At 41.5% G+C, this 112,930-nt stretch overlaps 11 protein-coding genes and 2 long non-coding RNA genes across 22 annotated transcripts; 4 read left to right on the top strand and 9 right to left on the bottom strand.

Annotated features, from left to right (window-relative positions):
• Positions 1–363: 363 nt before the first annotated feature.
• LOC148402090 (insulin receptor substrate 2-like) lies at positions 364–11,306 on the bottom strand. The gene is made up of 3 exons (XM_088359166.1): positions 8,053–11,306; positions 7,420–7,889; positions 364–2,524 (listed from the first exon to the last, which is right to left on the bottom strand). Exons 1-3 carry the CDS (start codon positions 10,656–10,658, stop codon positions 2,520–2,522), a joined length of 3,081 nt encoding a protein of 1,026 aa, XP_088215292.1. The 5' UTR covers positions 10,659–11,306; the 3' UTR covers positions 364–2,519.
• A 1,294-nt stretch (positions 11,307–12,600) lies between these two features.
• acp2 (acid phosphatase 2, lysosomal) lies at positions 12,601–18,837 on the top strand. Its single transcript, XM_088359192.1, has 13 exons — positions 12,601–13,018; positions 14,244–14,339; positions 14,460–14,546; positions 15,335–15,395; positions 15,484–15,575; positions 15,648–15,746; positions 15,845–15,934; positions 16,008–16,091; positions 16,168–16,216; positions 16,550–16,638; positions 16,723–16,829; positions 17,084–17,259; positions 17,501–18,837. Exons 1-13 carry the CDS (start codon positions 12,932–12,934, stop codon positions 17,641–17,643), a joined length of 1,260 nt encoding a protein of 419 aa, XP_088215318.1. The 5' UTR covers positions 12,601–12,931; the 3' UTR covers positions 17,644–18,837.
• gpr137c (G protein-coupled receptor 137c) lies at positions 18,356–27,068 on the bottom strand. 2 transcript variants are annotated; one of them, XM_088359170.1, is made up of 8 exons: positions 26,253–27,065; positions 22,829–22,878; positions 22,593–22,700; positions 21,987–22,125; positions 21,657–21,803; positions 21,424–21,549; positions 20,849–20,967; positions 18,356–20,600 (listed from the first exon to the last, which is right to left on the bottom strand). In XM_088359170.1, exons 1-8 carry the CDS (start codon positions 26,628–26,630, stop codon positions 20,375–20,377), a joined length of 1,293 nt encoding a protein of 430 aa, XP_088215296.1. In that variant the 5' UTR covers positions 26,631–27,065; the 3' UTR covers positions 18,356–20,374. The 2 variants fall into 2 exon arrangements, with proteins under 2 accessions (XP_088215296.1, XP_088215302.1); XM_088359176.1 differs by having other exon boundaries at positions 20,392–20,640; positions 26,253–27,068.
• Positions 27,069–27,510: 442 nt separating this feature from the next.
• Positions 27,511–36,716, top strand: txndc16 (thioredoxin domain containing 16). 3 transcript variants are annotated; one of them, XM_088368594.1, is made up of 20 exons: positions 27,511–27,844; positions 28,506–28,690; positions 28,776–28,858; positions 28,981–29,054; positions 29,168–29,242; positions 29,562–29,683; positions 29,765–29,855; positions 29,976–30,123; positions 30,224–30,393; positions 30,473–30,533; positions 30,662–30,797; positions 30,881–31,027; positions 31,346–31,405; positions 31,521–31,725; positions 32,718–32,854; positions 32,957–33,041; positions 33,388–33,529; positions 33,781–33,968; positions 34,962–35,152; positions 35,778–36,716. In XM_088368594.1, exons 2-20 carry the CDS (start codon positions 28,531–28,533, stop codon positions 35,978–35,980), a joined length of 2,478 nt encoding a protein of 825 aa, XP_088224720.1. In that variant the 5' UTR covers positions 27,511–27,844; positions 28,506–28,530; the 3' UTR covers positions 35,981–36,716. The 3 variants fall into 3 exon arrangements, with proteins under 3 accessions (XP_088224720.1, XP_088224719.1, XP_088224721.1); XM_088368593.1 differs by having other exon boundaries at positions 32,954–33,041; XM_088368595.1 differs by lacking the exons at positions 27,511–27,844; positions 28,506–28,690; positions 28,776–28,858 and having other exon boundaries at positions 28,988–29,054; positions 29,168–29,246; positions 32,954–33,041.
• On the bottom strand, positions 34,633–38,247 carry LOC148402086 (uncharacterized). The gene is made up of 3 exons (XR_015857078.1): positions 38,101–38,247; positions 35,742–35,876; positions 34,633–35,115 (listed from the first exon to the last, which is right to left on the bottom strand). It is a non-coding gene; the product is annotated as an uncharacterized LOC148402086 (long non-coding RNA).
• A 3,259-nt stretch (positions 38,248–41,506) lies between these two features.
• Positions 41,507–52,808, bottom strand: ptger2a (prostaglandin E receptor 2a (subtype EP2)). 5 transcript variants are annotated; one of them, XM_088368598.1, is made up of 4 exons: positions 48,938–50,010; positions 48,020–48,853; positions 45,153–46,068; positions 41,507–43,529 (listed from the first exon to the last, which is right to left on the bottom strand). In XM_088368598.1, exons 3-4 carry the CDS (start codon positions 45,972–45,974, stop codon positions 43,242–43,244), a joined length of 1,110 nt encoding a protein of 369 aa, XP_088224724.1. In that variant the 5' UTR covers positions 45,975–46,068; positions 48,020–48,853; positions 48,938–50,010; the 3' UTR covers positions 41,507–43,241. The 5 variants fall into 5 exon arrangements, with proteins under 5 accessions (XP_088224724.1, XP_088224722.1, XP_088224723.1 ...); XM_088368596.1 differs by having other exon boundaries at positions 45,153–46,072; positions 48,938–50,007; XM_088368597.1 differs by having other exon boundaries at positions 45,153–46,072; positions 48,020–48,173; positions 48,938–50,007.
• A 1,186-nt stretch (positions 52,809–53,994) lies between these two features.
• On the top strand, positions 53,995–84,133 carry nid2a (nidogen 2a (osteonidogen)). Of its 3 annotated transcripts, none has more exons than XM_088368661.1 (54): positions 53,995–54,295; positions 55,425–55,610; positions 56,082–56,201; positions 60,560–60,661; positions 60,814–60,953; positions 62,036–62,171; positions 62,500–62,817; positions 62,890–62,998; positions 63,574–63,613; positions 63,693–63,802; positions 63,890–64,023; positions 64,143–64,254; positions 64,354–64,554; positions 64,626–64,856; positions 68,200–68,346; positions 68,979–69,107; positions 69,242–69,364; positions 70,000–70,136; positions 70,210–70,315; positions 70,409–70,542; positions 70,613–70,718; positions 70,826–70,953; positions 71,043–71,148; positions 71,319–71,455; positions 71,530–71,635; positions 71,734–71,858; positions 72,348–72,453; positions 72,549–72,682; positions 72,761–72,866; positions 72,955–73,079; positions 73,166–73,271; positions 73,360–73,484; positions 73,558–73,663; positions 73,752–73,876; positions 73,950–74,055; positions 74,143–74,267; positions 74,341–74,446; positions 74,535–74,659; positions 74,733–74,838; positions 74,926–75,047; positions 76,629–76,734; positions 76,823–76,947; positions 77,008–77,113; positions 77,200–77,327; positions 77,430–77,535; positions 78,790–78,919; positions 79,020–79,120; positions 79,204–79,376; positions 79,453–79,582; positions 79,661–79,832; positions 81,692–81,849; positions 82,179–82,302; positions 82,394–82,506; positions 83,553–84,133. In XM_088368661.1, the coding sequence occupies exons 1-54, from the start codon at positions 54,089–54,091 to the stop codon at positions 83,561–83,563; spliced, it is 6,936 nt and encodes a 2,311-aa protein (XP_088224787.1). In that variant the 5' UTR covers positions 53,995–54,088; the 3' UTR covers positions 83,564–84,133. The 3 variants fall into 3 exon arrangements, with proteins under 3 accessions (XP_088224787.1, XP_088224788.1, XP_088224789.1); XM_088368662.1 differs by having other exon boundaries at positions 53,996–54,295; positions 71,322–71,455; XM_088368663.1 differs by lacking the exons at positions 74,143–74,267; positions 74,341–74,446; positions 74,535–74,659; positions 74,733–74,838 and having other exon boundaries at positions 53,996–54,295.
• Positions 66,373–67,103, bottom strand: LOC148402084 (uncharacterized). The gene is made up of 3 exons (XR_015857091.1): positions 67,002–67,103; positions 66,801–66,892; positions 66,373–66,719 (listed from the first exon to the last, which is right to left on the bottom strand). It is a non-coding gene; the product is annotated as an uncharacterized LOC148402084 (long non-coding RNA).
• rtraf (RNA transcription, translation and transport factor) lies at positions 84,121–87,179 on the bottom strand. Its single transcript, XM_088368664.1, has 8 exons — positions 87,010–87,179; positions 86,042–86,166; positions 85,832–85,931; positions 85,393–85,473; positions 85,206–85,294; positions 85,031–85,099; positions 84,624–84,672; positions 84,121–84,526 (listed from the first exon to the last, which is right to left on the bottom strand). Exons 1-8 carry the CDS (start codon positions 87,068–87,070, stop codon positions 84,372–84,374), a joined length of 729 nt encoding a protein of 242 aa, XP_088224790.1. The 5' UTR covers positions 87,071–87,179; the 3' UTR covers positions 84,121–84,371.
• A 152-nt stretch (positions 87,180–87,331) lies between these two features.
• sap18 (Sin3A associated protein 18) lies at positions 87,332–89,574 on the bottom strand. The gene is made up of 4 exons (XM_088367979.1): positions 89,355–89,574; positions 88,738–88,847; positions 88,267–88,389; positions 87,332–88,171 (listed from the first exon to the last, which is right to left on the bottom strand). Exons 1-4 carry the CDS (start codon positions 89,424–89,426, stop codon positions 88,015–88,017), a joined length of 462 nt encoding a protein of 153 aa, XP_088224105.1. The 5' UTR covers positions 89,427–89,574; the 3' UTR covers positions 87,332–88,014.
• Positions 89,575–91,224: 1,650 nt separating this feature from the next.
• LOC148402080 (gap junction alpha-3 protein-like) lies at positions 91,225–99,378 on the top strand. The gene is made up of 5 exons (XM_088358416.1): positions 91,225–91,513; positions 93,486–93,547; positions 94,277–94,368; positions 94,511–95,055; positions 95,253–99,378. Exons 3-5 carry the CDS (start codon positions 94,300–94,302, stop codon positions 96,034–96,036), a joined length of 1,398 nt encoding a protein of 465 aa, XP_088214542.1. The 5' UTR covers positions 91,225–91,513; positions 93,486–93,547; positions 94,277–94,299; the 3' UTR covers positions 96,037–99,378.
• A 460-nt stretch (positions 99,379–99,838) lies between these two features.
• hpxb (hemopexin b) lies at positions 99,839–102,977 on the bottom strand. Its single transcript, XM_088358429.1, has 10 exons — positions 102,858–102,977; positions 102,404–102,429; positions 101,664–101,753; positions 101,427–101,584; positions 101,207–101,360; positions 100,922–101,134; positions 100,741–100,833; positions 100,530–100,660; positions 100,210–100,357; positions 99,839–100,143 (listed from the first exon to the last, which is right to left on the bottom strand). The coding sequence occupies exons 1-10, from the start codon at positions 102,911–102,913 to the stop codon at positions 99,917–99,919; spliced, it is 1,296 nt and encodes a 431-aa protein (XP_088214555.1). The 5' UTR covers positions 102,914–102,977; the 3' UTR covers positions 99,839–99,916.
• A 2,140-nt stretch (positions 102,978–105,117) lies between these two features.
• On the bottom strand, positions 105,118–109,989 carry LOC148402078 (uncharacterized). The gene is made up of 2 exons (XM_088369887.1): positions 109,843–109,989; positions 105,118–107,876 (listed from the first exon to the last, which is right to left on the bottom strand). Exon 2 carries the CDS (start codon positions 107,869–107,871, stop codon positions 105,412–105,414), a length of 2,460 nt encoding a protein of 819 aa, XP_088226013.1. The 5' UTR covers positions 107,872–107,876; positions 109,843–109,989; the 3' UTR covers positions 105,118–105,411.
• Between the last annotated feature and the right edge of the window lie 2,941 nt (positions 109,990–112,930).

The raw sequence follows: 112,930 nt of genomic DNA, 5'->3' as shown, positions 1-112,930 counted from the left end.
AGCAAAAAAGATTTCCGGAAAAGACATCTGAACTTTTTTTAGGGCTAATCTGAGGCACCTTAAACAGTGGTAATGTGTATACTGAGTCCAAGTTTGAATGTGACCGGTTAATTCACATTTTTTGCAACCACCTTGGAAAGATTCCAAAAAAATTTGATTACATTGTTCAGGGTAAAGGTCACATTATTAATGCAAAGTTTAAAAAAAATAATAATTTCAGCCTTGTCGCTTTTGAATCACAAAAACCTGGCATGGGAACAAGGGTGTTTTTTTTTAAATCCACTGTATGATGAAGTGAAATTTTTCCTTTTTTTTAATTAGAATTAGAGGGTTACATCATAAAGCTCTAAACAAGGAAAGCAGTTGTACTGGTGTAAATAAATGATTTATTTAGGTCACTATGCACAATCTATACAGATCAAAGCAACAAATGACCCGCAGAATCCATAAATTGTTAAAATAATTTCTCGTGAGTGTCACAATAGAAAGAGCATGGCGTTGTATGTACAATGGAAGACGTTGACACAAGAGACAAAAAAAAAAAAAAAAACACTTGGGAGAGGAGGAGGGAAAAAAAATTAACAAGGAACAGCAGCAAACCATGGAGACGTTTGTTACATTTGGTTCCACCATTACAAACTAGATCGTATTCATGTCACTATTGCATACCATTAGGTTAAGTCTGTCAACAAGGCAACTGATTTTTATATTAAAATATTTCGCTTTTACACAGTGAAGGAGAAAGCATACGATACACAGTAAAACCTGAAAGCAATAATAAGGATAGCTAAAATCTTTTGACATAAATACTGTATATAGTGTATACAACACAGGTAAAATCTATATTTATTAATTCTCAGGACTCTCAGTAGAATAGTTTTCTCTTAAACTCTGTCTATTTACACCATATTCACATCCAGGTAGTTAATAAATACAAACACCAGTACCGTCATGGTATACAGCTTGAATGTCATATACCTCACTTAAACCTGTCGCCGGCTCACTGATATTTTGGGACCTGAAAGTTTACACGTTCTACAGTACCCTGAAAGTCTGGAGGTGGAATCGGCATGTGTGTATGATACCATGGAGGACTGACATCTAATATTTACCGCTTGAATAAACTGTAAATGGATCAAATGAATGGAGGTCTTAGAAGTGACATTCACTTTTAAGCTAATGTGAGACGCTGTGTCAGAAGCGACAGTCACTAATGAACACTAACAGTATTACAATTTTAGTATGTGGTGCAAACAAGTGACATGTAGCGCAATTTGTAATGTTAACGTTGATGCTAATGCAAAGATGAATGATGTGCATAGACCGTACATAGACCGTACAGTGAAGCAACTCTCCTAAAGCTCTCAAATACACCTATTCCATTTTCTCATTCTCATTTCAATTCTTTAAAGACTTTTAAGCTGTTTTATGCCACTCCCAATTATAATTGACTGTGAAAGTAAGCAGGAGAATTACCCGTTGTGTATTTGAAGCTAGCGCATAGTTTTGCCTTAGGAAAGTCCGTTTAGTCATAATAGCACAATGCAAAACATCAAAAGTCGAGCTAACAGATAGCATCTGTGTGGCGGCGGAAAGATATTTGAACATAAAGAGATGCCTTTGTATCGTTACAATTATATAAGAGTATTCCCAAAGCTAAGGTCAGGAGGAGTATTTGGCAAAGTATGTTTGTTGTACTGGCCGATCCTCATAGAAAGATAGGTATGTACTTCAGTTTAACTTTCCACACAGCAGACTCCCCTGAGAGTTTCCATGCTTATGCCAGATGTTCCAGCCTCCTCTCTACAAATCACATTTTAGCTTCCGGTGGCAACACAGCAAGACGGTCCGGGGCCCGTATGCGTGGAGCAAGCATTAGGCTGCAGGCTCACGTGACTGAGGGGGGAAAAAGGTCAGAAGGGCAGTGCATTCCAATGCCTCGGATAGAACTTTGTGTATTTAGAAATATATTTTCTCAAGTTTGGTTAAAAAAATAAACTTGTGAGAATAAATAGCAAACTAAGAAAATACTTTGACTGTACCTTTCTTAAGTAATACTACGTTGCCAAGCGAATAACAATATAGAAGAACACAGGCAGACATACGCCAATAGAATATTATCTCATATTTCATTGAAAACAGAGAAAAATAAAAGCATTTAAGGCATTGGGCGGGACCCATTAAACATTCGTCCTGATGGAATAAATAAACTCATCAAATATAGTTCTGTACTCAGTGTACTTCTCACACTCCTGGTAGTCAGGTTTCATGGGAACAGTGTTCACTGACTGAGTTGATGCTCCATTACGCACGCACACACACACATACACACACGCGCACACACACACACACGTTCTTCGTACCCTTAGCTAGTTCCCAACATGCATAAATGGTGGCCTACTTTACACATGCGTGCATGTGTGTGTGTGATTTCATGTAGCGACGAGGTTTGCATGCCATCTCTTGAGGTCGCCGAAGTAAAAGGGGTCACCTTGATCACAGGAACAGTTGAGACTGCTTCAATCTGGAAGAAACAAGAGACAACACGATACGTTACATACAATTCACATAAAGCACCAATTTAACCGCGGGTAGTCTATTTAAACTCAAGTTGAAAATGGTTCAGACAAAAAATGGACACCACATTTTACACCATCATAGCTTCTAATTTAGTCACGTCCACTTCGAATGTCCATTCCATTCTTGTTACGCCGGTTGAGTCTCCAAGAGAAGCACGCAAACGCTAGCGAGCATGGAGGTGAAGCTCGGAAGCATTTCACCAACGGTCATAATTACATAATCCGGGATGGAGCGCGATGGGGGAAGGGCAGGCGCATATTGTCGAGATGCTACGGCCACTAAGTGAGCAGAGGATGACTAATTATAACTATGGTATGAAGCACTATGTTTTCGGGAAAGTGGGAGAGCGTCAGCAGGGCTTGACTAAAAGTAGACTCAATTAATTCTATGATGATGATAATAATAATGATGATAATCAATGCAATTATATATGCTCATATATAGAGTGGATATGAAGAAAATCTGCTGATATTATAAAGAAGCTTGCATCCAGACATGCATTGATTCCACAGTAGGCAGCATCTGATCAAGGCCTGCTGTCTAATTTGTCCCGCGCAGGATGTAATCTCATCTGGAGCCCAGGCTGGCTTCACGCTGGCCACGCACTAATCGAGCAGCTAACGCGTCTATCTGGAACATCCCAGCCTACTTTATCCCGCCACGCTGGAAAATGTGACACACTTTGCCTGCCGTGTTACATTACATGCATGGTTGTTTCCTACAGTATACAGTATCAGGTGACGTGGCTCTAATGCGTTGGGATACGCATGTGTGCAGCACATGTCCATTTTTCTTCTTCTTTTTTTCCTGTCAGAGGTATGGTGGGTTGATGAAAAAGCAATTGGGAGCTTTCACACTAATATGACTACCCAGTGGTTGGTTTGAACCAAACTCGAGGTCATTTCTCCTCGTTTCAGTTGCGAACCAAATAATTAACTGAGCGCCATGGTTCGAAACTCAATCTGTAGCCTGCCGAGCTTCTTTGTTAAGCTTTTTGCTAGTGACCTGTATGTAGACAACTAGATCTGCGGTTCTTAGCTCCCCAAGTATCACTATAACACCTTAAAATTCATTAGCGCAATAGGTGTTACTCAAAAACAAGGCAGAAGTTTTATTTCTAACTAGAGTATGCCACTGTAGCATTATGCACATATAATTCTTGGAATTTTCTCACATAACAAGAATTACTGCCAGTTTGGGATCATTTTGTGTGGATTCTTTTGCTTCTTAAGTCGCTTATCCCTCGCTAGTCTGTACAGCAAATGTTCCTGTTTACATTCTTCTGACCAATTAGAGAAGCAACTTTTCTTAACCGTGTTTACACATTCGGCTACATTTGAATTTCTCACTGTGTGGACTCTAAAAGTTGCAAGGGAGACATTGAACTTGTTCACAAACCACCATCTGGGATAGACGTTAAGAGCGCTAACTATAAATGTAGAGGCACCTTTGGGGTGACTTGTGCTGTTTGAAACAAACCAATGCGATCGTTCTGCTAGTGCATTCATTTGGTCAGGTCTGAAAGGTGTGCCCCCCAAAAAAAGTGCCCTACAAAAAAGGTTGGGCGAAATGTGGACGTTAAACAGACCAGATCCATGGACCAGCGTTAAAGTTCATCTTAAATTTAGCATTCAGAGGTCTCTTGTTTCTGTGCTAGTGGATCAAGTCCGTCGTGAAACACGCCAACCATTGGCTCATTATTCCTGAGATGACGCCACCAACCACTCTGGCTGCGTGAAAAGCGTTGACAGAGAAGGGGGGGATTTAGTAGGAGATGGGCACGAATGTTGCTAATCTTCCAGATGATTTTCAGAGTGCGGAATGGTCATGTTCTCTTTGGCCTGGAGGCGTGCCAGATGGAGTGCCGGTCATGACCAAAGCATTGACATGAGCAGACCAACGGTTAAATATTTGACGGTAAAAGAAGGTACAAGCTTTGTTGCGTGGGACAAATGGAGCTTTGGAAAGTCCCTGTGCAAGCTACTATTCTTTAAATAACGAGTGAAAGCAGATGGCAGTCAAATCAACACGTGATAACGCCATTAAGGTCATTGCAGTGCTAATTGGGCAACTGGAAATGTGCAGCATGAAGCTTGGGAAAGGTGCTAGTTTACTGGAAGTGGCAACAAATGACTCCATTAATCAACGGGTCATTAGGTAGAATACTTGAAGTCATCACGTGTCCGCATCGTTTCCATTCACTAATCGTCAGCAGAGATGCTTGCTGGTCACAAGAATAGTCCAATGGGACGTCTACAAGTGAGCCAGAGCAGTCTTTAACCTGGCTCCATTCTACGCAGCAGTCGGATGGAATCTTTGGTAAACAAGTCATTAGGTTTGCCGTTGCATGCGAGTGTTGGGTAGCTAAAGAGCAACCATCCATCCATTCGCCTTGCCTCTCCGAAAAGCATACAATACTCTGCGGCGGCCCCTCCCACCTCTGCTTGGCTTACTTGTGCTAAGTGAAGGGCCTAATGAGGCAGAAGGGCAGTGTTTTTGCACGCGGTTTCTCGTCTCATTATGCATGCATTCATTCGCCCTTGCATCACGTCAGCCGAGCAGCAAAACAAGTGACTCTCTGAACATAAATAGAAAAGAAGCCTCACATGCTCAAAATTGAAATGTTAGTCTTTACTTTGGAGGTGCAACAAGTACATTTATTTTACAAGGGATTTATCAATCATGGAAAGAGTGAACATGTCACATTTGTGTCATTTAAGATTATGCCGCATTAAGTCTTAAAGCGACATACTTAGGTCATATAAGTGGGTTTGAATCACCACCAAAAGGCACAATTAATTCAAAGCAAGCTAATTTGCTGCCTAATCAAATAAAACTATTCCTATAAGATGGAGCCTAAAATTTGGCTAAATAGTAAAATAGAAATTGGTGTCAGGAAATATGTTGAAGTAACACTGAGAGATTAAGTCGAGCCCGATGAATTCCCAGGTTGGATCTATTTGATAAAAAAAAAAATATATAGATATACATTCTTATGATGTTTTCCAATTTGTGTTGAAGTGCTGGGAATAAAATGAAGACTTTCAAGGTTTTGTTTATCCCATTCTGGTTTGATCAATGACTGTTCAATAACTAAATCAATCATCAACTTGTACGGACAAATTAAAGCTCCTCGTGACGGCAGAGGAATATAACAGCTATGCTATAATAAAAAGGTATTTTCTGCTCAAGTCGCCTCCTGCCACAAGTGTAATATAAAAAGGAATATGGTGACATCCAATTACCTGCCAGCCACATAGCAATACAACCACTTTGTTATTTCCCCTTCTTGCCTTCAAGGACAGACACTCACTCGTGCCAGATCTCACATGTCAGCTCTCAAAGCTCCACGCGCTGTCTCCGACCTTTGAGTGCTCGCAGAAACATGTGAGCTCACGGTGCGCAGTGCACGGAGCTCAAATTTCACGACAACATTTGGCCTGCGTGCCTGTTTTGTTCGTTGGGATATTTTGGAACACGCTATTGATCGTATGGCGGGGAGTCCATAGAGGTCACGTCGATGTGCAACACATCCTTAATGCCTAGCCAACTAAAAAAACAACAGCTGGAATTAGCTTTGATAGAAAAGTCAACTATCAATGAGATATTCTTCATTGTAAATCTGATCCTATTTGTTTCAAATGCTTGAATAACTGATGTACTGGAAAAATAACCATTAGCTTTGGAGGGGGAAAAAAAATTCTCAGGAATTATGTACAAACTGTACAGTGAGTGAAAGGCAACACATGCAAGTAGCTACACTCTCTCGCAGGGTTGTTTACTTGACTGTTCTCGGCCCGGTCACGTTTCACCGCAGCCTCGTGTTGCCTTTGCTTACTTGGAGTAAATGCTAGGATTGAACCACATAGTTTACATGGTATGTAATTGACAAAATAACCAAGGTGCATAAATTGTAACAACATGCCACTCGTTTGAAAACAGCACATCAGCGTGTCCAAATGTAAACAAGTTTTTATAAAAAAGATTATGCTCACAAGCTATTCGGGATGTGCATCCCTCCAAGAAAAGAGGATTCGATACGTGCGTTATGATTCAAGGAGGGTTCCATTTGAAAGTGGGGTGTATCGATTTAGCGGGATTACGATTTGCTTTGACGTGGGACGGCTCAGTTCGAAAGGGAGCCTCGGAATCTCGGTTCATCGCTTTGCCGAAGATTGAGTCTGGTGAGTAGTCGGATCAAGACAGTAATGAACCAATCAGTGAAAAGCGGACATGATGTCTTTTTTTTGGAATAAGAATAATTGAGTTTAATGCTGAATAAACCAAACTATCGCCTCTCCCGTCATTTTGAATGATGGATGGAATGAATAGACGATGTCACTGCAGATAAACAAATTTGATTGGACGGTTTGTTTTGAACGGAGGCCCAGCCGTGGTGAATGGCGTGCCCTCCAGATCCACTTTCTTAGTGGGTGTGCCTTGCCAGGGAATTCAAAAGGAAGAGTCTTACGCAATGAGTTTCTTGTTATCATTTGACATGCACGAATGAACTTGATTTTAATGTAATTGTGTCATTTCCTTCAAAGACCTTGGTTCAAGAGAATCTGTACGGCCAACCGACGATAAGCAAGTTAAAATGGTTAAGATTCCGTTTTGTAAATCAGATTCTTCCATAATCTGTTTTTGTAAATCTCTATGGCATTCCCTTGTCAATTCAAAACAAGCTAAAGACAATAATCATGTTCAGTCTGTGGAATTAACAGACTATTCAAAGTGCATGTTTACCACCCTCATTATATACAACAGTTTTGAATCACGTAATAGTGATTGCCAATGGCTGCCAAAAAAAAATAAAAAAATAAAAAATAAAGGTCTCACCTTTGGCAGTAGTCGCAGACTCCTTGAAGCCCAAGCAGACATATGGCGAGCTGTGTAATCCATTGATACCCTGTTTGCAGCTGCTAACTGGTTTGAAGCCATCCAGATCATCACATTTGTTGTCCAGCAGGTTCAAGGCAATGTAGTTGAGTCTGTTTGGGTACCGGTTCACAGGGCTGCCGTACTCCTCGTCTGAGCCCTCACTGCTCCGCGAGGAGATGTTCTCCACAGAGCTGTGTCTCTTGCCGGTATCGCCGCAGGCGAACGAAGGGAAGACGGGCGTCACGGTGGCTGTGGAGGAGAAGGTCTCCGAGCTGTGGCGTCTACGTCCTTGCGGATTGGCGCGGATCACTTTGGCCGAGCAGTCGGGGTCCAGTGTGGATGAAGAGGCGGCCCCAAGGAGGAAGACACCGATTCCTTCTGGGACAGCCGGCTGTTCCAGGGAATGCCTCCGTCCTCTGCTGCTCTGACTGAGAGATGCCAGAACAAAAACAACAGACCTTCAATATTAAAAGATACCTCTGCAAAGCACAAGAAAAAAGTTTCAGTGTTGTCTGTATTCTTATATCATATGCTGAACTTCTTTGAACTTTGATCATAACTAAATCAAGGAAAACAGGAACACACACATACCTTGTTGTAACTTGAGGAACAAGCTGCGGGGGTGAGTTGGTCATCTCAAACGTCATCTGTGTATAGTCATGATGCCCCTCTTGGCCTTCTCTCGTCTGTTTCTGGCCACCCAAATGGTACAGCTCGTCCTGCTCCGACCGGGGACACAAGGAGAGATCGGAGAGTGCGTCTGGGTGCTCCGCCGCAAGAGCGTCAGCCTCCTTGGGCTGGTGCAGGGCCATCTCGAGTTTGATGTAGGAAGTCAGACAGGGCCTCCTGGAACCGTCGTCACAAGAACTCAGAGATGACGACTGGCTCTCTGTGGACTCGGTCGAAGGCGGAGAGATTCGGGTGCCGCTGAAGTCAATGTTAATGTACTCTCCGGGGCTGCGGGGCTCACCGGGCACTGGGTACTCCTGCATGCTAGGCAGCGTCCGGAAAGTTTCCAGGGACAGCCTGTTGGGCCTGCCGAGCCTCCCTCTGTGGGTCAGGTTGTGTCTGGCCGGGGAAGCGGTCGAAGGGCTCAGCGGCGAGTCCTGGGCCGAGGCAGGTTGCATCACGGAATAGTAGTCGGCATCTGCCGCCCTCTGCCTGGAACTTTGAGGGCTCATCAACACGTACTGGTTGCTGTCGTCATTCTTGGAGCCTTGGACTTTAGCGGGGAGAGAGAGGGAGCCAGGCTGGTACACTGGCCTCACCGATGTCGGTTCTCCAGCCATCAAACCCATGTAGTAGTCAGGGGGGGTCTGGAGTGCAGCTGGATTTCCGGGCGACATGTTCATGTATTCACCATGCCTGTCAGGGCTCTCCGTGGAGGACTTGGAGCCACACCACATTCGCATGTAGCCACTGTCCTCCAGTGAGATGCTCGAGGGGGAGCTGGTTTTGTAACCCCTGCTGGTAGCCCCGTGAGGGTGCACTCTGGGGTTCACAATCTGCTTTGGTGCAGAGACGCACATGGGGCTCATGGGCACGTAGTTGTCGACCTTGCCGGAATGCGGCGCCACGCCTGGAGTCATGGGCATGTAGCCATCGTCAACGAGGTTACTACTAGAGCTTCTGGTTGAGCCAATCTCTATGTCTCCATAATCTTCTGGGTAGCAGACTTTAGGTGAGGCAGAATGAGAGTTGTGTCCATCGCGGGCCTGAATGAGCGTGTACTCATCCAGGGATGCGGAGGATAGCGGCGTCAAGGCTTTTTGAGGACGTGGTGTGGTGAGGGAGTGAGTTCGCTTCCTGTAAGCTTTGTCCATGAACATGTAGCCACAAGTGTCGCTCATGTCACGGGATGAAGGGGTGCTCGACAGGGAATCTGGGGTTTCGCTGCGGGTTAGGGGGAGGAACTTTGCTTCAAGCGGACTGCAACTGTAATCGTCGCACAGCATGAAGCTGGTGTCGCCGAGCGACCCGCTGCAACTGTAAGCTTGTCCAGCCTTGTTGGGAGTGGAGAGATTCTGTCCGGGTGACATGCTGATGGGGCTGGAGGCGGCGGGAGGGGAGTTGGAACCTGGCATGGACAGACTGTGATGCAGGTTGAAGGACGACTCGAGCATCCTGCAAGTGCGCCCGTTGCTCAGAGTGTTGGATCTGCTGAGTTGAGCGGCGACATTCGGACTGGCGGGTCTTCCGTTCACGGGCATTGACATGGACACGGGCCGCGGCACGCTTCCGTCGCCCTCGCTGGAGGTTCTCACGCGGCAGGATGTAAACTTTCTTCTTGGAGATGTGGCGGCGGCGCTGGCTGTTCTGGATCTCCTCACCAGGCCCGTCTGACTTGGGGGCAAGTTAGTGAGATTGCGTCGCGTGGGCACAGAGATGGGGGTGGTGCTGGCTGACTGGCTTTTGCTTCTGGGCCTGAACTCTGAGAGCTCTTTCATGGCCTTCATAGCTTCCAGGATGGTCTCGTGGATGTTCTGGGCAACTACAGAGTCCTCCGCCTGCATCCAGAACTCCCCAGCCCCGGTTACTGCTGATCGGCCTACCTCGATGAAGAAGAAGCTGTCAGAGTGACCGCATCTCCTGATGTTCATGAGCTGTAAACACACCGCGGCTGTCTCGGAGTTCAGCTTCACAAAACTGATGGTTCGGCTGGACAAACAGAGCCTATAGACTCCCGTGAGATTCTTCACTTGACCCAGACCTTTGGATTTTAAATTGACCTGCCATACCTCCTTGTATGCCTCTGTCACTGGGGTGACGAGTCCATAGTTGGCCTCCTCAAAGCCGACAAGGGAGGAGGTGGAAGCGGGGCTGTCGTACACCCTTCCCTCGGCGAGGAGGTCAGTCAGAACCTCGTACCAGCTCTCCTGATCCCGCTCGCTGTCCGCAGCCACGGCGAAGTACTCGTCCTTGGTGTAGAGGGCGATAAGGTGTTTGTGTTTGGCGTCCGCTCGCTTGTTGACGCAGAGGCAGGAGTCCAAACTTATCACCCGTTTGGCAGCGCCCTTGTTCCGCCATTTCTTCTCACTCTCGTAGTACTCCAGCCGAGCTGGCGAGCGATCGGCGGGCTCCCTCAACACGAAAAAGCGCCTGTGTCCGTGTTTCTGCTTCCTCAAGTAGCCGCACTTCTTTACGCCATTGACGCCATTAGATAACAGGTGTCCCGCCACCCCCGGAGGACTTGCCATCTCTCGTGACCGAGGATCAGAATGCGCTCAATTCCAAAAAGCAAAATTAAAGATATTACGACGCTACTTTCATTTAATCCATAGCGGACGTGTCCGCTGCGTTCATGTTAAAAAAACGGTGCGCGCAAGAGGACTGAATGACTGATCCCGTTGTGGAGAAAAACAACATGTGACGCGCCGCGCTAAAACCACAGGAGAACACTGAGTCATAGGGGGGCGTGCCTGTCCATCAACCAGCTGCGAGGCCTCTCATTGGCTATGCCGGGTAATTCAAACACTGCAAACCCCGCCCCTTGTACTTACCCCCATTTCCAAAGAAAAACAAGATCCGTTGACAGCCATTGAAACGTGTCTTCAAAACACAGTGAAAGTTCTGCCATATGATAGCTAAATAGATTGATAGCAATTACATAGGTGACTATCGGTTGATGTTTGGATTATTGACGATTTGCAACATTAACCCTGGCTTGTTAATGAGCATTTAGTAGGCACTGCCACTTGTAAACAACCCTGACGTCCTAATTGTTACATAAGCGAAGTCAAGGCGTATTTTTGAACCAGGGATTCTTCCTCTCATCTCGTTTCTGTGCAACACAACACATTTTTTTTCCCAGGCAGCAAACCGGGTTATCATTGACTGCTTTTAACTGTAATCCAATCTAAAAAGAGCAACAAACGTCGAATAGTACCAGACGTAAATAGCAACAGTTAAGCTTGCGTATCATGCGTCATAAACGTTACTGCTGGACACAACATCCTCACATCAGAGGGAGGATGAACGTGTCAAAGGGTTCAGTTCGCTGTACTGGAGCCATCAATGTGCAGAAATGCTGCCATCTTCTGGACTCTTAGCTACACTGTGGACGAGCTTGAGCAAAAAGAATATTGGATGGTGTAAAATGACGCCAGAAAAACAACTGGCAAGTGCATAGGACATCAAGGATTTAAAATGTCTGAGCCATATGTTTCTGCGAATTAAGCAGAGATTTACTACAACCAAATTCAACAATAGTGGTTCTTTCATCTCTCTGGTCCATTTTTTGTCTGATTGAATGTGTTTAGCAGTTTTGTGTCACTAAATCAGAGTGGTGTTTATGTGTTTGCTTGTCGATTAAAGAATGTTGAAAATATGCTGCAATCAGCCTTAACCCTGTTGAATCAACACTTTTGCAAAACAGACCACGCAGAGGTCAAAAGTCACACACAAACAAAAGATGGCATCACATGACCAGTCATGAGACATCTTGAGACAGGCCCTCTTAGAACGTTATCCTCTCAAATATACACATACAACATCCGTTTTGAGAAGTTGGAACAATGTACGCCAAAAGTTTTTCTAATTTTGTCAAATTGCATATTTTTGCATTACGTAATAAAAAAAAGTGCATTATTGAAATATGCGAAGTAAATAAAAATACATGTTTTTGCACATTCGCGTTTCTAGCAGTTAGATTATTTTGTTTCAAAAATAAATGTATTTGTTTAGATTTAATAAGAATAGTTTGGTTAATGTTAACATCAAAACATGTACAACCAGTGGTAACTTAAGCACGACAATGTTACTAAAACCCATCATCACGTGCTGGAACTACATTAAAGTTGAATTTGGTCCTATATTTTATTTTATTATTATTTCTTAGTGAGAGCTTGATTTAAAATTTAATTTTGACAACTTTAATTTCCTTTAATACAGATTTGTAACATTTGTTGTGAATAGTCATTGGCCATTATAATTATGTTTGTATAATAGATCTATTACAGAAGCTTAACGTCATATAAGGTCGATCTTATATGACGTTAAGATTCTGTAAGGGGGTTTGAATTTGGTATCATAGTAAACATTAAGCAAACGTAAATAAATTGACGTTTATTAGTTGTTGATCGCCAAAGATTAGACGCGGCGTATATATTTGACGTCTGTCATACTTCTCTGTGTGGTTAGGTTGAACACTTGCTTGAAAGCTGGTCCCTCACGACCCCACGCAAAATTTAAGGGAAATAGACTGTTTCATTTGTGCCGTAAAAAAATCGTCTGTGCTGCTACGTTTTTTTTTTTTTTTTAGTTAAGAGAGATTATTTTGTGAACAAGACACGATCTGACACTTCTAATATGGCGGACGCGCTGTCGCATCTTGGCAACGGTGCAAAGTACAACCTTCTATACGTGTATAACTCGTGTGTAACGCTCGCGTCGTCACGTGACGTAACAGCATAGTGTTTGGCTAAAGCTGCCTCAGTTTGCCGAAGAAAAGATCGGCTTCACCGACTTTGTCATGCTCACCAGATTTCTACTGCTTTTAACGGTGGGCGCTCTCTGCGGGGATGTCACAGCGGAGAAAAAACTGGAATACGTAACCGTGGTGAGTATATTTAGTCCTCTGGGAGGTATCCGCGCCAGGCAAAAATACCGAGAGGAGGGTGAATATATTGCCACGATATAAATATAGCGTAAACGTAAGATGTTCATATGTGCCAAGTGTCGGGTATTCAACCAGGGAATATGGATATTTTGCGCACTAATTTGTGCCCATGAAATAACTGGCGCAAAAAAAGCGAATTTGTGACTTTGGTTATTCCCTTGAAGAATTTGACGTAGGGATAAAAAAAAATGACGCGCACATTCGCGAGAGAAGACAATGCACGATGTCCTCCAGCAACATGGCTCGCTGTCAAGTGTATTTAAATTCTTGTGGCTAAAAATTCCTTCCGATGCCAGGGTCTGCTACAGCTAATTTGTGGCCACAAGTTAGTATTTTGTACCTCGGGTATGTGAAGTGAGATCTGTCATATGTCAACATAAAAACTTCCTATGTATTGAAATTTAGGGCAACCCCCCCAAAAAATCCCGTGTCATGTTTGCGACTCGTAGTAGTAGCTGTAGAGACACAGAATCTGTCAGGGAAGTGACAATTGGAATTTTTTTGGACCCAGTCATAATTTGCCATGTTAACACCATGGCATCAAACATCTCACATACTCCAGTGTTACAATATGAGAAGATCCACTCAGCACAATGTACAGCAAAAGTTTATGTTCCCCCGCCCTTCAAACAGTTGTTTTGTTGGCCGTAGCTCCGGCTAATGATTGATCTAATTTTAGAGGTCACATGTTTTTACTGAGTTTGTTATGAAAGACAGAGAAAAACATCAGTAGTACAAACACTATTTGGGCAGTTTTTGATGGCGGGTTATTTGCAAGGGATGCACTTTTACCTCTGTTATCCCAAATGATAATTGATCTTTGCAGAAATGCACCGAGACTACGCAAAATAATGCTCCGCCTCTGGTGGCGATGACCCCACAAGCCTCATCGGCAACCATCGACTTTTGAACATTGTCTCCTTTTTTAATCAATTCAATTCGTAGTTAACACACAAAGGTAACATGATATACTCATTCCCACTCGTTTGTGTCCACCGGACTCTGCGTTCGAAAATGCAAACTGACACCCTGACTGTTCTCAAAGACTAAACTTCATGTGTGGGTGAATGGTGGGGGCGCAGCTGATAGAATGACCGACCAAGATAAGGGCTTTGTAATCCACTCATGGGGCCAGTCTGACACACGCGGTTTCCCTGTCTTGCAGTTGTTTCGACATGGCGACAGATCACCGGTCAAAGCCTATCCTACAGATCCATACCAAGAGAGTGCCTGGCCTCAAGGCTTTGGACAGCTATCACAGGTCTGGAGATAAAATATCTATTTTTTTCAGAATGATTCCCTTTGTTACATCACTTTGATAATCCTATAGGCTCTGTGCACACCTTTCAACATCACACTGTGTGGTTTTGTTTGTCCTCAGGAAGGGATGCGGCAGCACTTGGAGCTGGGCCAGTTTCTGAGGAAGCGTTATGACGGCTTTCTTAACGAAAGCTATGTCCGACATGAGGTAAATGTTTAGATAGGCGACCGGGTGTTTTGGAGATCAGAGGAGATCACGTCATTTCCGTCTTAATCGGGTGAAAAAGATCAAACTTTAAAATAAAGATATTACTGAATGGTTTTATAGCCGAGTTTTATATTGCACAAAATAATATTTTGGCTTTGTGTGATGGTGCAAATATGACACAAGGCAGAAAACTGCAGCTACAAAAATGCTGGAATGTTAGCCTGCCATCAGATAGTCATAGTACGCTCACTATTTCAGTGTCCGAGGAGTCGTAAAACCCAAAAGGCAACGAGTTTAACAGGTACCTCTGGCACATACCGCTTGGGTTTACCTCAGGCAAAACCTACATGTCACACATTATAACTAACTAGATTCCAGTGGTTTATATTGGCTGCTTGAGCTGAGTTGTTGCAGATGAATACACAGTGGATTCATGTTGATGATTATAGTGTTATTACTGTGGTATGTGCATACAGAATTCCCCATGGAACTAAGGGTTGAAGGGGGTGACGTGAATGTGGTGTTTATGTGCCAACGCACTTGGACATGATTGTTTCACTTCCTCGTTTTACGAGGATGTTCAGTCAAGTCTTTTGTGACAAACTTCCACCAGAATATCATTGTTTTATGCCAGTCGTATCATTTTATGTTTTTTGTTGGATTCATTGGCCACACCTTGAAAACCGGTCCGTGAAACTATTGTCAGACGCTAATCCTGTCCGTGGTGCGTATAAGGTCGGGGACGGACGGTTTTTATGATGAAAGGATTTGCTTACTTGTGTCCTCAGATCTCAGTGCGCAGCACAGACTACGATCGTACCCTGATGAGCGCCGAGGCCAACCTTGCCGGTAATGTTCCCCGTAAACGCTTCAACCTAAATGTTGACTTGCAGGTTTTAGGACTTAAAATTGTAAGCAAGCCTCCTTCCCTTTGCAGGTCTTTACCCCCCCAATGGTGAGCAGGTCTTCTCACCAAACATCAAGTGGCAACCCATCCCCGTCCACACGGTTCCGCAAAGTGAAGAGAAGGTTGATAGAAAAACATAGTGCCCTTTAAAGTGATTTCTTGTCTTATCGATTGAATGTGTTTATATTTTCCAGCTGCTGTCCTTTCCTCAGAGAGATTGCCCTCGCTTCGAAGAGCTCATGCGTGAAACCGAGCAAACGGAAGAATATCGTAACATCACAACTGCTAACCGGGTCTCCCCTCCCTCCTTTTTTTTTTTACACACAATAAGATTGACCGTAATTGAAATCGATTAAACGAATCATTCTGGTGTTTTTAATCTTTCATCCAGGACATCATAGAACTGGTTGGGAATAAAACAGGACTCAAGTCGATGAGTGTGGATTCTGTCTGGAGTGTGTATGACACCCTCTTCTGTGAGGTACATACTTACATTTTCCACTCCATTGTGTCATCTTGCCGCTACAAAAAGTGTGCTTGGGTGTGTTTCTTAGTCACGTCATAACAAGTCAGCTCCAGATTGGGTGACTCCTTCTGTTTGGGAAAGGCTCCACTTTCTGAAAGACTTTGGATTCCAGGTATAAACTCTTTTCTGGATTTCAAGCCATTGAGACACAAACTACTTGTAACTCGAGTATGCTCCGATCTTTCTAGGTCATATTTGGTGTCTACAAACAGCAGGAGAAGAGTCGGCTGCAGGGAGGTGTGCTCCTGTCATTTCACAAGCAGATGATTAACAATTGAAACAGTTTTAAGCTGTTTATTGACACTCCCTTACCGCCTAACTAAACAAAACAACTCAAAAACATGGGTTTTAAAGCAAGTACAAACATTTGCCTCAGGAAATTTGGTTAGCTTAAACAATGTAAAACGCTGCGGATGGCAAACATAGCATTGCTGTTGAAGCAGCGCATATTTGAAGATGTAAAGTTTGACAGGAAGACTCACAGGCATATATTTGCCACAGTACAAAGAAGGGAGAGAACAAAACTTTGACTTAGTCCGGCACCTCGTGTTTCTGTTTTCTGTCTTTCAGGGATCCTGTTGGGCGAAATAGTGAAGAATCTTTCCCGAGTGGCTTCATCGAAGCAAAGTCAGCCTCTGAAAATGATGATGCTTTCTGCGGTGAGATGCATATCATGCTAGCAGTGCAATTTGAGAGCGATTCACTTTGTTTGCGTTGGCTGAAGTTTTAAATATGTTGTACAGCATGACACCACTGTGGCAGCTCTGCAGAGCAGCTTGAATGTCTTCAATGGCAGACAACCACCATATGCCTCCTGTCACATGATTGAGCTATATTCAGATGTCAATGGGTACTTTTTTCTTTTGTGTTCCTATGTGTAAGAATGTTGACTGTCTTGTTTTTGATGAATGTTTGACAAGGCTGTGTATTTTAATGTTGGTCGTGGTGGTGAGCCAAGTATTTTTTGTCGGTGTAAAAAGTTTGAGAATCACTGATCTAAACTGTGGTTTTCCTAAAATACTGTGGTTTCAAATCTGGGCATGATTAGTCAAACACAAAACCTGACATACAACTAACCTTCCGCTTTGTGTGCCCCCCCCCCAGGTCTCTGTCAGTGTCTATGTTTTACCGGAATGACAGCGGGGTTGAGCCGTATGCGCTTCAGTTGCCAGGCTGCGCCCTAGAGTGCCCCCTGGAGGAGTTTGTGAAACTTACCAAGTTGTCTATTTCTGATGACAGACAGAAGGAGTGTCAGTTGCCTTCAAATGGGAGCAGTAAAGGTGAGCTGTTAACTCTCCTACACAAGAGCAACATTGGTGCCAAATAGTTAACTTTTCAAGTGCAAAAAGAAGTCTTCTGGCCATAGGTGTCTGCTGTACATAAGCAACATAACGGGCAGTCTTTTCGTTAACCAGCGCAGTCCAACTGCACGAGTGGAATTTTCCTTCCTTTGTTATCGTACTCGCCAGATGATAGCCATCTTGGCCAGGTTACTCATTGTTGTCAGTCTCTGTCCCTCAGAAGTGATCATCACTCTGGTGGTGTTTGGCTGCCTGTTGTTGGTCCTCATCATCATCCTCTTCCTGTCCATTGTTCGCCACAAGGAGCCGTTGGGCAATCAGGGGTATCGTCAGATTGGTCCTGAGGGGGGCGAGGAGTCCTGACAGAAATGCAAGGTGGTCCTCTGCAGGCTCAGCAGCTCCTCACCTCAGGGCAGCAGCGACGATGACGATGCCCATGATGAACTTTGACCCCTTTTTTGTAGCTTCAAGTCTGGTTTTTAACTCACATTGGCTGTTTTGTTTTTATTAGTTAACAGCTTTTATGAATGTTTCAAAGCTGGCTTGATGACAAATACATGGACTGGAGAGATTTTTTACCTTTTACTACCCTTATTTCCCCCCTCCAGAATCCAAGTTGATGGGATCAATGGTATTTCTATTGGGTGCAATTGTGTGAATGAAAGTCAAGAATGTTTACTTTGAAGGCTTCTTTTATCTGGAGAGGCTACATTTATTGCAAATGTGTTTATTGTTTGAATTTGCTAAGTGTTTTATCATCAAAAGTCAAATGACGAAAACATAACCATTCTGCCTTAAAACAATTGCAGTTGTTTTCTGATGTTTGTGAATTGTTGGTGTTTTATTTCAATTGTCAAAATCTGAGCAGCTTTTTGCTTTAAAAATGAGCAAATAGTTTGATATCATGAGTTGCTCATATTTGCTAGCTCAGTATGTTTCAAACTGGTAGTTACAATACTATTTTTCTCTTTGCTGCAGTTGATTTTGATTGTATTGTTTTAATTCATTATTTAAAATCACTTCATGTTAATGACAGTGACTACTACTAGTCAGTTAGGCGTAGTTTGTTTTCAAGCAGATTTATTAAATGATTGTGCTATTTTTGCCACCCATGTCTTCTTGGGTGCTCTTTTTAAATGTAGCTAAATTTAACCTCTCTAACCTTAAGTCCACAGTGATGTAAATCTGCGTGTAAGGGAGTACAATGGTTAGACTTTTTGTTGAACATTGCTTATTTTAATGTCTGTCACAAAACAGGTTACATTCAGTATGGTCCTAGTTAAAAGAACTTCTTGCAATAATGTTGACTTGTTGCATGATGATGCAGAGCCATGGACTGCACAATCAACTTTCACATGGCAATAAATGGAACTTAAAGCGTCCTCAATTCGCAACAACAAATGTTTTGCAGACTGACCACATTTTAAGAACACGCTGGCAGCACCTTAGACAGGAGTTTGAATTTAAACTTGTGGGTCCATATTTGTGACAAGCATTCCTTCTCTGGAATTTCCCTTGGGATCACCTTTCACAATAAACAATGGGTGCGATTGAGAATGCGAGCAATGTTTTTTTTTTCTAGTTTATATCTTTATGAAAAACAAAAAAAAGCCTAGAACAAAATCTACTTGCAGGTGCTGTTTGTCAAGTTTGGGGGTGCATAGAGGCCTACAATTGTCTAATTCAGAGATTTAGCACAAAATGTTAACGTGGTTTTGGACACCAAACAAATGAAATTTCCAACAACGGAAAACAATGAAAAAGTACAAATTTGTTAAATCAGTAAAGCTATATGGTGAATTAAAAAAAAAAAAAACATATAAAAGCATCCACATTGTTCAGATCACAAACATACTGACTTTCACCTATAAACATGCAAATGATTCCATACATACATCATCGATTCTATCTTGTGCAAACTTTTTCCAAAAGGAATGTTAAGTATGAGACTGACGTGACGGCAGAGAGACATCTCCTTCCTCTTTCAGAGGATCAACACATCCAAGTGCAAAAGGTTGCAGCAAAGCTTATAACGGTTATTTTTGGCCAAACTGTCCAACCTGTGGACCATTACAATCTCATACTTGATTTCGGTGACATCCACAATAGATGGTGCAAATATACTTTTGTGGCGTTGATATTTCCATTTATAAGTCTATTGTTCAGTCGTAATGTGTTGGTGGAAACTTGATCTGGTTATTCCATCCATTTCCTACCGCTTATCCTGTTTAGCTTCAGCCTATTCTAGTTGCCAAACAATCATTCACACATATGGGTCATTTTGAGCAGTAATTCTGAAAGTGTTTACTACTTCCACTACTGGCACTTGGGTTAACTAGCGGTACGTGAAGTTCAGGTGTATTGAACTTTTTCGTCCAATTCTCCTGGCATATTTAGCCACAGTTAGCATCTTGCAGTGACAAGACATGCTAACCACATGTTCTACAGTGGTGCTGTCAAACATCTGCACATTTCACAAAGGGCATCCAAAATGGCCCGTGATTGACTGGCGACTGGTCCAAAGCGTGCCTTACTTTTCTCTCAAATTCTCCAAGGATAGTCACCAACTCATCCGCGACCTCAGTGAGGATAAGTGGAAGCGAAAACGAATGTGTGGATCATATCCAAAGTGTTACAGTAATACACCAAACTATCAAAACAATAATAGTCATACTTACAAACCTCAACATTGCTATTCACTCAGAAATTAGGTGTGAATGCTGAGGAATGAAAAAAAAAAAAAATCTGGACACATAGCTACAAAGACATAGAACCAAGCTTTTTCACTTTGGTTAAAGTTGAACCTTGGATGAGATCTATCTTCTATTGACATTTCAGCTTAGCAGTTCGTCCGAGTGTCCTTTTTGTTCCTTTCACATGAATTTATTTTTCATCCCAAAATCAACACTGACGATTGTTTTTAAACCCTCATTAAAGCATGACCTTGAGGATTATGGTCAGAGATTTTAGTGCTACATTCCTGCTCCGCAATCTTCACACAGGATCGAGCATTTTGCGTCAAACGATCCTTGGTCCTCAAACTTCGGGGTGGGGGGGGGGGCAATTGGTTCCAAAATGAAAGAGCTCTATCTGCTCAGTTCTGAGGGGTGGAGTGATAATAACCGTGATGGTGGTGGTGACTTTGTGGGGTGGAGTAGTAGTTGTGGTGATGGTGCTGGGTACTCTGGATGTTTCCGTAAGCGAACAGGAGGGGGGCTGTGGTGGAGGGCGCTGGCTGGCTTGACGACGGGGCCCTGTTACCCTGGATAGAGCCGTACCAACTGGACACGCAACTGGGTTGAGCGGTGGAGGAGGGCACGCTGGATGACATAGTACACGTGAATGGTAGGGACGGTGTGACTGTGTATGTGCCAGAACAAATAATCAACTAATGATTTTAACCTGTTCTGAATATGTTGTAATGTCTATTTTAATAAGGGGCCCTAACTCATAACAAATACATAATTGACAACATAATGACATAATTACATAATGACATAATTACATAGACACACCACAGAGGATCAATGTTGTATGTGTGCGTGTGCATGTGTGTGTGTGTTCGCACCTGGCCCGATCGCCCCTGTTGCTTCTGGACAGGTCGTCGTCACTGTCATACCTCCTTGGGTTGTCAAAAAAAGAATCCCTGGAGCCAAATGTGTGGCTGTTGAGGATTCCTGCAGGAACCTGGCACACATTCAAGCTGCTGTGTTACATCATCTTTTTTAACCTTTATAACGAGTTGGTACTGTAAGGTCACGCCCTTTATTTTGGTTGTAGAATGAAAACAGAACAAGATAGTCCACCAAGAATCATGGTTCGCTATGTACTGTACGTATCTTCACAAAAATAATGTGTCTTAGATGATCGACATACAATTTGATTCTCTTCCACTAGATGGAAGGTGTAACTCATCTGTGTATCCGCCCATTGCCATTCTATAACCTCATTATAATCCTCTTCCACTAGATGGAAGAAGGTGTAACTCATTTGTGTATCCGCCTATTGCCATTCTATAACCTCATTATAGGTTCAGATTTCACAATATGCATAAATTTGTAAGGTAATTGAGATGATTTCAGTATTTTTAGTATCTTATTAAATCACCTTTTATTGACTGCTTGTAATGAGTTTTTACTTTACCAGGTTCTGTTTGGGCTTCTGGACTCGGAAGAAAAGCACCATCAAGCTGGTAGGTAGCAGCTCCCAGAAGAACAAAATAATCCCATACACCATGTAGACCTCGTCGCTGAACTTCAGCACATCGGCCTGGAACACACAAAAATATGCTATCAGTGAGCTGTGATAAGCCCTGTTTATTCTGATGTTACAACATTTACTGCTACGCCTCCCCAAATTGAGGAGTGACTATTCACCTGATCGGAAACTGTGTACCAGCTGTAATTGCACAAATCAGGTCTGCCCAGCGGAGACAGCGCCACCACCAGGTTGTAACAAGCTCTGGACGTGTAGAGGAGAATCACCATCGCTCCCACAGCTGTCGCCTGGCACACCGATGTCCCCTACAGAAAAACAATACGTATATTTGACACAACTTCATCGCATGCCATCCATTCATTTTCTACATTGATTAAAGCTAGCTAGCTAATGATACAATGATGATGTACCCTGTCGGTCAAACTTTTAAAACATGCATAATTGTGAGCTACGAGCTGTGTGTGAAGCTTGTTTTCATCTTCCCCTACCTTGGATTGGAGGAAAACATTGGCAGAGGACATCTTGGCAATGCGGAAGATGCAAATGGCCAAAGACACGGCACACAGGACAAACAGACTGTCGTTGATCAAGACGCGGGCTAGCACGGCATGTCTCACACTCCTGTCGCTAAACACAAGTCACTTGTTAGACATTCAGTCATTTTCACTATCCAGATCAGACTTATGGGTGAGATGAGGTGGCTTACTACAATCTTGGTGTCTGTAACTTTCTGACAACTTTTTCCTTTGACACAAATATCTGTACTTTTTCATTTGCGTATGCAAAAATCAAAAAAAATTTTCAAGTACGTTCCAAGAGATTTGCAAATAATGTGTTTTACTCCAAATTGGCAAGTCCATGTAAATTTTGCATCTTTTTTATTACGTTGCTAAATTAGCTAATGTACGGGAATGTGTTGTTTTGATTGAAACGAGCTAGCTAGCACTTGGTTTAGTAAAAACAGCTTCTGTTTTTTTAGGTAAAAAGCGCGAGTAGTTTTGTCAAGTCTGCTACGATACAGATGTTGAACCTCTGGAAAGCAATACATATTCTTGATTCTAATTATTCGCTTGTTATATAAGATTTTCACTTACCTTGGCAATTCCGAACGCTCCAAAGCACCTTGCACCAATAATGCACACGTTAAATTCACCACAAGGAAACATATACAGAGGGACAGGAAGAGCAATGATAGTGCAATCCTGGAGAAAAACACAAGTAAAAAACAGTATAGCAGAGGATTTTCAATTTTGATTCTACGTATGCATTTACTGGACACTTCTTTAGGTACAGCTGCACTCAAAATATTTGTATTTCAACAAACATTTACCGGTATTTGGTGAACTCTGGGGAATACTTGGCTTTAGCCTTGAACACCACCTAAGAAATACACGGGAAAAAGTATTATTATACAAACACTTAAGGTGCTGAAATGTCGTGTATGAGAAGATGGTAGGAGAAGAAGTAAAACGTTCCCTTCTTTTAGTAGAGCTATGTGAACTTGACAGTGTCTCAGGACATTCCTGGGTAATTAAATGAACACGCACACGCACCGCTGTACAAAACTAAAGTCTGTGAGGTGGAAATAAATTGGATTTACAATGTGCTCACACAGCTCCTAATTTGACAACTGTAAGTTAACATATATGTGTTACACTTCCAAAAGCAAAAATCACCATCTAAGTGTTTAAGTCATGTATAGGTGTCATAGCAACCTTATACTTAGTACATGTTCTTGAGATGAATATTGCGTGGTGTGGAGTATTTTTCTGTTTCAGTCTACAGAGGCTAAGCGTGAATTTTAAACCTACTAAGAATGTATTTCAATTATACTTAAACTGCTTACTTCTCTTCTACTCATTCCTTTTAGGGTTCCACGACTATTGCAATCAGTTTGTGTGGTGAGCTCACTCAACGTTGTCTTTGCTGACTTTTCATGTTGCATAACGGCATATGTGTAAACAATCTGCCTTTTGTGTCAGAATGTAGGTCAGAAGTCGACCTCGAAAGTAGGCGACTGGGCCAAGCACAAAAAACTGTAGGTTCATCTATCCTAGATGTGTGTCTTTGTGCTGCAAATACAGTGAACAATTCATTACTTGTATACGGAAGGGAAGGTGAAGAAGTAAATCATAAGTAGCTACAGTATATAGTTTGCAGCTTGAGGCTTTTATTGCTTAAAGTGGCTTCGTTCGCTTGTGGTGTGGGAATGCAAGATGTGTACGTACACCAAAGTCCATGGAGCAGAGCAATGGGGCTTTGCGCGGTTTCACTTTTGCACACAGGGGAGGGACAGAATATGATACAAGATTATGTAATGTATCAATCTAAGTGTCCTCCTGTGTCCATGTACTCTGTAGTCATTTTAAAATTCTAATATAATGTGAATCTCAGTGTCTTCAACTGTCTTTCTCTGCATATCTATCGGAACAGTGACTACAAAAAGTTTGCACTTCCCAGTTCAAATGCCAGATTTTAGCATACAAAAAAAAAGGAAAAGAGATTTGTGATTTTTGTTTAAAATTAATTGATGTTTTTTATTATCGATTATTTAATTCGGGACCGTGTTTCGCTTAAAATTGTCCAAATCCTCAAAAGTCCAGCCTCACAACAATAAATAGTCTCAGATTTTTGTAGTCCTATATTTAAGAATACTGTGTTGAATAGAAAAGACAACATTTGCACATTTTCTGCTTTTACTTTGGAAAACAAGGCTCAGCTATTGCCTATTTATGGACCAAGTGTGTTTTAGCAAGTTGTTACTTGCTTCTGGAAAACCTAAATTGGCATTCCTGTGTAAAGTTTCCAATAACATGAATTGTGCATTGACTACTAACTATTCCAACAAATAATCGAATATACAGATGGGCTTTTGGAAAAGCTGTGTGGCTGGTGCACCAGCAAACCCTTTGTGCTGACATTTGTGGTTTACTTTTTTCCAATAATTTCTTTTAAATTATAATATCATAACATTAAAATAATTAATTCCAGACCATTGTAAATTAGAGAGAATTAGCTTAGTGGCTAACCTCGAATCAGTAATGATCTGTATGAGAGCAGAGATTTAAGCAATTCGGCTCAGCAAAAATATATGCCGGTGATGTACGTAGAGAAAGCATATTAAATCCGTGCAGCGTTTTTTTATGCGGTCGTGACATAACATTTATGTCGACAGAAGGCCAATTTCTGTTCCTGGCGTAACCAAGTAACAAAAAAAGCAATAAAGTTCCAGTCAAAGTCTTCAGTTTACCGCTTGTGAAAACGGATTATCTCATGGGCCACAGTGTTTGATCAGATGTCATGTGACCAGTCAGAACAGCCTCATTACTTCTTCCCCACTTCACTGGGATTTGAGGGAATATTCCTTCAGCAGCAGATTTAGCAGCACTAGTGTGGAGGTGTGCAGACACAAAACTGTGACTCACCCAATGCTTGCTTGGGTTCATTATACCCATGCCTTTTCTATAAGCCACCAACAAAACAAACGCTACATTTTGTCTTTTACATGTTAATACCAAATGCTGAAGCAGCTTTATGAATTTTAATGAGACAGCAGGAAAGAAAATAATCAAATTTATTACAGTAATCCATTAGTATTATTTGCTATTGTTTTGGTCTATCTAACTTAAAATAAGATCCCTGTAATTTCTTTTCTACAATGCTACGATACAGTATCCCTTATTTTTACTTGCATTTCCGGTGATTATTTATAAAAATACTAAAAATATTTTAAGGCTAAACTTCTATTCAAGTGATTATGTTGTATGTTTCTGGTCTATATACACACATCACTGCATGATTTAGGTCCTCAATAGTAAAGTAATGCTAAGAGAATATAAACCCAGTAGGTCTCTGACATCTGCAGACTTGGGACAATTGGTGGAGTCCAGAAATCAAAGCAGACATAGTGGAGGAGTATTCAGCTGTTATGCTGCACGGAAATGGCCAACAGAGGTGAGGTCAGGCCCGAGTGTGAATATCTTTAAGTCCAGATTGAAAAATGCCATTGAGCGAGCTCTTTACATTTTCTAAATCTTTCGCTTGAGTCATTATAGTAAAGTATCTTATATCTCTGTATTTCGTTTTTAATTCTTTAGTTTTCTGATTTGAAATGCTTTGAAATGATGTAGAAGTAAAGCACATTGACTTACCTTTTAATGAACTGGATTATTTCAACAAAGTTGCCTTGATGTCCCTAAAGAAATGTTCTATGTTCATAAACCCTTCAAATAGTTTGAGAAAGCAGGATTGGAGGCGTGGCGTGATTGTTGGATAGAGGATTTTGGTCCTTGATTCACGAGTCTATTGTATTGCTCAGCCACAAATGTTTGGATGCCCATTTATTAAAGAAGAAAAAAAGAAAACATGGGAGGATGTATGTCCCTTGTCGCCCCCCCTCTGCGCAGCCCTGGTGCGTCATCAGGTGTACTTTTTGAATTTATTTGTAGACATATACGGGATTACTGGCGGGTTTTCACAACATTGCATTAAAATAAGGTGCTTTTCTACTGTACTAAGATTTTCTCTGGCGTGGTGGTTTCTTGTGCAAGAAAAAAATGATGACGGCTAAAATTTTCACAGATCATACTTATCATGTATTACTGTCAAGTCATAATGACTGTTCTGTTTAACCAGTTCTGTTTTTTTTACAGATTGCAAACTCTGTATGTGAGCAATAAAGTTGGAGCTGCAAAAAGGAACGAATGTACGAACAAACAAACGGAATATCCCAGACGGCTGCACGGAGTGCTTACCTGCCAAAAGTAGAGGTTGAGCAGGCAGAGGGTGAAGAACTGAAGGCAGACCGGGCAGCAGTAGAGCAGCCAGTAGGCCAGCGGCTTCAGCTGCACGGCCTGCGCCGCATTTTCAAAGTAGAAAGAGAAGAGAGTCGTCCTAAGCGCTGCCCACAGCAAGCACAGGAACAAGAACGCACTCTGATAGCTGAAGCGCTTGTATCCGTAGTGCAGAATGAGCCACAGCTGCAGGTACACGAAGCCGAAGAGGAGTGAGTAGAGAACAGTGTACGCGGCGGTGAGGCTCAGCTCCAAGGCTGGCGAGATGGAATCTCCCGCGGGGTTCTCCTGCACGGAGCTCAACAAGCTAGAAGTGCTCGCTTCTGCGGCCAAAAACATCTCCGCTGGTGACTAACACAAGCAAAGTCGAGAACCCCAAAACTGGGTCAAAGCTGACTTGAATTCACAAAAGATTCCTTTGAAATGAGCGGTCAAAGCATGTTTTCTGAAAATAAGGGGCATCGTGGAACTGCGCGCGACTACGTGAACTAAAATTCTAGCCTGAGGAAGAAAGCTAGTCCCAATTTTTGACAATACAAAGAAGGTAAGACGGGCACTAAGAAGATTCTCCAGTGACTCTGATGCAAAAAAATAACGGGGGGAGGAGAAGGAACTCCAGATCAGCTGTGATGCAATTTCAGACCCGCCCCCAAAGCTTTAGTTTTAAACAAGAAAATAGCGCTCCGTCACCGCCATCTTGGCTCAATAATCGACTTGCTTCAATGTGATACAGATGACTCGGGAGCCACCGCGTCGAGATAGTTTCCTAGCAAAATTGACCACGTGGGTGACACGCCCACTCACAGTGGGACATTTTATTGGCTGGCCGCGGCACCGGCCTCCACAATTAGCTTATTCCATTGGTTTGTGATGATGTCAACTAACAAGCTCCCCGCCTTCAATTTGCGGCGATTGCTCGCTCCTCTGAAACCCCTCGAAGACCCAATTGGTTTAGAAAAAACACGTGGTTATCCTAACTAAACATAAAGCTGAAATGTAAACGGCGCTACAAGAAAATGCTTAAAAAATAAAAGTTTATTTAAATAATGCAGCACGTTTTTGTCTATGTTTGAAACACGGAATCGTATCAATATAAAAACAAAATTATTTATATGATTCAATTGTTTTCTTTTACGTATTTTTCCAGTTTTCACGTGCATATCAGCACTCAAATAGTTTTATTTTGACAACCTTATTCGGAAGTTATTTACAACACGTACGCTGAAATGATTCGAGACAAAACAATAACAGAATCTGACATTTGTATCCCAATGCGTTTCTCAACGATACAATGTTACAGTGCAGCTTCTCCAAATAATTTTTCTAATGGTCGCTTTTTCCACATTCTTGGTTTGATCGCCTATTAAAATAAAAAAGACAACCTCAAGGAAGCAACTGGTAGCTTAGCACGCGATGCTAATACACCTGTCACCAGATTGTTATTATTTTAATCCAAGGCATATTTTTTTGCATGTTTTACACCGTGAGAAATGAGGTAGCTGATGTCGTAATGGTGATGGTTCTTGCCCTTTGTGCACTTTAATAGTACTCAGGTAGGTTATCATCAACTTCCTTTCTCTTCTAACTTTAATTTACCATACTGTTGAATCATTTTACGTGCACTTTTTCCATATGTGGACCAACATCACTTTATATTAATTGTGTAAAAAGTGTTCAAGGTACCTATTTGATTATTTATTTTTCCTATTTATTCTTTTTATTCATACATCCTGACATCTTGTCTCCCTTTGCTGATACATACTTCCTTTGTTTCCACTTAGACTCCTGCCTTGTTTCCTTTCAGACATGAAATTTCCTCCCGGCATCTTTCCCCTCCTGACCTCCTTTCTTCCCTCTTTCTTTCCTTCTCTCATTCCTTCTTTTGCTTACTTTTTTACTTTACTTTTTACCTCAACCCTTCCATTTTGTCTTTTCTTACTGACCTATTTTCTTCCTTCCTTCATACATCTTCCCTACCTTTTATTTTGCATCCTTCCTTTTTTACTTTAATTCACTTTTCTGCCTTCCTTCCTTTGGTATCTGCACCAAACCTCCTTTCTTTGTTATAGCCTCATAGGATTTGCCATTAACATTGATACTTAAAAAAATAGGCCCACTAAATTTACAGTATTTGTACAATTAATCTAACATTTCAAAGGTTGCTGTACGCCTTTATTTGCAGTTCATTTCTCTTCTTCACTTTTTTCCCTGTAGGAGGGACAAGCAAGGCCAAGTTGGCATGATGTGGCTGCGTGTGACTTTCCTGCTGCTGTGCACAAGTGCCGTGGGATGCACAGACATATTCAACACGTCAGGCCTGCTCCTAGAATTCACAGCTGTGGACTTTTATGAAAAAATGAATACTGGAAAGATGATCTTCATCTATTTTGAAAATCAAGGTACAGCAGTGCTCTTACTAATCCAAGCCGCTTATTCCTGCCAATTATGAATTGTGTCTTTCTTCCTGTTCTTTTCTGTTGTTAGTCTCCCAAAGCATCTCTCTCTTCTTGGGGGAATTGAAAAAGTCTGCAGATGTTCTGAAAGATTATGGAATACTTGTGGGCAAGGTAACGCATAATGTCATGAGCCTTAAATACCAAGGATGGGTGGAAATATGCAGAATAGCATTATTCGTGTGTTGGTATTGGGAATGGCTATGCCTGTGACATGAGTATCCATTTTTGTGTAGATCAACTGCAACAAGGAGATGGTTCCCTCATACTGCATGAAAGAAACGGCGCAGCATACTGCTTTTCTTTTTAGGTATGTGGAGTGGAGCTATAGTGCCCAGTGCATAGTGGGTTAAAACTAGTCAAAATGATTTATTTCATTGGTGATGTTCAATTTTATTGAAATCCAAATTTCTCTCTTTGAAGGGATGGTAAAGAGTTTGTGAATTTTGATTTGGACACTGTGTTTGACGTCAACTCCATTGTCTCTGAAGTCTTGTTGTAAGTAAGCAAACAGTCCCTCAGGCTAAGTATAGTTTTTTTTTTTTTTATTAAAAATGTTTTATTTTCATTGTTGTTGTTTTAGTAAGAGTGTGATTACGTTTTTCTTTTTTCCCTACGATCAACATCCCTAATCGTGTTTAATTTTTTCACCCAAATAATTTTTCTTTCGAATATATAATCACCTCTTCCTCTGGATCCCCATGCACACACAGTCACACTTGCAAATCTTTGTGTTTACCTGTCATACTTATTGTTTCAGAATCAAGTTAAAGTCACTATTTAGATTTGAACGAACAGTCTCTAATTTGCCTTTCAGTGCCATTTTACGCGACGAGGTCAAGTACGTGCATTCAGACGCCGACCTCTCGGTCATGGAGAAATCAGTCAAGGGAAAGAAAGATATCGTGCTGGCTTATGTCAGTAGTCTTGGCACACAAGGTATAGACATCTTGGATCAAGTATGGTGGATTGCTGGTTTAATGCTATCAACCTTAACCTGCTGTGTCCGCATTACTTTAGAGCACAGATCAGTAATGGAGACTGCTTATGTGTATGGATCGAAGTATCAGTTCATCCTCATAACCGGGGGCCCTGTCTTGAAGCATTTAGGGTATGTTTGTCTTCTCTTGTCACATTATGAATGAAGAAAATGAATTGGAATTCTCTTTTTGGATTTACAAGAATCAAGTTGATTTCAATGACCGTCAGTGCCTCTCTGGTTTCCTTTCAGTGTTCACAGAGCCTTGCCGTTGTCTCGAGTGTGGTTCCTCCACTGTACAGCTCCCTACTCTGAGCGGTGCCCTTTGACACCAATGAGGACACCACTGTCCACACTCAGCCTGCACACATTCCTGCAACTCATGGAGGCTCCGCTGTTGGTAACCAGGCTACTTTGCGTACTCACAAATGCTAAATAAAGCAACAAATCTTTAACAGACTTGTAATTCATTTTACTTTTTGTGTCTTTTCAATCACTAGGCAGAAGTTTACGAAGACCCTTCAGCGGTTGCAAGACCTCAATTCCCTTACCAGCAAACCCCTCAGGTCTTTCTGTTCTCAAATTCTGAAACAGAGCAACTTGACAGGGACACAGCCAACGCACTGGCCTGGAGGCTGAGAGGCATCGCCCTGCTGATGCTTGTGCACAGGTAAGATGCAAGGTTAGTGGTCTTGTATCATATTTTTGTGGTTAATTGGACCATTGGAAACAATTTCATGTGTTCTCAGGAAGAGCCCTGCCGTGAAAACTCCTGTTGAATATAACGTGGCTTACAGGTTGCCGGATAAGGTTTGATGTTTATTTACAAGGTTATGACCCACGAGCGTGATCACAGAATTAATTAAACTTGTATCTCAAGGCACTATACTATAGTTCAGCCCTCTTTATTTACCGTGTTGCCTGTTTCACACTTGTAGGGGTCTGAGGTCAAATATTTGACCTTGGACAACCTGGATGCGCTCTTGGAGCTCTTCCACCATCATGAGGCAGATGAAATGCAAGATGAGGAGCTGGAAGGGGAAGAGTGTGATACTGAGGATAATGTCTCTAATGGTAATGTTGAAAAATTGAGATGAATGAAGAGAAGCAACAGAAGGATCACAAGGGAGATCTTTTTTTCCACTTTTGTCCTCCAGGGGATTTGGACGATGAGATCGTGGCATCTGTCTATGAGAACCGAGGCCACTTGGTGCATATGGACTCCATTACCCAACTGACATCTGATGACTTCCCCAATGCAGTTACTCAAAGCGGCCTCACAGTGGTGCTTTTCTACCTTAAATGTATGTTTCTGTCCCATGGTTACGCAGATACAAAATATATTTTGGCAAGAACTTTGTTAATGGGAAGTACTTGAGACAAGGGAAAAAAAAATCACTCTGGTATGGATACAGATGTACAGAATATTTTGTAGATGTTTTTTACTGTTTGCATACAACTCCCAATTTTATTTCATGCTTATTTGGACAGGGACAAATGCCACAACATATACAAATAGAAAAACAATCTCTAATACACAGTATTTATAGTTGATACTAATGCCTTTCTGTGGGGTAAAACTTTTATGGTTGACTAATTGTAGTTTCTAATACTACCACCAGGGGATGCTGTATCAATGGCCTTCTTCAGCTCATTTACAGAAGTGGCAGAGAGGCTTGCAGGTAATTACTACGAGCTGACAGACTAGCATGTGTTTTTGACTCCCAAACACGTAAATATGTGTGGGCTCATTTACATTCCCATGTTGAAGCCGCTTTTTACTGCCACATGTTCTAGATGCTGGCGTCGTTGATGTTCACATGAGCGCAGTGGATTGTGGAGAATGGACCGACCTCTGCGCTGCTCAGCCTGTCGGCTCCCGCCCAGTCCCATTCAAGCCAATCACTGCTTTCCCAAGTGTCCTGCTGCTCAGCCCTCAGGAGCAAATTCAGGAGTACAGAGGCATGCTGGGATGTGAGCCACTACTTCGCTTCATTTTGCTGTGAGATGCTATAGTATGACTTCTCTTATTTTGTGTATTGAATGAAAGGCAAAGGTGAAAAGATAGTTTGGAATCTCATAGAAAGATAGAATGTAAAAGTTTCTCAAATTGTTTTAATTTCAATACACTTATATTCTTTATCCTCTCGCTAAAATGACAACATCTGATGGAGTAATTCACAGTAGTTTTAGTAGAAGTGCTCGTACTCTATGCTTTTTTTCTGCATAACTGCCTTCTGGTTGCCATAACAGAAGGAGCAGCACAATGAATCGGACTGCAGTATTAAATCTTGATGCACAAATTCTTTAATACTTTCCATTTTATTTGTTATGAAAAAGCAATTTTTGGTACTATCTCTGCCAAATTGAAATGAACAAAACCGTTTAGCAAGAATCATGAAGTAGACAATGTGTTTAGTGGACCATCAAATATGATGTGTTTGACAAAAGTGCTCTAAGGCTCACTAAAATATCATCAACAACATCTCAGCGGATGCCTTTCATAGATGAAGCAAATGTAACGCTATCAGAAGACTTTCGAAGAAAGCTGAGGGGAAACTGCATCTCAAAGGAATGTTTGTCTTGGACATCATTGCAGATGTGAAAAAGCACCATGACTCCACAGAATGTGTGTGTATGTGTGTGTTGAGGGCCATAAAATATATCTTTGCCACCCCAAATAAACACACACAGGAAGCATATTATGTGCTAAGATGTGCATAAATGTACAGAAATAGTTGATGGAGGGGTTTTTAGTTTGAGAGAAAACACTGGTGCTGACTCACTTCCTGCATTGCGCAATTCATATGGGTGTTTCTTGATCTTGAAATTATGTCCAAGGATGTAAGGGGAGGAAAGTGATGACATTTTCGAGGGCCCGTGACAGAAAGGTGTCCTAGAAACTAGTATTGTTGTTATTGAAGGAGTGAGGCCCAAAGTAATCAACTTTTCATGGGTTGACTTGTGTCCGTATGTCCATTGTCCTTCAACCAGGAGCCGGCCGGCCTCTCCCCAGATACTGTCTACTCAGCAGGAAGTGACATCATTCCTTCACGGGATGCCTCATCATGAGCTAGCAGGCTTTATCCCTGACAGAATAGTTGGACTGTTTAGTTCGCATGCACATACAGGTAATAAATCGATTGTGTGAGTAGTCTATAAAGATAACCATGAACTCAGAAAATAATCGAAGTGAAGTTCAAACCATGTCATGTCTCTGATTATGTTAGCAGGTCTGTCAGCTTTTAATGAAGCGGCAAAGTCATTGCGAGGGAGGGTGCTGAGTGCCCAGCTGACAGACGTGCTGGCACAAGAATGGTAGGCGCTGTGAATTGTTCCTCTCTTTCAAGGTTGTCTGCAACTATTAAATTCCACTGCTTCTTAAAAAATCCACTAGAAATCTTCATGGGATAAAAACACTCACGACTTACAGGTTGTACACCAAAAACTCAAAAGGCCTGTCTAAAATGCTGGCAAAAAAGTGAATACACCAGCAGCATTCCTAGATCTGTTTTTCAAAAACAACCCCTTGACTTGTTCGACCTATTAAGGTGTACTCACTTTTGTTTTGTTGAGGTATTGGGAAATGGAAAATTATACAGTCATAGGGTCATTTATCAGATACTTTTTTATGTGTGTGTTTGTATTCATATGTACTTTGTAGGGCTGCCGACCTGTCGGTCAACCTTCCTGCCGTTTTACTGTTTCCATCCTGGAAGAGAGACTCCCAGCCCTCTGTGTTGACGCTGTTCGCCTCTGTCGATAACTTGGTCTCCCAGATTGACGCAGCACTGCTGCATCCTTTGGTAATTTAGATTTTAAACTTTGTGACCATGTCTGTCTTTGTGAAGAAAGGTTGATGCTCTGTGGGAGTGACGTGCTACTAAAATGGTGCCACAATGAGCTTTATAAGTAAATCTGGTATCGAGCTGCCTTTTTTTTATTGTCTGGTATTTTTCTTTGCACAGAACACTGCAAAGTTTGAGCATTGCTGCTAAGGTTATAAAAAGATGAATAATTGTTTTGCATTTCTTTTCTCCCACATGACTGACTTCAGCCTGAACTGACAGTGGAAAACCTGCCATCCTTCCTCAGTTTGGGAAAAGCTCTTCTTCTGCTTTTTGTCGGAGAAGAGGAAGACGAGATTGGTCTGAGGCAGAACAAGGCGCTGCTGGAGGAGATGAAAGGCGTGCTGGAATTGGGAGGCGAGAGAATGGAGCCATACTTGACCTGCTGGATCCATCTGTATGCTTTATTTACATTCTACAATATTATATGTTGACATTTTGTTAATTGGGATTATTAGTGAACATTGGACCTTAGTCATAGATTCTTAAAATCTGTGTGTCGGAACATTGGCTTTTAAGACGCCCAATGGCTTTCACCGGAAGCAATGTGATATGAATGGAGCGTAAATCAGCGAGATCATGTTTGTATATCTTATAATATATCTTTAGCCCTGCGGAGGGCTCGGGCTCTCTTGGTAATGACTAGCCGCTTGTTATTACCAGGGTGACAAATACAGAATATGCCCGCGACTGTAATTAAATCTTACAGGGCACATAGAAGTTTTTCTTGGTGTAGGTAGGGCCAGTGCAGTGCTCCAAATGGTGATATTTTCTAGTGTTTTGGTAAATTCAAATTAGGGAAATATTTTGTTTCCTCACAAAGCATAAAGGCTTTAAATTCCGTCTCTAATACAAAAATGCTAAATCCAAAGTGAAATGTATATTCATGGTTGGAATTCTTCTAGACCAAAAATAAGTGTGCTGCAGTAAAAAGTAAAAAAGTTGTTTCGAGCCAAAAAAATATTAATCCGCGTAACAAAACAGGTCATTTACCCACCCAATTTCGATCTGCATGCATCAGTTAGACATGCTTCAGAGAAATAGACCTTTGGTACCAGTCGCCTGCTTAAAACAACATTCATTGTGGAAGGTCGTCATGTTTGAAGGACAGCTGACAGCGAATACTCACTGTGAGCTTTGATAGGTTGTTTAGCTACAACATTTTGAACAGTACATGGAGGAAAAACGAGACTTGCATCATTGTGTCAAGAGGTCAAAATTGTAGCGGACCTAGAAGATTATTACCGACAGAGATGGTATCGCTCTGTCCAAATTATTAATATATTGTATTACAGGTCATTCGTTTCCGTTATTCACTTCAATCTCATTTGTTATTCATATTTCACAAACAGAAACATAGTAAACACATTTTATTGATATTTTATTGCAGTGGTCGCACTCCAGCTGGTATGTCAGTCCTGGGTTCATACCTGGGTTCCATGCCTCCTCTTCCTGCCCTGGTTCTCACTCATTTGCCCTCCGGACATGAAGTTTACGAGTATCCACCCAACACACCCATCACGGCCCAGTCTGTCCTGCAGTGGCTGCAAAGAGTGGAGGAAGCTAGAGAGTCCCCTGCAGGTACGGTTCCCAAAGTCTCACTCAGTTCCAGAGTCCATTCTCATAGCAGATGTGCACTTTAAAAGCTAAGAGAGGAGCTAATATGGACGGCCAAGCATTATCCAAAGAGCATTTTACTTCTAATGTGTACTGTCCCACAACTTGGCCATTAAACTAATAATAGATGGTATTTTGCAATAAGTCAGCAACTGTGTCATTAAGCTTGCAGCGGAACAGAATTCCGAATAGCTGGCCCCATTTAGCTTCTCTGCCTCTTGTAATGGCTCGGAAATGCTTTTCCAGACCCATTAAAGTAAAACTTTAATTGTGCATACTGTGAGTGTGGACTCAGCGCCTAAGTGCAATGTGTTGTTGTTTATACCATAATCAACTTAATGTGTGGCAACACGTTCCTTGTATTGTGCTCACCACCAAACGTTTTTTTACTTGGAAAGCAATGTGAATATTTTTCTCAGACACTTTTCACTTACTTTACATTACATTACCATGGCTGCCATTATAGTCATTAAAATGCAACCTCACAATGGTATATTTTCAATATTATTGTATTTTCTTTTTATGTGGAACCAATATTTGAATTATCACATACTTCAGATTTAATTGATTCATTGGTCTCCGTCTGCAGGGATGTTAGGTAAAGATGACTGGCCTCCCTCTGTTGAGTTCTATGACTTTCTGAAAATCATGGACGAGGAGGAGCCCGGCTTTGCAAAACAACGTGGTCCTAAAAAGGAGGACAAAGAAGTGGAGATGGATGAAGCAAAGTTGAACGTGGAGGAAGCAACAACAGATTCCTCCTACCGCACGCCTCATCACTCTGAGTTATGACAAATCATTTATAGATGATTCCATAATAGTAACATTCAATGCCCAGTGCTTGAGAGGTTCGTACTCGGTCTACTGTGATTATATATCAATTGTATTTAAAAGTGAAATACATCTAAACGGTACTTAACAAATGCATTTTACTAGAAAAAAAAAAGCACAGTAACATTATGTACTGTTTGATCGTTTAATTTAGTGATTTTTGCCATACCGCTAGAGAGAGCCTGTGTATTACACTGGTTATTTTAATCACCAGGATTATTTTTCAGAATTATACTTTGGTATTTTTGTATTGCTGTATAAAAAAAAAAAACTACATGGGCGGTTTGGTTGAGGAGCACGCTTTCACTAAATCACCCAAATTCCAGTGCCCTTATATTAAGGTATGTCTTGTAAATTATAGTTCCTACTGCAAACTCTTCTGTAATTGCAAACAAACCTATTGCATAGCCTCAATTTGTTAAAGGACACCCTTAAAGTGTCCAGTTTCAACATGATAATTTGTTTAAATATCACACAGGAAAAAAAAATATAAAGCCCTAAAGAACAGTCTTCTATTTGTGTGTGTGTGTGTGGTAGCTGTTTTTGTTGTTGTTTTGCATTTGAAGTTTGAATGTGCAATCGCTTGTGTAAACAACTATGAGGTTCATTCAGATACTTGCAGCATTTTGCAGGTTTCTATTAGTTATGCTCTGTTCTTAGTTTTGACAGATTTGAAATTAAACAGTCCAAAATTAAATTCTTCCTTGCTGATGTCAGAGTTCAGATTTCTGGCTGATGCTAAAGTTTAGTGCATGATGAGAGTTGGATTAGAATGCTCCTTCACTCTCTGGCCACTTTTAGGAACAATTGCATTATCTAAAGAGTCCAAATTTATGCACTGTATCCAAGATTCCAACTTTATGCTTGATTTTCCTTGACGCTGTCAGAGAGGTATTCACGTTACAGTATGTTTATTATTACGGAGTGGGCCACCGCTGCTCTTAATTCTTCAATGTCAATCTCAAGAAGGCTTTTTCCAATGTGCAGGTGGGCCAACGCACTCTTTACGTTTACGTTTCGTGACAAGAGAGGGATGAAAACTTGACCTCTGATTCTCAGAAAGTGTGTCGTTTGTGTTTGTCATCCATGACAGTCAGCCCCAGAACGACTAAGCGCTTGAGCCTTAAATTAGAACCAAATGCACGTTACCTCAGTATGGGTTGACTCTGACTGAGGTTTTCGTGCAAGACAGACCCGAACAATTACCCAAATCACCTTGTGTGCAGCGGCAGGCCCTCTGATTAATGTCCAATAATAAAAAGTCACTAAATATAGCCACAATGTCATTTAGTCGGAGCAGAGAAACCTGTGTAGGCATTTGTTATGCAAATTAGCGGCACTGCCACAATGGGGTGTAACTTCCCAACAGTTCTTCTCACAGACACGTTTTTAAAATTAGCCAGATAATAGATCGACTTGGTGTATTGCACCATTAATGGCCGTGCAGGCCAATTTGCCATATACTTTATATTATGAGGGACAATGTCTCAGTCATTTCACCATTTACCTGAGCCAATTTGGAATCAGGGCTAATAAACACAATTTCTTGAAGCTAATTCCTTTCAGTAAACACACATATCTCTTTTCAGGTCAATCTTCCCCCAGTGACTGTGTAGCAAATTTTAATCAGGAACATTCTTACTTAACTCAGCTTTCTCTTTTGATGACTTATTCCCATGGTACACCTTGAAAGCTTGCAACATGTCATGTGTTGCTATTAAGTAACTTTGAATGAAGCTTTCGCAACATTAGCATCCTAGTGAAAGGAACCGTAGGCCCAACGACAAAACAATGTGACAATATGGCGACATACGTTAGCTCCGGCTTCGCAAACATGGACACAAATGAAATTTACCTTAACACACTTAACGTGTTGTCAAGTTGACAATGTGATGTTTTCTTTCGGTCAATATTTACCCATGCACTTCATTTATAGCTGCTAAACATACCAGTGCCAGCAAAACTATTAATACTTTTGTTTTCTAATCATCTTTATCACTGCATCCAAAGTTTCTCTATTTTCCGGCAACTTGAGCACTCATTGTAGCACATCTAGCTCGAATGTTAAATTGACAAGATACCTGATATTAACTGATCACAAAAGGCATCTTCTCAGAAGAGTGTAACCAGAGCGTATCCATTCACTGATCACATTTGCTGATTGAATTTAAAAAGGATTATTTTTTTCCCTGTTTGACTGAGGCTAAGTAAGTTTCAGCAAGTATACAGCACGGGTTGAAGAGGTTTAAATGATTGCTGCCTAAAAGAATAAATAAATAAAACAAAAACAAGCAGAAAGGAGGAGGGGGGGGCAGAAAGAGGAAGAGCAGAGGTCAACATTCCTGCTACTCTTTGGAGACTCAAAAGCAAAAGATGAGACATCATTCGTTAGCAATGAATACAAAAAGTCAGCAAGACAAACATGACAGCTAGGGCACAAAATAAAAGTTATTTGTATTTATAGCTACAGCAGAGTGGGCCCAAGTTTTCATATATGCTAAGCATAAATTGTATCCCCCCCCCCATTACACCAACCCCCCCAAAAACAGCATCGATCTGTTTATCAGTAGGACTTATCTAACAGGCAAAGTGTGTTCTTCACTTTTACTGAGTGCAACCAGCACAAGCGGTGGTTTAAATTTAGACATGTACTAAATAATACATCATAATAATCAGGATAATAATTACTGTCATTAGTCACGGAGACACAACTCTCATCAAGTCATTTGATCTCCATTGAGAGCAGCACTAATGCTAATTACACAAAGGCATTTGTGTGCATTTGGGAGTCAAATCGTAGCTTATGCGTAATAGTCAAGTCCCATGGCTACGATACCGCAAGGGTTTCCTGGAATAAAATGACATGATTTGCTTTGCCAGACCTTAACTTCCTTATTAAGGAAAAGAGGGGACATCTCAGGGGGATTCGTACTGTCCATGATTCGACTAATCTAGTTGTTGTTATTGCTCATGGAAATAATTACTGAAAACACATATAGGGAAATAAAAAACATGGATTTGATAATTTTGTTCAAATTTATCGCATATACATAAAGGTTGCATTGTATAAATCTTGAAAAATAAAATCAATTCTTAAAGGTATTGCACCAAAAAGTTAATCCAACTGAACTCTAGCTAAAACAAAAAGTACTGTCCTGGATTTAAAGAATCTAATCAGATTGTGTGCATAAAAGGTTCATTATAATCGCAGTTCAATTGCAATTCATGTTTCTGAATGTTCACTATGCAGTCACACTTGGGGTGTTTCCTCAAATCACAGCTTGGACTCTTCTAGGAGAAGTTTACTGATTGGCGGCATGTGCTTATGTTGGTTCAATCAGATTATGATGGCCTGTTCTGTCCAGTATGTGTACATCAAAGTGTATATATTTCCTTTTATGAGGCTGCAGGATGGAAAACTTCCTGCTATAGTGGCCTCCTTTTGTCTTTTCATGTACAATCTGCTTAACATCTTCCTGTTTCAGGAATGTTCACGACTCCAGAGAGCCATGCTGGTGGATGCATGTGTATAACGAGCCGTCAGGGATGTAATTCAGGATTACCGCGAACCAAGAATGAAAACTAACAAAATAACTACAACCAAATGTGACAAAACCATTTTGTTAAGAAAATAAAACCCTAAAATGTGAGTACTTTTTAAAAATAAAAAACTATAACTGAAGTTTTACGGTACAAATTAAGAAAGTACCAAACACTAACTGTAATTATGAAAAACATGTTTTTGGTTTTCATTAATTCCCCTCATGAGACTTTGCATTATGCAATCTGAGATACTTCTCAGTAACTGACTTATTTACATACCAGTTCTTTCCGTGCTTGCCTGGGTTTTTCCCAGTTAGTTGTCTATATGTGCCCTTTGATTGGCTGGCGACCAAGCCAGCCAGGGTGTTCTCGGTCAACTGGGATAGACTTCATTCAGCTCACTTGCGACCCTAAGGAAGTCATTAAAAAAAAAATCAAGGTGTAGAATCTGAGCCACACCTTTTGAAAGTTGGCGAGTCTGGCCATGATTCATGATTAATGCTTGATTGCTCCAGGCTATGCTGGGGTTCCTGGGAACCAGTTCTGACAGGCCTTACACGAGCACACTCCCATATGCACTCAAGAATGCGCAAGCAGTTAGCAGCGGGACACCTATTCCGACATCTTGGAGAACATTTTGGAGCAGGTTATTATGTCGATTATGGTTCAGGTGGTCTAAGATCAAAGGTCAAAGATAAGAAATAATCCAAATCTTTGGACAGCCCGCACAGGAAAACAGCAATGCAAACAGAACTTGCTTGTCCTCTTCCCCCACAGCTATGTTTTTCTTCACCCCATGACCCATGACTGGCGGCCTCTTTTGTTTGACCTCTGACCTCCTAAAGAATCAGTACAAAACATATTTTCGCTAAAGAACCAAGAGAAACCAGGACACCAAATTCGCTAAAGAACCAAGAGAAACCAGGACACCAAACACATGATTTCCTTCCTTCCGCAGATCTCGGAGATGATCCAATTAAACAAACAATGCAAATTAATCATCAAATCAATTGTGTTGCATAAACTCAATTAAGTTTGTTGTGGTCCTGGTTCCTGGCTGCTTTGCAAATCATTTATTAGTGCGGCAGTACATTTGTAGGCTACGTTATGGGTCATTGTGGGTTGGTCGAAATTACTGATCTAACAACAAGCGTTTAATCAAGTTAAATTTGTTTTGATTGGCTAATTTTGCTCCCGTGGCTACCAGCGTCGAGCAGAAACTAATAGCGGCATTTCTATAGTGCAGGTTTAATGGCACAGAGTTGTTTGTTGCCTCAGGGTGCACTTTGCTTATTACAAGATGAAAAGACCAAATTGAACTTGCGTCAAAGCGTGGAGGAGGGCAAGGAGAAATGTGCATGACAATTGGTACTGGCGTTTAATAGCTCTACTGCGCGATCATAAATCTTGATAAATGGTATTATCTCACACTGACTGGCTAATGGCTGTGGAAGATGAAGGAGGGAAGGATCGGGTGAGGAGAGGAGTGAGACCTTGCATTGGGAAATAGAATCCATCCTCTGATAAATGTTAGAAAAACAAACTATTATTGCAACACACCAGTGACACTTGCTCTGACATAGGACCTGGATAACAGAGTCATGACCTTCTCTTGAAATGTCTTCTTTTTTTTGCTAGTGTGACACACTTTGAAATGAGTCATTGACATGCGGTAAGTTATGAGTAGGTTTCAGAAAGATGTCTGCATGTTTTTTATTTTCCAGGTAGTAGAAATGGTCTAGTTGAGCGGGCCGTGGTTTCAGTGTGTTCAGAGGGTGTTTTTTCAATTTGTGAAAGCCTCATTTTACACAGTTTATGAATTTTTAATCATTCAAGTTTGGCAGAGTTATTAGGGGTGCTTCAGCTATAATCTTCACAATATGGAATCAATTGGATTGAGCATGTCGGTGCGTGTGAGAAAAAGGTAACGAAGCAGGTTGGACCAAATATTTACTGGATGACACAGACACACTCAGTGAGCTCAGTTTCATCTAGTAAGTAATTGTATCGTTACATGCCATATGACTTCCGTGTTACATCACCATATACAGAGCATTGTTTTCAAGCATTATTAATTTCTGAGATTAAGATTACAAAGAAAGCATGTCCATGTCACAATCTAATACAGTGTATCATTATATTATCTTTTGGAAATTATTTATATTATAATAACTGAAATTTTAAAGAATGTGTTCTGAGACAAAGAGAGAGAGAGAATAAACCATCATGACTGATTATGCTTCTCAGTAACATACAAATACACACTGCTCTCACACATCCATCACATGCACACTAAAGCAGCGAGCAACAAAAATATCTGTTTTAAGCAGCCTTGAACATACACCTAAATAGAATAAGCGTCAAACTCCTGGCCTGTGGGCCACATCCGGCACGGTAAGGATGATTTAAGTGTTGTGAGGATGTGTGCAGATGACAGAGAACAATAAAGATCAAGCCCTGTTGTGAATAGGGAAAATCTGCCAATGATTGACAGCCCTCACTTAAAGGCGATTTGTAATTGTGTATAGATGCTCCAAGATAGCAGCAAAGTACTTGAAACAGAAATGCAGCTAGCATGTACACAATCATCATGGTCAGGAACAACTGGAGTTAAAGGTTCAAATATTCAAACCAACCAAATATTAGTCTGAGCTGTCATACTAGCCTAAATCACACACTAGCACAAATACGCGCACTAGCACTTTCCACAAACCCTAACTCACCTTTTGGCCTTTAGACACAAATAGAAGTTGGACAAAATATAAACGGCAAAATAGAAGATGCATTCAAGGACGTTTAAACTGCAGTCAATACAAAACCTAATGGCTTAAACCTAAAAACAATACCAAGATGGCGCCAAAGTAATACTTTATTTTCTTTGGGCCGAGCTGAGGCAAATGGATGAGTTCTCCAGTAAAACAGAAATAAAATCCACAAGTAGGAATTGAATGCATGAAGTGCTTTTCTTTTTAATATCCTTGAGACACTTGTTTTAATTGTATTAGACTACACACTACTGGCCAGACCAATTCATCGGCCAGCCGGTTTAATCAGCCAATATTAGATCTTTTAAAATCCGTGAAAAAAAAAAAAAACCCTCATAAAATAAAGATAATGGCATTCAAACATTTCCCACGTTCCTAAAAAAAACTCAGCGAAATATTTTACCACTATTCCTCTATGTTGTAAACACTCAAGGACAAAGTATTGCAAAGCAGTCAAATGTTTTGCCTGTAATTCATACTGTCTCTTTATTGTTCTGTGTTATGAGACCAAAATATTTTCATTTTATAAATACGTATTTTTTTAAATAATCTACCAATTAATTAGTTATGAAAATGTTATTCAGACAAAAAAATCCGTGCCTGCCCTGCTACACACAAGGCTTACTTACTTAGCCTTTAAACAAAAAAAATACTCAAGTAGTTAAAACACATTGCAGCTTGACAGAATTCACACACGCATGAAGATATTGGAACACAAAGTAGTTTGGAAACAACCCGGACATGATAAGGATGTGGCAGCGACTGATAAAACTCAAACTGCCCCAAAAATAGATAAAATAACACTCAAAACCGTTGTGCCTTGTGTGATTGGCAGGAAGAGCCAACTCTGTGACCTTTCAAGACCTCAAATAAATACAACTATCAAATTACCGACACATCCACAAAAATCCGTGTCATACATTTTCAAGAGGTGGAAATGACTCTGTGTATTCCAGTTCTGGGCACGAAAGCTCTACGTTAGCCTGACTCTCTTTGGCCTCTGTGGATTTGAGCCGAGAAGCCTTCAAAGTTCTTCGACGGGATCTGCAGATGGAGGCCCAGCAAAAGTGCAGCACGCCAGGAGAGAGGAGGATGAAGACCCAGGGGTCAATGATGGAATTGACCGAGATGAAACGGAGGGCGATCAGGTCCAGAGGGTGAGACTCATCGCGAACCTTAACCGAGTTGATGTACACACGAATCTGAAATGAGACCAAATTATGGCGTCGCATCAGCTTGGCTGCACACACATCAACTTTTGACATTACGTATGAGATGCATCAGATGTAAAAGAGGCACTTTTTAGCCATTCATACAAGAGAATAAGAGCTTTGTGTTCGACTCAACCCGCCTATATTTTATACCGAGTAAAGACATTTGAGAATTTGAATCGAGATAATTATTTCAGTATACAGTAACTTCATTTTATCGTCATTTTTGTGCTTTTTAGTTCCGTTTTTGGTAAATTTGGTAGACCCGGACAAAATTTGGTTGCAAAAAGCAGATGAGATTTTAGTTTCATAAAAAGCAGGTGCAACTTTAAGCACAGGTGGTGTAACAGCATTTTGGTTGGAGGTGTTTAATGGCGACGCAGATGAACAAATCTGGTGCTCTGCAGACATGTATTGGGCTCTTAGTCTTGCACAGTTGCATATTTTTGGTGGGAGCGGAAAACTTAATTGCACTCTGATGTTGTTGCGAAGACTAAAAACATTGGAACTATTTTCAGTATTATTCAGCTTTTAATTTCCATTTGACATGCAGCTGAAAAACATTTCACATACGGAACATAAAACAAAGGAAAGCAAAAATTTCCAATTGAATTGGTATCTTGTTTGATTTCAATTTTAACATTGTTTTCTTGTAGTTCCAGTGCAGTTCAGCCATCTGCTTTGCGTCTCCACTACAGGGTGTTGACAATTAGCCCAAAAAGAATTTCCTGTAGCATTCTTTTGTAGCAGCATTGAATCTCTTAAACCTGTTTACAGAAAAGATTGTGTGTATTTCCCCCCCATTCTCTAACATATGACCTTACACCCGACGTACATACCGAACTGTGACTTTCAACATAGCATTATCCCCCAGCGATTATTTCTAGGTAGTCACTCCAGGAATCCGCAATTCAGCAATAGCGAAATGTACTGCTGATTTCAAAGCCCTGCATGGAATTCAAAGCAGTTGGTAGAATATAGAGCAAGGTTGCACATTGCACGTTTTCATCCCAGCAGCTCAATTTCACGGTTAGATCGATGGGCTCTCACCACAGGGGCGTGATGCCTAGTTCAGATTTGGTGTTGGATCCAATTTTTTTAACGTACAATCATAAATAACCGGTGGCACAGAACACTGACAGCCTTGTTGTGATAACGGCTGAAAACGGCAACTTGATCCTGAGGGATCAGATCAAGGTGAGGTATCATATTGCTCAATTCATCAAAGTATAGAAGAAGCTGGTGATAAATTATACATTTCTAGTCATTTGGAGTATTGCCATTAAATGTCACCGTGTTGCAATGTCTGTTATGTTCTGTGTTAGCCTATTGTGATGAATATCAAGTAGGCAGAAAAATCCACCTGTTTCTATCCATTTCAGTGGGCAACTGTTTTGCCTTGTACTGTCACTTGCTGTTGACTGAAAATGACCATCTTGCAAACATCAGATGACCAAACCCAGCACATTACCTTCGCAGTTTGACACCATGATGTCATTAGCAGTCGACACCAATTGGCAGTACAAGACAAAATGGGCTCCGGCTGAAATAGACAAAAAACGGTGGGCTGACCTGAAATCTGTTCATATTGTGGTGTTGTGTCTGTGCTCTTACCACAAGGGGAAGCGTGCAGATGATGAAGATGGTCGTCATGAAGACCAAGAGGATGAGATGCTCCACTTCCTCCGCTATGGACAAGGGCCTGCGTTCACTGTTGGAGCGTGTGCTCGCCATGACGGAGCCGCCGTTCCTTCTCCGCCGATGGTACATGCGCAGCAGCTGGTAACCCACAAAGGCGTTGCACACCACTATTGCCAGCACCAGTACTAACATGACTGTGGCATAGAGGTTTGCGTAAACCCGGTCTTTCTTCTTCTCTGGATTCATGTCAATGAAGCACCAAGTGCCAGGGCAATACTGTACATATTTTCCAAATCCCGCAAAAGGGAGGAGACAGAATAAAATACACACTAAAAACACCACGGGAATTGTGATGTAGGCTAGCTTTTTGGTGACGTATCGAGCGTACAGGTAGGGGTAGCCGATAGCCGAGCATCTTTCCAGCGCCATCGTTAGGAGAAGAGACATGGTTGCCAAGCTGAAGAAGGTCATGCTGAATCCAAAGTAGGAGCACACTCCGTGAGTGTTGGGTGACATTCCCTCCAAGGTAATGTTGCGAGAGTACGACAGCTGCACAAGTGGACTGACTAGACATGTTCCGCCCAAGTCCGTGACTACCAGCGACGTGATGAGGACGTGGAATAGCACGCGCCGTCGACTGTCTGTGGCCTTCGCGTCTCGCCGCCGCCGGATCTCCAGGATCACCAGGGCGGCCACGTTGCCCAGGAGGCCCGCGGCGAACATGATGGCACTGATCGCAGGACTCTTCCTGGAATCGACGTAGTGCTTGCTGTGGCAGGGGTCGGGTATCTCCATTACGCTTGAAAACTGTGCCACCGTCCCAAAGTACGTCTCTCGCCTTCCAAAACGGTGTCAAGAACATTTCATTAAGTTGTTGTCGGCAGCCATCCTGTCTGAACACAAATACGCATGACCTTGTGACGTCACTTTTATCGATGACAGTGTCAAGGCAAGTTACAACTAGAATTGTAGAGAGACATTTGCCAAGCTTTTAGAAAATTTCTCAATTAAGTGTCACCGAAAGTTAATGCACAATACGTATGTAGCTCCCGCCGTATAATGGAATTAATTGAAATGTTCCGCTTGTCTCTTTTCATTGCTGGCCAGGCATTGTTGAAAAGAGCGAAAGCTATAAATTTAATTTATTCTGTTCTCAACTAAAATCTCATAGCTTAAATAACCTCTCAATCTTAAGGATATTCATAAGATGTCTTCTTATTAACATAAATACTACAAAATAGTGTCAGTAAAACATAATGACAAAATTAAATAAAATATAAATAATTGAAACGTTTTTGCCACATATGCTGCTCCTTCCGTTATATGTAAATATCTGATTTCACTTTACATGTTGTTTTGTCATGGCCACAGTTGAATTTAGTATTTTAAACCAGTTTTCAATTTGCAAAATTCTCATTTTAAGAAAAACAAAAGGTCAACTGGCTTCATTAAATTGAGTGTGACGGTCATACATGTTTTGCACGCTAGAGTTTTGGGCAAAGGTCATGAAATGGCGTGCGTATCAAATGCCCCAGATGTGTAAATGCATTCTAAATGCAAAAAGCACATGACACTTATTACATTGCTAATTTATGGTCTTCCTTTTACAGTAAATGACTTTCAGGACTGCGCTTTTAGCCCAAACTATTTGATGCTGGTAAAAAGTAATAAATCATTTGAAGGTTTATGAGACTTTTGAGATGAACATTTTAAATGACAATAGTAGTGACCAGGATATCACTTAAAACAAATATAAATGGCAGCAACTTAAATCATTTTACATGCAAAAAGAGAAAACCCTTCATCTACATTTCCACGAAATCAATGCAACTCCCCACAAAACAAAGTCAAAATGACTCAGCATACCAGTAACAGAAAATCACGAGCTTCCAGCTAAATGTCAAAACAGTTAACGTATTTTCCGATAATCCGACTAAGCGCCTTACTTGGACTCTTTCAATTTGTGCCCAAGTGGGGCACTAAATGGGCATTCTGTACTAACTAAATATGCTTCTCTGCCCTTTTGACAGCTTACAGATGGCAGACAGCCTGGAGAGCCATAAAAGCTTTCTCGTTAGAAAAATTACATTCAAAGGAAATAATGTTGCTCTGGTGGTTTGAGTACACCCGTTGATCTGAACTTCTTTACACAGGCATAGTTCTGTATGACACCTGTGATTCTGTGTCTATTGAACTCTTCAGAGGTTCATAACCTTTAATTTAATAGCCAAGAGCCGCCATTCAGCTCTAATATAGTGCTCTGCGTAGACGTGGGAGTTAATTTCACTAAGAAAGGGTGTGAAACACTACGCGGAAACTTTGTCTTTAGATTTTAGTCATTGTTTCCCATTAAGTGAGGCATCTAAAATGAAACGCATTGTTACTCCTCTCCACTTTGCAGTCCAAATTGTCTTTTTCCATTGGTAGATATGTCAATACAGGGTCACACAAACCTGGGTTACTGGAATGCTTTTTATTTTTTGCATGCGAGAACACACTTTTAACAAGACCTTGGTCATAGAAAAAAATAAAAACATGTTAAATGTCTGTCCAGTCACCACTTAAGTAGCATTGCGCTAAAGAGCGCAACTTTCTGCTGAATTGAATATATTTACAAAGTTGTCGCGAGTGAATGCTAAAACGTGTTCATTTGTTCTGGTTTTAATTCCCTACTTCCATGTCGCGGAAAATGAGAGCGTGAGCGAGAGAGAGCTGGGTTTGTTTGTTTTTTATTTTATAATTCCGTCCCTCCAATTCGCGTCAAATGAAAAGGAGCGCGTGCACAGTCACCGAAGTGCACCACCAAATTAACACCCAAATATTAACAACAAAGTTATCACCTATCGCACCGGATTGCTCCTCTTGGTCATGTTTCCAGTCCGCGGCGTGGAGAAACGCAGCGCCAAGGTCCGTGCGTGTATGGAGATGAGGACAAATGGAGAAGCAGCTGACATGAGGGGACCAGCCGGGCTAGTGGGAGAGGTGCGGTGACGTCTGTGGTTTGTCCACGCCCACCACCGCAAACGATATACAGCTTGAAAAGTTAAGTATTCTACAGTAGAACCACATCATACTGTACTGCAGTCATTGTTCTTCCCGAAAGTGACTGCGGCCACAGACGCTTCTGGTAAACAGCACAATACTCACAGTTATAGGCGTAAGTACAGATATTTGTGTTAAAAAACAAAAAAGTACTGATTTTTTACTTGCAGGTAAAAGCAAAAAAATATATATCTCATGTCTATGTTGACAAATTAAGGAATGGAAGGTATTACATACGCCTGTTTTCAAACGTAGGGACTAAAAATAAAAAAAGTCACAAAAACTGAACACTCAAAGTACAAGTACCATAAAATCTATTTAAGTAGCATTGAAAAGTCAAACACAAACAAGGACATGTTAGATGTTGAGTCATGAGTATAGAATATTTGTACAGCTAGTAGAAAGTGGAAAACTACACGGTGTTGCAAACATCCCCATATACTTCCTTTTTTTCTACTTCAGCTTTCATTCAGGCTTGAGGCAATCAACATTTGACAGCTTTTGCAGGTTTTGCAAGTATATCGTTCCCTAGCCCATTGCTTGCCAATTGGCATTGGAACATTGGCGCAAAATTGTCACCTGGCAGGAAGTTGTGGAACTCCCATTCAACCCCTGTTTGAAACGCTCCATGGCTGTCACATGATCCAACACGTTAAAACATTTGGAATTAATCATTACAAAAGATGTTCAAGATTGATAAAGCTTTTTATTCTTACCAATTTCTGTCACGGATCGGAATGGGGCAGGGTGACCAAATGCAGCTTGGACCAGGGCTTATTGAGGGAAAAGGTAATTGGAAGAGAGGATAAGGGGAACAAACTAACATATCTTAACTGACCGACCGACCGACCGGCTAACCGAAACAGACTTGACAACGACAGGAATCAAAAAGAATCAATGATCCGGAAAGGGTGTGACACGCAGACAGGACTTATATACGCGACAGGTAACGAGAGGCAGGTGACTGTGATTCATTAGTACATGGATTGTGAGTTGACACAGGAAGGGAGGGGCGAGTACACAGACGGACAGAAACCATGACAACCTACATATAATAACACAACCGGGGACAAGTCGTGACAACTTCAGAACATACAAACATTTTATTAAGCTTTGTGAGAATGTCTGTGACACTCCTACTCTATGCAATTATCATATACAGTATTCATTATTCTCCCCAAATATATATATGTTTTTTTTTATTTTCTTTATTAGGGAAGGGCGCGTACCGATTTCAAATATCGGTACCAGGATTGGCCGCCCTCTTGCTTCCGTTTGACTATCAGGAAAAGGCATGTATGGGTCACAAAATGTTTTCCCCATTAAATTACATCCATGTCATATGCTCAGTGACTTATTTTCAATGCATTACTTTTGATATTATTTGTATTCTTTAAAATGATCTGTCACTGGTTTAATAACAAATGTTTCTAAAGTACTCATGGCATTGGTTCTAGCTATCAATATTGGTGACAACTTGTGCAGGTATCGGGCTGAGAAAAAGTGGTATTGAACATCTCTATTATTTCTGTCATGCACATGGGCTGCCATTTCCCTCTGATCCATGCTTGGGTCTGCTGCACTGATCCAAGTAAATGTAAGACAAGAATCCGGTGCCCTTTGCTCTTTGAGTGTGCAATCCACTTATTGATTAAGGCTTAAATCTGTGAATCCCCTGCGTGTAAACAGCTTTTTGTTGTGGTGAAAGCTTCGCAGCAGGTGCTTAAAGAGCTGACAAGTGCCACAATCATAGATGCGACACACACACACACACACACACACACACACACACACACACACACACACACACACGCACACACACACACACACACACAAAGCTTGTGTGATTGTGTGAAATTTTAGTAAAGGCTTATGGTGGCAGTGATTTTCCCAGAAATGACTGCAAGCGGTGTCCCAAAGGTGACAGGAAAATATCATTTCTGTGCATTCTGTGCTGTGTGCACTAATGGCCTCCATCTGAATTATTGATGAGTTTATTGGATTTTTTTGTGGGTATCCAATTCCGCAAGTGCAAGCTGAGGTCGGTAGCATCATATATTTATGGCAGTCTTGATCATTGATTACAGGGTAGAACATTTGCATTTCACTAAAGCAGTTTTCTCAGATATTTTTTGTTATCCTCCCTACCAGGAAGAAGGAAATATTTCACGTCGCCCAACTCTCCTCAGTGACGATAAATAGTAACAATTGTCTATAAGATAAGTACACCATGGCATAATATCGTATCCTAATTAACATGATCCTAATTAACATGAACACTGATTCAAAAGATCAGGTTTGTTACCCGGCTTCTTTAAATCTTATGGGCTGATCATCCGTATCGGGTGCGATGGAGGAGAGGAAGTCTTGGAAAACAGGCAGGGCAGTCGCCCTTGAGGATCGAATCTGGACATGCTTGCACTAGTGCTATGTGGGCTTCCTCTAGTGGTATGTGGAAGAATCACTACCAAATTACATTTTAATTGAAGATTTAACATTTAAATTTAAAACATTTGCATTTATTTGATAAGAACTGATTCTTTAAAAAAACCTTTATTTACATAGAGATCAAATTTATGTGCCATATATTTGAATTGAAACATTATTTAGAAAATTAAAAAAAGTTTGATATTCTAGCGCAGTTTTGATTTTCAAACAGTATTATCACAGTGTCTTATAATAATAGCTAATATTGTATACTTTTTGAAAACTGCGCAGCACACACGATACATAACAATATGTAATGTACGTCTACAGACGCAAGATGGCACCCAACGCCAAGTCTGTCAGCAGGTCAAATTGATTTGAAACTGAATTTAAAAATACAACATACTGTAATGTGTCTTTTCAGAAGATATTTTTAAACAATAAATGTTGGTTATTGTTTGTAACATTTATAAGAGTCATAACTTAAGACTGCAATATGGAAAGAATGCAGGTTTGCAACATTTGAGAACCTCCCACTTAATTACTGTCTTAAGTTTTCAGGTTTTCTGACAAAAATAAACTTGGTTTTAGGGTTCACTAGTTTAATGCCAACAGTGCCATAAATGGTCATCGAAGTGTTGAGTTTAACAACAACTTTTAAGACTATTTGAACACAATTGGTGCGGCAGCACACATAGACAGACAATATACCAAGACTCACAGGAATATATTGCCGACGTCTGGTGGAAACCTCATGTCTAAATATGGTCAAATTCATTTTTTGTCACAAATCGCTACTAATGGCCAGTCTATGCCTCGTCTGTATTTTTCATTCAATTCTAGCCAATCGAAAGTGGTGAAAATGGCGTGAAAACAAATGATCATTGCCAAACGCCGCCGCTCGTGAATTCAATTTAGTTGAGCTCCGGGCAGGTCGCCTTCTGACGGCACACCTTTGCCAGACCCCCTTGTGCGAGGGAGCGCATGGAACGAGGATCGGTGGAGAGTGCAGCTCCCGCCGGACCTGAGTTGCCTCTACTATCTGAAGTCTTTTTGTTTTTTAAACAATCCACTTAACACACAGGGTTGGTCATGTCATTGTTTTATGTATTACATCACTCATGACTTTAAGACCTTAAAGAAGGCGTTTATGTGGAACAGTCGTTTACTTTTGTGATGTTTTCAAAGGAGCTTTGCACGGTGGGTGCTTGAAAGGCATTTCGCCGTGGGCGTTAGCGGACTTTGAAGTTCTGGCTGCCGCCGGGTTCTGTTAGGACTATTGTAATCAATGTCAGTGTCATTTTTTAGCATATTAAATGATTTAGGTAGTATCCAAGTGTGTAATGGTAATATAAAAGGTATGATAAAAATTGAACAAAGCTTGGGAACCCACGAAACATTGCACAATCTGCTGCTATATATCCATCCATCCATCCATCCATCCATCCATCCATCCATCCATCCATCCATCCATCCATCCATCCATCCATCCATCCATCCATCCATCCATCCATCCATCCATCCATCCATCCATCCATCCATCCATCCATCCATCCATCCATCCATCCATCCATCCATCCATCCATCCATCCATCCATCCATCCATCCATCCATCCATCCATCCATCCATCCATCCATCCATCCATCCATCCATCCATCCATCCATCCATTTTCTGCACCGCTTGTCCCCACGGGGCTCGCAGGCGTGCTAAAGCCTATCTCAGCAGTCATCAGGCAGTAGACGGGGGACACCCCTAACTTGTTGCCAGCTAATCGCAGGGCACACAGAGACGAACAACCATCCACACTCACACTTACGGGCAATTTGGAGTGCTCAATCGGCCTACCAAGCATATTTTTTGGATGTGGGAAGAAACCGTAGTGCTCGGAGAAAACCCACTCAGACAAGGGGAGAACGTGCAAACTCCACACGGGGAGGTCCCGAGGTGGAATTGAACCCGCACCTTCTGAACTGTGAGGCCACCATGCCACTGCTATTCATTTATATGAACTATTGATAGTCCATGTTTTTATGTTTTTATGCATATAACTTCTTTTACTTTTTAAAAACTGCACTTTACCTTTTTTTATGAACATGTTGTGGCAGAAGGCAGGAACACGTCTTTATTCCATGACTGTCTGCCAACGTGGCGAGAGAAATTCATCAAAGATAGAAAGAGAGCATGACATCACAAAGGACAAACCCATCACCCCACCCCTAACTGTAGGCCTGTTGAGTAAGAGGCCTGGTACTGAGGTCCACCCCAATGTATCTGTTTTAACAGGAGTTGTTGCCAAGTGAAACTTAGTTGTCAAGTTGTCATTATGAAGTTTTCTACCCGACAGCGATGATATTCTTTATCCTCTGAGATAAACAACAAATGCTATCCATATCACTGAGCTGGTGAAACTCTTCCTCATTTGCCTGCATCACTGGAACAGATTAATGGCATTTCCATACACTTCAATGGGGTTAGATGGTTTGAGTATTTTTTGCTACGAGTCTGATCATGGAACAAATTAAACCTGTATCTTAAAGTACCGAAAATGTAATAATATGTTAAAAATAAAATGTTGTGTGTCAAAGTCATTTTTTTCACAGGGCGAATCGTCATCATAGTTTTCTTTCGGAGAGCCATCATAACTGTCAACCCAAATAAATGTATGAGCGCCTCATATTATATAGGTTACACAACAAACTGATGCATAACTAGTTTTCAAATCAGCAACTAGTAAAACATTTTGAAATATTTTAAAAAGATGAATGGTAATAAAAATTACTCGCAATATCTAGATTTATTTAAACATGAAGACAATTTATAATTTTAGTATCGACACATGAATTTATCTTTGCGGGCCACATAAAATGATGTGGCAGGTTGTATCTGGCCCCATGGCCTTGAGTTTGACACCTATGCTGGAAATGTTATACAACATGCTTGGATGGGGTAGTTCTATATTGTGGATTTCATTTATTATGGGGGTGGTCTGGAATGTAACCCTCACAGTGGAGAGGGGAGTCTGCTTGTATACACTCAGAGTAAATATATATTAAATTTATAACGTGGGGGGTATATTCGTGTGAAGAGCGTACAAACACTCCCTGAGGAATATAAATATGGCGAAATGTGTGATTTGTATCGCGGTAGTGATGGCGTCCAAGTGTGTGAAAGTCATTCATGGTTTTAGTTGTTGTGAAACAGATAAAGTTACATCTGGATTAAAAATGCTCTATTTGTTTTGTCTTAATTCGAGACAGATGTTGCCTCCGCCGCTGTCGCCACCTCCCATGGCCCCCCCGAGCATCCCTTTAACTCCTCCCTCTCTCTCCCAGAGTATTAGCGCCTCTGCTGAGTAGAGTTGAGGAGTTCTTCCTCTTTCTTTTCCTCCCCGTGAGTGCAGCTGTCTCCTTGTTGCAGCTTCTTCTTTGGCCCTCTACAATGGAGAGAGGGCAAATGGTGCCGGTCTACCTTCTGGGCCTGTGCTGCAGCATGTGTGTGGTTGCAGGGATCCAGAGGTCCCAAATGTTTCCCTATGGCATGTCAAGTGGAGATTCACTTTTGGAAGAAGGAGACGATGAAACCTCCAAAGTCTTATCTCTGCCTAAACCCTTCTACTTCTACGATACCCCCTTCTATCAGCTTTATGTAAGTACATGTGCATGCCTTTACTTTTTTTTTTTTTTGCACACTACTTTTGCCACATGTATCCAAATGCTCTCACTTGGAAAAGTGAACATGTCTGTTTTCTCAAATAGCATGTAATTATTTTCTTTATTTAACATGTACATGCAGCGGTTGAACGAGGCCTGGACTTGAGCATTCCCATTTAGTGACGAGTAAAAGGAGCAGAATTATTGTAAACACATCACAAATTACTCTTGTTAGGTTTATGTTCTTTTCTGTTTTCTTTGATGACAGGAGTAGGGTTTGTGAGCGATATAATCCCATGATGGTTTCAGTAAAACATATGTAACACCGAATAGGCGAAAAGGCATCACCATTGGACCACATGAGACCGTAAAACTTGTTTAGTGGATTAAATATTTGGTTCCTCCTAATAATTAAAGTAAATCAAGAATGCAAATGCAGCGGACAATTTGGAAATTCAACCAAAACCGGTTAGTAAACTATAAATTAATACGTAAATACTACGTAATACGTACTTGGGTAAATATACCACACTCCTTCCATCACTTACAGTGGCTATAAAAAGTCTACACACCCCTGTTCAAATGATCAGTTTTTGTGAGATAAAAAAATGGACCAAGATATTTTTTTCCACCCTCAGTGACCTACGTATAACGTCCACAACTCAATTGATTTTTTGCAATATATTATTGTAAAAGGAAATAATAAACTTGGTTACACAAGTAAGTGTGCACGCCCTCTTCTAACCGGGGATGTGACTGTGTTCACAATTAACCAATCACGCTTAAAGTCAGAAAACACTTGTCACCATTTAAAGTGCCTCTGATAAGCCTCAAATAAAGTTCAAATGTTTTGGATTTGCCTTTCTTCAATTAAGTTGTAGAAATCCTAAGTTGCATTAGTGATTGAAAAGGTTTTCAAATGCTGGTATCCTTTTTTTATATCACAGCAAGCTGGCATTTGAACAGGGGTGTGTAGACTTTATATATCTACTGTACATGTAAGCAGCACAGAAAACTGGTGGGAGTTTTCTCAAGAATGTTTGTGGTGCATTTAAAAAAAAAACTCATGTTTGCACTGTTCAAAAATAACATTGGAAAAATTATTTCCTTGTGACATTGTCCAGGTGGCCACCAACGGGATCATATCAGCTCAGGACTTGCCGATGGAGAAGCAGTATGTGGACGACGGGTTCCCCACGGATTTCCCAGTGGTGGCGCCGTTTCTGGCTGACATGGACACCAGTGGTGGAAGAGGACAGATTTACTACAGGGTGACTGAGACGCCCAGTGTGCTCAACAGAGTGGCCCAGGTGTGTTGACTCAAGGAAAAAAGCTAAAGGTTGTTATCACCTCAAAAGCAAATTGCTCTTCAACATCCAGTTGTAGTAAGCGGCCAAGACATTTTTCGACTGACTGATTAAACTTTTTATTTCGAACAAGCAAGACACAAAAAAAAGGCCATCCATGACCATACACTGCGTGCGGCACATATTTTCATTCTTTTCAACTGTTTCCCATTTTAACATTGCTTTAAATCCTCACACTTACTTTTCCACCGTTTCACACCACAAACTGTCAAACAAAAACGTTTTTTTCCGGTTGTGCATGTTTAATATTGTAAAGTTGTGTTCAGCATGCAATTCCTTTCCCTGTCCAAAAAGGATTTGGAACGTGTCCTGGTCTTGTTTTGGACTTGTTCATGCTGAGTAAGTAAAATACTTGCCAACTGTATTCTTCTTTTCTCTTCCTCCATGCGCTCATTTGTTCACCCGCCAACCCAGGAAGTTCACCAAGGCTTCCCAGATGCCAAATTCACCCCCACCCATGCTGTGGTGGCAACATGGGAGAATGTGGGCGCCTACGAGGAGCCCACTCGGACCAGTGGCGGGGCCTCGAACAAGGTATGATAGATATGGAGGACTTGACCACAGGAGTAAAACAGAATTAGCCCGAATTCCTGGAGGTTTCATGTATTCGTCCTCAGGGGTAGGAGTGTGAGGTCCATTTGTCCTCTATCTTCTCATCTACCTCTTAACCTTTTCGAGAGGTCAGAGGTCATCTTTGAAGGGTCATCAAATTGTCCTCGCCTCTCCTCCCTTCTCTTACAATTTCTATGCAGGTAGACAAACTATCCCACTCCCAAGCTCTGCTAGTGGCTGCTTCCATTTTTTTGTTTGTCTTCCCGATATCAGTTAATAACTAAACCAATCGTAAAATCTGGGAATAGCTACCCCAGGGCTTATTTGACTAATTCATCGAGGAAGAAATGTTTGAATTCCTATGTAGGAGGAATGTATGTACGATGATCTAAATTAAGATCGGTCACCTCTGCCAGCTATGCATCTGCACTTTACTATTTCATGGAGTCATATTCCACATTTTTGCATGTTAAGACAACCTGCAGTACATTAAACTAATATTTTGGAAGGCCACAAGGCAGACACGCTATCCACTTGAAGAAACAACAAGATCGAGTGGAATTCAAAATGTACCCCCCTACCCACCACCGGCAGCACCACCAAATTGAATAAACACAACCTTTGAGCGATGTTACTGCCACCACTTACTGTACATGTAGAATATAGTATCTCAACCATGAAGAGTGCTTGAGGTCAGACTCAGCACTTTTTTAGTTTAGTTTTATTAAAGGAGCTCTATCATGGTGAATAACTTTGGGGAATTTTTAGCCATTGAAACTGCTCGTTCATCACCACACATTGTGACGTCACAAAGTGAGGAGCAATATACCGCGCCGACAGACTAAAATTCTCAAAGCAGCTGTCCCAGCAACTTGAGTTGACATGCATCTGTTCTGATTTTTATGCATCAGTTAAATGATGTTTCACGTTCCTTTAAGTACAGAAGATGAATGGCTAGTTCTATTCTATCTGTTTATTTAACACATACGTTTGTTCTACTTTAGTACAAAAGGTGTGAGTGGTTTTGAAATGTTTTGGTTCTGCAGAAGCTCAATAAAAGCACATCTACTAAAGTTGCTGTGTTATCTTTACGTTTCGGGCAAATAGGATGGATAGATGGATGATGAAGGGAGTGGTGGAGGCAAACCACAGGAGACCTCCCCGTGTCTGGCCTTCTCATCTGTGTTTGTCTTTGCTTGTGTTTCTCAGGCTGTTTTATCTCAATCCTCAGCATTCCTCCTCCCCCAACCCGGCGGAACAAAAGCCAAAGGTGCAAATATTAAATGCAATGCACAACACTGGCTATTGCCTTGAAGTTGATTAGGACTTTGTGACATTCCAAATGTGAACCTGTGAATGTATTTGAACTGTTGAACGAATGGAAAGGAAGTTAGGGGATTAAAAAGCCTGGCCCATCACGGCGATCTGGGGGTCTGTGGACTGATAGCATCTTGCTTTGAAGAGATTAGCCGGAGGTGCTGGGTGGAGTTCACTGGGAAGGGGTGGGGAGTCGGGGGGGTTGATTATGTGGAGTCCTGTGTGCCACACAGAGTCAGGATGTGTGTTGGAGGTGATGCTTCTTCGGGGGAAGGGGATCTATTGTTTGCCGCAGAGATGACACTGTGAAAATTTCATAACATATTGACCAAAATGATCATTGTTACCAGTATTATCACTAGCACGACAAACACACACAGCTCAAAATTTTGGTAAATTCTTAGTTTCTCTGATTTTGCCATTTTTGATGGTGCCCTAAAATACAACTGATCCGACTTACAAGGCATAGTAAAAAAATGTTTGCTTTTGATTTGTGAATGCAAACTTGAGACACGAGTGCGATATGGCGGCAGGCAGTAAGCTCAACTCAACTAACTTCACAACATGCAGAATCTTGTCAGATCTGTTCAGATTTTTAGCATTTCCATTCATTTCAGTGGGTAAAGATGGCTGTTTTGAGTTATGAATGTGGTCATGAAACAAGCTGAATTTCTCAGGGCAGATCTGTATAGTATAAGTATCTATGTTGGAGTCTAATGACATTTTTATTTTCTAATTCTACAAACTACTGACAAGCCCCCAAATTCTAAATACAAATATTGTCATTTATTTGGAGAAAATTACATTTTAGGTCAAATACCAAAAGAGGTCCTTTGAGTTTTGGTCTAAATTATTTCCGGAGCAGTAACTCAATTTTATTATTTTCCCATTGTTTTTTAAGCTCTGTCCCCTTTATTATTTATCAGATGTCGACTAAGATGTACTTTTGCCTCTTCTTGATGTTTATTAATCCTTTCATTGTCCCCCCCCTGTGTAAAACAATAGGAACTACTAACCCTCCAAGTTCTATTTGTTGTTTCTCAGAGCCCCCTTGGTCGACACGGGTGTTCTTCCTGGCTCAAAGCAAACTGAACATATGCAACTCCTTTCTCACACAATGATTGCCGGGTGATGAGGGAATATAATCATAATGACTGAAGATAATTTGCCCAGTTTGCATGGAGAACACTAAATTGTCTGGGTGACCCCTAACTTTTGAACGGTAGTGTTAGTGTTCGTCAACATCTTGACTTAATTCCTTAAAAAAATGCGTGGGCGCTTGACCAACAACTTTTTTTTTGAATGATTTTGATGACAGGGTGAGGTCTAAAACTAAAGACAATGTAACTTAGAATTTAAGTGTTACAGTGCATGTACATGTAGTAGAAGCAAAGCAGTACCCATGGTTGAGTTGTTGGTCCCAAGTGAGTGTCCATAGGTCAATGTTAGGTCATCGGAAAGCAGTTGGGTAACTTGCTGACTACTAAAGGCTTTGTTTATGCAGTACTCTTTTAAATGAAGACAGATGGCAAATGTTATTTTGGCGCATGTTTGTTTGACGTTAAGGCCTAAAAAAAAAAACTATTTAAAAAACAAGTCTGAATGTATAAATTTTCAATATTGATGATCCATCTTGTCAAAACGTCTGCCTCATGGGCCTACTGTGCTTTTTTTTTTTTAGTCCCCTGTCGCCTTTAAAAAAAAATGTTTGATACAGTCCACAACATGGCGACTGCTACAAATACTTGGTTTTAATATTATCAACTAAAACACAAGTGGCTGAAGTGACCCACTTAGAGGAGAAGTAACAACACTTTCCACCACTGCTGCTCTCATTTGCATTATACGTGTTTGTGTTGTTTTTTCAGGTCAGCGTGACTTTGCTGTCGATATGTGAAGCCATAAAAAGAAATACTAAGTCGCTGTCACCGATAAATAGCCAACCAAACATTTGCAGGCGGTCACATAGACATAAGTGTGTGTGTGCATATGCTTGTGTGTGTCTGTGTGTGATGTGTGTATACACCCACACACCCACTGTCATGCTTGTAATTGAAAGGTGAGAAAAGAAAGCCTTTGTTTTTTTGTGGGGGCGCAATCACTAGTTGTCTTTACCTTGAATGCCAAACACTCACACAAAGAGACACACTAAGCCAAGCGCAAATTGGCTTGGACTGTTTGGATGTTTGTGGTGCGGTCAGTAAAAATTAAACGACACCACCATTCATAAAAAACACATAAAAAAAGGCTGAACACAAAAATGTCTCTCTGGCAAAGAAAACAATATCAGGAAAGTCTACTGGAACATTTGAAATTCATTTGGGGTTACTTTGAATGGTGGCAGGTGCGTACTGACGCACATTTAATATAAATTGGAAAGGTATTTAAACAGGAATGTTTAGATATTTTTAATATCTATTGTGGTTCCGCCGTCAACATTACAACATGAATGTGGCTGTATTTACGACAAAGCAAAAGCAGATTTCATATAGACACTACGCAACCGCCCGGACCAGACTCGCTAATTAAAGCAAGCCCAGAGGCGACAAGCAAGATGGTTTAAAGATGTTGTGCTAAGCAATTAGGAGCAAGAAACGTGTACTATACTTTTCATGGCTATAGGTGAAGAGACGTCTGAGTCCTGCTCACACATCTTTAACATGATCATGAAAGATGTGTGCACACACAGGAAGACAGCTGTGCTCTTCATTCGCTTGGGAATGTGTGTGTGTGTGTCTGCTTGTGTGTGCAGATGTGCACATGGAGTCACCGATAGTCCTCCTTCAAATAGACGCCTATTGTCTGCACTGACAATAGTTTATTTTAATACAGATTGAAAAGCGCCTTTATTTCAAACAAAGTGCTTTCAGGTAATATATAAGCGCTCGTTGACAGGTGCACAATGTAATTTTTTTCGTTGGCCATTCTGTGAGAAGTGTTATATTAATAACATTTACGTGCTTGACAGTAATTGAATTCAAACTGTAGTTTTTATTGAAGAGTAAACTTCCTCCCTCCTACAGGTCAACACCTTCCAGGCAGTGATTGGTTACGACGAAACCGACTCGTACGTTCTCTTCCTCTACCCCGAGGGTGGCCTGAACTTCTTTGGGACGAGACCCAAGGTAAACTGTGCAGAAACAAGGAGGTGCTTGTTTTTGGTGAACACTCCCGCCTGCAGATGCGTAGCATCATAGCTTAGCATCCCCCCACACACCAGTAAAAATATGACCTTGACTGTCCAGACAACTTTTGCATTGTTTGCTTCTTTTCCCAGGAGTCATATAATGTGGAGATAGAGCTGGCCGCTCGAGTCGGATTCAGCCGAGGAGAAATCACCTATCTCATTTTTTCCCGAACTGAGGGCCCTTACTACAGTGTGATCAGCAATGTGCAAAGTATCAAACATCTCGACCAGTTAGTATAAACTGTCTTATTCCATTTTCTTTACGTTTTTCTTGCTATACACGTGTCTGGAGTAGAGCTAGGACAGAACAAACCTACAACAAACTGGAAGGACCACTGAAATTCTTCAGTATCAATCCATCAAACAATTTTAAATAAATTTCCTATTTTTATGTTGCTCCACCGTTTGTGTTCAAACATCGACTCTTTAAAGCGTTTAGTTTGAAAGCAAATTTCAGCTAGAAATTGCACAAAACAGCTTGAAGCCTCTTTTTTTCAAGTTCTGTTCACTACGACAAGCTTTTTATGAAGCGAGTTGAGTTGCCACTGCAAAGCACTTTTTTGCTGGGAGGTCAAAGCAAAGCAAAAGCTCACCGGTGCGATGGCTCTTATTTTGAAAAACTCACCACCACCACTGCTACTACCAATAAAACTAATTCATTAGTAGTAGTAGTTATGGTTATGGTTAGTTATAGTTATTAGTCCTAATGGACAAAGGCTTCGATACTCCCACTTTGTAGGCTGCCAAGTTTTTCTTTCAAAAGTGATATGAGCCATTAAGGTATGCTTTGATGAGTTTAGTGTGGAGGACCCTGACCTGAGCCTTGACCTCAATTCCATGAACCATCTTTGCGATGAACTTAAGTTGAGATTGTGAGCCAACATCAGTACACCTCTGACCTCACAAATGTTCTTCTTGATGAATGGACCCAAAAAATCCCCCAGAATGGCGGTCATTCTTTTTTGTTCACTTCCAGATGTCCCGATCCTTCAGTCCATATTGCGGCACTAGAATGTTAAGTGTGTAAGGCTATTGTTTTTATTTAACCATAAAACCATGTTGGATTGGGACCTGTAAAATTGCGTGGACTGCACTTGCTGACAACCACGCTTTGAGTCATCTCTCCACTTGATTTGTTTTCTATTGGCACATACAATTGACTATTATTGTCGAGAACTAAGTGTGCTCTTAAGGGTCTAATGAAACTGTAGTTGACACTGTGTACACATCCCAATAGTGTACTTAAATCTTACTTCAAGGAAAATATTCAATGTATTGCTCTAATTACTGTTTTTTTCCCACTCCATTCAAGGGTTGGCAACACTGGAATTCCAGGTGTTTGGCTTTTCCACACTGGGAATCGCTATTCTTTTGACAACATTGTCCCTGCTGCATCTATTGGTGATATTCTTGCTACGCCTCTCCCAAGAGAACACAATCAACCTCAGGTAATTTCGCTCTCTCGTCTGTCAAATTTCAATGACTGAGGAAAATCGCAAAGTCAATGTATACACTGTATAACAAGGCTTCAAAAATCATGACAACTCAGTTGTTTCTGCTCTGAACGCTGTCAAACAAATGCCACAGATTTTCTTATGCGTAATGTTTTATTTATTCATCCAGATTAGGCAATTGAGAACAGATTTTCATTTGCAGTCCAATACGATATCAAATCGCAATCCCAGCGAATCGTTTCGCTTAAAAAATAAATCGTATCGCTGACCATGATATTGATGACACTGCAAGGCATGATTGGTTTGTGGTTGTTCCTCCCAGAGCGCCACTACACCCGAGTACAATGACTTTGAAGAGTACCCAGACAACAGCAACTTCGACCCCGGTCATCAAGAGGAAGACAGAGATTTCCCTCTGACAGTTGAAGATGTGGAATTCCAACCGGTAGCCGCTGGAGAATCTGTCCAGCCGGAAAGCTCTGACCTTCCTTTGTCAGCATCCGAGGTGTCGCATGGCGGTGGAGATGTACCTTTGACATCTGAGCCCAGGCACGATTCAGAGGTGGCGGGGCGGCAGTATGCACCGCCTCCTTCTCGAGAGGTCATCCCAGATGGAGGTGCTCAGCGGTCCCAAGAGCAGGTACACTTGAAATAACCAATATTGGGAGAGTTTTGTTGCAATTTTGGCTCCACCATGGTTTTCCTCCTATAGATTCCTGTGGATGTCGGAGATTTGTATCCCTCTCACAGAAATGAGCCACCCCTGTCCCCTGGAGGTCATGTGGTCAGTGTGGAGGAAGATGTGGACTTTGACACAGGAGGTAAGACACCTTCACAGAAATGCGTATTTATGGCCTGTGTATGTAGTCGTAAACGTACGAAAGGAGAATGGCTGACAGGAAATGGAGGGAAACGATATCTCATCCTCAGCAGCTGCACGACAATATGGCTGTTGTGCAACTCCTAGTGCGTGTGTATGTATGTGTGTGTGTGTGTATACTTACTCGAGTTCATTCATGAAGTATTTGTCTTCTGTTACGTTGCAACATGGTAAGTTTTTTTTTTAGCAGTATTTACAGATCGGCAGTGACAGGCTATATCCTTGTATTGAAGCATTTTACATGCCTGTGAGATGATAGTCATGGTATGGAACACTGCGACAGCTGTTTTCTCTCCAAGTGTTCTGTACTGTATATACAGTACGTGTGTGTGCATGCATGCATTGTGTGTGTGTGTGTGTGTGTGTGTGTGTGAGAGAGAGAGAGCGAGAGAGATTTTTCTGCAGTATTTTCCCATCCTCCTACCGTGCTGTATACTTACCATAATGTCAAGCACTTTTAATTGCTTGACATATAGTGCTGATACTAAGCCTTCAGTTTTTATGTCTGTTTCTCAGTAATTCACTACACCACAGAGAATAAGGAAACATGTGCAAGGTATGTTATCAATCATATACTATGATGGGATATTCCTTGGGTGTTAATCTTGAGAGTTATTGATTTGTGTTTGTCGTAGGTTCCAGCAGCAGTGTTCTCAGAACGCCTTTTGCTCTGACTATGCTACGGGTTTCTGCTGTCACTGCCGACCCGGCTATTATGGAAATGGCCGCCATTGCCTGCCGGACGGTTAGTCGTCAGCGCCCGCTGCGTTCTTTTGATCATTTTTAAATTCAGTGAAATACACTTACCCGGCTGGTGTTTGTTTGTGTTCAGCGGCCCCTCAGCGCGTCACTGGCAAGCTGAGTGGAACGGTAACCGTGGGTTTGACTCCCGTGGAGCTGAACAACATTGATCTGCATGCTTACATTGTGGTGGGAGATGGGCGTGCTTACACAGCCGTCAGTGAGGTAGCAGAACTTTCCGAATAATTGGGAACCACTTGAAAACAAATGAGAGATCACTCATTCCATGAACTGCATTTTCCACATTTCATCTTCTGGGTTCTCTACTGGCCTTGCTTGGTTAGATCCCCGAGCCAGTGGGTTGGGCCTTGATGCCGGCTGCGCCGATCGGTGAGCTGTTTGGTTGGCTGTTTGCTCTCGAGTTGCCCAATAGCCAAGCAGGATTCAAAACTACAGGTACAGAACTTTTCACTATGAACTTTCTCCGCAACTAACCTTTTGATCTAGACAGAAAGGTGGTTGTGCACAAACTAAAATAGTTATTGTTGTTACCAGGGGCTGAGTTTACTCGTCAAGCCGAACTCGTCTTTTACCCTGGCAACCAGCGGCTGTCAATCACTCAGACGGGACGAGGCCTCGACGAGAACAATCACTTCACTGTCGACACCGCGCTCAGCGGCAGTGTGCCTTTCCTACCTCCTGCTGCTGAAGTGACCATGGAGCCTTTTAAGGAGACGTACCATTACTACCCATCAGGTAACCACGATGACCACTGAAGACGCCTAACTCCACTGTGCGTTAATAGCACCCTTTGTGTTTGGTTCCAGTTGCTACATCCAGCTCCGTGAGGGAGTTTACCGTGGTCTCACCAGACCGAGGATCCGAATCCTTTTCGTTCCAGCTGAAACAAAACATCACCTACCGTGATTGTCGACATGACAACCGGGCTTCGCCTGTAGAGACCCTGCAGATCACCATGGAGAGAGTGTTTGTCATGTACGTCAAGGAGGAGCGGATTCTCAGATACGCCATCACCAACAAGATCAGCCCAGTTGGAGGTTGGTGGTGGACACAAAAATCACTAATTGTCCCATAGAGGTCTCACTGTATTCAAATGTTTGACTTTTTTTTTTAACCTCAACCAGGCATGAAATGGTGAGAGGCGTTGTTTGGATCACTGTTGGTTGGTTAGTTAGGGTAGATGGGTTGGGTTAGATTACAGAGTTGCTTCCATTTACATGGGAATTGCAAATAATGTGAAAACGCTGCAGAGAAGGCAATGTATTCAAGTTAGGCCGGCTTGAGCTCAAGTGGCAATCGAAGATGTCGGTCGATGGCTTCCTGTACTTGAAAAAACACGATTTTTGAAAGGCTTATTGACTGCATGTAAACATAGCGTTTGGCCAACACAAATGTCTTTGTATTTGTCTTGCCTGTTGAATCAGTAATTCTGGCACCAAGCCTCATTCAACTGCAGCAGAAAATCATTCAAATGCTGATCAAATATTGCAACAATACCCCGTGTTCTTTTTCCAACAACACAATTTTCTATAAGTCAATCTGATTTAAAAAAAACAACAACAAAGAGACTGAACAGAGAGACCAAAAGATGGAGCGTCCCAAGTCTCTATCATTTTGATGTCACATTGATTATAAAGGTCGTGACATATGCACAGGCTTGCAAGTGCGTACACACACAGTACACACCCACTCTCACGCACGCATGCACACACTCACCCAAACACACTTGTACACCCAGAGCACAGCTGGAAGAGCTTTGGGGGATCAGGGGTTTTGTAAACACGGGCTAAGTGCTGTGTGTGCGTGTGTGCGTGCATATGCATGTGTGTGCGCGGGCATATGCATGTGTGTGTATGTGTGCATGAGTGTGTACATACACGCACACATGCATGGAAGGGTCTCACACTCTGGGAAATAATACCCTATCCAATGACAGATTTTAAGGAAGGGGGTGGGTTGCCGGGCAGAATAGCTTCCTTGTGATGTCATGAGAATCCCCGGACTGACTTGAATGGCACTCAATAGACCATAGGCCTCCTCCAAGGCCAAACAATTGTAATCTGTATCAGTACCAAATTCCCTCACTGGAGATTATGAAAGCGCAAATGAGAAATTCCTCACATGCATACACGGTGGAATCACTGATAATATCAGTTAATGAGAATAAATTGCAAAACAATCTTCATGATGAAAATACAGTGTTTGAAGGAATTTATCAAGCAAGTGCAGCTGATGCACATTTAAAGGGGGAAAGTGAAACTTTGGCCCAGCAGTGTGCAGTTTAAGATTTACCCACCTGGTTCCCTTAGTCAGACAGGACCAGCTGCAGCACATCCATTTGCTTTTTTTTTCTTTCATGGATTTGGAAAATCAGAGCTCTTTGTCAGTCTGTTAACGGGCCACTACAAAACTATGAGAGTAGTGCAATTCAAATACAAACTTTAATCTGGACTTTCTGTAATGTTTCTCACTTTTGCTTTATCAGGTGCATGAATCCAATGACAAAAAGCCAGTTGCTGACTTTGTTCAAGTTCAGAATCTCGTTCTCTACAAGTAAAGTAGTTGTTCCAAGGCGGTGCACCACAGCCATGTTATTGTTGCTTTGGTATTTCTCAACCTTGACCCCTGCTGTGACTGAGTTTTGAGCAGAAGAGGGAAGCTCATCTTAAAAAGTCATACTAGTTGGTGGCGCAATTCTGTACGCATCCTCTGAGTGACTTTAAAGTCTGTGTAAAATGAAAATAAATGTCTTGTGAATTTGACACACCGCAGAGAAGAAAGTTGCTAACAATCACGGCGAATGTGACTGATTAAAACAATCCCAAGTGTATCAAATGAGGCTTCTAAATCATGAAAAATCAAGCCCTTGTCGCCGCTCTCCAACGTTGTGGGTGTGTCCGCTGAATGTTTGGAAAAAAAAAAAAAAAGCATGTTTCTTATGCCTACACATAACTACAGGTTTCAGCTGTGAAAATACGTACATCATCGTAAAGTCTCCAGTGGCTAAAATATATCGTAGTGGAGGAGGGGGGCCTCACGCTGCAACTTCTTTTGGCGCCATTTTCGCCACACCCTAAAAAATCAAGAGAACACAAATGGTGAAAAACAGTCTCCATCTTTGTCAGCAATCATCTTCAGACATGTATAATGTAATTTGAGACAAATCTCTAAATTCCCCTTACAGCATCTTTAATGATCCAGCCCTCTTTTTCCGTCTGCTCATATTCCCGTAACCCTCTCATGTCCACATTTGGGACGTGTCCTGATTAGAAGCACGTATCAAGCTCTGGCCTCAGGAGATGGAAGCAATCTGGAGTAAACGTCATTGTCTGTGTGCAGGGGATTTTCTCTCTGTGGAGTGTGTACCATCCATTTCTGAGTCACTCCACTGTGACTTGGGTTTACTATACTACAATATTTTAAGACTGGTCATGGTGGAGGCCTGAGATGTTGTTTTAGGTGGTAAAACTTGAGAAACACTAGGGTAGTGTATGAGAAAAAATATAGTACTTGTTTTTGAGCTGGTTTGTGAAATTTAAGATATTGTTTTTTTTCTTTGCGGTTCCGAAATATTAAGAATATGAAAAACACTGGCAGTGCATCAAGAACACTATATAAGCATCCAATCAGATTTTACTTTGATTTGATCCTCCATATACTAGCAGCACATGACACCAATTAATCAGCCTAAAATGGGATCCAGAAACTCAGAAAATGAATTTATTCAGCATTCAAATTGTTAAACAGTGAGGCTACACTTGTGACTTGTTGTGTGCCAATCGGCAGTTGAGAGGTAGAAAACATTTCATGTTGTAACACATGGTCAATGTGAGGTCACGCTGGAGGAAACCTTTCACACACATCTGCTCACTCATCATACTGTGTGTGGGTGGGGGGTGGGGGTGTGTCTTGGTGTGTCTAACTTCAACCATGTGTTGAATATTGAGAACATGAAGGAAGTCACTTCCTAAAAGAAAGACATCCTGTGGGAATTGCTCTGATGTGTTTACATAGCCTTGCTGCCGTAATCATCCTAAGTACTTAACACTAAATAGTCCAAAGGTCAACTCACTGTAAATTTGGCTTTTTTTTTCTAATTTTTTTTCATATATGGTACTCTTGTTGTATGCTGCAGTTTTTGATGTTTCAACTATTTTTAGTAACAGATTAATGGCATTTCCATTTCATTGGGGATAGATGTTTGGTATTAATTTGAATGTATCATCTCATTCAAATTTCATCAAATTAACCAAAGGGTCTGTTTTTGGTTTGTTAACATGTTTCCTTGTATTATAAGCGGTATCATCAATGCAAATTTACTCTCATTTTTTTTTCAGCAACACAACTAATAAGGGCCACAATTTTCTTGTTTTGCTTCAGCTGAGTTGACAGGACCAGGGTTGGTTAACCCCTGCTATGATGGAAGCCACGACTGTGACACGACTGCCCAGTGCATCCCACTGGAGGACAAGGCTTTCCAGTGCCGGTGTGGAACTGGTTACAGAGGAGATGGACACAACTGTTACGGTACCTAACCTAGTGTCCTGTGGGACTCCGGTGTATTTTTCTTCAGTGGTGTCACATGAACATCGGTGCCCCAAGTAGTCAAACTGTGTTCCAGGATGGGGAATATCTTACCTCCCTGAATTGGTTACATTAACAAAGATTTTTTTGCGCTGATTCCAAATCGGCCCTTGTTTTTTTTTCCACACCACATCAGGGTTTCATCATCATAACCTTACTTCCCACCTCCAGCACTTCAAACATGCACACAGACTTTGACAGTTGAAGGTGCTGCGGCACTTTTCAACATCTGTCCAGCAAGTGTGTATGGAAGGAATCATCACTCCCTCTTCCCTTTCTTGTCAGTCCCCCCTCCTTGTTTAATGATCTAATTAAGAAAGACCTCCATTGCTTTAAGCTTGTCCGTGGCCTGTCATTAGCCCAGCATTATCTTTGTGTCCCCTGCTGACAGCACTAGGAAAGCCCCAGGCTCTGCCACGGTTCCCATGGATGGGCCCCAGTGTCTCTCCATGACCGCATAATCACAATGTCTTGTACAGTGCTAAGAATGCAGCCTTGGCTCCAGGTGTTTGCACTCAAATATGGATGGAGAACTTGTTTCGGTTGACATGTTTTCTCTCGCTCTCTCTGGTTAGATGTTGATGAGTGTGCAGAGGGCTTGTCTTCATGTGGGGCTCATTCGCAATGCATCAACTTACCCGGTAGTCATCGCTGCCACTGCCAGAGCGGCTATGAATTTGGTTTCGACGGACGTACATGTGTGGGTGAGTTGTTAGACGCAACATGTTATGTTAATAAATAGAAGACGGATTCTTTGTGACCGTGGGGATTATCTATTAGCATCTTGTCATTTGCACATATAGCAGTGTTCCTCTACTTTTTGACTGTATGTCCACAGACATGGATGAATGCAGGTCCTCCCCATGCCACATCAATGCAAGATGCAGCAACAGCCTAGGCTCCTTCCACTGTCAGTGTGAGAATGGTTTTTACGGAGATGGTCTCTTCTGCTCGCAACAAGGTCAGTTGACTTGCCATGATTAAGTTCTTCTGTGCATTTGCGGTGTTAATATGTAGACAAATCCGAATTCCAATTAAGTTGGGCTGTTGTGCAAAACGTGAACCACGCCAGCTGCAGACCAGGTTGCAACAGTAACATAACTGGAATGTATACGCATTGAATATGACATGTAAATTGCATGATCAGTAACTGAAAAATGTGTAGTGGAAACATGCATATCGGCTGAGGTAATGAAATACCAGCAAATTGTAGCCAGATACATTTTTGAAGGTTCCATAAACTGGAGATGTTTAGGGAAAATCTGACATTTTGACACCTTTGCCCTTCACATCATCGACTTTAATGAATGTGATTGCAGAGTGCAATCGTGCTCATAAAGTTGAACACATGTTTGAATTGTTTACAAAACATCAAAACCACGGTGGTGTCAAACTACCGACTGTGGAAACCCAGTCTGTGGACTGACTAATCCTGCTCCAATCAATTCTCTTCCTGTCAAATTCCCCAAAAAGAATTCCGAAGTCCTGAAGGTTTTCTGAGAACAGTGAGGAGCCTACAATTTACAAGACATCATTTTGTTCATACAGTATACATTAATTGCAAAAGTGTTAATAATTATTATAATTCATCCATAGGACCGACAGGTGGTACTAAAAGTCAATGTGAGCAGCACAGAGACAGTCTACAGAGTGGACCAGAACAAGCTGGTCAGCTGCCGGTTGGGATTTTTATCCCTCAATGCGACTCCGATGGACGATACAGACCACTGCAGGTGGGTAATGAAATCCAGAGAGCAAAATGATGACCACTGACTGGAGCTCAAGAGGCTGATTACTCATTTGCAGTGCCATGGCTCCACTGGACATTGTTGGTGTGTGGATAATAGGGGACAAGAAAGAGCAGGAACCAGGACTCCCCCTGGTATGGCACCAACAGACTGTGACCGACACGGTGAGGAGCACATGTACAACATGCCTTGAGCATTGTCTTGCTGTGCCGTACTTACAAATAAATACTTTGAATACTTTGCCTCTAACCAACCAGAGCAACCACAGAAACCTAAAACCCAATGCGAACACCACAGAGACAGTATTCAGACCACCAGTCCAGATGGTTATCCTCGAGTGGGAGGTTTCGTACCTCAGTGTGACGCTAACGGACAATACACTCCTCAACAGGTAAGCACTTTTTAAATCGTAGACGCAATGTGTTTACCATATGAGACATTCATAAGTCTTGTTATTTTAGTGTCACGGCTCTACTGGACATTGCTGGTGTGTGGACAGCCAAGGACAGGAAAGACACGGAACCAGGACTCCACCTGGCACAACTCCCATCGACTGTGAGAGACCAGGTGCAAAGCAGGCTTTTATCAGCAAGACATTTCATTTGCTGTCATGGTCATTGATAGGCTGGAAGTTGACAATTTCCATTTTCTAAAGTGTTTCTTCATGTCCTCAGATGGCCATCCTAAAACTCACTGTGAGCACCACAGAGACAGCATGCAAACTGCCAGTCCAGAGGGTTATCCACCCGTGGGAGCTTTTGTCCCTCAGTGTGATGCTAACGGACAATACACACCACTGCAGGTCGGAAGAAGATACTTCAACCACGAACTACAGAGATGCTTTTTGAAACATTAATCTCCATTAATTTAATCTCCACCCATCTGCCACAGTGTCATGGTTCTACTGGGCATTGTTGGTGTGTGGACAGCCAGGGACAAGAAAGACCCGGAACCAGAACCAGTCCTGGTGCACCACCCACAGACTGCGACAAACCAGGTCAGAAAAGGAAGGGTGCCCACAAAAAGATGGACTTCTTCCAGAAGGCTGTCATGCTGCATGTATTGTTTTATTGCCATGATGCTACAAATGCTTGCTTCCACGAATGTTAACAGTACTTTCAAAAAGAATCCTAAACTCACTTGTTTTCACACAAAATCTCTGTCAAGCAGAAGAACCAGATCATTCAAAAACCCACTGTGAGCGTCACAGAGACAGTGTGCAGACCACCAGTCCTGAGGGTTATCCTCTCCTGGGAGCCTTTGTGCCTGAGTGTGATGCAAACGGGGAGTATGTTCCTCAACAGGTAATTAATTATGTGCTGAGGCATTATGTCTTTTGTATATTTTGGTTGCACTAAGACCGAATGCACATTTTTAGTGTCACGGCTCCACTGGGCATTGTTGGTGTGTGGACAGTCAAGGACAAGAAAGACCTGGTACAAGAACTCCTCCTGGTGCAACACCCATCGGCTGTGACAAACCAGGTGCCAACGCAAACATTTTTTCAATGTGGCAAGAACAACTTTATATTCCCTAACATTGCCCAAAAAAAAACCTAACAACTTTACGTTGCAATTTCCAGAGCAACCTAAAAGCCAATGTGAGCAGCACAGAGATAGTGTACAGACCACCAGTCCAGAGGGGTACCCAGTAGTGGGAGCCTTTGTTCCTCATTGTGATTCCAATGGTCATTACACACCTCTACAGGTAAATTCTTTAATATATATATCTATAATATATATTGTGTTCAGTGTATGATATGCTTTATTAGGGCTTGAGCAGTAACCACTGCGCAGTCCCTATTGTTTTTATACTTTAAAGCTGTCATAAATGACAACAAAATGAAACATTGAACACACATCAGGTTTGTCAAAAACATCAATATTTTATGACTATATTGTGCATTTTTAAAAATATTATTCAGTAGCGCTTTGAGCATTATTGTGCGATTTGAAAAAAAAAGTTTAATTGCACACTGTACCAAATTTTTTATGAAACAGCATTGCAAACTCATTGAAAACATAGTGATTTTATTTTGAAAATAAGGACATTTCTACGTGACCCCAAACTTTTGAATGGTAGAGTATATCTTTTTTTAATTTTAATTCCAGTTGCAATCTGCCAGTCTCGTATCTCAAGGTAGCCAAGGCTGATAGGGCCCTCAGAGCTCTAATTAAATGTTAATGTTCATTTCAGTGTCACGGCTCGACTGGACATTGTTGGTGTGTGGACAGCCAAGGACAGGAAAGACAAGGAACCAGAACTCCACCTGGTACAGCACCCACTGACTGTGACAAATCAGGTGCATTAGCCAAATCATTCCATACTATGGCAGAGTACTGCTGTCTTCATATCATATGGTTGGCTAGAATTTGTATTGTTAAATCAATGTAACAGAAGAACCGGAACGTCTTAAAAGTCATTGTGAGCAGCACAGAGACAGTGTACAGACCACCAGTCCAGAGGGTTACCCACTAGTGGGAGCATTTGTACCCCAGTGTGACGCTAATGGAGAGTACACTGCTCAACAGGTACATTTGAGATGGTTTGCATTTTTCTATATAATTTGTATATCACTGATAGAACTGACAGTGTATTGTGTATTCTAGTGTCATGGTTCTAGTGGACATTGTTGGTGTGTTGACAAAAAAGGACAGGAAAGACCTGGTACTAGAACTCCTCCTCATACAACACCCTTTGATTGTGACAAACCAGGTGCAAAAGTTAACTTTTTTTGGTATTTACAGTCTGATGACTTGTCTTTATTTTCAGTTCAAATATGACCTCACAATGTACTTTCTAGAACGGCCTAAAAGCCACTGTGAGCAGCACAGAGACAGTATTCAGACCACCAGTCCAGAGGGTTACCCGCGAGTTGGAGCCTTTGTCCCTCAGTGTGATGCTAACGGACAGTACACTCCTCAACAGGTACGATTCGAGATGAGGCATTGAGGCATTTGAGGCATTGTCTCTTGTATATGATCAATTTGACAAAAACAAACGGGGTATTCTAGTGTCACAGTTCTAGTGGACATTGTTGGTGTGTGGACAGCCGAGGACAAGAAAGGTCTGGTACAAGAACGCCTCCTGGTACAACACCCTTTGACTGTGACAAACCAGGTGCCAAAGCTACACTATCATCATCTTTACATTCTTAAAACTCTGTTAAAGTTTCAATTAGAGTATAACATTATAATGTAATTTCAAGAACGTCCTAAAAGCCACTGTGAGCACCACAGAGACAGTATTCAGACCACCAGTCCAGAGGGTTATCCACTAGTAGGAGCCTATGTACCTCAGTGTGATGCTAACGGACAGTACATTCCTCAGCAGGTACAGTAAACGGTTAGATACATCATGCCCTATGAATATCATCCATGCAACTAAAACTTAATGTGTATTTTAGTGTCACAGTTCTAGTGGACACTGTTGGTGTGTGGACAGCCGAGGACAAGAAAGGTCTGGTACTAGAACTCCTCCTGGTACAACACCTTTTGACTGTGACAAACCAGGTGCCAAAGCTAACCTATGATCGTCTTTACATTCTTAAGACTCTCTTATAGTTTCAATTAGAGTATAACTTTATAATGTAATTTTCAGAACGTTCTAAAAGCCACTGTGAGCAGCACAGAGACAGTATTCAGACAACCAGTCCAGAGGGTGAGCCAATAGTGGGAGCCTTTGTACCTCAGTGTGATGCTAATGGACAGTACACTTCTCAGCAGGTACTTTCGCGACTGTTTAATGCATTATGTATTTTTATATCATATATGTGACTAAAAAAATTTTGTATTGTAGTGTCACGGGTCTAGTGGGCATTGTTGGTGTGTGAATAGCCAAGGGCAAGAAAGGCCTGGTACTAGAACTCCTCCTGGTACAACACCCTTTGACTGTGACAAACCAGGTGTTAAAACTAACCTTTTTTGTTTTTACACTCTGATGACTCTTTTATAGTTTCAATTGGAGTACAACTTTACAATGTCATTTTCAGAACGTCCTAAAAGCCACTGTGAGCAGCACAGAGACAGTATTCAGACCACCAGTCCAGAAGGTTACCCACTTGTTGGAGCTTTTGTACCTCAGTGTGATGCTAACGGACAGTACACACCTCAACAGGTACAGGAAACGGTTAGATGAATCATGCCCTATGAATATCATCCATGCAACTAAAACTTAACGTGTATTTTAGTGTCACAGTTCTAGTGGACATTGTTGGTGTGTGAATAGCCAAGGGCAAGAAAGGCCTGGTACTAGAACTCCTCCTGGTACAACACCTTTTGACTGTGACAAACCAGGTGCCAAAGCTAACCTATGATCGTCTTTACATTCTTAAGACTCTCTTATAGTTTCAATTAGAGTATAACTTTATAATGTAATTTTCAGAACATTCTAAAAGTCACTGTGAGCAGCACAGAGACAGTATTCAGACCACCAGTCCAGAGGGTGAGCCAATAGTGGGAGCCTTTGTACCTCAGTGTGATGCTAATGGACAGTACACTTCTCAGCAGGTACTTTTTCGACTGTTTAATGCATTATGTATTTTTATATCATCTATGTGACTAAAAAAAAGTTGTATTGTAGTGTCACGGGTCTAGTGGACATTGTTGGTGTGTGACTAGCCAAGGGCAAGAAAGGCCTGGTACTAGAACTCCTCCTGGTACAACACCCTTTGACTGTGACAAACCAGGTGCAAAAGCTAACCTTTTTTGTTTTTACACTCTGATGACTCTCATGTAGTTTCAATTGGAGTAAAACTTTACTATGTCATTTTCAGAACGTCCTAAAAGCCACTGTGAGCAGCACAGGGACCGTATACAGACCAGTCCAGAGGGTTACCCACTTGTTGGAGCTTTTGTACCTCAGTGTGATGCTAACGGACAGTACACACCTCAACAGGTAAGCAGTATTAGGAATGTGTATGTGACAGCGCCATCTACGATGCAAAGTTTTTATTGAGGGTTTGCCAGGAACAATTAACAGAGTCTCCTGCCTGATGTTAAAGTCCCACTTACTTAACTAGGGAGATCGAGGACATTGAGTGATAATTAGCCATATTTATGTCTGCTATGCAAACTCCAAGTTAAATTCTTTAAATTTTAGAAGATGCCTTTCTTTGTAAGCGACCACCAAATTTCAGAGGCAATGGATCTACCAATAGACTGAAAGCAGACATAAATGACACATAATATTTGTTGGCAGAGTAGCCATACATCAGCAGGTACTTGTGACAAACCCAATTGCACCAAACTCAGTGGAATAAAATAAAGAAAGACGAGGAGGACGATCAACTCTGTTTGCACACCATTCACTGCAACTACTGCAACAACAGCTCATAGGAACAGTGCGCAGCATGCAGGAAGGCTTTTTATTAAACACGCCCACTTAATCAACACAGGTGTCTTCACTTAGACCATGGTGTCAAACCCAAGGCCCGGGGGCCAGATTTGGCCCGCCACATCATTTTATGTGGCCCGCGAAGACAAATTGTGCATCAAATTCGTGTGTCATTTCTAGAATTGCAAATTGTCTTCACTTTTCAAATCTTTTAATAATATCTTGTCTTTTACTGTCTATAATATGAGGTGCTGATACATTTATTTGGGTTGACAGTCATAATGGCCCTCCGAAAGAAGCTATGACTACAATGCGGCCCGCAAAAAAAATGAGTTTGACACCTCTGACTTAGACAGTCAACATTTTCTGTCATTATAACAAGAAAATAATAAATAGAATAAATCAACCTTTGGACAAAACATATTAGAAACCATATAATTGAGAGCATATCTTAACAATATTTAATTACAAATAGTTTCTTGCAATAACTCTATCAAGCCTGTGACCTCTTGACCTCATTCAACTTTGGCACCCTTCTTGATTTTTCCAAGTTAGACTACATCCTCTAGTTGTTGTTTTCTTTGGTCTTTATTTGGTAAAACCTCTCTTTATTCTGGAGATTGACTTGGCCAGCAAAAGCTCTCCCACTTCTCCTTTTGGCCCAGATGAACTCCTTTGTTGTTTTGGGAGTGTGTTCTGGGTCATTATCTTACAACAGGATGAAGCAGCTTCTTATCAGTTGGGTTGCATATTTTTTTAAATTGGGAGACAAATAGCTTCAGTAGACTTCTGAGCTAATTTATCTGCTCGTCTGTTCCTTTGTAAATGAAGATTAATGAGCCCAAGCAGGACCAAGTTCCAGTGAGATTTACAGATGGCCTCTTTTTTTTTTTAAGATTACGAGCAGAACCTTTCTTTCTCAAAGCTTTACTCTTTCTATCACTCAGGTAAAGATTTGCTTCTTCTCAGTATTTTTTACTTCATGAAATGTTGACAGTGATTGTCATCAATTGACAGTGTCCATCGAAAAATAATTAATTAGCCTGTCCGCTCCAACACTTTTAGATGACAGTGAACATGGATTGGATATTTCATAAGTAAGGATAGAGGAATGGTTGGACTGAAACATGCTGTTTGTTGTAGTGTCATGGTTCTAGTGGACATTGTTGGTGCGTGGACAGCCATGGACAAGAACGACCTGGAACCAGAACTCCTCCTGGTGCAACACCCATTGAATGTGACAACCAAGGTCATAATTTAAATGTTTGCAGATGTTTATTGCAAAGAATTAAGCAAGAATTAAATAAGGTTGCCAACCAATAAATTCTACTTGCCAGAACGTCCTAAAAGCCACTGTGAGCACCACAGAGATCGTGCACAGACCACCAGTCCAGAAGGTTATCCCATTTTGGGAGCCTTCGTGCCTCAGTGTGATACTAATGGACGATACACACCTCAACAAGTAAGTAATTTTTAAATTACAGTCATAATATAATGTTTTAAAATGTTATTGCTGTTCCAGTGTCACGGCTCCACTGGGCATTGTTGGTGTGTGGACAGCCAAGGACAAGAAAGACCTGGAACCAGAACTCCACCTGGAACAACACCCATTGATTGCGAGAGACCGGGTAAGAATTTAGAAATAGACTCTCAGCAAAAACCAATTTCAGTTGTCACTTGCTTGTTCTTTCCCTTCTCTCGTCCGATTTTTCAGTTGAACGTCCTAAAACTCACTGTGAGCACCACAGAGCAAGTGTACAGACCACCAGTCCAGAAGGCTATCCCCTCGTGGGAGCTTTTGTCCCTCAGTGTGATGCTAATGGACAATACACTTCTCAACAGGTAAAGGAGAAAAGGTTTCAGGTATTTTTTATTATGGGCACATACCGACTGACATGTTTCTATTTTTGCTTCATATCAAATGATTATCATTCGATGGAGTAGTGCCATAGGTCCATTGGGCAATGTTGGTGTGTGGACAGCAATGGTCAAGAAAGAGCAGGAACAAGAACTCGACCTGGTGTTTCTCCTGTGGACTGTGACCGTCCTGGTAAGATGAGACCATTTTTTTAATCTCTGGATTTCATGTCTTTGTGAACGTTTGCCCTAATGTCCTCACTCACCCACTCTATCTGTCTGCGGCACACACACGTGAAGGCTAAAAGCAGCTTTGGCTGTAAACGTATCTACTTTTTATGGCTCTCCAAACATCTTCAGAGTTTGTCTTGTGGGAAGACGGATGGGCTGTTTCCTCAGCAACCAAACCATAAGCAACCCTGCCTTTTTCAGGATGGCGCTTCGCACCCGAAAACTTGTTGTCACCTGACATTCAATTTTGTTTTTCTCCATGTCACATTACAAACGTCCATCATCATCCTCCTTGTCTGCGTTTCGAAACATATGCAGTCTTTCATGAGAACCAGCTGTGGCTTTTAAAGTTCTCTAATAAAGTGAGTTATTAGAGGGATTTTACGAGGCAAGACAAAGTGTGTGTGTGTCAACAAAGGGACACCCCACACGATTAATCACACTTCACATAAACTGGAGATACTATGATATACTGTACCCTCAAGCCAGAAACATCATCAGAGTAGGTATTTGAATCAAGGCAGCTGGAATCTTCTTGTTCGTTGAAGACATTTCACCTTGAATCCAAAGACTGTTGTAAATTTTAGAACTGGAGTTTAGGGCGTCTCTGGTGGTTGGGTTCCCAAGGAGTGGTCACAAACAGTATGATCTGGTTTTGCTTTCATTATATTCCCATCATCTTTTTGACGAGGGATTTCAGGACATGGTTTTCCTCAAAGGAATTACCTTTCTTTGTTTCCTTTTCGTTCGAGTGCTAGGACCGCCGCTCGAAAAGGCGAGTTGAAAGAATCCATCAATGTCAAACTATATGGGCTCTCCCCAAACAGAGAAGCAGCTTTTAGCTATCATTTGATGTCAACGTCTTAGATTGTCTCATCTAAAACACGGCAAGAGTGGCCACGAATGAGCCATTTTGCCTGCTCGCAGCTGGTGTGCAAAAGAGTCAGCCTGACAACGACAACTCCATCTATGGTGACCACTCACCAAAGACATAAGAAGGGTCATGCCACATCTAAACTTTAGAACTGAAAAAGTCTTTGGGATGTAAGGTGAAGCATGTTCCATAAACAAGGAGAGCAAGTCAAGTTGGTTCCATTCAACATTTGCGGATCATCATGACCTGGATGACTGCGACTCTACACTGACGCCCTTAAAATAGAACCAAGGGTTTACTCTAAATAACGTAGATGTTTATCTTTGTTGATGTGTCTCACAGTCCACGTGGCTCCGACAGAGCGCCCCGAGAGTGTGTGCGAGCGCTGGAGGAGCAGTTTAATGGAGCATTACCGTGGGAAGCCCGAGCCGCAACAGTACTTGCCCCAGTGTGAACCAGACGGACAGTTCAGGTAGTTCATTCTCTTCTTAAAGACATACACATTTTTTGCAATATCACTTCCTCACGCAGCACACATTCTTGATCTTAAATTGTCTTCTGATCTCTCTCAGTCCTGTCCAATGCTATGGGGAGACCACCTATTGCTGGTGTGTGGACCAGGATGGGCGAGAAGTTCCTGGCACCAGGTCAAATGATGTCGTCAAGCCTGCATGTGAGCGTTGGATCATCCCTGCCGCATCTTCTGTCAAAAGCACTCAATATATATGACACATTTTACCCCCTATTTTGTTGCAGGCCTTCCCTCGGTGGCCCCGCCAATCGTGCGGCCATTACCCCGCCCGGATGTGACCCCTCCCCCTAATGCTGAAACCACACTGCTCTATGCACAGGGACAGAAAATAGGAGCGCTTCCTCTCAACGGGACCAGACTAGATGCAAGCCGGTCCAGAACACTATTGACTCTCCATGTAAATGCACAGATGGGAATTTTAGCCCGATTTAATTTCTCTTTAATTGATCATGCCCATGCTTGGGTGTGTGCAGGGCTCCATAGTTGTTGGTCTGTCTTATGACTGCAAGCAGAATCAAGTGTATTGGACCGATTTGTCTGCACGGACCATTAATAGAGCATCAATGGTGCCAGGAGCTGAGCCAGAAATTCTTATTAACTCAAGTGAGCGATCACATACGTATTTATACATTTTGGATGATTATATTTTTTCTTCATGTTTTAATGCTCTGCTTTGCGTAGATCTGGTCAGTCCAGAAGGTTTAGCTGTGGATGTTAATCGAAGGCTGATGTTCTGGGTGGACTCCAACCCCGACCTGATTGAAAGGTCCAACTTGGACGGCAGCGACAGAAGGACGCTGTTTGACAGAGACTTGGTCAACCCTCGGGCCATCATTGTGGTCTCATCCACAGGGTAAGAGCTACTTGTGTCCTCCTACTAAACATCCTCCCACCCCAATTTTGGGAAAATATGTAATTGTGATTTTTTTTTTAATGCAGTTTAATATGCATTTCTTGCAACAAACAAGCAATAATTTAATCTGTACCTGAGAAACAGTATCAGACTTATTATACATCTGGTTTTGGTCTTTCTAGGTTAGGCTTGCGCTAAGTTAGTGGCAAATGAACCATGAATTAATATGAACGACAATTTCTTTTAATTAGAGGTGTCAATTTACAAAACACTTTGACTTGAAGTGTTTGCAGCAACAACTTCACGTGTGGCATAAACATAAATCAGCAAAGCCAAAGTAAAATTACAACAATAATGCCAAAAGATCTGTGGTTTTATCACTTCATCCTTTTATATTTCACAAAATAATGAAAAATATGTGGATTGCACATCTTGAGCATTATACTATAAAACTACATAAAATATTAATAATGAAATAAAAAACAAATAACAGCTTCCAGCCTTTGAGATAAAAAAAAAAATGCATTCCATTAGCTCGTGTTGATTTAAATTAGATTAATTGTTTAGCCCCACCCTCCAACCCTTCAGTGATGCTACCCAGAGGTGATCCACTGTGGCGCTATGCACCAACAAGGCCTGTATTTCATTAATTAGAGCTGACATTTTGTTGAGTCTGGTTTGTTCCACACCAGAGAGACGGGGGCCTCCATACGGGGCTATCGCCAGCTGATAAAATTTCAATCACAGTTTAGTTTTTTATTTAGCAACATGTGTTTACCCTGTGTGAGACATGAGCAAATTTTAGTGCTCTCTCTTAGTGACGAACGCCAAGACTCATGAACACAGCGAGAACGCACAAGGCCATCATCAGTCAGCTTTTCAGGAATAACATCTGCTTTTCATCACTGCAACTAATCACAGATCATCAACATTTATGGATGTGTGTCTTATAAAGAGGAGGAACGTATGTTTGTGTGTTTAATCCATCATTAAACACAACAGCAATAAGTCAAATCCGGAAACTTGCAATGTCTGTTACTGTTTAGTTTTTGACCTCAGGCCAACTGTACGCATACGTACGTGCGTGCTCGTGTTTTCGTCGTCTGACCAAAAGCCAAGCACCGACGGCGATTATTGCTTCACATGGGTGCACTTATGTTCCAGCTTGTTCTTGTTGATTTCCGAGTGTGCGTCTGTCACGCCTACACGCACATGAACGCATATGCTCAAAAGCACATACATGCACACTCTCACACAAAGCAATGAAATGATGGCAAATGATGCATATGCGTGAATACTCTTATACAAACATCTGCTCATATAGTATTCGTAGCTTGTTTTTCAAACTGATGAACTGCCACACACTGTGTGTGTGTGTGTGTGTGTGTTTGTAATCTGATAGCACATGTGGTGTGTACTTACTTATCCCTGGTAGACTTGCCACATGTACACCATCATTTATGATGAAAAGCAGCATCCCCCTCCCACACACACGCACTGCCCGAAGGGATGATCATACCGCTGAGCATCTTTGATTAGCCGACTGAACTTGTTCTATGGATGTGTTAAGTATGGTGCGGAAAAGTCTTAAGATTCCACAATCAAGAACTTAATACTACTAATAGTAGTACAGTAGTGGCTTCAGAGACAAGTGAGGAAACATTTTTCAAAATAAGAGACATCACTGGACCGATTTTTACTTTTGATTTGCGTGGTGAGGTCAAAGAGGACACAACAGAAGGTGCAACATAATGAGTTCAAGCATTAACTCATGATGCAAACTCATTGTTTGTTTGTTGTTATCATTTAAAAAAAATTGGGAATTGGTCCAGTCAAAACTGCCTTGTGTCTCTTTGCAGTTCTCTGTACTGGACTGACTGGAATCGAGAGGCTCCCAAGATCGAAAGCGCGTCAGTGGATGGCCAGAACCGCCGGGTGGTGGTTTCTGAGGGGATCGGTTTGCCCAACGCTTTGACGTATGATTATTCATCCGGGCACGTCTGCTGGGCCGATGCAGGTAAACTTAACTACGTCGGAACAATTTTGAAAATGATTTCTTATTTGTTATTACTGATTATTTTAAGTGTTACCCTCGACAACTGCACAAACAACAATGCAAACAAATGCGTGTCTTTATCGCTTCACCTTTCCGTGTTTAATGACACAATGATATGTAAACATGTGAAATGCACTTGGGCACTCACCTTATCTAGACACTATAAATAAACTTATTACACACACACACACACACAATAGAAATACACAAAATGTCATTCTTTTGAATTTTGGGTAGAGTTGAACAAAACGATTGCTTACCATGTGGATTGTTGTCTCTTTCTGTGTTAGGCACTAAGCGGTTGGAGTGTATATTCCCAGATGGTTCAGGGCGAAGAGTAATAAACCCCAGCCTCAACTACCCGTTTAGCATGGTTTACCACCGAAACCACTTCTATTACACTGACTGGAGGAGGTGAACGATTGAATTTGTTTTTATGGCAACTGAATTTGACCCATGAGTGCAAGTGCTGCTGATACTGAGCTGCCTGAACACCTCCTTGCAGGGACGGTGTCATCACGGTCAGCAAAGACAGTGGTAAACTCACCAATGAATATTTACCGGACCAGAGATCTCACCTGTATGGCATCGCTATAGCAACATCCCACTGTCTATCAGGTGAGCCGATAGAATAATTTGCCTACACTTTATTTACACCATCTGGGCAAAGTTGCTGGGGCACCTTGGTGCCTTGAGATATGAGTGAGCCGATTTGAGTGATTTTTCAAATAAAAGCTGTTGGTTGGCCAAGTAAAAACTCTAAACACTTCTTCAAAAAAGTGGCTTCAATATTTTTGTGTCCAGAAGGAGCAGCAGCACAATGTCCATTCAATTGAAGCATTTTTTTAAATTGTTTTATACTGTACAAAATTATAGGGTACTATTTTTCTCTTTGAAAACACATCCCTTTTTTTTTATAAGTAATTATTGGCTTTCCATTCATTTTAAAGAGGAAAGAATGAATTAAACTTGTATTTCAAGGCACCACAAAATTGTAATATTTTTTGGGCACGTCAACAAACTGTGCTAAAAATATGCATTAGTTGTATGTCTATTTTCAGTATTTTTTTGATTGGAGCATATGCACAGTGATGCATGACAGCATCGTTCAGTGTAAAACAATGTAACCGCTGTGTGACTTGATATCCAGTGATGAAACATGCCATGGTTAATGCGACTTGTGGGGCACGAAACCAAAGAATACATCCATCTGTGTCATTTGATGCACTGATGTCATATTGAAGACTTTTGTAAAACACCTGTAAAGAACAAAGTATGACTCTAAACACAGGATGACGCCCAAAGTAGTAACTTGCTCACACTCCCACCCCAGCTCTGACACACAATGTGATGCGTCATGTGTGCTTGACACTGGCTAAAGCTGTAATAACAGCAAGCTGCTTCAAAGAGGTTGTTTCGAGTGTGATGACAGCTTCAAAAGCTTAAAAGCTGTTATTGTTCAACACACGCAGACACACTTGAGTAAAGTTGTTGGTATCGCTTCTTCAGGATGTCAGTTGTTAGACTGCTCTGCAGCTTCTCACCAATGAAGCAAGCTTCTGTCAAAGGAATCCAATTCTGAATTACTATGTATATGTATGTATAAATATGTGTGTATATATGGTTTTATACTTCTTCTAAATTGTGTTGTATTCGTGTTTCAGGGACTCACTAACAGCTGAATGGCAGCCAGACGGTCCTTTGGTGCTAAAGTTCTTGGGCCATTTTTGAGCCAAGGGTGTAACAAGCCCTCTTGGTGTCCCTCAGAGTAAAAGGATGCTCTCAAAGGGACACGGCTTCCTGCGGATCAGCTCTCCCTCCTCCCCACCTCCAAGATATAACCGCACATTAAAAGTTCTGTACATTTTTTTTGTACCTAATTTTTTTTTTCCTACTGATTTTTTATATGCAAGTTTGTTTTTTGTAGCCACAAAAGTCTAATAGTATCACATTTTTTTATGAGTGTTTAAGCATTTTTAAGAGTGTTTAAGAGTAATAAAGCACCAAGTTAATATACAAGCTCAATTTAGATTAGCATAAAGACAGGAAACATGGAAACAGCCATCCAAAATGAGGAATGTGAATCAGATTACAATCGTTAAGGCTTCCCTCCTCTGTGTGTCAGAATGCAGCAGCTCCATGTATGCCATCATTTCCCAGCACCACTAATAGTCCCCCAACTCCTGTTTTTTCTCTCTTTATAAGATGTGATATTTATACCATTAAAAAGTGTTTTGGTACTGGACTCAGTTTATTTTTTTAAGTTGGCCACTCTGTGGAAGCACATAAAAGGGTGAAGAAGAAGCAAATTAGTCAAAAGTGCCCCCTTTTAAATCAGAACAAATGGTTGTCAATTTTAAACAGTCTCTGTAAAATACGTAAAGTTAGCCATCTGCACAAAAAAAAGTGTCACAGAAGAAAAATGGCATCAACCACAGGCTTTCAAATCATTCCACCAGTCCTCCAGAAGTTCCTCATGACCCTCATCTGCCGACCTTGCCCAGCCTGTGGTCTGTTTTGGGGTCGGCAATGACGGCTTGGACTGCTACGATGGCTTCGTTGATCCTGGTCTGAAGCTCCCTCAACTCCTCGATGTGCAGCAGACGCAGAATCTGAGCTGCTTGGTTGAGTATGGCATCTAGTGAGGAGACCACAAAGCAGATCCATGTTTCAACATCCAAAACATACATGCATGCATGCAATGTCCTTCATTCAGGGAGAATAAAACAACTCACCACCAGTATCAAATCCCAGGTTGTGCTTGTCTAAGGATACTGGGATACCCTGAGTGCATGCAGAGAAGACATACATCCATAAACTGCCTCAGCAATTAAAGCACAGAATAAACCAGAGAATGTGGTTTTTTAGAAATTGTGTCTTGAAAAGTGGAATGATGTTAAAATATATTGAAATATAGAATTTGAGATGTAAAAGTTGGAATGTTTTGAATCAGTCAAGAAATGAGGAATGAATAAATAAATGTAAGATATTTCTTAAATTTGGGATTTTCACTGTGAGGATTGCAGAATTTGGGGAATGTGTGAAATTAATGAGTTGAAATCTCTAACATTTGGAGAAGAAATTCAACCCTTTTACTTTTACAAATTAAAGCAAAAGTCAACATTGAATACAATGCATTTACCTCTTTGCTGTGGCTCGCTTTAGCGATAGCCTCTGGTGAAAGCCTTTCTTGGATGAGGATTCGAATAGCCTTTCAGGTGGAGACAAAAAAAACCAAAACAGTCAATTAACTGAAATAGAGTGGTGTACACATTCAGTCTGGCTGGAACGGGTGGTCGGAATCTTTAAGCACTCACCTTGAGCATCACCAGGTAATCGTCATGCCGCTGTATTTTGAGGATGTTGGCCAGGGCGAGCACGCCCGCTTTGAAATCCGGTGAGTCACCTGAGTCGCGTAAACACACCACAAGAGCCTCGGTTCATCCACAAGAACATTTGGAGAAAAGGCAACAAGGCGTCTGTCTTGTTGTGATTGATGCCTACTGTCCAGGTTGATGAGAGGGTCTGATGTAGCTCTGCTATCGCTGGAGGCTTCCAATGATGGACAGTTTCTGTACTTGTCCACTAGGTGGAGACACATAACAAACAATCATATTCAGACACTGTTAAATTGGAACCCCCTTGGGGAATAGGGGTGGGGCACAAGTCAACAATCTGATACCCAAAAGCGAAAGTCTCTCTGTCTCACAAAATTATTTAGCTAGTTAAAAGGTAAATAACACATTTGTATTTGAGTACAAAATATTTCTGTGGTTTTGCCGTAAACAAAATCAGCAAGTACAGCACAGTAATGTGCTTTTGCTGTCAAGAGAATGGATGGATGGATGGATGGATGCTTGCTGATAAGGTATTGATTTTTCCTATGGCGTCATCTATTGACGGATTTCTATACTGCAAGAAAAATACAAGTCTGCCCTCCTACCATTGTCTCCATATTCATAGCGCACCGCCAAGCCCAGCAGCCAATCTACAGCCTCGGCTCTTTCAGACGCTCCAAATGGACAGTTGACGTCCTGCAAGTACTACACGCAAAACAAATAATAGAAGAAAAATCTATTAATTATTAATCTTATTAATCACAAGATTCAGTTTGATACTGTATCTTGAGTGAGCATCAGTTGGATGAACTCACCTTCTGGTATGCTTTGGGCCAATCAGAACTGGGGATGTTTCGCAGGTTGCCACGATCTTCAATTTTGTAGTGCCGAATCTTCTGGTCCTCCAGCCACACTACAAAGTTCCTGAACTGAGTTTCATCTAGGAAAAATATATTTGTGATAAGCATGATTTTGACTTCAGTGCTGTACTTTTTGTGTTTATTTACACATTAGAACAACTGGCAGAATGTCACAAAGGGTGCACGTCACAAGGGTTGGCACCTGTCGAGCAAGTAAGACTTGCATATATTATATACAGCAGCGGGTTGAATTTACACCTTTTTTTATACGGCCCTATATTACCAATTAGTAAGTCTAATAGATTTTTTGTGAATTTGGAATGGTATAATGGGAAAACGGAGTGCTGGAATGTTTTGAGTAACAGGGAAAACAGAGTGCCGGAATGTTTTGAGTAAAATTTCAAGGGTCTTGATTTTTTTATAACTCAAAATGCAGAATATTATTTCTTACGTTTAATGTTGGTTTCTTGTTCAGCAGTTTTGTGCCATCCATTAATGGTATTAATTTTATTTATTTTTTTAATGCTAGTGAGCCCTTTAAAATTGGGAAAAAAATAAAATAAAAATCACACTTATGGTTATTTTGTTGGTTGCTTCAAACCCTGTTGTTGGGTTAGGATAGTGGATATTTTTTTATACATTAGTTAGCAAATGTCTATTGAAAAATGTATTACATTTCCCCAAACCCTTTTTGGGGAAAATTTGCATTTTAGGGTGCTGGTAAAGGTCAGGAAAAAAAATCATACAATGCATGCCCTTGCAATACGCATACTGCAAGGAGCGCTTGCGCATCACGCAGTTATCAAATAAGGCTTAGGTTTGACTCACTAACATACAGTTGTTCTGCTCGTGTCAGGAGTAAACGTCACAGGAAAGACAGTCGTTCTACTAGTGCGGCGCATTGTTCTTTCAATTTGTCTTACCTGCACAGTCAAATCCGCTCGGACTGTGATAGTCTAAGGCAGTCAGTTTTCTCTTAAACATTACTACGTTAGAATTCAGACTTCGATAGTAAAATCGGTCGTCACGTTATGAAGAAGCAAATGCCACTTGCTGTCGGCTGACACAGGCACGCATGCGCAGAATTGGATGTCCCGTTTGAGCTACCGTCGTTTTCTTCTTCTGTGGTGTCTATTGGGGATTGGACAAACAGCTTAACGGTACACTACCGCCACGAATTGAACTGGAGTGTGTGCTGCCAATTTACAGAAACTGGACAGAAAGAAAAAGTGTAGTGGATGTTGATCAATTTGAATAAGAACCGTTTATTTTCAGGTTAATATTAAATTATGCTATTTTGAGGGTCTAGACATGGACAAAAAAAAACTGCACACATATCAGGCCTAGCACTGAAATCTATATTTTAGACCTATGCCCAAGTACTGCATTGGGCAAGTACCCCAACATGGCCAGGGTTGCGAGGGTCCATCATAGCCAATCACAGCTCTAGCTTAATTTGTAAATAAAAAAAGGTTGTCAACATCAATATACTATACTGGTTTACTGCGACTATTTGGAAACTTAATATGTTGTTCAAACTTGACATTTGTTCAGAGCGTCAAAAACAGAATGTCATAATTCCAAAAATGGAATGGCGCTCTGATTGAGGTCATGGTGCGGCAGTAGCTGTGTTCGGAAATGAATGGGAGCGACGCTAACCCTGCCGCTCCAAACACATCCACTGGCAGCGTTGTGCACAGGCTTTGGTCAGAGAGAATTTGCGCCACGCATTTAATGAGGATGCCAATGGCAGCTACAATAACTTTACTAACATACACTGACAACAAAATAATACAATCAAAAGATGTGTTTACTGAACATCTTATTGTACAAGATGAGACAAAAACAATTTATGATTTAAAAAAAAAAAATACAAAATTAGGGTAACAAAGGGAGTTGGTTTTTGTATTTGTCAAGAATGTATTAGCTCAAAAAGGCCTCATGCGTGGTCCAAGGGGTTGGGCTCTATTGGGAGGCGTAATGGCTATGTCGAGATAGTCTCCAATCTGGAAACGCTGAGACTGCAGCGTCATGGAGTCGTCAGCACACTTCTTGCCAGACACCGTATTGCCAATCTCTTTAAAGCTAAAGAAAGAGGTGGGGGAAAGAGACATTTTTTTATCAATACTGTAAGCAATGCAAATGCAAATTACCATACCAAGTGATACTGTGACACTAACCGATACACTTTCCCTCGGAGGTCAGGGAAGACGATGGCAAAGCTGAAATGGGTTCCTTTTTTCCTGGCTTCTGGATACACTTCCTTCACGAGGCTGGTCAGCTCCCGCAGTGTAGCGTCCATCCTGGACGAAGCACAGACATCAGAGAAAGCTGTGTATCGGTTTTACCTACCTTGGGGCAGGGGGGAACAAACTTTCTTTATGGACTGCTGTACTTTGGATAAAGTTGCATTCCTTGGCAAAAGAGGCTACAGAGGGTCCTTGGTTCACAACCGTCCTATTTCAATAATACAACTGACATGTGGCAGAAGAATTTGGGCTCGTGACCTAAGACAGTCACTATGGGTGTATTCACCGTTTGGCCAACTTTAAACGGAGCTGGGTTTGTCTCCCATGCTGGTCTGGACCTTTTATGCAAGTGTGAATACCCACAAACGAACCAAATAACCAGACCGAGACCCACAGTCTCACCATGTGTATATCTGCAGTTCACTGGAGGGAACATTGCCACGGGCAAATTCATCTTGGCGGTGGTGTCGGCCATTGTTGGTGGTGAAAACTCTCAGGAGAAGGGGACAAGTCTGTGACAGAGACAAGTGTATTTGTACATTAAACTGAAAATGAAAATTTGTTGATATTTTCAAAATCGCTGTATTCAAAAACTGCAGAAATCATTTAGAATAAAAATTAATTACGGATAACATTTACTGTAAACTAATCTATTATAATTTGCCCTTATTTGAGTGCAGTGATAATTAAATTTTGGACTGCGACTAGTGTGGCTAACATTGCACGAGTAAGCATACTTTTCATATAAATCCGACGGCTAATTCAAGATTAACCTCGCAAGCTACTATTGAAATGATGGTCAATGGTCACCTATGGTAGCACCAAGTAGCCTATTTGATGCATTTATATGAAAAGAAAATATAGATTAAACGCGGCTTTATAAGAAGACATGTTTTTTCTTATTTTTGCCTACTACATTTGACCAGAAAACAAATTATAACACGAATAACACTTTCGGCGTCGTGTCCTGAGCTGCGTGCTAACAGTTAAATGCGGCGCCCATGCGTAACACGCCATACCTTTTCTCTATCGATTGGCTTCTCGGATTCCTTCTTAATTTCTTCCTGCGTAACACGCGATTCAAGGGCCATTTCTCGATTTGTTTTAACTGGTTGATTTACGCAGTTTATTAAGACTTTCCACCGCCTTGTTTGGATAAATTCGCTACAACGCTGTACACGGAACAAAACCGGGGAAACTGTTTCCGTTTGCTGTTCGGCGACTTTGCGCCCTCTGCTGTTTGGGAGTCGTCATTTATATACACATAGGGCGCGTTTGGAAACGGACTCTGAGATTGCGTATTTGAAGAGGCATAGTTGCGCTCCGTTTCCATCAATTTCCGAACACAAGCACTTTTTGCACTTACCGATTGGCAAATTTGAGCAATGCACTGAATTTCCCAACGATCGTAGTGAACTTGTGCGCGCTCGGAGACTATTTCCGAATGCGCCCATAGGCACCACGCGGATGATGTCCATCCCCTTCTTAAATGCGTCAGAGCGGCCGCCATATTGTGACAGTCATTAGTTAAACAGTCAAGCAATATAAAGGCTGCATGCAAGTCATGTTTTCTCAAGAAATTGTGTTCACATTTATCTGAATATTAATAATGATTGGATTCAGTTAGTTAGAATCATGGATGCTTCACACTTTAATTACACACAGCAATGATAATAAAAAAATAAATCCATACATTTGAGAGGTAATCCCACCGTATAGATTCATGACCGTTGGGCGATTAATAAAACCCCAAACCAAAGAGTGATGCAGCACCATTGCTAATTTCATGACTTTATTATTATTTATGATTACAACAGTGGACCCAGGCCTCTCACCCAGCGGGCCTGCAGTTATGGGGGAATTATTTGTACATTCCTTGGTACATCACATTATTTTTATTGCTGTGATCACTTGTCTTGTCTCACTTGTTGGCTGTCAGTCTTGGAAGTCTTTATTGCTTTGATCACATCAAAGTCAAAGTCAAAGTCAAAGTCAGCTTTATTGTCAATTTCTCCACATGCCAAAGACACACAAAGAAACCGAAATTTCGTTCCCCCCTATCCCACGGTGACAAGACATGGCTCACAACAGACAAACAGTAAACAAGTATAACAAAAGCGTGCTGAATAAATAATGAATAAATAACACAACAATAAATAAATAAATAATTAATTAAGAGGAGCGTAAAAACGCGTACAGCAGACATTCCCGAAAATAGCGCAACAGTGCCGCACGCTACGCAGAAGGGGGTCTTGTCTTTCTTGTTGGCAGTCAGTCTTGGAATAAAGACGTGTTCCTTACTTCTTCCAAAATGTTACCACCGATTTCCTTTTCAATTTGACACTCTGCCTCACTTATGGACTTGGACAGTCATTGCCATAGTGTCTCAAGCGACAGAAATAATGTAAACATGAATTTGTGCGTTAATTGTCACTGGCCACTTTTGTGCTATCCTCCTCCTTGCTACTTGAGTAGAAAGTGATTTCTTGGTGGGAAGCAGCACTTAAATTTTCCCCACAAGTTGGTCAATTACCGTGTAAACAAAACGGCAGATCCAGTGACATCACACAAAATTATAAATCGATATACCGTGCCCAGTCGAACAGGTGAACAAATTTCGACTCATTTGTGCACAGCACTAGTATAATGTAGACACAAGACTCCTGCAATTCTTACTATTAATGGCAAGTTTTATTTATTTTTGGGAAATACCTAAGAAATGTCAAATCCGATAAAATTGGACTACAAATTGCCACTCCCTCCTCCCTCCCATAAAACATGCCAGCCATCCTTATCCCCACACCACACTAAACCCCCCACCATCCATCCCCCAGCCCCCACCACCCCATGCACCCCCTGCACGGGGGCACACTATGTGACAGAGGCGGATGGCCCTGGCCACGCGGGACGCAGCCGCTGCGCTTGGCCTTGGTGGGACCACACGCGCCGTCTTCACACTGGACTTGCCTCATTCCTTCTTTTGCTTCACTTAAACTCTCCCTTGCTCTCTCAGCCAGTCTTTTGCTCTCTCTTTACCCCCCACCCCACTCCTTGCCCCCCCCCATCCCCACTGCTCATCACCCCTACTCCACGAGTGGTCGCCTCCTACTCACCTGTGGGAGAAGAAGGATTGGAGGACTCGCTTGGGCAGATGTGCTCATAGGAGAGTGGGAAGAAGGTGGGTGTTGAAAGTGTGTGTGTGTATGGCGGGGGGTCATCTCCCATTTTGATTTACTTCTTTGGTCATGGTGATGGAAAACAGGCATTTGGGCATCTCTTGGAATAAAAGTTGAAAACATGTGAACAGAATAACTTAAATCCATTCAAATGTGTCAGACACTACCTTAATCCTCACTCAAATTTTGAATGACCATCTTAATGATGAGCAAAGGAATCTTGCAACGTTTTTTTCTTTAGACTATAGCGATTGTTTTTGAAACATGGATGCTACTCAGATGGAAATTAGGAATCGTCAGTAGATCCAAAGATTGGAAAAAATATCCGTACTACTTCCAATGATTGTTGGTTATGTCAAAGGTGAAGCTTAATGGTATTTTTTTCCAAAACATCTTTTAGCAAGGTTAAAACTTGAAAACTTTTGTGTCTATTTTCTGTCTCCATTTTTTCTTGCCTAACACGCAGTGAATGTTTGTTAGTAGTTTTGTCATGTAAATCGGTTCTCGTATTAGGAGTGTAACAAAGAACATCTGTTTTGATTTAAACGATGTGAAGGAAATGCCACATCTACAATAGCCTATTGACAACTTACAAGTTCATTCATGTGTGCGTGTGTGTATACCATATAATGTTGTTTTTTTTGTTTTTATTTGTCAAGTAGTTAACCTGAAAATGAGATATCAGACTGCTAAATTGACAGGTATCCAAAGATATTTTTGAGCCATTGTGAACATCTTTTCATGCACAGGGCAGGAGAACTTCTGCAGCTAAAATCTTGTTGTGTTTACGTCCACCCATTAACATGCCTTCGACCCGATCACGCGTCCATATGAGTTGAAGTGGAACCGAGAGAGAGTCTACTGCTTATCCATAAACTTTTGTTGTGTGCTTGTTTATTGAGGGGGTGCAAACAGTCGGCCAAGAGTTAACCGTTTGACTGAGGACAAAGACCTCAGCGCCATCAATAGTGCACGGCGCCGCTGGGACAATATCCATCTGGCAGCTTCTCTATTATTCGTAGGGCGGGTGGCATTTCATCACGTGAACACATCATGTACATGTCCGTATGCAAATCAGTCACAGTGGTGTAGCTGGCAAATATTTTGGAATATATTTTGATGTGGGTTCATTCGCAAACTTGAAATGCCTTAAGGGGGGCGGTATGGCTCAGTGGTCGGCTTTGGGTCGGGGGTTTGATCCCAAGACCCTGAACCTGCTCCTGATGGCATGTCATTTGTAGGTGAATGAGGAACCAGTGTAGTTTTTAAGTTCCTCTTCATTTAGCAAATCTAAAAAAAATATATGATCTTATAATTTAACCACTATTCTTGGAATCATGCGATGGAATTCTTTGCATCACATCTCAGAAGTAAACTAGAGTGTACAATAATTAAGGTCACTCAGGTTCATTATTTCTTGTATTATCATTGAGTAGTTTTTGTGTCGTATTGTTGACTAACAAACAACCAAAACGTAGCGTATCAACCAAATACATTGTGGGCAACCTTGCTCAACCTCTTAGAATTTGATGCGTTAGGCATACTGTAGTAGAGTAGGCTACTGTAAGTGTGTGTGTGTGTGTTTGTGAATATCAGTTGATCCCAGGCAAACATTTGCCCTCCTCAGCATTCCTGGGATGTGATGAGTCCAGCATTCAACAGGGACAACCTGTTATCCACTCATTCACTTCCCACAGATGGCCGGCCATTGTCCAGCGGCCAGCCAGCCAGCCCTGCGGCGCGCACACACACGCACAAATTCTTGCAAGCGTTCACATGAACAAGTCTGGTGTATAAAGTTGATTTCAAGGTGGCATGGATTGCTGTTAATGTGACATTGGTGTGTTGCGCTTCAAAAAAAGCAATTGGTGTTCAATGTAAAGACCCAATTGTCTCCCATGAGTTCATCTATGCATACTGTATTTTGGGATTTAATCGTACACAAACAAACTGTGTTTTTTTTCTCTTTTGCAGATATCCTTTTTCTTCTGCTTTCTAGTCGATGGATTTGTCACTGGCAACGCAACGATATATTTGTAAGTTTTGCTTCTTTTGTGGTCCCATAATACGCTGTGTTCCACTGCTTCCAAACAAAAGGAACGACAATATGTCTGACCCAAGTTGATGTCAATGGTAGATTTCAGGCAGAATTACACGACCAATTAAAAGTTATTAATTCTGTCTTTCTCTCAACCTATTGTTCGCAAACGTCTCACATCAAGTACCATCTAAAAAGTTCTTGGCTTGCCAAGTACCACTACTATAAGGAGTAACGTTAAAATTTTAGCTCAGTAGGCTTCATCCAAAATTCTAAACTAAACTGTATACATCTAAAACGGGGGAAAATAAAGCTGCTCTCAAATAATGATTCAATTATAAAAAGTCAAATTCAAATTCTACCTAAATAAATGTTTAAAAGATTTTATTTATGTGTAATGAGCTCAAAAGTTAAATACAACTGATCTGTGTTTGGGCAGTAATTGTTTTGCATGCCTAAATACCATTCATTAGTAGAACCGGTGGAAAAAAATATGAAATCGTCACAGTGGATATGTTCATTCACTTGTTTCAATTTGTTGGGAAACAAAGCAGATCACAGATATGACAACAAAACGAAAGTAAAGTCAATGCAATGTTTCTCAAACACTGGTTTTTGATTTTTGTCAATTGCAAATGAAGGAGGCACCATTAAAAATCTCCTTGAGGGTTGGCTCAACTACATTTAAGTGGTTAAGTGTCTTAACTCCAGACCAATTTCTTTCCAGGTTAAAAAAAAAGCGTGTGAAGCATGGGTGACTGGAGCTTTCTGGGGCGACTGTTGGAGAACGCTCAGGAACACTCCACTGTGATAGGAAAGGTAACGGCTTACGCCAGTTCTGTGTTCTCCCATAACTTCTACCTCTGTTGAGCTCCATTCCAAATGACATATGACACATTTTGAGGTGTTCTTCTTTGTTTGTTGTGTGTTCCTCAAACCTTTATGGTACTTGCTTCCCAAGGTTTGGCTGACCGTCCTCTTCATCTTCCGTATCTTGGTGTTGGGCGCGGCGGCCGAAGAAGTGTGGGGCGACGAGCAGTCTGACTTCACTTGCAACACGCAGCAGCCCGGTTGCGAGAATGTTTGCTACGACGAAGCCTTTCCCATCTCCCACATGCGCTTCTGGGTGCTGCAGATTATCTTTGTGTCCACGCCGACCCTAATCTACCTGGGACACGTGCTGCACATTGTACGCATGGAGGAGAAGAGGAGGGAGCGGGAAGACGAGAACAGGAAGTTAGGTCGGCACCCGGGGGACCACGACCCCCTCTACCACAACGGAGACGGCGGTTGGAAGAAAGAGAAGCCGCCGATCCGCGACGAGCACGGCAAAATCCGTATCCGCGGGGCCTTACTGAGGACCTACATCTTCAACATCATTTTCAAGACCCTGTTTGAGGTGGGCTTCATCCTGGGACAGTACTTCCTCTACGGCTTCCACTTGAGGCCGCTCTATAAATGCACGCGCTGGCCCTGTCCCAACACAGTGGACTGCTTTATATCCAGGTCAGTTCTTTGATAACTACCCACTGTAAGTACCTTTGTTTGAGTTCAACCTCCTGTCCACACTCTTTGACAGGTCAAGCTGGATTTTCTTACTATGATTGAGCGTCTATCAATCAAATCTTAGCAAATTGTAATGCAAATTTAGAAATCGGAATGAATGTCCCCTGATGACTGTTCGTCACTATGTATTTTTGCAGGCCAACTGAAAAAACGATATTTATCATCTTCATGCTGGCGGTGGCTTGCGTTTCATTGGTCCTCAACCTGCTGGAGATCTACCACCTGGGCTGGAAGAAAGTCAAGCAAAGTGTCACGAATGAGTTTGTCACCGACAACGAGTCCCTGCTGCTGGGCGCAGTACGAGCCGGAGACGCCAAGACTCTTCCCGAGGAGGTCAGTCCACCGGCGCTCGACTGTTTGCCGAGGTACGCCAGCGTGAGTGTGGTCGGGGGCAGCGTAGCCGAGGGGGGTGCCGACAGTCCCGCCGAGGTAATCTCCTTAAGTCCCGATACGGCAACCGGTTCTGTCAAGATGGACCGCACCTTGTTCCACCCTGATGACCTCCTGTTACAGTCGCTGCCTGGTTCCATTTATGGAGGAGTCCAAAGACAGCTGACAGAGGAGAAGCAGAACTGGAGGAACATGGCGTTGGAAATGCAGGACGCCAATGGAAAAAACTCCTCCGGCTCTTACCCTCCTCCCTCACCTCGAATCTCCTCCTCCTCCTCCCAGCCGGAGGAGTCGAGTATCCCCCCTCCGCCGGAGTCGCAACACTCCACTTTTCCCACACTCCCTTGCCACGCTCGTCTCTACCTCCTCTCGCTTGAGGAGGCTTTGGCAAGTGAGGAGAAAGCAACGGTGAGCGACGACTCCACCGTGGTTACCAAAGCGGAGATGCATCAGCCTCCTGATATGCAGAAGTCGAGACGGGTGGGCGAGAGCAGCGGCGCCAGGGCTCGGCCTGATGATTTGGCTGTGTAACCACGGCAACGTCAACAAAATCCTGCATCAATCTGGATACAAGTACATAAGGTGCCCATCAGTCATCAGCAACAACATAAACTGGACAAAGTCAAGCCAACGTCTGAACATGACCATTTACTTCTAAAATGGCCCTCTGAGAGCAGACCTCTGCCAAGGCCAAACGATCCGCGCTTATTCACAAATTCATCAATTCACTGATTCTTTGGTGTAACCTGTTATTCGCATAACATTGGCGCTATCTTGGTGCCAAGAAACTATGGAGATGTGAATTGAGGCGTTTTCTTTAGACAACAGTAATGCTTCTATGCCGCTTTGTGGCATGTCAGTGCTGAGGAACAATGTGGAAGTGAGTTAAGGTGTTTTGTTTTGGACAAAAATAGTGCTTCGTACAGGTAATTACAAAGGTTTTGGTGGCAGTCAATTACTCAGACAAGGTCACCTTAAAAATCACCCTCAAAAAGCATGGGTTCACTCAATCTCCATAGATAACCACTTCTGAGAATGCCTGAAAGAAATCAGCACCTTTATCCAGATCTGCACTGATATTTAATGCCCCACCCCTACACAAGGTCCTGTGGAAATCAGTTGAATATTTCTTTTTTTTTGTGCACTACTGCCAACAAAGAATCCAGCAATGAAAACACAACCTTCTTGGCGGAGGTAACTGATGCCGCTTGCTTAGATGAACAAAAGAGGAGACAGAATTGTAGTCTATATTTTTCTACTGGAAGGAATATTTGAAAACATTGAGGAAAAAAAAGTGTGTAAAATAAACAATCAGGGGTTCCTTTAGATAATCTATTCCCAATTAAAAAATAGGTACGTGTAGCAGCAGCTAATCAAATACAGTAAAGACAACGAACGTGGAGAGACGTGAGGTCCACGTTCAAAAGGTCATGCTAAATGTTGACAAGGCGCATCTGTAGCTTGCACCAGAATCTTCCCTTTTCACACAAACGCTGCAAAATTTGATACGTTGAATGTGTACGATTATGTTAGGGAAAAATTAAAAATAAAAACAAAAAAACAAGTCATGTAGAGGATGTAACTGCGGTATCGTAAGGCTACAGCTAGCTGTGCTGCGAGGGACTATTCACCTCACAAATGTTTTTTTTGTTTTTGCAATCCAAACTTGTTGGCGTAGGGTGCTACTTCTCCTACTGCTTCACAACCACGACATTTGGCTCATCGGTTAAATCTCATTGGGTTTCACGTTTTTCGGAATATTAAAAGCAGTTCCTTTGTGAACCCATCACAAACATTTTGACCATTCATATTCACAAGATTATCGCCTCGTTTTAACTGGGACATCTCAGTTTTGAACCTAGCGTCTCGAGGTCCAGCATATTTCACAAGCCCTGTTGTTTTATCCCGCTTTTACGCAGGTCCTGTTTTTCTAGTCAGCAAGCCAGTTGTCCCGCTTTCACGCAGGTCCCGTCCCGGCGTTCCGTTTTTTTTCCCCCCCGGATCTAGTCAGCAAACCAATTGTTTGAGCCATTTATGTTGCCGTTGCAATTCATACAGTAAATCAAATATAAAAAGGAATTTAACAGTTAAATTCCTTCCTAGTTACTTTCACATTTGCCTGAGCGTTGCACTGGAACTTGGACTACTTCCTGCTTCCATTTTTAAGAATCATGGAAAATGAAGTCAGAGCAAACGGGAGTTGAGCGGTTTTTGGTGGACAATGTGGGCGGTCCCACAGTGAGGTTGCTACAACATGGCAATGTTCTGCTTGACTAGGAACTGTCCGATGCTCGGGGTATTGTGAGCAGGTGGGAATTGTCCTGCCACAACTCTGACCTTGTTTCAAGCTTTGAACTAAGAAAACGCCACGGGATCTTTTTGTCGACGAGCTGCTTGATCGTCTGGTCCATATTGAATGGGAAACCTCATACCTCGTGGTTTGAAACACAATTTATGATAAGCAATCCTGGAAATTTCCCGATACACACCAGTAAGCACGCGCAAGCTGATTTTGACAATGATGATAACTGGATTCATTTAACGTTTAAGAGCTTAGGGGCAGCAGTATGACGTCTTCATATTTGTCTTTAGTGTCTTTGCTTGGAGAGATAAAGACAGGTTTGCACTTTTGTTTCTTATTAATGATCATGACGGGGCTGGACGGGCCACATGGGTGTGTTGGAATTGTGTGTTTGTGTTCATTAATATTGTTTCAGTGTTGATGCAAACACATCTCTACTGTTACATCAGGGTCAATTATAAATATGTATACAGTATAAATACGGGGTAGAGGCTATCATAGGTCAATCAACGTGTGATGCAGAATTACTTTTTTTTTCTTCTTTTTCAAAGGTTCCTGGTTCTATTTGGAGATTTCTCACTATTTTACTGTAAGAGGACTTTGGCAAGAAACAAACCTCTCCAGCGGTCATACTGTAGGTCATTGAGCGATTGGAGCTGAGCATCTCCGAGGGTCCAAACCCAAATAGGCTGTTTTGGTTGGAGGACTTGTACAATTTCTTTCTGATGCTTGTGTTTGCAGTGTGTGACAGAACTGTTGACTTCCTTCTAGCTGTTCTGTATAGGACAAGTTTCATTTTCTAGACTAGCTGTAGATTATCATTGTGACTTTTAGGTTTCGGGGTGGGGGTCGGGGGATATGATCCTTTTTTTTTTTTTTTCCCCCGTTTGTTTTTTTACAGATATCCCATGTGGGTTGTTATTATTTTCCAGTCCCTCTCACAAATTCCTGCCTGTCTCACGGAATTTCGCTTGCAACACTGTACAATGAGATAAGATAGCTATTTAGCTAAATAACTAGCTAACTCTCTCTTAAACAGATCACCATGGTTGAGGGTGAAGCGAGGCTATCTCCCACAAGAGTGAATGAAACCACCAGATTCTGTTCTTCCAGCACTTTGAAAATTACAATTCAACCCCAAAATAAAAAAGACTGTTTGTCTCTAAACTGGGCTTATTTTACAAAATGTTAGCGAGCTGTTTTCTAACCTTTAATAAAGGATTGCACATTGACATTGTAGCCCGCTATAATTAGGGGATGATAATAGAAACACAGAATTGTCTTGAAAGAATTTTGAAATTTCATTTGCAATGATGAAGACATTCATCTAAAGTCGTTATGTTGTTGCTGTATATGTGTATGGATCAAGAGACTTCCATCTTAAACAAACATGTTTGAGGGACTTCCATGGCAAAAACCTAGTAGTGCAAACCCTGCTTTTAATCCACACTGTGTGTGTGTGTAACAAAGTCTTTCTATATAAACTTTTGTTGAAGAGCATGTTGATGTAAATGTTCATTTACCTCAGATGTTTAAAACAGTGTTACTCAATAAACTTATTTTGTACCGTTGCCCATCTGCTTCGTTTGTCGTCAGTTGACAATCCGCATCTATTAAACAGTTTGGTGTGCGTTTGTGAGCATTTGTGTCAGTGTGTGAGTGTGAAGCCATGCTGAGGCCAGCACTCCCTTTATTGTTAGTGAAAATCACAGGGATTTTAATTGAACAAAACGTGTGGAGGGAGTGAAAGGGCCTTGAATGCTTGCTAACGCCAGCATGACCTCTGGACTCTTGCAGGCTGCAGTTATACTGAGTGTTACGCTCATTCTTTAACTTTTACTAATGTGGAATTGAGAAAGCAAATTTCTGTGATATTTAAACCAGTGTTACATTTTCCAATGTCTTCAAACAAAATTTCTCACCACATCTGAAAGAGAGCATATTTTGCAATGTCTAGATTACTTTAGAAAGTTTAGCCGACTTTAATTTTCAATCACTGGCGATAACACAAACATGATTAAAAAAATCATGGAACCTTTTATCAATGTTTATTGACCAAAATTGAATTATTCACATGACCTGGTTTTGATGGTGAGCTGAAGTTTGTGTCTACTCAAGGCATCCCATCATTTCGGGGGTTATACTTTCAGCCACAGGGGCTATTCTAGCCATACCCAAGGTGAAAGCAGTCTCATACTTGTAATAAGATGATCCTTTGAACACAGAAACTCCCTGTGAATCGCATAACGCAGCGTCAATGTCAAAAATGGGCAGGAGGTAGTCTTTGGTCACAGCTCTTGGCGTGGCCGACAAGTCAATGTCGTAAAGCTTCTTTCCTGAAAACAGTGAAGTGAACTGTTAACACTCTGTTTGATAAATGTGTCAAATCCCAAACGTTTTACCTTGGATTATGGAAACGGTATTTTCTTCCCCGCACAGAAAAGCAGCATCGACATGTCCCTCGATGCCCAACTCTTCCTTAAGGGATTTAGGGTAACCTTCGATGAGGGTCTTGTGCGGGTCCATTTTATAGATGTACACTTGATCGTCCTGCAGGTGAAGAATTGCACCTCTGTCAGAGTGTAAAACTATCAAATAAAAGCAGGATTTTTTTCTTCTCTTTGCATTGTTGAACAGCATCACTTTAAGAAGGGTTAAGGTTATATTGTGTCATTGGATCACGGTTTTCAGCGTCCGCAAGTGGCGTTTTGATGAGGCCTACCTTAATCATGTAGTGTTTATCTTCGTGCGAGAAGACAGCATCCACACCATTGGCCAATTCCTTCCACGTCCTCGCTATGGGGAATGCGTGAAGACCATCACGCTGACTGTCCAGACGCATGTAGATGGGTCCTTGGAAGTAGATCAAATTCAAGCACCGTCTGTCCGTCCTTGAGGTTTCAGAGAATATTTATCGGTATAAGCGACCTTACCTGCGAAAAAATATTTTTTGCCTTGGTTGTCCGAGGTGATGGCGTCTATTTTGACTTCGCTGCATTTAGGGATTTTATAATTTCCTCCGTGGCCTGTAAACCCACACATGGAATAATAATCATAACAATAATAACAACTGAAAGCTAAAAAGACATTTGCGGGAACGTTTGATCAGCTCACCAAAGCCGGGGCAGTCCGTGAAGTAATCGCGGACATCCTTTGGGTAGGTGCCGGTCACCTCACCTGAGACCGGGTGGAATCTCGTGAAGTTGTGACCGTGGAAGCAGTAGTAGTGCTCCAGCCAGCGCAAAGCAGACGTGCACACGGGCAAGTTTGACCACGTCTTTGTTTTAATAGCTTTGGTGGCGATGTCATAAACATGCACGTCGTGACCTGTGAGGGCAGCATGAGCCATTTACACTTTTCGGAAAGACACAATGATCACAGGTTGCCATAACAACATACCCTTGAAGAAGAGAACCGAGTCGGTCACACACTCTCCTTTTGGACACTCCACAGCTGCATCCAGGTGAGAGGGGACTCCGGGGAAGTCATCCTGGATTGATTTTGGATAGCCACTCTCCAGAGTTTGATTATAGTAGCTAAACACCTTGTCATCCTTGGAAGAAAAATCGGACACATTTGTCAAGCAGCTCACGTCACCAATCAAAGCGTCAACTCTTACCAGGAAGAAATAGATGTGATCGTGGTCATCGTGGTTCTCCGGATCGTGCATGCGAAAGGCGGCGTCAACGTGGCCAATGTGATGATCATCATCAAGTTCCTTGAAGAACTCATTGGAGAGCTGAGCTGGGCCGTGGAAGCCTTTCCACAAGTGGGCGCCTACAGGGAATGAATCTCAAGTGTCATCACATGACACAATGTAAATGATGTATGTAATGTTATATAAAATTTAGTACACCTTTGAAGAAGATTGTGTTTCCTTTCTCATCTGGAGTGATCGCATCAAATTCTATCCCATCACATCGGTTCGGCAGTTGGACAGCTCCATCTTTATTATGGCATGGAAAATACAGAGGCACACCAAATGAAGTCACACACACCAAGTCGGAGGTCAGGCTACACTTTAATCTTCCAAGTAGAGAATGTCTAAACTAAAAAAAAATTGCTGAAATGTGAGGAGAATGTGATGCTGGAATAGTTTGAATTGGTTGAGTAATATGCAGGGAAGAGATAAATGGGTAAAATCTTTCGACAGGAATTTGATAAATACATTTGAGATGAATGTTTTTAAATTTGCTTTGAATCTGTAAAAAATGAAAAGAGGAATATACATATGTACTATGTATTGAATTTGATCATTTATTGCACGGTGGACTGTCTCATGTCGTTAATTGCACAAACAAGAAAATCAAATGAATGTAATGTTGGAAAAAGAAAATGCACGTCATCAGTTAGATTATACTGTCCAACAGCGGGTATTTATTTTAATTATGAAAACCTGAGGTGCTCGAGGGAAAAAAAACCAGGGCAGATTTAATAATTGGTGCAAATCATCCATAAAATGTATTTGCTTTTCTGATTTGCAAAGTCTTAAAATTTTGTTAACCAGTATCATCGTTTGCATTTGAATATTGGAATCTTATTTAATGTTCTGCAGGCTTACAAATAAATAAATAAAACAAATAAAACTCTGCCCACCTTCTTTGGTTACATCTGCAACGGGCCTGTCAGGGATGACAACAAAAAAAACAAGATTTAAAGTTTCACATTCATGTTCATAAAGTTTCTAATTCAACTTATAACATGATGAGTCAGCACCTTGCACAAGTCAACGGTCAACACACCCATATTTGTTCAATTGAACCGCTTTGCAAACAAAGTTTTGAAATCAGTGCAGGGTCAGTGACCGACCAATCGATCTGTACTGTACCAATTTAGGAAAAACAAAGTCCAAATAATGCGATTCATTTTAAAATAGATCGTTTTTAACAGAATGTTTATACTGGGTTGCACTATACGTACACACTACTAAAAATAACTAAATAAGAATGAATAATAAAAGTATCACTAAAATCAAGTTATAAACTATAAGGACATTGCAAATTGAGACATAATGTTGCATTTCAATGAATTAAACAAAAAAATGACTTACAGTGATGCACTGAGGCGGAGTACGAGGCCCAAGCAGAGAGTTGCGAACAGCTTCATGGTGAGCGATCTAGATCAGATGGCCACCAGTTGGGCTTTTATACTTGGAACTGTGTGTCTTTGAATGTTTACAAATGGGAGTCATTAGCATGTCAGCGGTTGCACCATGCAGTGCCGGTCAGGGGCGGTCGGTTATTCACACTGAATGTCTCGTGGTGGTTTCGCCCACATTTTAATAATTAGAGCAACTCGTGTAAATGTGGTCAAAGTTTGACTTACTGTGGGTGTGCAAGTGATTAATAGTTTGCACTGGGTTAGCTGATAAGATTAGAAGGATAGGGGAAAAACAACTAATGTATGCCAAGGCTATTCTAAATCGAAAGCATTAGAATTATTACTCACATTTTAAATTACTAACTCAACCTGCCTTTCTAGAAACGTTCTATTTTATATTTCAAACAATATTCTCTTCAGGATATTTCTTTCAATAAAGTCATTCATGATGCACGGATTGATACAGGTACAATTTTTCTTTTAATACTTATGTTAACAAAAGAAAATCTCAACTTCAGTATCTTAAAAAAAATTTGATTAGACCAATTAAATTTTTTTTATTGTTGGCCAATTGAAAAGTACGAACATCAAAAATATGAGCATGTACTTAGTTGGAGCTCGTTTTGCCTGAATTACCACAGCAACGCAGTGTGACAATAAGCACTGCTCAAACGTGCAAGGAGGAGCGATTCGTGTCAGGCGAGATGCAGAGCTCTGTGAAAAGCCAGCCTCTTGACCTGTTGTCACTTGCCCTTCTCGGTCAAGGGGTCAATGGTTATGTATCTTTTGGAAAACTCTCACATCAGCAGTCTGTCCCACGATTGCGCAGCCGACTGTACTAGACATTGCAGGTGTTTCGAAAAAAAAATGCTGATTAGAGTGTGGCACCAGGTTTCTTCAATGTCGAACCTTTCCACAATACTAAAATCTTCTGAAATGGTGAATGAGACTTTCATTAGTTGTCAATTATAATCATCAAACTAAAAAGAAAAACATTTGAAAAATATGGGGTTTTGTGTGATGAAAGAATATAATTATGGCTGCACAATAGCAAAACATCTCATTATTACGATTACAATATGACTATCAGGAAAACCAATAATAAGTTTTATATTGAATTGTATAGAATTACTTGCACTAAACTTCATTGACCCATTAAAAAAACTGAATGGAATGGAATTACTGAAATGAGTAAACCAGGTCATGAGTTGTCTTCTCTGCAGACGAGGTTCATTGGGGTCAAAAGAGTTTTTGACAATCAACTCAATGAGCGAAGTGTTAAAATCTTTATATTGCGCTGGCCACACCAACAAAGCACAAGCACATCTTAGATTTGTGGATTGTGCCACTGACCATGGCATAAAAACAAGTGGTAAAATTTTATGACTCTGACTCACCTTATAGTGACAATTCAACGTGACTTCCTGGTCGTAAGACGCGGATTTCAAGTGAAGCACGCAGTAAAGCGTCTTGCTATTGGTGGCGTTGCCCTAAAATAGTGGGGTGACGAGTACCCCTAGGGGTACTTGAAAGCACTTCAGCGTCTACTTGCAATCTTAAATAATGAAGTATATGTATGTAACAGCATTGATGTAAATAAATAAATAAATAAATAAATAAATAAATAAATGAACGAATGAATAAATAAATAAATAAATAAATAAATAAATAAATAAATAAATAAATAAATAAATAAATAAATAAATAAATGACGCTCAGAGAGTAAGAAGCCCATCTAAAATGTCTCACTAAATGCAGGATTATCTGTTGGTATCGTCTTCTTTTTTTAATTATTAGATAGATATATTTTTGCACTCGTTACAAATAAAAAACAAAAATAAACATACCCTCCAGCTTCATTTGCAAAATAGTGTTATTATGGAATCTTGCACTCTGAATATTGTAGTCGATGAAAATTTAATCAGAACAAAATAATACGTATATATAATGCAAATTTCATTTAATTTATTGTGCTGCTCCCTCTGGTGTGTGCGTCTTTGCCACACGGGGGCAGTATAATAAAGCAGTTCACTATCTGTCAAACTGCTGTCATGGATTGCGTTGACTGCCGCCATTCAGTATTTATTGTTCAAAATTGCGCTCGCAAGTCAGAGCATAAAAAATTCAGCCGAATGATAGTCGTATAATTATCTTGAAAACCTGTAAATTGGATCACACGTATCTCAATAATAATTGAGGGATTGTACTCCTATCAAATTAACAACAACAACAAAAACAAATCAGAAACGCACTAAAGTTTATTGCTATTTAAGTGTCTCAGTTTTGACAAGATACAACAATCAGATTTGATCATATATATATACATTTATCTATCAGGAGTAAATCACATTTGTTCACTCATTTTGTGAAAAGAGGTGAGTAACAAGTAAGCAGTGCAAGCTAATTATACTGGAATTTGTGTGCTGTGCTACTTCAAATGTAATCCTCGAATTAAGCAAAAGGTTCTCTCCAAAAGTTCTGGAGTCATCGTAATCAGCCGCATGTCATTTGTAGCGATAGATCTTGACGGAATGATTCATGCTGTCCGACACCGCCATGTGGCCATCAGGGAGCAGCGCGAGACCTCTTGGGCTGTTCAAATGATCTGTCACTAGCGGCCAGCCGACACCCTGGGACGGGTAGAGAAGAACCCGGTGGTGCTGCTTGCCCCAGTCTGCCACCAGCACATCCCCATTGCTGTCAATACAAAGGCCCCAAGGGCAGGATAGGACAGGCCCAAGGCCGCAGCAGACCCCCAAGACTCGTATTGTATTCCACCCGGGCTCCAGAACACGTATACATGGCACACGGCCAGTCTCATTGCCTCTTTCTGAGAGCGCCATGAGGCCGGTTATGAGACAAGCTGCCACCAGGTATGGCCTGTGGTAACCAGTGACAACTGTACGTTCGAGCCTGGCCCCGGTTTTGGGGTCCAGTTTCAGGGCGGTCAGGGTGCCACGCTTGATGTCAGCAACCAAGAAATCATCTTGACGGTTTACAGTAACCCCACGGGGAGCGTCCAGTTCTTGGTTTGCGGAACCACTCGACACGCCTCCAAACGTCTGCAGGAGACGTCCGTGACGGTTGAAGACCAACACAGCCCGTTCGGCAGCGCACGTCAGAGCGATGAGTCCTTTTGAGTTGACAGCCACGTCAAAGTAATTGCAGATACGGGATGATCTCTCTGATCCGGAAGTGGACACTTGCTGCACAATGTTCTTTTTGGGGTCGGTCACCTGAATGCGAGCATTTCCACAATCTACCACAAAGAGCTGGCCTTTAACAGTTGCATGCATCCCGCTTGGCAGGTTGAAATCTGTGCGGCCTGATCCTTGTCTACCAAACTGTTTGACCAGATAAGCTGAGTCAAGCGCGGGCGAACCACCGCCCTCTTCCCCCCGCTCCCTTAAAGCTGCCACGTCGTTGTCTTTGTTTTTGTATTTCTGCGATCCCTCCCGTTCCATGTCTGGCACGGATGGATTCACAGAATGTAAACCACACACTTTTCTAATGCAAGTCTGGCTACTGAAATGTGATTCCCCGGCATTTAAAGTATTGCTGTCTGGTTGGGACTCTGGGTCATGTCCCTGGTTTTGTTTGAGAGTTGGCTCTGCTGCCAGACGTATTCGATTGACCTTCCTGATAGCTCTACACTCGCCTTTGTCACCATGACTGACGGGGCTTAGTTTACCAGAGAACTTGTCAGAAGAAAGTGAAAGACGGTGCTCCTGCCTGAAGGATCTGTTGAGCGATATATTCTCAGGGCACATGTAACACGAATCCTCACAGGCCGCTGGCGAAGGAGAGCCTCCACTGTCCTTCGATGATTCATCTGACCCGGATAGGGATTTTTGTGAAAATGAATTAGCTCCTGTGGGAAGGTATCCAAGAGTGTGCCTGGAAAAGGATTCACTTTCTTGAGGGGAGGAAGTTTCTTCACGCGAGACAAGGACGCTGGAGGTCTTATCGGTTGGTTGGTATCTGCCATCCGATTCATCACTTTCAGATTCTCCTTGATGAGAGAGTACTGGAAAAGCAGTTAAGATGACTCTCCCATGTATGTTTGAACAGTTATTTTCGTCCTCTTGGGAGGACTCTGATACACCACGATTTCTTGGTATGGGAGACATTGGCGATCTAAACTCTTCATTCGCAGAAGAACTTAATGGATTTTGTTTTGGTCCAATGTGCAGGTTCCCACTCTTTGTCTTTGTATTCTCCTCTGAACTTTGTCTTTGCCCCGCTTTGACTGTTGACGGTTCTTTACGGATTTCAAGAGGGGCGGTGATTGAAAAAGTTGAATCCCCTGAGTGCAATGCACACTTCTGTCCTTGGACACCACAGACACCAATGGGATAGGTTATACCTTGCTCATAGATACTGACCTCCCCCAAGCATACATTCTTGGACTTGGTTGGTTGGAAGCTGACCCTTTTAATTGTAAGTGAGATTTCCCATGGCTGGGTGACTTCGGCCACCCCTCTCTGCAGCTGATTTTTGTTAGCGCCCCCAGCTATACCGCCCCATCTTTGGATCTGCTCCTTCAGCTGGCAAATCTTTCGAAGTTGCTGATCGATGAGTGTTTGCACAACTCTCATTGCCGCTGAATTCTCCTTCTTCACCTGACTCAGGAGACGCTGGGCTTCTCTGTGATGCCGCTCAACCTTCTCAAGAAGACAACGCTCTTCCCTCTGTGCGTTAATCGCTGCATTGTCCAACTCTCGGTTCAATTCATCCATCTCATCTTGCTGGCGCTCCCTGAGGCTTTGCAGTTCTTTCTCCCCTTGCTCCAAGTTGGAGAGTGCTTGCGTAGCCCAGGGAAGTGGTGAGGTGAGAGAGCGCAATGTAAAGATGGACTCTTTTGGGCTCCTTGGAGAGGCAAGGTGTCTTTGTCGGGGAATGCTTTGCGTTAATAGTGCTGAAAACCCGAGGAGAGGTCTTCTATCTTGAGAGTGCAGTAACATTGTGGCTGGCAGTAAAAAAAAAAAAAAAAAAATACATCAGTTCGTGTTTTCTGCCTATAAAGACACAAAGAGAAAATATTGCTTGAAAATGCCAAATTAGAAGGTCAGTCTAGAAAAAGTTTTGTCAAAGGGTGTCACAGTGTGGTTTCTAATATGAACTAGCTCTTCTAAGGTTTCTCTTTGACCTACCCGCATACTCAGTTGTGACAAATAAACTTATGAGGGTTCATATTACTTCAATTTTTTCCCCCTCCTAAAACTGGGGCATGGCATTGGCGGCGTGCAACCGTATCCATCATCATCAATTACACAATATTCAGTTTCTCTGGAAACTATAAATTGTTCTCATGTAACCATTGTTCTCATTCCCTGAGGATGTAATTTTATATATTACTAGACCTCAATGTTGGGAGTCATTGGTCACTTAAATGTCCCAGATTGATCCATCATAAAAAATATATATATAATGTGTATGTATATGTTGACTTTGCTTCCTAGAGCAGGTCATGTTCTGCTTTTATTTGACTTTAGCCGGATACAATGTCCACTTGTGGTTTGAAAGTCCAACCCCTCATGAATCTTCAAAACACTTCAACTGTGCCAAATAATTTCATCCTGGAGTAACACAGACGCTCATTGTTCCGCTCAAGGCATTGAAAGTGAGCTGTGGCTTTCAGATAAGAGTTTCCGAGAAACGAGAAGTGCTACTAGCGAGGGGGTCACGACGGTCCCCTTGAGAATGAATTTTTTTATTACAGCTAGCGTACGTGTTAAATGGATGGCAGAATGACGTGACAAAACAATTCTTGGCAGCACTGTGTTCACATTAGCAATTTCACAGCCCTGCCACCCACATGGAGGAAAAAAGAAGACGGCTTTTGCAAAGGATGAATGGCTGAGGTGTCAAATTGCTTCTGGAAACATGTGAGCGTCAAAATCTTACTCACAAGATGGAAAGTAGAAAAAAGTCTGAGGTTGGAATATTTGTTTTTGGAGGGGAGAAATAGGAGAGGAAAATATCACGGATCATTGAGAGGGAATGGGGAGGATGCATATCAGCGCCAACCTCGTGACCTGCATGAGACGATGCTCACATTACACAGCATTAAAGTTAAATTAACTGTGCAGGTGGCCAAGTTATTCAGAGGCCTTTTTCTGAGGTCTGGAGGCAAAATAACAAACAAATGCCATCAGCTAGCATAAAAGGAGTGGGCAAACTCATGGGCCCCCATTTGAATTTTAAATGCGGATGTTTAATAAACAAATTTAGAGAGAAACTGCTGCGGTGAAAAATGTGTATGTAAAGTTTAAGAATGAAAGAATATAATAAAGGATGAAATGGATGTGGATTTTAAGTTTATTAAGATATATTATTATTATTATTATTATTATTATTATTATTACGATTATTATTATTACTATTATTATTATTTAGAGTAAATCAACCTTGTTATCTAATGAGAAAAAAAAATTCAATTTTAATTAAAGAAAAATAGGAGAAATTTGATAAGGTGGGAAAAAAGTAGAGTAATCAGTTTAAATAGAAACATTTTTATTCCATTGTTTGAATTTCTAATGAATTGTTTAGCTAGTTATCAAACAAAATACATGCCAATATATTCCATTAATTTTACTTGTGTTTTTTTTTTACTCTTTACATCAAACTCAGGTACCAATTGCTTGATGACATAAATGAATGTTTTTTTCTTTTTTTTTTTTAATGGACAACCACTAACAAATCATAATGACCAATTTTTTTGGGACAAGCAAATTAATTAGTGCAGCAGATATTACAGAAGCATATTGGAGATTTGCCCACCCCTTAATCTTTAAAGATCCACAATGTTTCAAACTAAACATCTTTGCAGCTCCTCATGGAGACAAAAGAGGAGATGTTTAGCAGCACAGTATAGAGTTCAGAATGGATCAATAATGGATCAAATAGACGATACATTTTGAAAGAGAACCTACCTGCGCGTACCTTTTCCACTCTGCTCTCCAACCTGCACTTCTTCCTCACACCAGCCTCTTCCTCGCACACTCCCTCCCAACGCGCATGCGTGCGCACTCTCGCACACACAATTACCACAATCAGTATGGAATAACATCACATTTTAGTCTAAATAAAATGAATTTAGGGAAATGCTCTTACAAATTAAGCGCCTGAACAACATACTATTGGTGAATAAATTATTTACAATCAAATACAATTTCATTTGATCTGAATACCGATTTAACGATATAATTTCTCTAATTCCAGTAGAAGTGTCGCAAATCAATGCTAATGCTAGTTTTTCTGGTCAAGCGCACACTTCTCTTTGCTAATCAGTCTATAATTAAAGAAAATAATCCGTACTTATAAAATGAGTAACATGGTTGTCTTTGTTTGAGTAAAATTAAGCTGAAATTATTGACAATTTAAAAAAATAATTAATTAAAGAACGCGCTTTATTGTCAGCGCAATTTGTCATGGGGGCGTTAAACCACTGCTGCAGATACTCCAGTTTACCACTAGATGTCAGCAAACACACAATATTAAAGAGCCTAAATACAGTAGACGTGCGTGTAAGCGCTTAATTGGCAGTACTATATTGATTCGAACTGAAATATTGTATAATGAAGCAACAAGCCCTTCTCACAGCTGAGATTTGTCAAGCAGAAAGATGCAGAAAGATCAACAGTACATCCATTTTATATTCCTGGCCAAGAAATACCATACCACTTTGTTGAATTGTATTAGAACATTTTTAAGAAATTGTGCAGATGGCTGACTTTTTCTGAAGCGTCAGCAATGTATCACAAATCCGTACAGGACAGCCACTGAAGACTAAACAGCCAATTAGGCGCTCACGCATGCTTTCTTTAGCAGTAGAGCGCGTGGACGTCGTGTTAGTGCAATTTTCCCTCCCGTTTTCAGCCAATATTTCTCTCTTATTGGTGGAAGCAAGCTGCGTGTTCCCAGCTGCCGTCAACAAATAGACCCAGAAATGCATCTATCTGCACTCCAGTGGACGTCATTTGCTCTTTCATTTGTCATGTGTTAAAGTGAGCCCAAGAAGCCCCTCTGTAGCTTAGGGTTGATGGAGAAGCTTAACACTTCTGTTCTGTTTCGGTCAAATTAGACCAGGTTGGACATTTGACAGCATCTTGCGCACCATTCACCTAAAAAAAAAAAAAAAATGAAAGCCCTCAATCACAAAAGCAAGTATGCTATAAAACAATAACTTATAATGTTAATATTAGGCAAGATCATATAGTTATTTCTTAGCCCATGAGATTCACAGCAAAATAAAATAAAATGGCAATTTCACATTTAAAAAGATTACTGTCATCTTTCCATTGCAACCCATGTTTTCCTTGGTTGTTACTGTATTTGTTAATTGTGATAAACTACAGATACTGTATGTGCAGCCTCAAAAGCAATTCTTATTTAGATCAGGGAAATCCATCTGCTCAAAAAGTTTTCTTCAACACAATGAAATCCTATGAAATCCTTTTGAAAGTCAAACAGAGCTAGTTAGCACGTGGCGCTCACATAGAAGCCAAAAGCCATCCGCCTGCCCACCCCCACCACCCAGACGCCCACCACCACTACCACACAGGGGTCCTACAGGCAGTCCGGCTGCCTCTGTGACTGATTGTTTCTATCTCCGGCCCTGTCAGCAGAGATGGAGAATTATCTCTGCCTAAGGTGACGCCCGGCACACCCGTTATTATTTTTATTATTGACATAAGTGATAAACCTTTGATGCTCGCTTCACGTCCAACATCGATGCAATTAAATCAGCGCCACATCGGGGCTGGCGCGTGGCAGAGTAATGGGTCCAATAGCTGCTTCAACAAAATAATAATGTGATTCCGCGAGGGAGAATTACAGCCTGCTACTGTATACGTGCTTCCATATAGATCAGTTTGATACATGACAGGAAGGCTAATGCGTTATTATTACCATGCGGCAAGCGGGTAGACCTGTTGCTAACAAACAATTAAAAAAAAGACATCACAGATGGCATTAAAAAGGTGGTCAAGAAAGTCTGGCCTACTTTACATAAAGAAGGTAATATGAGGTGATGAATATGCTAATGGTGCTCATTCTAGGGGGACTGTCTCTTTTCAGAGGGGAAGATCTGCTTCTGCTATAGATTCGATTAATTCCTCTTCATGCCACTCCTCATTTTGGTGTCCTACTGCCACCTCGCCCCCCGCTTCCCCGCTCATGCTGTCGGGCCGATGATATTAGACGAACAATCGCAGAAACAAAATGAGCTGGAACAACCAAGATGGGAACAGATGGCACGTAATTGCCTGGCGGAGGAAGCCAGGGAGTCAATTTTTACCCGTCCCAGAGGAGTTGCACTTGTGGTGGGGAAGGGGGGGAGGGATGGAGGGGGTTAGTGCAGGTGCATTTGTTTTGATCAGATATGGCCTGGAGGAAGCATGTGAGAAAGATTCATCACAGGCACATTAAGCTGAGAGATTTAACAAGGCGACTGGCTGAGACTTCAATCAGAAGTTTTGACCGGGCCAAGGCATTAATATCACACTCAAGTGTTGCACAAACTGTCAGATGGTCCTGAGGATCACTCGACTCAATTTCACACTCATTCGACAAAGTAACGCAATAGAAAAGATGTGACAACTTTGCATCAAGAGCAAAACTATAACGAGGATAGAAAATGCAAAAAAAAAATGTCATAGATACCAAGCCAGGATGTGTTATCACCATTTTAGCGTCACAATCTAAAGTTGCTGCAAAGCGGAAATAAATTACTTCTAAATTTGCAACATCACTAAGAAGTGTTGTTCACACCTACCTTGTGTAAAAACTTTCTCACGTCGACGCATCACTACATGTTTGAGGCGGGAAAATATAGCTGCTTATTCACTGATGTGAATGAAAGCACTCAAGTTACATATTGAGCTCTGAGCAATCAATGTGACTTAATTGTCTTTCCTTTTGAAAGGTTAAGAGTGAGGGTGAATTTAAATGTCAAGATCTGTGTGACTTTATGTTGATTGGATTATGTTTCGTTTCATATTCTGTCATGTTTTCGTGTTT

Source organism: Syngnathus floridae, chromosome 2 (assembly GCF_059516105.1).
Source record: "Syngnathus floridae isolate MCC-2025c chromosome 2, RoL_Sflo_1.0, whole genome shotgun sequence".
NCBI classification, from domain to species: domain Eukaryota; kingdom Metazoa; phylum Chordata; class Actinopteri; order Syngnathiformes; family Syngnathidae; genus Syngnathus; species Syngnathus floridae.
Note: the sequence above shows the minus strand (reverse complement) of the source record. Positions and strands in the feature narration are given on the sequence as shown.

Coding starts and splice junctions, on each gene's coding strand:
- nid2a (XM_088368661.1), top strand. CDS start 54,089: ATGGAGAGAGGGCAAATGGTGCCGGTCTACCTTCTGGGCCTGTGCTGC. Junction 70,954..71,042: donor GACAATACACACCACTGCAG/GTCGGAAGAAGA, acceptor CATCTGCCACAG/TGTCATGGTTCTACTGGGCA. Junction 77,114..77,199: donor CATTGATTGCGAGAGACCGG/GTAAGAATTTAG, acceptor CCGATTTTTCAG/TTGAACGTCCTAAAACTCAC.
- ptger2a (XM_088368600.1), bottom strand. CDS start 45,974: ATGGAGATACCCGACCCCTGCCACAGCAAGCACTACGTCGATTCCAGG. Junction 43,530..45,152: donor TCTGCACGCTTCCCCTTGTG/GTAAGAGCACAG, acceptor GTCTCATTTCAG/ATTCGTGTGTACATCAACTC.
- txndc16 (XM_088368593.1), top strand. CDS start 28,531: ATGATGTGGCTGCGTGTGACTTTCCTGCTGCTGTGCACAAGTGCCGTG. Junction 30,124..30,223: donor TCATGGAGGCTCCGCTGTTG/GTAACCAGGCTA, acceptor TTCAATCACTAG/GCAGAAGTTTACGAAGACCC. Junction 35,153..35,777: donor AGCTAGAGAGTCCCCTGCAG/GTACGGTTCCCA, acceptor CTCCGTCTGCAG/GGATGTTAGGTAAAGATGAC.
- acp2 (XM_088359192.1), top strand. CDS start 12,932: ATGCTCACCAGATTTCTACTGCTTTTAACGGTGGGCGCTCTCTGCGGG. Junction 14,547..15,334: donor AAAGCTATGTCCGACATGAG/GTAAATGTTTAG, acceptor TTGTGTCCTCAG/ATCTCAGTGCGCAGCACAGA. Junction 15,935..16,007: donor ATGACACCCTCTTCTGTGAG/GTACATACTTAC, acceptor TGTGTTTCTTAG/TCACGTCATAACAAGTCAGC.
- gpr137c (XM_088359170.1), bottom strand. CDS start 26,630: ATGTTTTTGGCCGCAGAAGCGAGCACTTCTAGCTTGTTGAGCTCCGTG. Junction 21,804..21,986: donor ATGTTTTCCTCCAATCCAAG/GTAGGGGAAGAT, acceptor GTTTTTCTGTAG/GGGACATCGGTGTGCCAGGC. Junction 20,968..21,423: donor AGAAGCCCAAACAGAACCTG/GTAAAGTAAAAA, acceptor AATGTGTGCCAG/GTTCCTGCAGGAATCCTCAA.
- LOC148402078 (XM_088369887.1), bottom strand. CDS start 107,871: ATGTTACTGCACTCTCAAGATAGAAGACCTCTCCTCGGGTTTTCAGCA.
- LOC148402090 (XM_088359166.1), bottom strand. CDS start 10,658: ATGGCAAGTCCTCCGGGGGTGGCGGGACACCTGTTATCTAATGGCGTC. Junction 7,890..8,052: donor GTTCCTCAAGTTACAACAAG/GTATGTGTGTGT, acceptor GGCATCTCTCAG/TCAGAGCAGCAGAGGACGGA.
- rtraf (XM_088368664.1), bottom strand. CDS start 87,070: ATGTTTAAGAGAAAACTGACTGCCTTAGACTATCACAGTCCGAGCGGA. Junction 85,295..85,392: donor CCCTCTCATCAACCTGGACA/GTAGGCATCAAT, acceptor TACGCGACTCAG/GTGACTCACCGGATTTCAAA. Junction 84,673..85,030: donor AAGCGAGCCACAGCAAAGAG/GTAAATGCATTG, acceptor GCATGCACTCAG/GGTATCCCAGTATCCTTAGA.
- hpxb (XM_088358429.1), bottom strand. CDS start 102,913: ATGAAGCTGTTCGCAACTCTCTGCTTGGGCCTCGTACTCCGCCTCAGT. Junction 100,834..100,921: donor CACGGACTGCCCCGGCTTTG/GTGAGCTGATCA, acceptor GTGGGTTTACAG/GCCACGGAGGAAATTATAAA. Junction 100,661..100,740: donor CAAAAAATATTTTTTCGCAG/GTAAGGTCGCTT, acceptor TCTACTTCCAAG/GACCCATCTACATGCGTCTG.
- sap18 (XM_088367979.1), bottom strand. CDS start 89,426: ATGGCCCTTGAATCGCGTGTTACGCAGGAAGAAATTAAGAAGGAATCC. Junction 88,848..89,354: donor AGCCAATCGATAGAGAAAAG/GTATGGCGTGTT, acceptor TCTCTGTCACAG/ACTTGTCCCCTTCTCCTGAG. Junction 88,390..88,737: donor GAACTGCAGATATACACATG/GTGAGACTGTGG, acceptor TGCTTCGTCCAG/GATGGACGCTACACTGCGGG.
- LOC148402080 (XM_088358416.1), top strand. CDS start 94,300: ATGGGTGACTGGAGCTTTCTGGGGCGACTGTTGGAGAACGCTCAGGAA. Junction 94,369..94,510: donor ACTCCACTGTGATAGGAAAG/GTAACGGCTTAC, acceptor TTGCTTCCCAAG/GTTTGGCTGACCGTCCTCTT. Junction 95,056..95,252: donor GTGGACTGCTTTATATCCAG/GTCAGTTCTTTG, acceptor GTATTTTTGCAG/GCCAACTGAAAAAACGATAT.